Raw genomic sequence first — 144,179 nt, forward strand, 5'->3', positions numbered from 1 at the left:
CCTAGGCTTAATAAATCAAGCTGCGCAATATTTGGAAGAAGCAGCAATTGATATAGGTACGATTGCTTCTAAAGCATCAGCCTTGATGGTAGCCGCTCGCAGAGCAATTTGGCTACGTACTTGGAAATCGGATGCAGAATCCAAGAAAGTTTTGGAAACTCTGCCTTTTCGCTGGTGATATTCTGTTTGGAAAACAATTGACAGATATTCTAGAATCGGAAGCTGAATCCAAGAAGGTCAGGTTTCTGGCTAGTTATAACCCTAAGCCTAGAGGTTCGAAATTTCAGCCATTTCGATGGCAAGGCGAGCAAAAGGGAAAGATGAATCTAAGCAACCCCAGTTCAATAAATCAGCTAGGGGTAGGAAGCAATGGGCCAATAGACAGTCAGCTTCCAAACCACAACAGAAGCCATCAATGTGAGGGTGCGGGCCTCCGCCTGGAGGATTCCAGGGTTGGGGACCGACTCCTTCACTTTGCACAGATATGGCAGCAGTCAACGACAGATGCTTGGGTGCAGAAGGTGGTATCTCTCGGTTCTGGTTTCCCTTTCAAGAGGCAGCCTCCTCAAAGGTTTTTCTGCTGCGGGGTACACTGGGCTCCACAAGGAAAGACATAAGGGTGTAGAGTAGGATCTTGATCCGAGGCACCAACAGGCTCAAAGCTTTGACTGTTCCCAGAATGCACAGCGCCGCCTCCTCTATAACCCTGCCTCCCTGCACAGGAGCTCAGTTTTGTAGTTGGTGCCGCAGATAGCAGGCACATAACAGAGGGGCTGCTCTGGGCAGCCCTAAGAAAAGCTTTTTGAGAAGAAAAGTGAAGACTTCAAGGGCTGTAGCAGTGTGTACATTCACTGCTGCAGCTCCATCTCTCCCCAGCGGCGCTGTACACTCCCGATCCCTGGTTGCCGGGTAACTACAGCAGGAGGCTCCGGTTTTCTTCTTGTCAGACACACATGACGGGGGCTCTCCGGTATCGCGTGGCCGCGGTTCGGGAGGTGGTGAGTGGGTCCTGCTCGCGGGACCCATACTTTATCGCGATCCGGCACGGTCAGTGGGAGGCGGGCCGTGCGTGCTGGCGGTGGACACTGTGGCAGTACAGGCGATCCCACTAGATCACCAGGGCATGGGTGCAGGTCAGGTTTTCCCTTAAAAACCGTTTTGCTAGTAGCCCACAGTACCCGGTGGTTTTGCCAGCAGAGGGGATATGGCTTAGACCTGTAGCCCCTCCCCCAGCCCCAGGGCGCCATTTCCAGCAAATGTTCCCGCCCTGGAGCGGCATATCTGTCTCTCCCTCACTCCCTGTCAGTGTTTGAGCGCCATTTCTCTCAGCTACACTGTTCCTGGGACTGCTTGGGCAAATCCTCCTGTGTAAAGCCGCCTGGTTGTCAGCGCTGTGACTTTACGTGACACTTAAGTATTCTACATGTCAATTAGACAGTGTTCGTTAAGAAAGAGTGCATTTAGTCAGGGTTCTCTGGTACAAGTACCCTGTGATATACATTCAGTTCTTACTGTGCAGTGTTATATCTATTGACTACATAGCTATATATATAAGCTGGTCCAGTGCAGTATTATTGTTAGTAATAACCTCTGCATTGTTTAACTGTGACTATACGTGTGTGCATTAGCTTGCTGAGTGGTTTCCATTTCGTGTCTCTCACTCCACTTGCTATCCCTATATTCTATAACCTGATGGGGCTTGGTGCGTCAGGTTTTATAAATATATTGGATTTTCACAAGATATACTCTAATACGTATTTTTCTCTGTGATTTTAGTCACCATATCTCTCCTGTATCTCTGCTTGTGCTGACTACACTGTGCAGGGGTTTGGGTAAGAGGTATAGTGCTGCTGATAATTGTACTGTGTTACCTGATACTGCAAGTTATATCATGTCTGCTTCTGAAGGTAACGGTTCTGGGGCTGAACACACTGCCGGTGTTGCTGACGCCACAGATCACTATGAGGAGATTATAGCAGCTGTGGGCTCTGGTTCTGGGGGCTCCTTGCCCCCCAGCGGGACTGTGGCAATGGGGGTACACAATGACCCACCATGGGCTACTTTCTCCACGCTTCTACATACGCTAGTTATGAAACTAACACCCCCTATGGGACCTCCTATACCGGTGCAACCGTATATGGTCCCCGCAGCTAACCCACCGTGAGCGGATAATTTATCTGCTCAATTGAAGAAGTTGAACCAGTCCTTGACTAATAAAAAGTCTGACTCTCGCTCGCCTAAGACCAAGGGTCCTCTAAGCGAGCTCTTATCTCCTCACAATCCACTGCTGTCACTGACACCTCGTCTGATGAAGATGGCGCTTACACTGATACCACAGATTCTGACACAGATACTGCTGATGGGGAGGGTAGTTCACATGTAGATGTTCCTGATCTTTTGGAGGCTATTAAGTTAATTTTACAGATTACGAATGACCCCGAGCCATCCGACCCTCCTAAGAAACCAGATAGGTTCAAGCGTCAGAAGGTGGTTAAACATGTTTTACCTCACTCTGACCACCTAGTGGATATACGTCAGGAACCCTGGGGAAACCCGGGTACGAAGTTTGTGCCTCAAAAGAAGATGCTGGCTCACTATCCCCTCGCGCCAGAGCTGTCTAAGAATTGGGAAACGCCTCCTCCAGTGGACTCACATGTGGCTAGGATGGTGGTTTCCTCAGCTCTACCTGTCACTACCGTCACGTCTCTGAAAGAGCCTACGAATAAACGTGTAGAGGGTTGTCTGAAAGCAATTCACACCCTCACGGGTGCTGCACAAAGGCCCTAGCGACATGGGCTGCAGAGGCTATTGAACCATGGGCCCTAGAGTTAGAAGCTGAAATCTCTTCTGACCATGCTAGACAATGCTTGTCATATATTGTCACAGCTTCTCACTATATTAAAGAGGCGGCTTCTGATGCCGGTATCCTGCCAGCCAAGGCCTCTACTACATCAGTCCTGGCTCGCCGGATATTGTGGCTGAGATCCTGGTCTGCGGATCTGGGCTCTAGAAAAACCCTGGAGGTACACCCTTTCAAGGGAAATATTCTGTTTGGGGAGGACTTAAATAAGATAGTGGCTGACTTGGCTACTGCCAAAACTGCCTGTCTGCCAAGTACCGCTCCTTCTGTGTCGAAGGCTAAAGGTATGTCCTTTCGCCCCTTTCGTCCTTCAGGTAAAGCAAAATTTCAGGCGTACAACAAGCAGGCCCGCACTTCCAAACCTGGTAAACCGAAGCACAAAAGAGCCTGGGCTGCCCGTCAGCCAGATTCCAAGACCGATAAGCCTGCTGCATGACGGGGCGGGCCTCCCCCTGGGGGATCCCAGGGTGGGGGGCCGGCTTCTAGGGTATACCCAGGAATGGTTGAAGAACACTTCAGATTCCTGGGTACGGGAAGTCGTCACTCGAGGTTACGCCATAGCCTTCAAAAACCGCCCCCCTCATCGATTTTGCCGGACAGACGTCCCGTTGGACCAGGCAAAGGCAAACACTCTACATTCGGTGGTACAGACCCTCCTGGATACAGGAGTCGTAGTACAGGTGCCTCTTGCTCAGAGGGGCCGGGGGTACTATTCTCCGCTGTTTCTGGTCCCGAAACCGAATGGGTCGTCCCGGCCCATTCTCAACCTCAAGGCATTGAACAGGTTTGTGAAAGATTCCAAGTTCCGTATGGAAACCCTTCGCTCTATAGTTCTGGCCTTGGAACCTCGGGACTACATGGTCTCCCTGGACATACAGGATGCTTACCTGCATATTCCTATAGCAGTGTCACATCAGCAATACCTGAGGTTTGCGATTGGCAACCTCCATTACCAGTTTCGGGCGTTACCTTTTGGTTTAACTACGGCTCCGCGAGTCTTCACCAAAGTCATGGCGGTGATGACGGTGGTACTCCGCCGTCAAGGGGTCAGGATACTGCCGTATCTGGACGACTTGTTAATCCTGGCAAATTCCCCAGAAATTCTCCTACGTCATCTGGATATGACTGTCCGGTTTCTACAAGCCCACGGGTGGCTCATCAACTGGAAGAAATCCTCCCTGGTCCCTGCTCAGAGCATGGTGCACCTGGTAGCGCTATTGCACACTCACAACCAACGGTTGTTCTTGTCTCAGGAGGAAGTCCTGAAGCTTCAGGACAGGATTCGTTGCTTCCTTTCTCGTCCGCAAGTGTCGATACATTCGGCGATGCAGGTGCTGGGCCTCATGGTATCAGCATTCGACATGGTGGAGCATGCTCAATTTCATTCTCGCCCCCTCCAGAGGCTGATTCTAGCCAATTGGGACGGCCTGCCTCACCGGATCAGGTCTCACATGATCTCATTGACTCCGGAGGTCCGTCTGTCGCTGCACTGGTGGCTCCAGGACCAGTGATTGTGCAGGGGCCGTCCCTTCTGGATATCCGACTGGGTCCTGTTGACGACAGATGCCAGTCTCAGAGGTTGGGGAGCGGTGCTGGAGCAGCACTCCTTGCAGGGTTGGTGGACCAAGGAGGAATCTCTCCTCTCGATCAACATTCTGGAATTGCGGGCGGTCTTCAATGCGTTTAACCTTGCCCAGCATTTACTTCAGAACCGTCCTGTTCAAGTACAGTCGGACAACGCCACCACGGTGGCTTACATAAATCATCAAGGCGGCACTCGAAGCCGTTTGACAATGAAGGATGTCTCACGGATTCTACATTGGGTGGAACGCCATCTACCGGCCTTATCGGCAATATTCATTCTGGGAGTCCTGAATTGGGAAGCGGACTTTCTCAGTCGTCAGGACATACATGCCGGCGAGTGGGGCCTCCATCCAGAAGTGTTTCAACTCCTAGTGGAAAACTGGGGCCTTCCAGATGTAGATCTGATGGCGTCTCGACACAATCACAAGGTTTCGGTCTTCGGAGCAAGGACAAGGGATCCTCAAGCAGCATTCGTGGATGCGCTGGCAGTGCCGTGGAGGTTTCGGCTGCCGTACATGTTCCCTCCGGTGTCACTCCTGCCCAGGGTAATTCGGAAGTTCAAGCAAAAAAGAGGAATTCTGCTTCTCATAGCTCCAGCGTGGCCCAGACAGCACTGGTTCTCAGACCTGCAGGGCCTATCGTCACAGCGTCCAATTCTACTTCCACAATGCCCAGACCTCCTCGTTCAGGGCTCCTGTGTCTACCAGGACTTAGCCCGGCTGTCTTTGATGGAGTGGCTCTTGAAGCTTCCGTCTTGAGGGCTAAAGGGTTTTCTGAGGCGGTCATTCAAACTATGTTGCGGGCCCTGAAACCGGCTTCTGCTCAGATTTACTAAAGGGTATGGCATTCTTACTTTGTTTGGTGCGCATCTAACGATTATGACGCTTCCAAGTTTAGTATAGCCAAGTTGTTGGCCTTTCTTCAGCAGGGCCTGGACTTAGGCCTGCGTCTGGCCTCCCTCAAGGTTCAAATATCTGCCTTGTCGGTGTGGTTTCAGAGAAAGATTGCGACCTTACCTGATGTGCATACCTTTACTCAGGGTGTGTTGCGTATCCAACCTCCCTATGTCCCGCCTGTGGCTCCTTGGGACTTGTCGGTGGTTTTGGAGGCGTTACAAGAGTCTCCGTTTGAACCTCTTGGTTCAGCTGATCTTAAGTGGCTTTCCTTTAAGGTAGTGTTTCTGCTGGCTATTGCTTCAGCTAGAAGAGTGTCGGATTTGGGTGCTTTGTCCTGTAGTGCACCATATCTGATATTTCACCGTGGTTATTTGCCTAAGGTGGTTTCTTCGTTCCACCTTAATCAGGAGATTGTGGTTCCGGCACTGGTCTCTCCTGATCTGTCTCCCAAAGAGCGGTCTTTGGATGTGGTACGGGCTCTCCGTATCTATGTGAAAAGAACTGCTTCTATTAGGAAATCTGATTCTCTCTTTGTGTTGTTTGGATTTCACAAACAGGGCATGCCTGCTCACAAGCAAACTTTGGCCAGATGGATTAGAATGGTGATTGCACATGCTTATGTGAGGGCTGGTCTATCAGCTCCTGCTCACATTACGGCCCATTCTACCCGGTCTGTTGGACCTTCTTGGGTGGCCCGCCATGGTGCGACCCTTGAACAATTGTGCAAGGCGGCTACGTGGTCCTCAGTGAACACGTTCATAAAGTTCTATGCCTTGGATACTGCCGCTTCCCAGGATGCTTCCTTTGGACGCCGGGTTCTTGTGCGTCCCCTCCCATAAGGAACTGCTTTAGGACATCCCCTATGTCTTTCCTTGTGGAGCCCAGTGTACCCCGCAGCAGAAAACGAGTTTTATGGTAAGAACTTTCCTTTGTTAAAACTCTTTCTGCGAGGTACACTGTGCTCCACAAGGCGTCCACCCTAACGCACTTAGCTTCTTTGGGTTGGTATGGCTTAGCCGCTGACACTTCTCCTGTCGTGAGAGTGTGGTGTATGTGGCTACTAACCGTTGTCTCTTTTCCTGCTACTGCATTGGGCTGGTTAACTAAAAACTGAGCTCCTGTGCAGGTAGGCGGGGTTATAGAGGAGGCGGCGCTGTGCATTCTGGGAACAGTCAAAGCTTTGAGCCTGTTGGTGCCTCGGATCAAGATCCTACTCTACACCCCTATGTCTTTCCTTGTGGAGCCCAGTGTACCTCGCAGAAAAAGTTTGAACTGAGGTAAGTTCGTACCATAAAACTTGTTTTTTGTACCAGCCCGTCTCGTATAGAGTCAAAGGCCAACGCCCTGCAAGAAGCTGTTCAGAAATTGCTTCAGTCTGGGGTAATTATCCCAGTTCCCCACACACAACAGGGACAGGGTTTTCACTCCAATCTATTTTTGATTCAGAAGCCAAATGGGTCATTCCGACCAATTCTCAATCTCAAAATGTTAAACAAATACATTTGGGTTCCAAAGTTCCACATGGAGACGTTACGCTCCATAGTTTTGGCCATGGAACCAGGAGATTACATGGTATCTCTAGATATACAGGATGCTTACCTGCATGTGCCCATAGCGCGGTCCCATCAGTGTTACCTCAGGTTTGCCCTCCTCCAGCAACATTTTCAGTTCCAGGCTTTGCCCTTTGGGCTAGTGACAGCCCCAGTGTATTTACCAAGATTATGGTGGTTATGGCAGCTTATCTCCGCAAGCAGTGGATAAGAATTTTTCCATACCTCGACGATCTTTTAATCCTGGCGCAATCCCAGGAATTACTCTTGAGCCATCTCCAACAGACAATAGTCTGTCTGCAAAGACACGGGTGGCTCATAAATTGGGAAAAGTCATCTCTGAGCCCATCACAGCGGATGGTTCATTTGGGGGCCATATTGGATTCAAGTCTACAAAGAATAATTTTACCTTGGAAAAAGATATCCAAGGTGCAAGTAATGACTCAAGAGTTGTTGCACAGTCGGACAATATCAGTCCATGCAGCAATGCGACTGATGGGTCTGATGGTGTCAACATTCGACATGGTGGAATATGCACAATTCCACTCCAGACCTCTACAGCACCTCATTCTGACCAAATGGAACGGAAGACATCAGACAATAAAAAGACAGATGATAAAGCTTCCAATAAACGTAAAAAGGTCACTAACTTGGTGGCTACAGACGGACCATCTAGACAAGGGAAGACCCTTTTGGATAACAGATTGGCAAGTCCTGACAACAGATGCCAGTCTTCAGGGCTGGGGAGCAGTGTTCGAAAGTTTCTGGTTCCAGCGAAAATGGACCATAAAGGAAAGTTGCCTGCCAATAAATCTGTTGGAAATGAGGGCCATATATATGGCTCTGGTTCAGGCAAAGGACATTCTGCAAGGAAGACCAGTCCAGATCCGCTCAGACAATGCAACAGCAGTAGCGTACCTCAATCATCAGGGAGGAACGCAAAGCAAAAGGTTGATGGAGGAAGTAACTCACATACTAAGATGGGCAGAACTCCATATTCTGGCATTGACCGCAGTGTTTGTTCCAGGAGTGCTGAATTGGGAAGCGGACTTTCTCAGTCGACACATCATTCAGGAAACCGAATGGGCGTTAAACCCGGAAGTGTTTCAGACTCTAGTAAACAGATGGGGTCTGCCAGAGATAGATCTCATGGCGTCCCATCTGAACAACAAAGTTCCGATATACGGGTCAAGAACAAAGGATCCCGGGGCGATCTTTGTAGACGCACTGTCAGAGGAATGGGAATTTCATCTGGCATATCTGTTTCCTCCAATCTCCCTATTACCCAGGGTGGTGAGGAAAATAAAGCAAGCAAAGGGGGCTATAATTCTAATCGCTCCAGCTTGGCCCAGAAGGCATTGGTACACAGATCTACTAAGGATGTCCGTGGAAGCTCCAATACTGCTTCCTCAACGTCCAGATCTACTAATGCAGGGTCCTTGTTATCACAGCCATCTGGATCGTCTGTCTTTGATGGCGTGGCTGTTGAGACCTCTATCCTAAAGTCAAGAGGATTTTCATAACCAGTAATTCAAACTATGCTTAGAGCAAGAAAACCTTCTTCAGCTCGTATTTATCATCGAATATGGCAAGCCTATATTCATTGGTGTAGTGAAAGAAGTATGGATCCAAGATCTTTTAGCGTATCCAGGATTTTGGATTTCCTTCAAGCAGGATTGGATAAGGGGTTAAAAGTAGCTTCCTTGAGAGTTCAGGTATCAGCATTAACTGTATGGTTTCAGAATAAGATTGCTAACCTACAGGATGTGCGTACTTTCTTTCAGGGAGTGTTGCACATTCAACCTCCATTTGTTCCTCCTGCGGTTCCCTGGGATTTGAATCTTGTTCTTAAGATCCTTCAGGGGGCTCCGTTTGAACCACTTAAGAGAGTAGATCTTAAATGGTTGATGGCTAAAGTTCTCTTTCTACTGACGATGGCGTCGGCTAGAAGAGTGTCAGATTTAGGAGCGCTGTCGTGTAAGTATCCTTTTCTGATCTTTTATCCAGATAAGCAGTTCTCAGAACTAGATCTGTGTATCTTCCGAAGGTGGTCTCAAAGTTTCACCTTAACGAAGAGATTGTATTCCCGGCTTTTCAGGTATCGGGACTTTCTGCGGGAGAAGCGTCGCTGGACGTAGTCCGTGCGTTAAGAATCTACGTAGATCGTACTAGTGCCATCAGAAGGACAGATTGTCTCTTCATTCTCTACGGATTTCACAAAAGAGGATGGCCTGCTGGTAAACAGACGCTGGCAAGATGGCTCCGAATGATCATTTCAGAAGCATATTCTTGTGCTGATCTCCCTGCTCCAGCTAATGTCTCTGTGCACTCTACACGTAAGGTAGGTCCTTCATGGGCAGCACAACATGGTGCTTCAGCAGAACAGATTTGTAAGGCAGCCACATGGTCTTCCATTTACACTTTCATTAGACATTATGCCTTGGATACTTTTGCCTCTCATGACGCGGAATTCGGGCGAAAGGTTCTCCTGTCTAATCAGGAGCGTCCCGACCACTAAAAATGGCTTTGGGAATCCCATTGTTATCCTGTTGATAATCCTGTGGACCCAGCCAGAGAAATATACGTTATGGTAAGAACTTACCGTTGATAACGTGATTTCTCTTATGTCCACAGGTATCCACAGGGATCCCACCCTGACGCATCTGATTTGAGGATCTAGACAATCACTAAAAACCTCTTCCTTCTTGTATGGAAGGGTGTGCATGTGTGTTCTTATCGCCTAAACAGGTCTCTGCCTGATGTTCCTGCCTAAAATCGCTGTGAAAAGAACTGATCTGACTGAGTCAGTGGGCGGGACTATATAGTGGAGGCCCCAATGCATTCTGGGAGGCCAGAAAGCTCGTGACCGTGTTGGTGCCATTTTCGCTGTCGCTCGACAATATCCCAATGTTATCCTGTGGATACCTGTGGACATAAGAGAAATCACGTTATCAACGGTAAGTTCTTACCATAATGTATATTTTGTAATGAGAACAATAAAGAAGTATGTTTTGTAATGTCTAGGTAACTATGACAAGAAGGCCTTCAAGATTAATGTCCAGATGGCGATAAGAAGAAGGCCTTCTGGATTAAATTAATTAGCAAGAAGTGATAAAATATGTTCAGGAATGATATGATTGGTTTAAAGAATTGTTGATCTCTGCACACAGTGTACTTTGATTGGCTAATACACTGTCAAGCCTTTATTCCTTTGTTCATTTGTGTATAAATAAACGCTCCTAGACCAACGACACAGATCAGAAATTACCTGCTGAACTTATACATATCTCCTGTGTGTTTAATTATTTATGATCTCCAGGTGGCTGCTAAGTACAGAACCTCTGACTGATGATCGAAGTTAGTTGATGTTCAGACCAAGAGGTGGTCCTTGAACCCTAACATTTATGGGGGCTCGTCCGAGATACTTCGCATCTCACCACCTGACATTAGCATCCGCTAACATCTCGAGAATTACTGAGCAAAAAAAATAAACGGTGAGTGAGAATTTGTGTAGATATCTACCTGCTTACTCTGTTCAGTACTTCTTGTGTGTCTGTGGAGGTTCAGTTGGAGGGGATCAGAGAGTATCCCAATTGACACAGCATCAGTCAGAAGAAATCTTATTTAAGGTAACAAATATAAACTGTTATGTGAATAAGATAAATTGTGATGTCTTCAGACAATTTTAAACAATAGATAATCAAAGGGGTGTGTGTAGAAATTGTACCTGTGTTGTTGTTTTAAGAAAATACAAAGGGTCTATTGCACCTCGGTTGATAGCGATTACAAGTACTACCGTATCATTTGGTTAAGTGGAAAATTAAAATTAAGTATATTGCATAATAGTTTGGTACCAGGGACACAGGACCTCAATTTACTGTGTAAAATCCACTGCATTAATGGCGAATACTGGATGCACATCTAATACTAGCATAGCCGTGATGACATATGTGATCCGCTGTGCGACTGGGAGAGAGCTGTCATACTTACTTCCCCTTGCCAAGGACTGTTTCACAGTCAATTGATTTTTTACAATACTACTAGTAGTCTTCTTGGTCCCCTTCTGGGATGAAGATCCACTCCCAGCAGCAGCAGCAGGTATAGCGCTCAAAGATTCTTCTGAGGAATCCTGGAATGGGTAGGAGTCACCTAACTCTATCAAATTTTATGCAGGACTACCTCCAATCATTACTGAGGATACTGAGTATGAAGGTGTTGGTGGTGGAGATTGCAGGTTCTGGGATCTAGTATAGAGAAGGGAGCTAGCTGATGCTGGACTGCTTGTTATATTTTTAGCACCAGCTTTTGATGTTATCAATAACTTGTCATGAGCTCCCTGAAAATGACATAACAGGGTGGAGGTTCCTAGATACTTAACATCCCTACCTCTATTTACTGTGGTTCCACAAAGGCTACAGATGATAAATGTTGGCAGGATTTGGGTAAAAATAATTCCACGCATAAGAGGTGGATTTGTTGGTCCTATGACCAGGCATGACAAAGGGCATCTTCTTATCATGGCCAATAGCTGCTTCCACTGGTGCCTAATTTACACACACAACATCCTCAATATCCTCATTAGTACCAGCATCAGCTACACAAATATCCCCCTCATCCTCTTGCAATTCCACAGTGGCATCCTCAATTTCTATGTCATCAACTACAGTATACTTCTGCTGCTCATCCCCTCATTTGCAGAGGGAGCAGAAATGGTGGAAGGTAGCTTCTCTGTGAGTACAGTATCAGAAAAATCAGGCTCACACATAGCACTCTTGGACACTCTCTTCCAGGGCCAGATTAAGGTCCTCATGAGCCTCTGGTTGAAAATGATCAAGGGCCTATTGTGAGAAGTTGAGTAGGTGTGGCTAAAGTTGTGTAGGTGTGGCCAGTGACATATGGGCATGTACACTTCCTACACTATATAAAAAAAACAGCATCACTTAGTGAGGAATTCAAATTATCATTTTAATTCTTATCATTTATGGCAACCATGTGACCAGCTGAGCAGTTAATCATTATCATGCTGTCATGATGATGGGCCTATTTTTATCTGGGGCCTGGAGCTGGAGCTCCATCTGCCCCATTGTTAATCTGGACCTGCTCTCTTCAAGGATTTGTGACATTTCTGTTTCTGAATGCGCAGTTTGTTCTACTGCCTTAGTGGTTTTCAGTTTTTTTACACCTCTTCTAGACTTTGAGTGATGAGGTTGCATCATCATGAGAGGCAGCAGAAGATGCCTCACTGACAGGTGCAGAACCACCACTCAGAAAAGGCCAAGGCCTGAGCCTTTCCTTGCCACTGCGTGTGGTGGATGTCATGTTGGCAATTTTGTTTTTATGCACCAAACCTTCCCTTTATAAAAAGTGTCTTTTTTTTTTTTTTTTTCTACTGTATACTGGGTTTTTATTTTAGATGCCCTGACTTAGACGTGCTATGCCCTTGAGCATCGGCTTTAACAGATGACGTCAGTGGTGCTGAGAGGGGGAAGAGGGTACTAAATACCCAGGTATAATGGAGGGGCTCAGTAGAGGCCCAGGTGTGTCCCCCCCCTTTACCTGGCAGAGGGGGTTACTCCCTTGTGCTGCAGCACTAGTCTCAGATGAACTATCACATTACATATTTATTTTGCAGCCATTCCCCTTCTTTGCATATGGTGGGGACAGGCTCCTTTCTGTGCCCCTGTCCTTGCTGGTGAATTTTAGTACATTCAGGGGCATGCAGATTTCTTATTGTCATGAATAGCAGCAATAAGAAATTCTCATTATCCGGTCTGAAACCTAATAATTAGTAAATTTGCCCCTATGTATCTGTTAGGGGGTAGATAGGACATAGAAATGATCTGCACATCTCTACCTGGTCAGTAATGTAATAATCTGCAGAACATATCTCTTGGTTGGGTATGAGATCCCAGCGGTCGAGAACCCGACACCAGAATTCCGATGCTGAGAATGCAGATGGCTTCTGGGTAACCATTTTATTCCTACCCCAGCCCTTCTGCAGCCTAACCCTAACTGCCCCTATCCCACAGCCTAACCCTAACTGCCCCTATCCCACAGCCTAACCCTAACTGCCCCTATCCCACAGCCTAACCCTAACTGCCCCTCTCCCGCAGCCTAACCCTAACCTGCCCCTCTCCCACAGCCTAACCCTAACTAACCCTAACCTGCCCCTCTCCCACAGCCTAACACTAACCTGCCCCTCTCCCGCAGCCTAACACTAACCTGCCCCTCTCCCGCAGCCTAACCCTAACCGCCCCTCTCCCGCAGCCTAACCCTAACTGCCCCTCTCCCGAAGCCTAACCATAACCCTCCCCCTAGTGCCTAACCCATACCCTCGTGTGTATCTGTCAGGGGGTAGATGGAGCAGCGGAATGCTCTGCATAGCACTAGAGAGGTCAGTTATGTAACAATGTGTAAATTATACATACTTGGGTTAGTTTGTCATTAATGTGAAATATCTGCAGGTTATTGGTATAAGTTAGGGAGGCATACTCTATAATAAAATCCGGCATTTAGGAGCTTACAGAGTATTATGGCCAGTTCTCATTATGTAAAGAGCTCAAAGACAGCCGCATTGCAGAACAGGGCTCAAGGAAATCACACTCTTCTTAATATTGTCATTTACTCAGGAGTCGGCAAGCGGCGGTCACCGGTAGAGCAACAGACGGCATCGTTGGCTCATCCTCCCGCAGCTCCGCGTTACTGCTTTTTGGATTTCCCCGTCAACTTGCTGAATTTTATACCAAAGTTTATCAGCAGGTTGAAGGATTCGGTGGTGTGCGGGAGGAAGCGTCCCAGGGCATAGCTCTGCGGAGAGAAGAGAGGGAGGGGAATGTCACCAAACCATCGCCTCCTAGATGGAGACCAGGACCTGTAGTCAGGATGTATCACACACACACCTACCTGTATCGAGTGAGAGAGGCAGCCGGCGGTCCGAGTGGTGTACCCCACGGTGTTCAGGGCTTCCCTGGCGAAATCCTCTGCTTTTTTTACAGTAATAGTATCCTCTATGGAAAGGTTCATGGGGGTGGAGACCAAGAGCGGCAGCACGGACTGTGGAGATACAGAGAGGGCCGTCACATCCCTGCCCACCATATACTCTCTCTCTACACTTATACACACACACACCGGACCATTACCTGTACTGTAATCCCATCCGATTTATATTCAGCATGGACACCACGGGAAAAGAAGTCCATAAAGGCCTAATGGAGACAGAAAGCTGACCATTATCCCAGGTACAGGGGAACTACATATTCCAGCAAGTCCTGCCCGGTAGAGAGGGCCACAGAGCAACCAGGTTTTTTACCTATAGGAAATCGGTTTGTCGTATCGGGGGGGGGGGAAGAGCGAGACGGGCTTCAGAAAAGCATGGTTTGAGTTTAATATACTACCCTTGATAATAACAGCCCCCAGTATGGGCCGCACCATAGTTATTCAGTCACTTCCCTAAATATTTAGGGAAACTTCCACTAAAAAAGGGGTATTAAAAAAAATAATTATATTTTTGTCCAAAACTTTTCACTAATTTGAGTCACACATTTAAAATAACTTGAAACTAGGTGTAAATTGTATAGGGCTTGCAATCAGGCTGGCAGAATGCTGACTCTGAAGCTTAGGGGACAACATATAAAGATCTATACTGTAGGACCCCGTTCAGGTTGGATCGCAAAATATGAGAAAACGCAATCCGGCCGATTATGGAACGAATGCACATGTGCAGGATTCGTATTGTGCGTGAGCACGCCCAATTAGTGATTATTTCTGCGAACACATTGTGCTTCAACGCAATTGCATCTTTATTCACAGGAAGCCAGTGTTTAGGGGAGGAAACATGGCATTTTGTGGGTGTGTTTGTAAAAATGCAGGCGTGCCCAGGCATTTTTGTGGGTGGGTCTCTGACGCCAGCGATGACCAATTCCAGCCTCTTGCGTATGCCGAATTTTGGACGACCCTGCAGATGGATAAACTCTTAGATGTTCCGGTAATTGCGTATTCGCAATTTCTGCAATGGGCGTTTTTTCTCTATTTCTGGGAGGCAACTATGTGATCGCAGCGACTGCTTTTTAACAAGATTAGCGATCCAATCTGAATAGGGTCCATAATCCATAGAGTATTTCCAATCACTTTGTAAAATATTATGCAAATTTATATAATTTGTCAGCCGATCCCTTAACTGCACAATCAAACAAAGACACAATAGACACTTTTCTGTCCAATTTAAAATTGACCATCTTTAACTACAGGGGACCCAGCTGCCTTTGGCACACAGTGCATCTAGAAAGTATTCACAGGGCTTCACTTTTTCCACATTTTGTTCTGTTACAGCCTTATTCTAAACGGGAATAAATACATTTTTCTCCCTCAAAATTCTACAAACAATACCCCATAACGACAACGTGAAATAGAAATTTTTTTGTGATTTTTGCAAATGTATTAATCTGGTAGACGCTCGATGGGAAAAAAAACCCATGAATTGAATATTGATTCTAATTGCATACACTATTCTAACGAAGATGTTAAAAATGATTGACGTCTGAAGTGTCCAGTTGTGCTGAAACTGAAATTGTCTGTTTCACTAATCTAACAATCCTATTAATCAGTGAGAGTTTCGAGAGAGCTCAATATTCCAGTTTAATAACCTCTGTTGTGTTTGACCTTACGTGAGAGTCATTGACTGGTGTTAACCTGTTATGTTTTTAAACTGTTTGTTAATGTAATGACAAAATAAATTATCTGTGAAATATCCAGAGCCCTTAAAATAATTGCTGGAGAGAAATAAATAGATCTAATTGTGCTATTGCTCTGTGTTGAAGAGCAGCCACATTTTCTCTTCCAGAGTCAAGAAAACCTGTTTGGAGTAAAGATACCATCAAGAGCAGGTAAGAAGTTCATCTCATGGATCTTCATCATTTACCAGGGTATCACACATGGGATAAAAGCAGCCTTACATGGGGCCTAGGCAGCCTAACACGATGCCCAGGCACATGAGGCCCAAGCAGCCTTACACAAGGCCCAAGCAGTCTTACATGAGGCCCGAGCTGCCTTACACGAGGCCCAGGCTGTCTTACATGAGGCCCAAGCAGCCTTACATGGGACCTAGGCAGCCTTACACAAGGCATCAGGCAGCCTTACATGAGGCCCAGGCAGTCTTACACAAGGCACAGGCAGTCTTACATGAGGCCTAGGTAGCCTTACACGAGGCCCGAGCAGCCTTAAACAAGGTCCAGGCTGTCTTACATGAGGCCCAAGCAGCCTTACATGGGGCCTAGGCAGCCTTACACGAAGCATCAGGCAGCCTTACACAAGGCCTGAGTAGCCTTACACGAGGCCCAGGCAGTCTTACATGAGGCCCAAGCAGCCTTACATGAGGAACAAGCAACCTTACATGAGGCCTGGGCAGTCTAACAATAAGGCCCAGGCAGTCTTACACAAGGCCCAGGCAGTCATACATGAGGCCCTGCCTTACACAAGGAACAAGCAGCCTAACAGGAGGCCAGAGTAGCCTTACAGGAGTACTGGGCCCCAAACTAGAGGCCTGAGCATCCTTGCAATAGAAAGATGGAGACTTTGGGGATTGGACTAAAAAGGATGATGCAGTCACTGGATGATGATAATAATAATAATAGATACCTTTGTGGCACTGTATACCGTGTACAATGAGTAAGGGTGAGTTCCAATTCCAGATGACATGTTTATAATCAGGCCTTTCTTCCTAGGAGAGAGGATACAGCAGGTAACAGATCTCAGTAACAGGACAGAAGTATATAAACATCATAAGGCTGATGGATAACTGTGCATTCGATAAACCCTTAACTCTTAACTAAAATAAAGACTCGGAGACTTATAAATTGTTAGCTGATTTATTCAGTAACTTATAACTCAAAATGTTTGAATGAAGATTAACTAGTGGTGGCCAAGAAAGAACGGCTAACTTCTACCCCCAACTCATACGACTGAACCTAACTCAGCCTAAAATAACAAACGGTATCCACTCCACCTTATACCTTGACTACCCACCCGTCCAGGTGGTGTCGCTGTCCCCGACCGGGTGATCCAGCAGATGACTATAGTCAACAAAGGTGGGCGCACCAACCATACCTGCAATAATCATTAGAAACATCTAGATAATCCTAAAAACAATTAACCTGCCGTTCTTTCCAGCCAACGCAACTATCCACCCCCAACCACCACAAAAAAGGGGAGGGAGGGCGGGAAACACCAGAATAAGAGGAAACTCCTCCTCTTCCCCAGCAATATGAACCAGCTAGATCCTGTCAGTCTGCATCCCTATCCCGGCATACTGAAGACCACCCCCTTACACATACTGCACATTTATTATGTATTCTTACATTACTCAGAATCCAGGTTACCAGCCAGCCCTGATTACCTCACCCGCCCTTCTCCCATGTTACACCAATAAAGTTTCTGGTTCAAAAACTCAGCTGCCTATGGGAGGATGATCCCGCAGTAGGCCGAGGCCTGGACTCCTGCACGCCGCGCAGACAAAGCTGGATGGCGCCACACGGTATAACTGAGGTTTTCTTATTACGTTGAAAAAAATAAAATGTGTCTTCACCAGCGTCACCTCATGATCTGCATGATGGCCTAATCACAGGAGGCGTGGCCTGGGCCCCTCCATCAGACCTGGGCCCAGGTCATTTGTACCCTCCCCCTCTCTCTCGGCACCACTGGGTGCGTATGGATTGCACAGGTGTGCCTAGACTTCCACCAGAGAGTGTAGGTTAGCGGGGAGCACGGAGGAGACCAGGAGCCTATGGGCAGTGAAGGCGATTTATGCCGTAGATGCGCTTTGTTCTGCAGAGCAGTAAATGTGCTTTATATTTCAGGTTACTGAGAGACTATGATAGAAATGAGATAAAGGGTGTGAGGTGGAATCGGCCAGGGTGATCTATGCCGTACACGGGAATTCCCTCCATGCCAAAGGACTGAAGATCTGCACCATCCCTGAGCTGATAGAGATTGTGCGCATATAAACACTTCTAATGGTAACCCATAGCAAGTTAGCAACCACAATATATTCCAGCGCACAAGTGTAGATTACACACATACCGTGACACCATCTGCGGCAGTACAAGTCTGGTCATCTGCAAACAGAGAGAGAAATAATGTCACTCCACACACTCATACTTCCCTACTGTCTGTGTCACCCTGCAGGGGGAGGGGCAGGCCCATAGCTCCCTTCTGTGTCACCCTGCAGGGGGAGGGACAGGCTCATAGCTCCCCTCTGTCTATGTCACTGTGTCACCCTGCAGGGGGAGGGACAGGCTCATAGCTCCCTTCTGTGTCACCCTGCAGGGGGAGGGACAGGCTCATAGCTCCCTTCTGTGTCACCCTGCAGGGGGAGGGACAGGCTCATAGGTCCCTTCTGTCTGCATCACTGTGTCACCCTGCAGGGGGAGGGACAGGCTCATAGCTCCCTTCTGTCTGTGTCACCCTGCAGGCGGAGGGGAAGGCTTATAGCTCCCTACTGTCTGTGTCACCATGCAGGGGGAGGGGAAGCCTCATAGCTCCCTTCTGTCTGTGTCACCCTGCAGGGGGAGGGACAGGCATATAGCTCCCTTCTGTCTGTGTCACCCTGCAGGGGGAGGGACAGGCTTATAGCTCCCTTCTGTCTGTGTCACCCTGCAGGTGGAGGGGCAGGCTCATAGCTCCCTTCTGTCTGTGTCACTGTGTCACCCTGCAGGGGGAGGGACAGGCTCATAGCTCCCTTCTGTCTGTGTCACTGTGTCACCCTGCAGGGGGAGGGACAGGCTCATAGCTCCCTTCTGTCTGTGTCACCTTGCAGGGGGAGGGACAGGCTCATAGATCCCTTCTGTCTGTGTCACTGTGTCACCCTGCAGGGGGAGGGGAAGGCTCATAGCTCCCTTCTGTCTGTGTCACCTTGCAGGGGGAGGGACAGGCTCATAGCTCCCTTCTGTCTGTGTCACCCTGCAGGGGGAGGGACAGGCTCATAGCTCCCTTCTGTCTGTGTCACTGTGTCACCCTGCAGGGAGAGGGGCAGGCTCATAGCTCCCTTCTGTCTATGTCACCCTGCAGGGGGAGGGGCAGGCTCATAGCTCCCTTCTGTCTGTGTCACCCTGGAGGGGGAGGGACAGGCTCATAGCTCCCTTCTGTCTGTGTCACTGTGTCACCCTGCAGGGGCAGGCTCATAGCTCCCTTCTGCATGTGTAACCCTACAGGGGGAGGGGGAAGCTCATAGCTCCCTTCTGTCTATGTCACCCTGCAGGGGGAGGGGCAGGCTCATAGCTCCCTTCTGTCTGTGTCACCCTGGAGGGGGAGGGACAGGCTCATAGCTCCCTTCTGTCTGTGTCACTGTGTCACCCTGCAGGGGCAGGCTCATAGCTCCCTTCTGCATGTGTAACCCTACAGGGGGAGGGGGAGGCTCATAGCTCCCTTCTGTGTCACCCTGCAGGGGGAGGGGCAGGCTCATAGCTCCCTTCTGTCTATGTCACCCTGCAGGGGGAGGGGCAGGCTCATAGCTCCCTTCTGTCTGTGTCACCCTGCAGGGGGAGGGGCAGGCTCATAGCTCCCTTCTGTCTATGTCACCCTGCAGGGGGAGGGGCAGGCTCATAGCTCCCTTCTGTCTGTGTCAACCTGGAGGGGGAGGGGCAGGCTCATAGCTCCCTTCTGTGTCACCCTACAGGGGGAGGGGGAGGATCATAGCTCCCTTCTGTGTCACCCTGCAGGGGGAGGGGCAGGCTCATAGCTCCCTTCTGTCTATGTCACCCTGCAGGGGGAGGGGCAGGCTCATAGCTCCCTTCTGTCTGTGTCACCCTGGAGGGGGAGGGACAGGCTCATAGCTCCCTTCTGTCTGTGTCACTGTGTCACCCTGCAGGGGCAGGCTCATAGCTCCCTTCTGCATGTGTAACCCTACAGGGGGAGGGGGAGGCTCATAGCTCCCTTCTGTGTCACCCTGCATGGGGATGGGCAGGCTCATAGCTCCCTTCTGTTTATGTCACCCTGCAGGGGGAGGGGCAGGCTCATAGCCCCCTTCTGTCTGTGTCACCCTGCAGGGGGAGGGACAGGCTCATAGCTCCCTTCTGTCTGTGTCACCGTGTCACCCTGCAAGGGGAGGGGCAGGCTCATAGCTCCCTTCTGTCTGTGTCACCCTGTAGGGGGAGTGACAGGCTCATAGCTCCCTTTTGTCTGTGTCACCCTGCAGGGGGAGGGACAGGCTCATAGCTCCCTTATGTCTGTGTCACTGTGTCACCCTGCGGGGATCGGGGCAGGCTTATAGCTCCCTTTTGTGTGACCCTGCATGGGGAGGGACAGGTTCATAGTTCCCTTCTCTCTGTGTCACTGTATCACTGTGTCACCCTGCAGGGTGAGGGGCAGGCTCATAGCACCCTTCTGTCTATGTCACTGTGTCACCCTGCAGGGGGAGGGACAGGCTCAGAGCTCCCTTCTCTCTGTGTCACTGTGTCACCCTGCAGGGGGAGGGGCAGGCTCATAGCTCCCTTCTGTCTGTGTCACTGTGTCACCCCGCAGTGGGAGGAACAGGCTCATAGGTCCCTTCTATCCATGTCACCCTGCAGGGGGAGGAGTAGACTTACAACGTCCCATGTAATATGTATGAGGTAGGTAGAAGACTTACGTGCACTACTGACAGGATGTTGCAGTTAATAATGTTGTTTAAGCTCTGATGAAAGAGAAATGACATTAATTAGAGTAAGTACCTCCATACCTCTCAACATTATGATATGTAAAATTAGGACAAACATGTTCCTAATCCTCAGCCACACACCACATCCTTTCCTAGTCTGTAAGCCATACTGACCATCTCTCCCGTTTTATCTCCTGCTGCCCCACAGACATTACTAAATACCCCGGAATTCTCCTAGCGCTCTATGGAATCCGGACTGTGCATGCGCAAAATTGGAAAATGGGGGCAGAGCTTGGTATTTGTATCAGAATACAGGGACTGTCAGGGAACAGCAGATGTCTGTCCAGCCACCCAGTCCCTGCATTGTTCTGCCTCCCCTTTGTCCATGACGCTGTAGCCTGTGTCTCTGCGCCATTCTACCCCCTTGTCTGCCCCGCTTCCCCTCCATCCAGGTCCCCACTGGGCCGGCAGGGAAGGCAGATACATGTGTGTGGCCATTATATTTGCCTATGTAAATGTGTGGTCTTGCGCTGGACAGTGATATCCGGTGTAGAGACTATGCGCCAGTGGCCAGCTCCTTCTCACGTCATTGCTGTATCCTCCTGTACAAGGCAGAAGAGCTGGCCGCAATTCACAGTTGTCATACTCTGTTCTAACACATGGCCTAGTGCATGTGGGCGGGGCCTCAGCAGCTCCTGCCAGGTGTAGAAGCAGGGATAATACAGAATGATTACACTCTGATATTAAGGTAAATGGCAGATTTATATTCGTTTTCTCTCTCTTACACTCATTTAGGTAGTTACACTCTGCTACCTGACATCTTGTCTTGTGCATGCTGGTGTGTGACTTGTTTTGTGCATGCTGGTGTGTGACTTGTTTTGTGTATGCTGGTCTGTGACTTGTTTTGTGCATGCTGGTCTATGACTTGTTTTGTGTACGCTGGTCTATGACTTGTTTTGTGCATGCTGGTGTGTGATATGTTTTGTGCATGCTGGTGTATGACTTGTTTTGTGTATGCTGGTCTATGATTTGTTTTGTGCATGCTGGTGTGTGACTTGTTTTGTGCATGCTGGTGTGTGACTTGTTTTGTGCATGCTGGTCTATGACTTGTTTTGTGCATGCTGGTCTGTGACTTGTTTTGTGCATGTTGGTCTATGACTTGTTTTGTGCATGCTGGTGTGTGACTTGTTTTGTGCATGTTGGTCTATGACTTGTTTTGTGCATGCTGGTCTATGACTTGTTTTGTGTATGCTGGTCTGTGACTTGTTTTGTGCATGCTGGCTGTGACTTGTTTTGTGCATGCTGGTCTATGACTTGTTTTGTGCATGCTGGTATGTGACTTGTTTTGTGCATGCTGGTCTATGACTTGTTTTGTGCATGCTGGTCTATGACTTGTTTTATGCATGCTGGTCTATGACTTGTTTTGTGCATGCTGGTCTATGACTTGTTTTGTGCATGCTGGTCTGTGACTTGTTTTGTGCATGCTGGTGTGTGACTTGTTTTGTGCATGCTGGTGTGTGATTTGTTTTGTGCATGCTGGTGTGTGACTTGTTTTGTGCATGCTGGTGTATGATTTGTTTTGTGCATGCTGGCTGTGACTTGTTTTGTGCATTCTGGTCTGTGACTTGTTTTGTGCATGTTGGTCTATGACTTGTTTTGTGCATGCTGGTCTATGACTTGTTTTGTGCATGCTGGTCTGTGACTTGTTTTGTGCATGCTGGTGTGTGACTTGTTTTGTGCATGCTGGTCTGTGACTTGTTTTGTGCATGCTGGTCTATGACTTGTTTTGTGCATGCTGGTCTATGTTTTGTGCATGCTGGTCTGTGACTTGTTTTGTGCATGCTGGTGTGTGACTTGTTTTGTGCATGCTGGTCTGTGACTTGTTTTGTGCATGCTGGTCTGTGACTTGTTTTGTGCATGCTGGTCTGTGACTTGTTTTGTGCATGCTGGTCTATGACTTGTTTTGTGCATGCTGGCCTGTGACTTGTTTTGTGCATGCTGGTGTGTGACTTGTTTTGTGCATGCTGGTGTGTGACTTGTTTTGTGCATGCTGGTGTGTGACTTGTTTTGTGTATGCTGGTCTGTGACTTGTTTTGTGCATGCTGGTCTATGACTTGTTTTGTGTACGCTGGTCTATGACTTGTTTTGTGCATGCTGGTGTGTGATATGTTTTGTGCATGCTGGTGTATGACTTGTTTTGTGTATGCTGGTCTATGATTTGTTTTGTGCATGCTGGTGTGTGACTTGTTTTGTGCATGCTGGTGTGTGACTTGTTTTGTGCATGCTGGTCTATGACTTGTTTTGTGCATGCTGGTCTATGATTTGTTTTGTGCATGCTGGTCTGTGACTTGTTTTGTGCATGCTGATCTATGACTTGTTTTGTGCATGCTGGTCTATGACTTGTTTTGTGCATGCTGGTGTGTGACTTGTTTTGTGCATGCTGGTCTGTGACTTGTTTTGTGCATGCTGGTCTGTGACTTGTTTTGTGCATGCTGGTCTGTGACTTGTTTTGTGCATGCTGGTCTATGATTTGTTTTGTGCATGCTGGTGTGTGACTTGTTTTGTGCGTGCTGGTCTGTGACTTGTTTTGTGCATGCTGGTCTATGATTTGTTTTGTGCATGCTGGTGTGTGACTTGTTTTGTGCATGCTGGTGTGTGACTTGTTTTGTGCGTGCTGGTCTGTGACTTGTTTTGTGCATGCTGGTGTGTGACTTGTTTTGTGCATGCTGGTCTGTGACTTGTTTTGTGCATGCTGGTGTGTGACTTGTTTTGTGCATGCTGGTGTGTGACTTGTTTTGTGCATGCTGGTCTATGACTTGTTTTGTGCATGCTGGTGTGTGACATGTTTTGTGCATGCTGGTGTGTGACTTGTTTTGTGCATGCTGGTGTGTGACTTGTTTTGTGCATGCTGGTCTGTGACTTGTTTTGTGCATGCTGGTGTGTGACTTGTTTTGTGCATGCTGGTCTATGACTTGTTTTGTGCATGCTGGTCTGTGACTTGTTTTGTGCATGCTGGTCTATGACTTGTTTTGTGCATGCTGCTCTATGACTTGTTTTGTGCATGCTGGTCTGTGACTTGTTTTGTGCATGCTGGTGTGTGACTTGTTTTGTGCATGCTGGTGTGTGACTTGTTTTGTGCATGCTGGTGTGTGACATGTTTTGTGCGTGCTGGTCTATGATTTGTTTTGTGCGTGCTGGTCTATGACGTGTTTTGTGCATGCTGGTCTGTGACTTGTTTTGTGCGTGCTGGTCTATGACTTGTTTTGTGCATGCTGGTGTGTGACTTGTTTTGTGCATGCTGGTGTGTGACTTGTTTTGTATGTGCTGGTCTGTGACTTGTTTTGTGCATGCTGGTCTGTGACTTGTTTTGTGCATGCTGGTGTGTGACTTGTTTTGTGCATGCTGGTGTGTGACTTGTTTTGTGCATGCTGGTGTGTGATTTGTTTTGTGCATGCTGGTCTGTGACTTGTTTTGTGCATGCTGGTCTGTGACTTGTTTTGTGCATGCTGGTGTGTGATTTGTTTTGTGCATGCTGGTCTGTGACTTGTTTTGTGCATGCTGGTCTATGACTTGTTTTGTGCATGCTGGTGTGTGACATGTTTTGTGCGTGCTGGTCTGTGACTTGTTTTGTGCGTGCTGGTGTGTGATTTGTTTTGTGCGTGCTGGTCTATGACTTGTTTTGTGCATGCTGGTCTATGACATGTTTTGTGCATGCTGGTCTGTGACTTGTTTTGTGCATGCTGGTCTGTGACTTGTTTTGTGCGTGCTGGTCTGTGACTTGTTTTGTGCATGCTGGTGTGTGACTTGTTTTGTGCGTGCTGGTCTATGACTTGTTTTGTGCATGCTGGTCTGTGACTTGTTTTGTGCGTGCTGGTCTATGACTTGTTTTGTGCGTGCTGGTGTGTGACTTGTTTTGTGCATGCTGGTCTGTGACTTGTTTTGTGCATGCTGGTGTGTGACTTGTTTTGTGCATGCTGGTGTGTGACTTGTTTTCTGCATGCTGGTGTGTGACATGTTTTGTGCGTGCTGGTCTATGACTTGTTTTGTGCATGCTGGTGTGTGACTTGTTTTGTGCATGCTGGTGTGTGACATGTTTTGTGCGTGCTGGTCTATGACTTGTTTTGTGTGTGCTGGTCTATGACTTGTTTTGTGCATGCTGGTCTGTGACTTGTTTTGTGCGTGCTGGTGTGTGACTTGTTTTGTGCATGCTGGTGTGTGACTTGTTTTGTGCATGCTGGTGTGTGACTTGTTTTGTGCATGCTGGTGTGTGACTTGTTTTGTGCATGCTGGTGTGTGACATGTTTTGTGCGTGCTGGTCTATGACTTGTTTTGTGCGTGCTGGTGTGTGACTTGTTTTGTGCATACTGGTCTGTGACTTGTTTTGTGCATGCTGGTGTGTGACTTGTTTTGTGCATGCTGGTGTGTGACTTGTTTTGTGCATGCTGGTGTGTGACATGTTTTGTGCATGCTGGTGTGTGACTTGTTTTGTGCATGCTGGTGTGTGACATGTTTTGTGCGTGCTGGTCTATGACTTGTTTTGTGCATGCTGGTGTGTGACTTGTTTTGTGCATGCTGGTGTGTGACTTGTTTTGTGCATGCTGGTGTGTGACATGTTTTGTGCGTGCTGGTCTATGACTTGTTTTGTGCATGCTGGTGTGTGACATGTTTTGTGCGTGCTGGTCTATGATTTGTTTTGTGCGTGCTGGTCTATGACGTGTTTTGTGCATGCTGGTCTGTGACTTGTTTTGTGCGTGCTGGTCTATGACTTGTTTTGTGCATGCTGGTGTGTGACTTGTTTTGTGCATGCTGGTCTATGACTTGTTTTGTGCATGCTGGTCTGTGACTTGTTTTGTGCATGCTGGTCTGTGACTTGTTTTGTGCATGCTGGTGTGTGACTTGTTTTGTGCATGCTGGTGTGTGACTTGTTTTGTGCATGCTGGTGTGTGATTTGTTTTGTGCATGCTGGTCTGTGACTTGTTTTGTGCATGCTGGTCTGTGACTTGTTTTGTGCATGCTGGTCTGTGACTTGTTTTGTGCATGCTGGTGTGTGATTTGTTTTGTGCATGCTGGTCTGTGACTTGTTTTGTGCATGCTGGTCTATGACTTGTTTTGTGCATGCTGGTGTGTGACATGTTTTGTGCGTGCTGGTCTGTGACTTGTTTTGTGCGTGCTGGTGTGTGATTTGTTTTGTGCGTGCTGGTCTATGACTTGTTTTGTGCGTGCTGGTCTGTGACTTGTTTTGTGCATGCTGGTCTGTGACTTGTTTTGTGCGTGCTGGTCTGTGACTTGTTTTGTGCATGCTGGTGTGTGACTTGTTTTGTGCATGCTGGTCTGTGACTTGTTTTGTGCGTGCTGGTCTATGACTTGTTTTGTGCGTGCTGGTGTGTGACTTGTTTTGTGCATGCTGGTCTGTGACTTGTTTTGTGCATGCTGGTGTGTGACTTGTTTTGTGCATGCTGGTGTGTGACTTGTTTTCTGCATGCTGGTGTGTGACATGTTTTGTGCGTGCTGGTCTATGACTTGTTTTGTGCATGCTGGTGTGTGACTTGTTTTGTGCATGCTGGTGTGTGACATGTTTTGTGCGTGCTGGTCTATGACTTGTTTTGTGCGTGCTGGTCTATGACTTGTTTTGTGCATGCTGGTCTGTGACTTGTTTTGTGCGTGCTGGTGTGTGACTTGTTTTGTGCATGCTGGTCTGTGACTTGTTTTGTGCATGCTGGTGTGTGACTTGTTTTGTGCATGCTGGTGTGTGACTTGTTTTGTGCATGCTGGTGTGTGACATGTTTTGTGCGTGCTGGTCTATGACTTGTTTTGTGCGTGCTGGTGTGTGACTTGTTTTGTGCATACTGGTCTGTGACTTGTTTTGTGCATGCTGGTGTGTGACTTGTTTTGTGCATGCTGGTGTGTGACATGTTTTGTGCATGCTGGTGTGTGACTTGTTTTGTGCATGCTGGTGTGTGACATGTTTTGTGCGTGCTGGTCTATGACTTGTTTTGTGCATGCTGGTGTGTGACATGTTTTGTGCATGCTGGTCTATGACTTGTTTTGTGCATGCTGGTGTGTGACTTGTTTTGTGCATGCTGGTGTGTGACTTGTTTTGTGCATGCTGGTGTGTGACTTGTTTTGTGCATGCTGGTCTGTGACATGTTTTGTGCATGCTGGTGTGTGACTTGTTTTGTGCATGCTGGTGTGTGACTTGTTTTGTGCATGCTGGTGTGTGACTTGGGTTGTGCATGCTGGTGTGTGATTTGTTTTGTGCATGCTGGTCTATGACTTGTTTTGTGCATGCTGGTCTATGACTTGTTTTGTGCATGCTGGTGTGTGACATGTTTTGTGCGTGCTGGTCTGTGACTTGTTTTGTGCGTGCTGGTGTGTGACTTGTTTTGTGCGTGTTGGTCTATGATTTGTTTTGTGCATGCTGGTGTGTGACTTGTTTTGTGCATGCTGGTGTGTGACTTGTTTTGTGCGTTCTGGTCTGTGACTTTTGTGCGTGCTGATCTATGACTTGTTTTGTGCATGCTGCTGTGTGATTTGTTTTGTATGTGCTGGTCTGTGACTTGTTTTGTACATACTGGTCTAGGGCCCTCATTCCGAGTTGATCGGTCGCAACGCGAATTTAGCAGAGTTACACACGCTAAGCCTACGCCTACTGGGAGTGTATCTTAGCTTCTTAAAATTGCGACCGATGTAATCGCAATATTGCGATTACAAACTACTTTGCAGTTTCTGAGTAACTTCAACTTTACTCTGCCTGTGCGATCAGTTCAGTGCTTGTCGTTCCTGGTTTGACGTCACAAACACACCCAGCGTTCGCTCAGACACTCCCCCGTTTCTCCAGCCACTCCTGCGTTTTTTCCGGAAACGGTAGCGTTTTCATCCACACGCCCATAAAACGCCGTGTTTCCGCCCAGTAACACCCATTTCCTGTCAATCACATTACGATCGCCGGAGCGATGAAAAAGCCGTGAGTAAAAATACTATCTTCATTGTTAAATTACTTGGCGCAGTCGCAGTGCGAATATTGCGCATGCGTACTAAGCGGATTTTCATTGCGATGCGATGAAAAATACCGAGCGAACGACTCGGAATGAGGGCCTATGATTTGTTTTGTGCATGCTGGTGTGTGACTTGTTTTGTGCATGCTGGTGTGTGACTTGTTTTGTGCATGCTGGTGTGTGACATGTTTTGTGCGTGCTGGTCTGTGACTTGTTTTGTGCATGCTGGTCTGTGACTTGTTTTGTGCATGCTGGTGTGTGACTTGTTTTGTGCATGCTGGTGTGTGACATGTTTTGTGCGTGCTGGTCTGTGACTTGTTTTGTGCATGCTGGTCTATGATTTGTTTTGTGCATGCTGGTGTGTGACTTGTTTTGTGCATGCTGGTGTGTGACTTGTTTTGTGCGTGCTGGTCTGTGACTTGTTTTGTGCATGCTGGTCTATGATTTGTTTTGTGCATGCTGGTGTGTGACTTGTTTTGTGCATGCTGGTCTCTGACTTGTTTTGTGCGTGCTGGTCTGTGACTTGTTTTGTGCATGCTGGTGTGTGACTTGTTTTGTGCATGCTGGTCTGTGACTTGTTTTGTGCATGCTGGTGTGTGACTTGTTTTGTACATGCTGGTGTGTGACATGTTTTGTGCATGCTGGTCTGTGACTTGTTTTGTGCATGCTGGTGTGTGACTTGTTTTATGCATGCTGGTCTGTGACTTGTTTTGTGCATGCTGGTCTATGACTTGTTTTGTGCATGCTGGTCTGTGACTTGTTTTGTGCATGCTGGTGTGTGACTTGTTTTGTGCATGCTGGTCTATGACTTGTTTTGTGCATGCTGGTCTATGACTTGTTTTGTGCATGCTGGTCTATGACTTGTTTTGTGCATGCTGGTCTATGACTTGTTTTGTGCGTGCTGGTCTGTGACTTGTTTTGTGCATGCTGGTGTGTGACTTGATTTGTGCGTGCTGGTCTGTGACTTGTTTTGTGCGTGCTGGTCTGTGACTTGTTTTGTGCATGCTGGTGTGTGACTTGTTTTGTGCATGCTGGTGTGTGACATGTTTTGTGCGTGCTGGTCTATGACTTGTTTTGTGCATGCTGGTGTGTGACTTGTTTTGTGCATGCTGGTCTGTGACTTGTTTTGTGCATGCTGGTCTATGACTTGTTTTGTGCATGCTGGTCTGTGACATGTTTTGTGCATGCTGGTCTGTGACTTGTTTTGTGCATGCTGGTGTGTGACTTGTTTTGTGCATGCTGGTCTATGACTTGTTTTGTGCATGCTGGTCTATGACTTGTTTTGTGCATGCTGGTCTATGACTTGTTTTGTGCATGCTGGTCTATGACTTGTTTTGTGCGTGCTGGTCTATGACTTGTTTTGTGCATGCTGGTCTATGATTTGTTTTGTGCATGCTGGTCTATGATTTGTTTTGTGCATGCTGGTGTGTGACTTGTTTTGTGCATGCTGGTGTGTGACTTGTTTTGTGCATGCTGGTCTATGACTTGTTTTGTGCATGCTGGTGTGTGACATGTTTTGTGCGTGCTGGTCTGTGACTTGTTTTGTGCATGCTGGTCTGTGACTTGTTTTGTGCATGCTGGTCTATGATTTGTTTTGTGCATGCTGGTGTGTGACTTGTTTTGTGCATGCTGGTCTGTGACTTGTTTTGTGCATGCTGGTCTATGATTTGTGTTGTGCATCCTGGTGTGTGACTTGTTTTGTGCATGCTGGTGTGTGACTTGTTTTGTGCGTGCTGGTGTGTGACTTGATTTGTGCGTGCTGGTCTGTGACTTGTTTTGTGCGTGCTGGTCTGTGACTTGTTTTGTGCATGCTGGTGTGTGACTTGTTTTGTGCATGCTGGTGTGTGACTTGTTTTGTGCATGCTGGTCTGTGACTTGTTTTGTGCATGCTGGTCTATGACTTGTTTTGTGCATGCTGGTGTGTGACATGTTTTGTGCGTGCTGGTCTGTGACTTGTTTTGTGCATGCTGGTCTATGATTTGTTTTGTGCATGCTGGTCTATGACTTGTTTTGTGCATGCTGGTGTGTGACTTGTTTTGTGCATGCTGGTGTGTGACTTGTTTTGTGCATGCTGGTGTGTGACTTGTTTTGTGCATGCTGGTCTGTGACTTGTTTTGTGCATGCTGGTGTGTGACATGTTTTGTGCGTGCTGGTCTGTGACTTGTTTTGTGCATGCTGGTCTGTGACTTGTTTTGTGCATGCTGGTGTGTGACTTGTTTTGTGCATGCTGGTGTGTGACATGTTTTGTGCGTGCTGGTCTGTGACTTGTTTTGTGCATGCTGGTCTATGATTTGTTTTGTGCATGCTGGTGTGTGACTTGTTTTGTGCATGCTGGTGTGTGACTTGTTTTGTGCGTGCTGGTCTGTGACTTGTTTTGTGCATGCTGGTCTATGATTTGTTTTGTGCATGCTGGTGTGTGACTTGTTTTGTGCATGCTGGTCTCTGACTTGTTTTGTGCGTGCTGGTCTGTGACTTGTTTTGTGCATGCTGGTGTGTGACTTGTTTTGTGCATGCTGGTCTGTGACTTGTTTTGTGCATGCTGGTGTGTGACTTGTTTTGTGCATGCTGGTGTGTGACATGTTTTGTGCATGCTGGTCTATGACTTGTTTTGTGCATGCTGGTGTGTGACTTGTTTTATGCATGCTGGTCTGTGACTTGTTTTGTGCATGCTGGTCTATGACTTGTTTTGTGCATGCTGGTCTGTGACATGTTTTGTGCATGCTGGTCTGTGACTTGTTTTGTGCATGCTGGTGTGTGACTTGTTTTGTGCATGCTGGTCTATGACTTGTTTTGTGCATGCTGGTCTATGACTTGTTTTGTGCATGCTGGTCTATGACTTGTTTTGTGCATGCTGGTCTATGACTTGTTTTGTGCGTGCTGGTCTATGACTTGTTTTGTGCATGCTGGTCTATGATTTGTTTTGTGCATGCTGGTCTATGATTTGTTTTGTGCATGCTGGTGTGTGACTTGTTTTGTGCATGCTGGTGTGTGACTTGTTTTGTGCATGCTGGTCTATGACTTGTTTTGTGCATGCTGGTGTGTGACATGTTTTGTGCGTGCTGGTCTGTGACTTGTTTTGTGCATGCTGGTCTGTGACTTGTTTTGTGCATGCTGGTCTATGATTTGTTTTGTGCATGCTGGTGTGTGACTTGTTTTGTGCATGCTGGTCTGTGACTTGTTTTGTGCATGCTGATCTATGATTTGTGTTGTGCATCCTGGTGTGTGACTTGTTTTGTGCATGCTGGTGTGTGACTTGTTTTGTGCGTGCTGGTGTGTGACTTGATTTGTGCGTGCTGGTCTGTGACTTGTTTTGTGCGTGCTGGTCTGTGACTTGTTTTGTGCATGCTGGTGTGTGACTTGTTTTGTGCATGCTGGTGTGTGACATGTTTTGTGCGTGCTGGTCTATGACTTGTTTTGTGCATGCTGGTGTGTGACTTGTTTTGTGCATGCTGGTCTGTGACTTGTTTTGTGCATGCTGGTCTATGACTTGTTTTGTGCATGCTGGTGTGTGACATGTTTTGTGCGTGCTGGTCTGTGACTTGTTTTGTGCATGCTGGTCTATGATTTGTTTTGTGCATGCTGGTCTGTGACTTGTTTTGTGCATGCTGGTGTGTGACTTGTTTTGTGCATGCTGGTGTGTGACTTGTTTTGTGCATGCTGGTTTGTGACTTGTTTTGTGCATGCTGGTGTGTGACTTGTTTTGTGCATGCTGGTCTATGACTTGTTTTGTGCATGCTGGTCTATGACTTGTTTTGTGCATGCTGGTGTGTGACTTGTTTTGTGCATGCTGGTGTGTGACTTGTTTTGTGCATGCTGGTGTGTGACTTGTTTTGTGCATGCTGGTCTGTGACTTGTTTTGTGCATGCTGGTGTGTGACTTGTTTTGTGCATGCTGGTGTGTGACTTGTTTTGTGCATGCTGGTGTGTGACTTGTTTTGTGCATGCTGGTCTTTTACTTGTTTTGTGCATGCTGGTGTGTGACTTGTTTTGTGCATGCTGGTCTGTGACTTGTTTTGTGCATGCTGGTCTGTGACTTGTTTTGTGCATGCTGGTGTGTGACTTGTTTTGTGCATGCTGGTGTGTGACTTGTTTTGTGCATGCTGGTCTGTGACTTGTTTTGTGCATGCTGGTGTGTGACTTGTTTTGTGCATGCTGGTGTGTGACTTGTTTTGTGCATGCTGGTGTGTGACTTGTTTTGTGCATGCTGGTCTATGACTTGTTTTGTGCATGCTGGTGTGTGACTTGTTTTGTGCATGCTGGTGTGTGACTTGTTTTGTGCATGCTGGTCTGTGATTTGTTTTGTGCATGCTGGTGTGTGACTTGTTTTGTGCATGCTGGTGTGTGACTTGTTATGTGCATGCTGGTCTGTGACTTGTTTTGTGCATGCTGGTCTGTGACTTGTTTTGTGCATGCTGGGGATGAATTAATAATCTGTGTGGAGGGGGATGTACACAGTGAAAGGGGTGAGGAATTGGACGATCAGGAGGAGGTGGACATCTTGCCTCTGTAGAGCCAGTTTGTGCAAGGAGAGATTGATTGCTTCTTTTTTGGTGGGGGCCCATACCAACCAGTCATTTCAGTCACAGTCGTGTGGCAGACCCTGTCGCTGAAATTATGGGTTTGTTAAAGTGTGCATGTCCTGTTTATACAACATAAGGGTGGGTGGGAGGGCCCAAGGACAATTCCATCTTGCACCTCTTTTTTCTTTCATTTTTCTTTGCATCATGTGTTGTTTGGGGACTATTTTTTTTTAAGTGCCATCCTGCCTGACACTGCAGTGCCACTCCTAGATGGGCCAGGTGTTTGTGTCGGCCACTTGTGTCGCTTAGCTTAGCCATCCAGCGACCTTGGTGCAAATTTTAGGACTAAAAATAATATTGTGAGGTGTGAGGTGTTCAGAATAGACTGGAAATGAGTGGAAATTATGGTTATTTAGGTTAATAATACTATGGGATCAAAATGACCCCCATATTCTATGATTTAAGCTGTTTTTGAGAGTTCCGGTATGAAAGATAGATAGTGTCTAGTTAGACAGTCAATAGATAGACACCATATGTTAGACAGACATTAGGTCGACAGGGTCAAAAGATCGACATGCAAAAGGTCGACAGGTCAAAAGGTCGACATGAAAATGGTCGACATGAAAAAGGTAGACACCATGTTTTTTGCATTTTTGTGGCTTGTGTGGATAGTTTTGTCATCTGGGACCCCCAATTGTAGAAAGCCATACCCTCACGGGGCTCGCTGCGCTCGCCACAAGGTTTATAACCAACTCTATGCTGACATGGATAGAGAGAGTATGAAATAATCCAAAAACATGTTACATAATAAAAAAACATTTTTCTATCTTTTTTATGTCGACCATTTTCATGTCGATCTTTTGACCACGTCGACCTTCTGACCCGTCGACCTTTTGACCTGTCGACCTTTTCCATGTCAACCTTTTGACCCTGTCGACCTAATGTCTGTCTAATATATGGTGTTTATCTATTGACTGTCTAACTAGACACTATCTATGTATCAAACGGATAGGGTTTTTGAGGGGTTTTTGAAAAAAAACACCCAAATCCAAAACACACCCGAATCCGACAAAAATTCTTAAGGGAGGTTTTTCCAAAACGCGTCCGAATCCAAAACACGACCGCGGAACCGAATCCAAAACCAAAACACAAAACCCGAAAAATGCCCGCTGCACATCTCTAATAAATATATATATATATATATATATATATACACATACACACACAGTATAATACTATATATTATAATGTATTATATAGATATTTGGAGTATGATATACATGTGTAATAATGATCCAACCATTGTGTAAATGTCACCTGCGCCTGTGTTTTTGTGCACAATGAGGCAGATGTAGTAACCTGGAGAAGGAATAAGAAAGTGATAAACCAGTGATAATTGCAAGGTGATAAAAGCACTAACCAGTCAGCTCCTGTCAATTTGCATATTGCAGCTGATTGGCTGGTGTGTTTATCACCTTGCACTTAACACTGGTTTATCACTTTCTTATGCCTTCTCCAGGTTATTACATCTGCCACACTGTGCACAAAAACACAGGCGCAGGTGACATTTACACAATGGTTGTATCATTATTGCACATATACTGTATATCACACTCCAAATATCTATCAATGTCGGTCAATAGCTGTAGGGATTATGCCCTGCGGTATAGTGTCAGTCTGTAAATCAACTGCTACCTGTTTAGAGTTAGACTAAAGGAGGTTTCACTAACACAAAATAAACAATAGTAATAAACTAGAACAAAATGTAATGTATACATATTCAACTCCAGTATTTATCACACTTACTGTACCTGGTCTACATCGGGCACATCGAGAATCTTACATTCCAATTCACTATATAATATTCCAACATTATTTACTGTAACAGAGAACCACGTAATTAATTTCATGTTGGCATTACATAAGGTGATAAAAAAAGGTAAGAGTTAGAGAAATGCCCGCAAGGGGCTACATTGCGCTTGCCCCCAATCCCCCCCAACCAGCATTCTGCGGCCAGGATGCTGACCGCTGGGATTCCGGACGCCGGTAACCCATACCCAACCCTGAGTTAATAACTGTGACTTTTATCACACAATTCAGCAATATGGTACGGTCTTTTATATATAATTCCTAGATGTAAGATGAATACCTCTTACATATTTTGATTGTGTGAAACCAAATGTAACCAGTTAAGGTTAGTGGATTTGAATGTGATCTTTGTCCCGCATACAGACTCACAACCTGCAGCTCAAGACCAATGTGCTATTGTTCCCTCATAGACAAGGTCTTGAAACATTAATACATTGTATAACACTAATATGAGTTATCTAATTATGTAGGTTTCTTACAAGAAAACGACATCTTTGTTAATATTATTGTTACAGGCAATGCTGCCCTCTGTTGCTAATAACTAATAGAGCACTAATATACAGTATGTATAATATACATTTGTATACATTAAATGGGAGCTAATAGACTGTCCCTAGCTTGCCATATCACCTACAAGAGCTTCAGGTGAAATCTGAGACTGCAGATATTCACCAAACCTGCTTTGCTGCTGGATGTAGGCCATTTCCAGGAGAAAAGTGGGGAAGGGGGGCTCCATAAATGTGACCTAATTGCAATGTAAGTTGATTTCACTTTGAACTGCTCTAAAGTGTACCCAAGCTGAGTACATTTTTGATATACATTATTATTTTAATAAATTGCTGTCTGCTTTGTATTTTACTTTATACATCTGATTGTGTGTCTTTACTCAGTTACAGTACGTGCTATTTGCCATTGGTAACCTTGTGTTAAGAGCCCATCCAGGACCAAATGTCTGAGCATACTTACTGTATTTGCTTTCAGAGGCACCCCATCCAGGAGATCTCTCAAAGATAGGTACAGGGTGCTGGTGTGGGGGTCATGATCCTGCGATTCCCATAGTAATGGCAATACAGCATTATGCATGCCCAGGGAGGGGTGAGGTTTAATGCTATAGCACTAGTCTCCCAGGATCCTGGGGAGGAACTTAACAAATGTGGGAGTCTAACCAGGGAATGCTCCTGTGTGCAGGATAAGATCTCCTGGCCACCACGTGAATCACTATAGAAACTGTTGGGGAATAACACAGCTTTACCCCTAAGAACTATGGGGTCTATTTAATAAGCCTTGCAGAGAGATACAACGGAGAGAAAGTACCAACCAATCAGCTCCCAACTGTCATTTTTCAAACACAGCCTGAGACATGGCATTTAGGAGCTGATTGGCTGGTACTTTATCTCAGGCCTCTGTATCTCTCTCCAAGGCTTAGTAAATAGGCCCCTATGTGCAGATGGAAACACCAAGTCCTGGTTTGATAACTACCAAGGATTCCAATGTCCATGTCCTTTAAACCTTCTTCAATTTTGGGATAGATTTCAGGTCCTCCTGTGAAATCCACCTGGATTATCTTTGTTTTGCGTCCTGTCTGGAGCTCTGTGGAGGTAACATACACGCAGGTCACAAACATACTCAGCAGCCTGATGAAGATCCCTATTCTAGCTGTACCCGGGGCGGGGAACCGGTTCTCCTGCCAGGATGAAGCCAATTGGTATCACAGTCACACCAGATGGTGGTATCATTACGTGTACACACTATACGCTCTCTGGAAACTTTTACACCCCTCAATGGTCCTATTGCTAAACTAGGTGTTAAAGATCATCCAAGTTGTGATTTATGCCCCAAAATGTAAAACAGCAATATTGTTAAATACTAAGTCAGACGCGTTTTACAATTAATATCATTGACGGTTGACATTTTTTGGTAAAAACTGCTGCTTAGTAAATGTAGCCCTCAGTATCTGGGTGTTTTTAGCTTAAAGTCACCTACTGTATCGCTATAATTGATTATTAAATTGATGCAGCTGAGCCGTACTCCGATGACGGGAACTTACTAGCCTGGAGTGGCTAAGGGCTAACCCTCAACTTTGCCTGGCCGGTCTGGAGGAACAGGAGGAGGGGGGGGGGGGGAGATTGGGGTAGGCATATACAAGGGTGACCCTGTTGGACATGCATAATGGAATAGATTGCCTAAACCTGGGTTTTCGACTCTAGTAAAAATAATAATAATAATAATAATAATAATAATTATTATTATTGTTATTGCTATTAAAAATGGAAAACATTGTAACATAAAAAAAAAATCTCCCCGTCTCTCTCTCTCTCCACCTCGCCTTTCCATCATCTAGGCAGCATTATATACTGTTAGCACCTGTGGATATAAAGAAAGCGGGTGTGGTATGTAGGGTCGACAGTGACTAGGTCGACATGGCTGCTAGGTCGACAGGGTCTCTAGGTCGACAGGGTCAAGGTCGACAGGTCAAAAGGTCAACATTAGTGTTTTATGTTTTTTGGAGTCGTTTTCTCCGTACAGTGACTGGGAACCCCAAATCGTGCACCGTGTTCACTCGCCATGCTTCGGGCAAGGTGCCTCGCTCTGCTACCGCTGCATTTGACGCAGGTTACTATTCCCAATCGTAGTCCGCGTGGATCGTTAAGTATGAAAAAGTAAAAAAAAAGAAAAAAAATTGAAAACTCAGGTCGACCTTTTGACCTAGAACGTGTTGACCTAGAGGTCCTGTCAACCTAGAAACCCTGTCGGCCTAGTTACTGTTGACCAATAGTGGTCGACCTAGATTGTTGACCTAGATACAGTCGCCCTAGAGACCGGATCCCAAAGAAAACAGGTTTTTGAAGACATTAAATTGAATCTACTGAGAGCGATTCCTATACTTACACTAGTTACTGACTTTCTGATCACTATAAGGAGTTTTATCCTTGTCACAGTCATTAGCAGATTTATTTAATTATACTTTATCATATTTTATTTATTAAGTAAATTCAACATGTTGTTTTACTAGTTTTACAATTTTCTTCTGAGCGTTCTGGTTTTTTCCGACATATCGCCATTTACCTATTAGCAATACAGATACTATTGCTTGTAAAGAATCCCTCGACATAGGCAAACGCAGGGGGGGTTTCCAATTGCCCTGAAACTCCCCCTTCCTCACAGCCTGGTCAGCGGCCACTACATGCAGTATTAAGGGCGGGATGGGGCTGATCCACATGCCGAGTGGCAGCAGATTTTTCTACCAGGTCTGCTGTGTGTCTGTGGATCTGAGAGCTCAGTCATCGCACCAGAGAGAGGATCTGGTAAGTGGTTACCGTGATCATTGGCTGCATACAGAAGGAGCCATCCTCATCTATCACTATAATAGGATTAACTGAGCCAGGGCAGTCGGACTTAGGGGGTCATTCAGACCCGATCGCACGCTGCAGTTTTTTGCAGCCGTACGATCGGGTCTGAACAGCGCACGCGTGGGGGGCTTCAATGCGCTGGGCGTGTTGTTGCACGGTGACGGAGGTCGCCGGACAGCGATGGCTTCTACGAAGAAATCGATCACACCGGCGATCGCAAGAAGAGTGACACGCAGAAGGTGGACCTGGGCGGATAATCACCGTTTCCTGGGAGTGTCCGGATGAACGCAGGCATGCCCGGACGTTTCCAGGGAGGGATCCTGATGTCCGCTCTAAGCCGGGTCATCGCAGCGGGTGGGGAAATCCTGAGCTGTGCAGGGACTGCACAAGTGATCGCTCCCCTGCACAGCCCTAACCCCCTCCCCTGTAGGCGGCGATTACCTGGTCGCAGCAGTGCAAAAAACGGCCGGCGTGCGACCAGTTCTGAATTAGGCCCATAATTCCCTGCTGTATTGTTCTCTCTGTATTGTATTGCAATAGATGAAAGGCTTATGCTAATAAATCTTGGTGCAGCAGAGAAGGCAGGATGACTGTGGCTCCATCTGTTTGTCTGATGTACTGTACAGTATTACCGGGTTTACCAAACCATCCCTTTACACCGGGACGCTCATGGATGACACAGACTCTGTGCCTAAAGCTCTGATGCGTCTAAGTGCCCTGTGGTACCGCGCAAACCACTGACAGATGGCGGCCAAACGCCGGGATCTCTCACCTATTCCTTCCGCAACGCTCTGCAGCTTCTTCAGAGTCCGACTGATGAGGACGACATTGAGTCCCCTCCGGGCCAACTATGGACAAGAAACGTGTGTGAGATACAGAGTCCACATTCAGGTGGGTGACAGACACCATGATGTATACTGACCTCCTCTGCGTAGGCTTTTCCTATCCCATCTGATGCTCCTGTTACCACTATATGCAAAAAAATACAAATACAGATTTTAAGTAGAGAAACCAGGAGAACGGTGTCAATGTAATCCTTGTACAGAACAACTTGTTACAGCATAAACAATCAGCAGACTTACAGTAATTGGTCAGTGTCTCATCAGGCTAATAACCACCTTAATATACTAGAATGTTTTACACATTTCTTTTTAGAGTGATAACTACGTACAAGTCTTTAAAACACCAATTTCCAGGGTGTACCCGCAAATACTAAGGATCCCCTGAATGTATGTAGGACCGCGAGATCCCTGATTTTGACTCTACGTTTTGAAAAAGTTTCCAGAAGAGGGACCTGTAGGATCCATCCCAGGTATTATTATTATTATTATTATCATCAGTAGTAGAGAAGCATATTCCTTTGTGTTTTACAATTGGAACAACAGTAATAGAACAAAACTTGGTAATAAATAGAGATGAGCGGGTTTGGATCTCTGAGAACCGGAACCACACGAACTTCACGATCCGGCTTGGGGTTTTCCCGCCAGACTCTGATCCCAAAACGATGCAAAACGTCATCATCCCACTGTCAGATTCTCACAGAGTTTTGGATTCCTTAAAGGTCCCGGTGATCTGCGCCATATTCACTTTGGCTGTGGAGAGTGCGCTGAACGGACGTGTCCACCTCAGTGCTGGGTTGTGGGGCTGGTGGCTGCTGTATTGCTGGTGTATCAGTCCAGGGGTGCTCTCTCTGTCGCCTGGTGGTGTATCTGATAACAAGGGGTGCTCTGTCCATAATCCATATCCGTCCAGTGTTAAAAAAACCAATATACTGTGTGTACATCCAGGGGCTGGTGTGTCCTATCAGTATCAGTCCAGGGGTGCTCTGTCTGTCGCCTGGTGGTGTATCTGATAACAAGGGGTGCTCTGTCCACCTAGGCGTGATCTGTCCATCCATCCAGGGGCTCCGCCCCAGTGGAAAATTTAAATAAAAAAAGCTAAAAAACCTAAAATATAATTGTAAAAAAAAATATATAGATTTTTTGTTTGTGCTGTACTCCAGTGAACTAAACAATTTTTATGCAGAATATTATTATTTCATACATATTGCGCAACACTGTGGGTGTAGGTGGTACCACAGTAATATATTTTCGTACTCATACATATATTGTGCGATACTGTAGGTGAAATTAAACCAGTGTTTGATTACTATTTCTGACTCACACACATATTATGTGACACTGTGGGTGAAGGTGGTATCACAGTAATATATTTTATTTTGTACTCATACACGTATTGTTGTGACACTGTGGGTGAAATTAAACCACAGTGTTTGATTACTATTTCTGACTCATACTCGTATTGTAACTCTGTAGGTGGTAATTTTTTGTACAAATTGTGGCGTGTGCTGTACCATACTTTGGTTATGTTTGTTAATACTTGATAGATATGGAGGAGCAACAATTGAGAGGAGAGAAGGAAGCACATACTAGGGCTGCAGCTGCCACCAGTCATGACAATACAAGTTCGTCAACGTCATCTACTAAAGCCGATGCCCGGTGGCATAAAGGGCTTAAGTCAGGGCATGTAAAATCAAAGAAGCAATACAATACAGTGGTAAAGAAAATAACGTCAATAGGAAATGTAGCTGCAGAAAAACATAAAATTGGCAATATGCCATTCACCACACATGTGGCAAGGAAAGACTCAGGGCTTGGCCTTTATTTATAAGTGGTGGTTCTGCAACTATTAGTGAGACATCTTCTGCTTATCATGACGATACAGAAACATTTCACTCAAAGTCTAGAAGAGGTGTCAAAAAAATGAAAACAACTAAAGTAGTAGAACAAACTGCATTCAGAAATGACACACATTCCTGGGGAACGTTTAGGGGTGTCAACATTAGCTATGTGTGAGTATGACATTTCTCACACTGTCCTCATAGAGAAGCCTCTTTCACCTCCTTCCACCATTTCTGCCCCATCTGCACATGTGGGGAGCAGTACATGTAAAGATGGTGATGAGGGCATAATAGAAATTGAGGATTCATGTGTGGAAGTGGAACAAGATGAGGGGGAAATGTGTATACTACTACTATCTTAGACAGAATATTGATGACGTTGTGTGTGTAAGTCATCCTGATATTGATTGTGAAGGCATCTGCTCCATTTGTGAGACCAAAGTTAGCAGAGATAGGGATATTAGTCAAATAGGCACCTCCATGTTACGTCATTTGCTGTGAATTTATGAAATTTATTTTACAAGATTATAATGTAATTTACACCTTCATCATCAACCTCCTCAATAGTAATTGGAGGTAGTCCTTCAAAAAAATAGTTTTATGGGAGTCCAAACAAAGCAAGCACTTCAGCCACACAAGTGTCAGTCCCTGTCACTGAAGTGCTTGGTTTGTTACACAGTGCATGTTCTTTTTAATATCCAGCATAAGGGTGGAAGGGAGGGAAGGACAATTCCATCCTGCACCACTTTTCATTTCTGCTTTAATATGTGGAAATGTTTCATAGATGTGCTATAAACTGCCATATGTTTGTGCTGCTGCTCTGTCAGTTAGTAACAAGCCAGCTCACTGTTGCCTTTGGCCTTAGACAGATGAAAACAATATTGTTAACTGTGAGGTGGTCAAAATTGACTGGAAGTGAGTGGCAATTAATGTCATTGAGGTTAATAATACTGTAGGAATAAAAACAAGCCAACATTCTGTGAGTTTAGCGGTCTTTTAAAAAAATACAGATCCAAAAACCACAAAGGTGGTTCAGTCAAAACTAATCCATATCCAAAACACAAAGTAGATACAGATCCAAAACCCAAGATTTGGGCCCGGCGCACATCTCTAGTAATAACAGAGGTAGGAAGGCCCTGCTCGCAAGCTTACAATCTATAGGGAAGTAGGGATACTAAAGGATAGGTGCTAGCTATTGCATAATGGTTCTGCTAGATTGCAAAGGTTCTTAATGAGCTGTATGTTATGGTCACACAGTGATGTGGCCCTGGGATCAGGAGGATGGGAATAATGTGAGGATGTTTGTAGACTGTATACAGGTTATGTAATGGGAAAGGAAAACTTATAAAGGTTATGTGGGTGGGTCCGGAATGTGATAAGCTTACCTGTAGAGGTGAGTTTTCAGAGAACGTTTGAAGGTTTGGAGACTAGAGGATAGTCTTATTGTGTGTGGGAGGGCATTCCACAGAGTGGGTGCAGCCCGAAGAAAGTCCTGCAATGGTGAGTTGGCATTAGCGATCCCTTTATTCTAAAACATTGCAGGAATGGTCTTGGTCTCTGCATGTGATCTATGGTACATTCAGAGTGATCCTTAATTTCTTATTGCTGTGATAATTGACCATCAGACATTCTAATTATCAGGACCTAGATATGATAGATAATTACTATGGCCGTTAAGCAAAGATGTCTCATAAAAATATCTCAAATCTATTCCGCTTATCATCAGCCATGTTGGTGGAGATTCTCACCTTTGGGACAACCTAGAGGCTACAATGGCTAATGCTGTAGTCAAGCTCCAGAGTGTTTCCGGAACCAGGTAAATTCATCAAGAAAGCAGCCTCTATAGGTTTATATGGCAGCTGCTTTTGCAGTCGAAAACCGGGGACCACATCTAATATCTCTGATATCAGCTACGGTCCCTGCAGTGCATAATAATTGCAAGTACCCCTTGAAAACTGATGCTTTCAGGTATATTCTGCAAATACAGCATTCATTGATAAATATGCCTCTATATCTACTAACAGACTTTGGATAACTTACTCTGTCTGAACCGAAATTCTTGCGCAAAACAAAATTCTCAGAGGTGTTCAAGATTTCAAGTGCAATAATGAAATACCTTCAGTCTTGAGCATAAACACATATTATATGGTCCCCAGAATGATGGACCACAAAAATCTTAGTATATGCAAATGAACATCATAGTACTTTTGCTCATGTATGAAAATAATACCAGGTACTGCGCCATTGCCCGGTACATGCACATTCTTCAACGCGCGTTTCGCCGTGTGGTGGCTTGATCGCACTGCTCTGTTTAGGCATCTACCAGGGTATGATCTATGCATATTAACACTCACAGGAGCCGACAATAAGTGTCTCTACAGCTGCTGATGAACTACATAGCCCACCAAGCAAGCAAAACTATGGCAGGTCATGCTGGGATGTGTAGTCCCATAGCAGCTCGTGGGCCGCTTATTGCTCACTTATTCACTATACTATCTATACAGGGCCGGATTAAGGCTGGTGGGGGCCCCCACTGCTACTACTATTGTTGTCAAAGTCCCACTCCGGGCACACACACACAATCACTTACAGACACACATACATTGTCACTTACAGACACACACACACATCGCTTGCAGAGCAACAGCAGGGAGCAGAAGCCGAGCAGCAGACACCGGTGGCTGTCAGTCACTGTTTCCCATATCCCGCAAGACAGAAAGGAGATTCCTACAATTCATAATGCAGGGAGTGAGTGATGCTAATGTGTGGGGGCCCCTGGGACGGCTGCCTCTATCACCCCTGCCTTAATCCCAGAATCTATCAGGGACGTGCAGTCAGGGGAGGCAGTGCCTCCCCTGTCATTAACAATTAAAATAATACAAAGAAGATACTTATGACACATATTCTGTGTCATAAGTATCTGTTTTATCCTTTATATTATTCTAATGGTTTTTACCTTTGTAAAAATAGGTTGTAATAGTGTTTTGGAGGCACCGCTCACGGTGCCTCCAGCTGTCAATGCTAAACGAGGCGAAGCGGGGGTCGGTGCCGAACATCGGGCAGTAGAAGCCCATTCAAAAAATCACTGAAAGCGGCACTAGTATGAGTGCCTCTTTTACAGGGGCGTGCTTTCAGCCCAAATGAAAGCACGCCCCTGTCACTGTGGAAGTTGTGATTGGGCAGGGGCGGCTTTGGGGGGGGAGCACCAAGGCATGCATCCGCCCTGTCATCTTGGATTTTTATTTTCAGCCGTGGCATCACTTTGGTAATCGTAGCTAACCCGCCAGCCCGCACCCCCCCCCCGTCTCCTCTACAGTCCCGTACTGCCTATAGCGCTCGGCGCCCCACTCCGTAATACGCTGCGCCCGCACTCCCAACCTCACCTGTTTTGTCCCTGCCTTGTACACTAGTGTACATCCGCAAGGAGCTGGGGGAGCGCAGGGTAACATCCCACACCTGAAAGTGCTGCCGGGATGAGGGAGATGTCGGTGCGGCTGCTGGCAGCGCTGCTGCTCTCCGTGTTCCTGCTCCGGCCCACTCTGCGCAATGTAACCGGGGACGTGCTAGGCGCCAAGGCTGGGGTGCACTCTCTGTATAGTAGTGTGCGCAACTTGTCAGTGTAAAGGTCAGTTTGTTGCAGAGGCGTCACCGGGTGTGGTGACACCCGTTGCGCGCCCCTGATCTCCTGCCGCGATCGCGGGAAAAATGGGGCGTGGCCTTGCACTTAGGGGGCGTGGCTTCGCGAGGACCCCGGAATCGTCACTCTGGGGGCGTGCCCAGCATCTCCGGAGATGCTGGGCTTCCCCCAGAGCCAGTCTCCGTCCGCTGTCGGCTCCTCTTCTGTGACAGGATCCGGGTGCTGTAGGAGACTTTCTCACTGCAGCACCTGGTTCCTGTCAGTGCGGGGGAGCTGACATTTGGTGTCACCCTCCTCCAGGCGTTACACCCGGGTGCGGGCCGCACCCCCCGCACCCGCCTTGTGACGCCACTGATTTGTTGTGTAGTGTGCGAAAGGTTATTCTGTAGTGTAGTGAGTAAAGGGTCAGCCTGGGTGTAGTACAGTGTGCATGGTCAGTATGTGATGTACAGTATGTGATGTAGTCAGGGGCGGATCCAGAAGAAAATGATAGGGGGGGCACCATGGAAGGGGCAAGTGTATTTGCGTGCGGCTTCGGTGCATGCGCTTCCAGAAATGGGGTATGGCCCCACTACAAGGGGCAGCGTGTGAGGGGCAGGGGGCAGCGTGTGAGGGGCAGGGTGAAGGGGGCAGTGTGTGAGGGGCAGGGGGCAGTGTGTGAGGGGCAGGGGGCAGCATGTTAGGTGCAGGGGACACCGTGTGAGGGACAGTGTATAGGAGGCAGTGTGTGAGAGGCAGGGTGCAGGGGGAAGCTTGTGAGGGGCAGGGGGCAGCGTGTGAGGGGCAGGGGGCAGCGTGTGAGGTGCAGGGGGCAGCGTGTGAGGGGCAGGGGGCAGCGTGTGAGGGGCAGGGGGCAGCGTGTGAGGTGCAGGGGGCAGCGTGTTGAGGTGCAGGGGGCAGCATGTGAGGGGCAGGGGGCAGCGTGTGAGGTGCAGGGGGCAGCGTGTGAGGGGCAGGGGGCAGCGTGTGAGGGGCAGGGTGCAGGAGGCAGTGTGTGAGGGGCAGGGGCCAGGAGGCAGCGTGTGAGGGGCAGGGTGTGGGGGCAGTGTGTGAGAGGCACATACCACCATATACTACATATAGACCGCCCCCCCTTAGTGCCTGCCGCCGCAGCAGCAGCCGCACACACGTTAAAGGTAGCTGGCACAGGCTGGCAGCCGCGATACAGCAAACAGCATACTCACTGTGACATGCTGATATACACAGTGAGTCACTGTCTCCGTCCTGCTGCTGCTGCCTCTGCGGCTCTGCCTGCTTCGATCGGCGCCTCTGTCTCCTCTCTGTGTGGCCGCTGGGGAGCCTGGGCTGGCTGGAAGTGAAATCCAGTCCACGCGGTCCAGGGTCCACCACTACGCGCTGCCTGACTCCTTAGCCTGTCCCGCAGCCCGCTCCGTCTCCCGGCCTCCGTGCGCTGCTGCCTGCTGGTCACATGCACTGCAGCAGGAGAGGAGGAGGGAGGGAGGGAGGGAGGGAGGGAGGGAGGGCTGCACTCACTGTGGGCTTGAGCCGGCTCTGGTCCCAGCGGCAGCTGTCAAATCAGCGTGCGCTGACAGCCTGCTGGGGCCGGGCCGGCACAAATGAAAAAAAAAATCCTCTGCCCTGAGACTTAATGGGCCACAAATGACAGGGGGGGCACGGGCCCGAGTGCCCCCCCCCTGGATCCGCCACTGGATGTAGTGCAGTATATATCGGGTCAGTCTGGGTGTAGTACAGTGTGCATGGTCAGTATGTGATGTAGTGCAGTATATATCTGGTCAGCCTGGGTGTAGTACAGTGTGCATGGTCAGTATGTGATGTAGTGCAGTATATATCGGGTCAGCCTGGGTGTAGTACAGTGTGCATGGTCAGTATGTGATGTAGTGCAGTATATATCTGGTCAGCCTGGGTGTAGTACAGTGTGCATGGTCAGTATGTGATGTAGTGCAGTATATATCGGGTCAGCCTGGGTGTAGTACAGTGTGCATGGTCAGTATGTGATGTAGTGCAGTCTATCTCTGTGTGTGTGTATATATATATATATATATATATAGGTAGCGGTAATAGGATCGGCACTCAGAGTGGGGCTGCTGAAATACTTGTTGCGGTGCCCTCTGTGATCTATTACAAGATCCAATATAGTAGAAGGAGAAATCAGCGGCACTCAGCAGTCGGAATTATGCAGTGAAGAAAACTTTTATTGCAGTCCTACGGCGTTTCGGCTGCTGAGTGCCGCTGATTTCTCCTTCTACTATATATATATATATATATATATATACCATGCAGATTGACCCGGCACTCCATGCGCTCCCCAGCGTTGAAGTATCCTTGCCCCCGTGCCTTCAGCTCCTGGATTTTGTGGATCCCTTTATATAACAGTAGCAACGAGCGCGGCACTGGGAGACGTATGCAATGATGTGAAAAAATCAAATGCTTTTATTCAGACAATCTACGTTTCGGGGACGCAGCCCCTTCGTCAGGATGAATAAAGTGACAATAGACAGTGTTTAAATACATGTGCAATAAGAGGTTACTCACCGCCTCCAGCCGTCGCGCCGCCCGGGTGCCGGATCTGACGTCACTCCCTCCAACAGGAAGTGTCGCGTCACCGGTCCGTCAAGCCAGCGTTCTCGGGCTGTGGGATACATGCAACCATGGCAACGTAAACAACAAGTGAATCAACTCAAAACACGCTTAATATACAAAAAACTAAAGTGCAAATCAAACTTTTCAAATGGTCATTGTTGCATGTGTATGATCAATTAATAAAGAGTATTAAAATCATTTAATAATAGTGCTCATGAATCTACCAGTCCCTACCGCTATTAATAACTCAACACATTGCTATAATTATTTAATTTGAGCATGTGAACCGTATCCATTTTTGAATATTTCCTACACATACATAAGTGTCACCATTATTGTAACATATTAAGACAGAGAGACGGCTAATGCTATCAAAATGCGCTGGGAAAGTATCTATGCCCCAAGGACGTCCACTATTCAACTTCATAGCCTACAGAAGCAGCCAGGAATTAAACTCAATACGTCCACATGTGTCTGCACGTATGAGGCCACATCTGGAGCTGCTTCTGCAATTATTTATAAGAAACATCTCAAACTTAACATCTCATTTAATCCCTTGGGATATACTGTATTGAGGATTGAGATCCACTTGGCCTCAATCTGCAACAATTTTTTTGAACGATCCCCTCCCCGTAGCGATGGAGGGACCTGATCAATTATCTTGTAACGCAGGGTGGCCATGCTATGTTTCGCAGTTGCGAAATGGCGGGCCACTGGTTGGTCACTTGTCCCTGCTTTATAAGCCTCGCGAATGGCATAGCGATGCTGTGCCATCCGTGTCTTGAAGGCACATTCGGTTTTACCGATATACGTTAGCCCGCAAGGGCACGTCAGCATATACACTACGAATTTTGAATCGCAAGATAATGGGTGTTTGATGCTGTATCTTTTACCCGTATGTGGGTGCAGAAAAAAATCTCCTGGCGACAAATAGCTGCAAGTGGTACATCCACTGCACTTAAAACAGCCATTCTTGCGCTTCAAAAAATTTTTGCTGGTTTGTTCCTTGCCAAACTTGGATAGATCCGTTTTTACCACATAATCCCTAATACTCTTACCCTTGGAATAACTGTTAAGGAGCCTAGATTGGTATACTTCACCCAGCTCCTTATCAGTTGCCACTATCGGCCATATTTCTTTGGTACTTTTGGCTATATGTTTACTACTGGTACTAAACTGTGTGACCCAAGGTATCCTATTCCTAAGGGATTTTTGTGGTGTAGGAGTAAGCAATTGTTGCCTCGTTTTCCTTAGAGCTTTATTTTTGGCCTGCTCTAGGAGTTCTAAGGGATAGCCCCTTTCTCTGAATTTAGAGGTCATTACTTCCAATTGCTGATCACGATCAGCCACCCCATTAGTGATACGGCATACCCTAAGAAATTGGGAATAGGGTAGACCCCTTGTGGTTGCTTTTGGGTGGAAACTGTCAAATCTGAGCAAGTTGTTTCTGTCAGTCACCTTAGTATACAGTTTGGTGCTGATCTTCCCTTCTGTGACCGTGATACATACATCCAGAAAGTTAATCTGTGCATCATCTGTCTCTATTGTAAATTTAATGGGACTTGCCGTCGAGTTATGTTGATCTATCAATTCAATCAGATTATCTCTGGGGCCTCCCCAAAAAATCAGGACGTCATCTATGTAACGTTGGTATAAACATAATTGTGACATGATGGTAGTGTCCTGTAAAAAAAGTTCTCTTTCTAAGATCCACATGTATGTGTTGGCAAATGCCGGGGCCACGGCCGACCCCATAGCACAGCCAGTGCATTGGATGTAGAATTTACTGTCATATATGAAATAATTATGTACCAATGTAAACTCCAAGAGTGATAAAAAGAATTCTATGTCTGGGCCGGTATAATGTGGATTATTGGTTATGAGATGTCTAACAGCCTGTACACCTGCCCCATGCGGGATGCAGGTGTACAGGCTGGACACATCAATAGATGCCAATGTGATGTCTTGAGGTAATGGCCCTATATCCTCTAGGAGACGCAACAGGGCTGAAGTGTCCTTGAGGTGTGTGGTTGTATTCTGAATACACGGTTGCAAATAACTGTCACAAAAAACAGAAATTACTTCACATAGTGACCCTCTGGCCGAAATTATAGGTCTACCCGGTGGATTCACTGCATCCTTATGGATTTTAGGGATCACATAAAAAACAGGAACCACCGGGCAGTCTACACAAAGTGCTTTACTCACACCTGTTGAAATAATTCCATTATCCACAGCATGTTTCAACATAACCTCCAACTCTTTCTTAAATACACTGGTTGGATCTCTGGATAACCTTGCATATGTGGATGTGTCAGATAATAAACGTTCACATTCATTTTTGTACATCACCGTGTCTAATACCACTATACCCCCACCCTTATCTGCCTGTCGTATGATGATGTCCTCTCTTTTACTCAAACCCTTTAAGGCTTCAAATTCATCATTACTGAGATTATGAAATATCTTAATCTCAGGTCTCAAATCCACATTATCCAGCATTCTACTAAACGTTTTGATGGAATTATTAGTGGAATTAGGTTCAAACTTGGACCTTGTCAAGCGTCTCACCTGGGGTGGTAACAAGTCCGTCACTGTGGATGTTCCAGGTGGATCTTGTTTGGAGAAATGTTCTTTAAGTTTGAGAGTTCGCGTCAGTTTATAGTTGTCGATTTTCTGTTGGAATGGATCTACTGTCCTGGTGGGAATGAAGGATAAGCCTCTGCTCAACACTCTGGATTCCATTTCAGAGATGTGATTAGAGGATAGGTCAAAGATTAATTGCGTTTGCCCTTCGGTGGTTTTGTTCCGGTGTTGGCTCCTCGCTTGCCTTTTTGTCTGCCCCCCTCTCCTTGTGCAGGCACCTGTCTTCCGGCAATTATCGCCCGGGTACGTACCCCTAAAGGGATCTCCCTTCTGTTCTGTGGGGTATCGTATGTTGCTTCATCAGCTTCACTAGCTGAGGTGCTGGAGAAATGTGGGCGCTGTGTCCTCCTCCTAAACGTTGTTGGGTGCCCTCCACGGGGCGGAAGGGGTTGGCTGGCTAGCCATGCATACACCTTATGCTGATCATAGTCTTGCTGGACTTTAATCCTCTTCTGCTTTTTAAATTTGATCAAATTTACTTTGTATTGCTCCACTTCATCAGTGAGTTTGCTCAGCCACTCAGGGACAGGTGCTATGTCCAATTTATTTTCATTCTGAAACTGGGCTATCTTCTCCCTTGTAAGGGTTAACTCACGAGTGGACTCTTCAATCACAAGCAGTAACAAGTCCATAGAACACTTATTAAGTACCGCTATCCACTTCTTGCAGAAGTTTAAATCGTAGCGGCCTATGGTCGGCATATTGTGGATCCTGAATCCACGTGGTATTTGTTTCGCTCTGAAATAATCAGACAGGGTGATGGCATGATACATAAAATCTATCTCCCTTTTCCGGAGCTTGAGCAATTCTTTAAAGGTATCCTCACCAGTCTTAGCGATATCGGTGTCAAACACCGTTTCTTTACTCAATATACTTTCCGCTTCAGCCTCCGAGAAACTTAATGTTTCATAGGTGTCACATTGTAGGAATCGTGTTGCTCCCTCCGCAACTACATCGTTAGGGCTGGTCATCATGTGCACAGTAATACAGGTGCAGTCAAAAAAGTGCTGATTAAAGTGCAGAACAGTGCTGGATTTAAAGTGCTGGTGCTTTTAAAAACCTCCTGCGTATGGTTAACGGGTATACCTGGGTGCCTTGGTCCAAGCTCAGGGTCCTGTAGCATCAGTATCCTTGGCTTCATATACCATGCAGATTGACCCGGCACTCCATGCGCTCCCCAGCGTTGAAGTATCCTTGCCCCCGTGCCTTCAGCTCCTGGATTTTGTGGATCCCTTTATATAACAGTAGCAACGAGCGCGGCACTGGGAGACGTATGCAATGATGTGAAAAAATCAAATACTCTTTATTAATTGATCATACACATGCAACAATGACCATTTGAAAAGTTTGATTTGCACTTTAGTTTTTTGTATATTAAGCGTGTTTTGAGTTGATTCACTTGTTGTTTACGTTGCCATGGTTGCATGTATCCCACAGCCCGAGAACGCTGGCTTGACGGACCGGTGACGCGACACTTCCTGTTGGAGGGAGTGACGTCAGATCCGGCACCCGGGCGGCGCGACGGCTGGAGGCGGTGAGTAACCTCTTATTGCACATGTATTTAAACACTGTCTATTGTCACTTTATTCATCCTGACGAAGGGGCTGCGTCCCCGAAACGTAGATTGTCTGAATAAAAGCATTTGATTTTTTCACATCATTGCATACGTCTCCCAGTGCCGCGCTCGTTGCTACTGTTATATAAAGGGATCCACAAAATCCAGGAGCTGAAGGCACGGGGGCAAGGATACTTCAACGCTGGGGAGCGCATGGAGTGCCGGGTCAATCTGCATGGTATATGAAGCCAAGGATACTGATGCTACAGGACCCTGAGCTTGGACCAAGGCACCCAGGTATACCCGTTAACCATACGCAGGAGGTTTTTAAAAGCACCAGCACTTTAAATCCAGCACTGTTCTGCACTTTAATCAGCACTTTTTTGACTGCACCTGTATTACTGTGCACATGATGACCAGCCCTAACGATGTAGTTGCGGAGGGAGCAACACGATTCCTACAATGTGACACCTATGAAACATTAAGTTTCTCGGAGGCTGAAGCGGAAAGTATATTGAGTAAAGAAACGGTGTTTGACACCGATATCGCTAAGACTGGTGAGGATACCTTTAAAGAATTGCTCAAGCTCCGGAAAAGGGAGATAGATTTTATGTATCATGCCATCACCCTGTCTGATTATTTCAGAGCGAAACAAATACCACGTGGATTCAGGATCCACAATATGCCGACCATAGGCCGCTACGATTTAAACTTCTGCAAGAAGTGGATAGCGGTACTTAATAAGTGTTCTATGGACTTGTTACTGCTTGTGATTGAAGAGTCCACTCGTGAGTTAACCCTTACAAGGGAGAAGATAGCCCAGTTTCAGAATGAAAATAAATTGGACATAGCACCTGTCCCTGAGTGGCTGAGCAAACTCACTGATGAAGTGGAGCAATACAAAGTAAATTTGATCAAATTTAAAAAGCAGAAGAGGATTAAAGTCCAGCAAGACTATGATCAGCATAAGGTGTATGCATGGCTAGCCAGCCAACCCCTTCCGCCCCGTGGAGGGCACCCAACAACGTTTAGGAGGAGGACACAGCGCCCACATTTCTCCAGCACCTCAGCTAGTGAAGCTGATGAAGCAACATACGATACCCCACAGAACAGAAGGGAGATCCCTTTAGGGGTACGTACCCGGGCGATAATTGCCGGAAGACAGGTGCCTGCACAAGGAGAGGGGGGCAGACAAAAAGGCAAGCGAGGAGCCAACACCGGAACAAAACCACCGAAGGGCAAACGCAATTAATCTTTGACCTATCCTCTAATCACATCTCTGAAATGGAATCCAGAGTGTTGAGCAGAGGCTTATCCTTCATTCCCACCAGGACAGTAGATCCATTCCAACAGAAAATCGACAACTATAAACTGACGCGAACTCTCAAACTTAAAGAACATTTCTCCAAACAAGATCCACCTGGAACATCCACAGTGACGGACTTGTTACCACCCCAGGTGAGACGCTTGACAAGGTCCAAGTTTGAACCTAATTCCACTAATAATTCCATCAAAACGTTTAGTAGAATGCTGGATAATGTGGATTTGAGACCTGAGATTAAGATATTTCCTAATCTCAGTAATGATGAATTTGAAGCCTTAAAGGGTTTGAGTAAAAGAGAGGACATCATCATACGACAGGCAGATAAGGGTGGGGGTATAGTGGTATTAGACACGGTGATGTACAAAAATGAATGTGAACGTTTATTATCTGACACATCCACATATGCAAGGTTATCCAGAGATCCAACCAGTGTATTTAAGAAAGAGTTGGAGGTTATGTTGAAACATGCTGTGGATAATGGAATTATTTCAACAGGTGTGAGTAAAGCACTTTGTGTAGACTGCCCGGTGGTTCCTGTTTTTTATGTGATCCCTAAAATCCATAAGGATGCAGTGAATCCACCGGGTAGACCTATAATTTCGGCCAGAGGGTCACTATGTGAAGTAATTTCTGTTTTTTGTGACAGTTATTTGCAACCGTGTATTCAGAATACAACCACACACCTCAAGGACACTTCAGCCCTGTTGCGTCTCCTAGAGGATATAGGGCCATTATCTCAAGACATCACATTGGCATCTATTGATGTGTCCAGCCTGTACACCTGCATCCCGCATGGGGCAGGTGTACAGGCTGTTAGACATCTCATAACCAATAATCCACATTATACCGGCCCAGACATAGAATTCTTTTTATCACTCTTGGAGTTTACATTGGTACATAATTATTTCATATATGACAGTAAATTCTACATCCAATGCACTGGCTGTGCTATGGGGTCGGCCGTGGCCCCGGCATTTGCCAACACATACATGTGGATCTTAGAAAGAGAACTTTTTTTACAGGACACTACCATCATGTCACAATTATGTTTATACCAACGTTACATAGATGACGTCCTGATTTTTTGGGGAGGCCCCAGAGATAATCTGATTGAATTGATAGATCAACATAACTCGACGGCAAGTCCCATTAAATTTACAATAGAGACAGATGATGCACAGATTAACTTTCTGGATGTATGTATCACGGTCACAGAAGGGAAGATCAGCACCAAACTGTATACTAAGGTGACTGACAGAAACAACTTGCTCAGATTTGACAGTTTCCACCCAAAAGCAACCACAAGGGGTCTACCCTATTCCCAATTTCTTAGGGTATGCCGTATCACTAATGGGGTGGCTGATCGTGATCAGCAATTGGAAGTAATGACCTCTAAATTCAGAGAAAGGGGCTATCCCTTAGAACTCCTAGAGCAGGCCAAAAATAAAGCTCTAAGGAAAACGAGGCAACAATTGCTTACTCCTACACCACAAAAATCCCTTAGGAATAGGATACCTTGGGTCACACAGTTTAGTACCAGTAGTAAACATATAGCCAAAAGTACCAAAGAAATATGGCCGATAGTGGCAACTGATAAGGAGCTGGGTGAAGTATACCAATCTAGGCTCCTTAACAGTTATTCCAAGGGTAAGAGTATTAGGGATTATGTGGTAAAAACGGATCTATCCAAGTTTGGCAAGGAACAAACCAGCAAAATTTTTTTGAAGCGCAAGAATGGCTGTTTTAAGTGCAGTGGATGTACCACTTGCAGCTATTTGTCGCCAGGAGATTTTTTTCTGCACCCACATACGGGTAAAAGATACAGCATCAAACACCCATTATCTTGCGATTCAAAATTCGTAGTGTATATGCTGACGTGCCCTTGCGGGCTAACGTATATCGGTAAAACCGAATGTGCCTTCAAGACACGGATGGCACAGCATCGCTATGCCATTCGCGAGGCTTATAAAGCAGGGACAAGTGACCAACCAGTGGCCCGCCATTTCGCAACTGCGAAACATAGCATGGCCACCCTGCGTTACAAGATAATTGATCAGGTCCCTCCATCGCTACGGGGAGGGGTTCGTTCAAAAAAATTGTTGCAGATTGAGGCCAAGTGGATCTCAATCCTCAATACAGTATATCCCAAGGGATTAAATGAGATGTTAAGTTTGAGATGTTTCTTATAAATAATTGCAGAAGCAGCTCCAGATGTGGCCTCATACGTGCAGACACATGTGGACGTATTGAGTTTAATTCCTGGCTGCTTCTGTAGGCTATGAAGTTGAATAGTGGACGTCCTTGGGGCATAGATACTTTCCCAGCGCATTTTGATAGCATTAGCCGTCTCTCTGTCTTAATATGTTACAATAATGGTGACACTTATGTATGTGTAGGAAATATTCAAAAATGGATACGGTTCACATGCTCAAATTAAATAATTATAGCAATGTGTTGAGTTATTAATAGCGGTAGGGACTGGTAGATTCATGAGCACTATTATTAAATGATTTTAATACTCTTTATTAATTGATCATACACATGCAACAATGACCATTTGAAAAGTTTGATTTGCACTTTAGTTTTTTGTATATTAAGCGTGTTTTGAGTTGATTCACTTGTTGTTTACGTTGCCATGGTTGCATGTATCCCACAGCCCGAGAACGCTGGCTTGACGGACCGGTGACGCGACACTTCCTGTTGGAGGGAGTGACGTCAGATCCGGCACCCGGGCGGCGCGACGGCTGGAGGCGGTGAGTAACCTCTTATTGCACATGTATTTAAACACTGTCTATTGTCACTTTATTCATCCTGACGAAGGGGCTGCGTCCCCGAAACGTAGATTGTCTGAATAAAAGCATTTGATTTTTTCACATCATTGCATACGTCTCCCAGTGCCGCGCTCGTTGCTACTGTTATATATATATATATATATATATATATATGTTTGTTTGATATATAGATCAGTACACACACACATATATATATATATATATATATATTCAGCAGTGTGGGTGGCACTCTCAAGACTGGCATTCAATTCAAATAACTGGGCAAAAAAGTTTGGTATTATTAACCTTCTCCAGGATCCTGACAAAGGTTAATAATACTGAAACGTTGATTGTGAAGGAGACTCTTGTGTCCAGTTATTTGAATTGAATGCCATATACCATATATAGCTATATATTAGTCCTTACGGGCCCCCCATGTCTTAAGTACCCCGGGCCCCCTGGAGCCTTAATCCGGCTTTGCCCGTGCACCATGGCAGAGGGGGGTGCCGCTGGCCAGGGAAATGGTTGCCGAGAAATTTCCCTGTGTGCGGCGCAGCCAGAGAGCCCCCAGTCCTGTAACTTGCACCCACCTCCACCACACTTTCACTGCCCGTCTCTGGCCTACTCTGCCACTAACTAAAATCATGAGCTGCAGCTGTCACTGATTGCAGTCCGGCCAGAGGAGGGAGGAAAGGCCACGATCTCCGCTCATCCACTCTTCTCTCACTCTACCTCTGAACCTGGATTCCTGCTTGAAATTTCCACCGGCGATCCCCGGAGTTAACATCAAAGGAAGAGCCACGCTGCAGTTCTAGGCCCTGGACCAGGTAAGTAAATAGCAATATAATTGTCACTCCCTGCCTGTTCCCATTACCCTTTCTTTCTCTCTGTCAGAGTCTTACCCACTGCTACTGCTGTTACGCTTTCCCTGGCATCACCCACTGCTGTCACCCTCTCCCTGTCACCCTCTATCTGGTGTCACCCACTGCTGTCACCCTCTACCTGGTGTCACCCTCTTCCTGTCACCCACTGCTGTCACCCACTCCCTGTCACCCTCTCTCTGGTGTCACCCTCTCCCTAGCATTACCTTCTCACACCCATGGCTCTATTAAGTTAAGGGAAGCACTGTATAACAAAATTGCATTTATGTCCTCCTTCCACTCCCTCTCCAGTCCCAAAGACTAAATTTTTTTTTTTAATAAAAATATACAATATATTAGCCACCTGCTCATAACAAGTTTGATGAGCAGACAGGCTGCAGGCATTGGCGCCGGTGGCATCGGACTGATATGCGAATTAGTGGCGGGGGGATCGGGGCAGTTGATGGTGGGTGATTTTGTAAGCCATTGGTGGGGGTGGGGGCCATTAGTGGCAGGGGTAGCGGGCATCAGGGACGTTGGCAGTAGCAGACATTGGCTCAGTGCAGTAGCAGGCATTGGCTCGACGGCGGTGGGGATTATCGGCGGGACTCGGCGGACATTATGGGTGCAGTGCCTCACCAGCTACTGACCTCACCGCACGCCACTGGAATCTATGTACCCTGGTCTTCTTTCTAGGATGGACTCTCTTTGAGATCCTTATTTTCAGACTCCTGTGCTGTGTTAATCACATCAGGGTTCTGCCTCAAGAGCAGATCCAACCACATATAGTACTCCTACTTTTCTACCAAGGTTGGATATCTGTCTGCGTTCTCTCACTATCCTGTTCACTGCTCAGTAGCACACAGGGGAGCAGCAGAGGCAGGAAGAATATCCACATAACCTTCATACTTTCTTCTTCTTTTCCCCTTTTTCCTTTTTTTTAATCTATACTTAAACATTAACCCTGAAGTGACTGACACAAGTCATGTTTCATTTGCCCATGGTTGATGTACCAGTTATACGCTATTATATATGGTGTTCTCAGTTTCTCAGTCTCATATGAACTTGTTTGAATGTCACTGTTATCAGCTGTTATATTGCCTGTTGGGGATGTGGTTATGTGACCGGCGTTCGGGAGACCGCTGGTCACTGCACCTCCCCCTACATCCCACCCATAGAGTGGGTATAGAACCCGTGGCGACTATAGGTCACCACTGAGCTTGCCCCAATGCCCCCCTGCCAGCATTCCGCTTCCGGGATCCCGGCGGAGGTATGTTGAGGAGACCGCCGGTCACACATACCCAACCCCATTAACTGTGAAAGATTTAAAACAGCTGTTATTACCCCTCCCTCCCCTCATGTGTCACTATTAGCAATACTGACCTAGTGCTCTCTCTTACACATAGAGACATGCACATGAAACATTGGGGGTAATTCAGACCTGATCGTAGCAGCAAATTTGTTAGCAGTTGGGAAAAACCATGTGCACTGCAGGTGGGGCAGATGTAACATGTGCAGAGAGAGTTAGATTTGGGTGGGTTATATTGTTTCTGTGCAGGGTAAATACTGGCTGCTTTATTTTTACACTGCAATTTAGATTTCAGTTTGAACACACCCCACCCAAATCTAACTCTCTCTGCACATGTTACTTCCCCACCTGCAGTGCATATGGTTTTGCCCAACTGCAAACAATCAGGTGTTACGATCAGGTCTGAATTACCCCCATTGTTCTTTGTTGCTGCGATCAGGTCGGAATTACCCCCATTGTTCTTGTAAAAACCTATTTCTCTGACGTCCTAAGTGAATGCTGGGGACTCCGTAAGGACCATGGGGATAGCGGCTCCGCAGGAGACAGGGCACAAAAGTAAAAGCTTTAGGATCAGGTGGTGTGCACTGGCTCCTCCCCATATGACCCTCCTCCAAGCCTCAGTTAGGTTTTTGTGCCCGGCCGAGAAGGGTGCAATCTAGGTGGCTCTCCTAAAGAGCTGCTTAGAGTAAAAGTTTTGTTAGGTTTTTTATTTTCAGTGAGTCCTGCTGGCAACAGGCTCACTGCAACGAGGGACTTAGGGGAGAAGAAGTGAACTCACCTGCGTGCAGGATGGATTGGCTTCTTAGGCTACTGGACACTAGCTCCAGAGGGACGATCACAGGTACAGCCTGGATGGGTCACCGGAGCCGCGCCGCCGACCCCCTTGCAGATGCCGAAGAGAGAAGAGGTCCAGAAACCGGCGGCTGAAGACTTCTCAGTCTTCATGAGGTAGCGCACAGCACTGCAGCTGTGCGCCATTGCTCTCAGCACACTTCACACCAACGGTCACTGAGGGTGCAGGGCGCTGGGGGGGGGCGCCCTGGGCAGCAATGAAAGTACCTATGCTGGCTAAAAATACATCACATATAGCCTCTGGGGCTATATGGATGTATTTAACCCCTGCCAGGTTGTCAGAAAAACGGGAGAAGAAGCCCGCCGAAAAGGGGGCGGGGCCTATTCTCCTCAGCACACAGCGCCATTTTCCTACACAGCTCCGCTGCTAGGAAGGCTCCCAGGCTCTCCCCTGCACTGCACTACAGAAACAGGGTTAAAACAGAGAGGGGGGGGCATTTTATGTGGCGATATTATTATATATTAAGATGCTATAAGGGAAAACACTTATATAAGGTTGTCCCTGTATAATTATAGCGTTTTGGTGTGTGCTGGCAAACTCTCCCTCTGTCTCCCCAAAGGGCTAGTGGGGTCCTGTCCTCTATCAGAGCATTCCCTGTGTGTGTGCTGTGTATCGGTACGTGTGTGTCGACATGTATGAGGACGATGTTGGTGAGGAGACGGAGCAATTGCCTGTAATGGTGATGTCACTCTCTAGGGAGTCGACACCGGAATGGATGGCTTATTTAGGGAATTACGTGATAATGTCAACACGCTGCAAGGTCGGTTGACGACATGAGACGGCCGGCAAACCAATTAGTACCTGTCCAGGCGTCTCAAACACCGTCAGGGGCTTTAAAACGCTCATTACCTCAGTCGGTCGACACAGACACAGACACTGACTCCAGTGTCGACGGTGAAGAAACAAACGTATTTTCCATTAGGGCCACACGTTACATGTTAAGGGCAATGAAGGAGGTGTTACATATTTCTGATACTACAAGTACCACAAAAAAGGGTATTATGTGGGGTGTGAAAAAACTACCTGTAGTTTTTCCTGAATCAGATAAATTAAAGGGAAACACCCCCTAGGGTGGATAAGGCGCTCACACGCTTATAAAAACAAGTGGCGTTACCGTCTCCAGATACGGCCGCCCTCAAGGAGCCAGCTGATAGGAGGCTGGAAAATATCCTAAAAAGTATATACACACATACTGGTGTTATACTGCGACCAGCGATCGCCTCAGCCTGGATGTGCAGCGCTGGGGTGGATTGGTCGGATTCCCTGACTGAAAATATTGATACCCTTGACAGGGACAGTATTTTATTGACTATAGAGCATTTAAAGGATGCATTTCTATATATGCGAGATGCACAGAGGGATATTTGCACTCTGGCATCAAGAGTAAGTGCGATGTCCATGTCTGCCAGAAGATGTTTATGGACACGACAGTGGTCAGGTGATGCAGATTCCAAACGGCACATGGAAGTATTGCCGTATAAAGGGGAGGAGTTATTTGGGGTCGGTCCATCGGACCTGGTGGCCACGGCAACAGCTGGAAAATCCACCTTTTTTACCCCAAGTCACATCTCAGCAGAAAAAGACACCGTCTTTTCAGCCTCAGTCCTTTCGTCCCCATAAGGGCAAGCGGGCAAAGGCCAGTCATATCTGCCCAGGGGTAGAGGAAAGGGAAGAAGACTGCAGCAGGCAGCCCCTTCCCAGGAACAGAAGCCCTCCACCGCTTCTGCCAAGTCCTCAGCATGACGCTGGGGCCGTACAAGCGGACTCAGGTGCGGTGGGGGGTCGTCTCAAGAGTTTCAGCACGCAGTGGGCTCACTCGCAAGTGGACCCCTGGATCTTACAAGTAGTATCCCAGGGGTACAGATTGGAGATTCGAGACGTCTCCCCCTCGCAGGTTCCTGAAGTCTGCTTTACCAACGTCTCCCTCCGACAGGGAGGCAGTATTGGAAACAATTCACAAGCTGTATTCCCAGCAGGTGATAATCAAAGTACCCCTCCTACAACAAGGAAAGGGGTATTATTCCACACTATTTGTGGTACTGAAGCCAGACGGCTCGGTGAGACCTATTCTAAATCTGAAATCTTTGAACACTTACATACAAAGGTTCAAATCAAGATGGAGTCACTCAGAGCAGTGATAGCGAACCAGGAAGAAGGGGACTATATGGTGTCCCTGGACATCAAGGATGCTTACCTCCATGTCCCAATTTGCCCTTCTCACCAAGGGTACCTCAGGTTCGTGGTACAGAACTGTCACTATCAGTTTCAGACGCTGCCGTTTGGATTGTCCACGGCACCCCGGGTCTTTACCAAGGTAATGGCCGAAATGATGATTCTTCTTCAAAGAAAAGGCGTCTTAATTATCCCTTACTTGGACGATCTCCTGATAAGGGCAAGGTCCAGAGAACAGTTGGAGGTCGGAGTAGCACTATCTCAAGTAGTTCTACGACAGCACGGGTGGATTCTAAATATTCCAAAATCGCAGCTGATTCCGACGACACGTCTGCTGTTCCTAGGGATGATTCTGGACACAGTCCAGAAAAAGGTGTTTCTCCCGGAGGAGAAAGCCAGGGAGTTATCCGAGCTAGTCAGAAACCTCCTTAAACCAGGCCAAGTGTCAGTGCATCAATGCACAAGAGTCCTGGGAAAAATGGTGGCTTCTTACGAAGCGATTCCATTCGGCAGATTTCACGCAAGAATTTTTCAGTGGGATCTGCTGGACGAATGGTCCGGATCGCATCTTCAGATGCATCAGCGGATAATCCTGTCTCCAAGGACAAGGGTGTCTCTTCTGTGGTGGCTGCAGAGTGCTCATCTACTAGAGGGCAGCAGATTCGGCATTCAGGACTGGGTCCTGGTGACCACGGATGCCAGCCTGAGAGGCTGGGGAGCAGTCACACAGGGAAGAAATTTCCAAGGAGTGTGGTCAAGTCTGGAGACTTCTCTCCACATAAATATACTGGAGCTAAGGGCAATTTACAATGCTCTGAGCCTAGGAAGACCTCTGCTTCAAAGTCAACCGGTGCTGATCCAGTCGGACAACATCACGGCAGTCGCCCACGTAAACAGACAGGGCGGCACAAGAAGCAGGAGGGCAATGGCAGCAAGGATTCTTCGCAGGGCGAAAAATCATGTGATAACACTGTCAGCGGTGTTCATTCCGGGAGTGGACAACTGGGAAGCAGACTTCCTCAGCAGGCACGACCTCCACCCGGGAGAGTGGGGACTTCATCTGGAAGTCTTCCACATGATTGTGAACCGTTGGAAAAGACCAAAGGTGGACATGATGGCGTCCCGTCTGAACAAAAAACTGGACAGGTATTGCGCCAGGTCAAGAGAACCTCAGGCAATAGCTGGGACGCTCTGGTAACACCGTGGGTGTACCAGTCGGTGTATGTGTTCCCTCCTCTGCCTCTCATACCCAAGGTACTGAGAATTATAAGACGGAGAGGAGTAAGAACTATACTCGTGGCTCCGGATTGGCCAAGAAGGACGTGGTACCCGGAACTTCAAGAGATACTAAGAAGGGACTTGCTTCAGCAAGGATCATGTCTGTTCCAAGACTTACCGCGGCTGCGTTTGACGGCATGGCGGTTGAACGCCGGATCCTAAGGGAAAAAGGCATTCCGGAAGAGGTCATCCCTACCCTGGTCAGAGCCAGGAAGGAGGTGACCGCACAACATTATCACCGCATTTGGCGAAAATATGTTGCATGGTGTGAGGCCAAGAAGGCCCCCACGGAGGAATTTCAACTCGGTCGATTCCTGCATTTCCTACAAACAGGAGTGTCTATGGGCCTCAAATTGGGGTCCATTAAGGTTCAAATTTCGGCCCTGTCGATTTTTTTTCCAGAAAGAATTGGCTTCAGTTCCTGAAGTCCAGAAGTTTGTCAAGGGAGTACTGCATATACAACCCCCTTTTGTGCCTCCAGTGGCACTGTGGGATCTCAACGTAGTTCTGGGATTCCTCAAATCACATTGGTTTAAACCGCTCAAATCTGTGGATTTGAAATATCTCACATGGAAAGTGACAATGCTGTTGGCCCTGGCCTCGGCCAGGCGAGTGTCAGAATTGGCGGCTTTGTCTCACAAAAGCCCATATCTGATTGTCCATTCGGACAGGGCAGAGTTGCGGACTCGTCCCCAGTTTCTCCCTAAGGTGGTGTCAGCGTTTCAACTGAACCAGCTTATTGTGGTACCTGCGGCTACTAGGGACTTGGAGGACTCCAAGTTGCTAGATGTTGTCAGGGCCCTGAAAATATAGGTTTCCAGGACGGCTGGAGTCAGGAAAACTGACTTGCTGTTATCCTGTATGCACCTAACAAACTGGGTGCTCTTGCTTCTAAGCAGACGATTGCTAGTTGGATGTGTAGTACAATTCAGCTTGCACATTCTGTGGCAGGCCTGCCACAGCCAAAATATGTAAATGCCCATTCCACAAGGAAGGTGGGCTCATCTTGGGCGGCTGCCCGAGGGGTCTCGGCTTTACAACTTTGCCGAGCTGCTACTTGGTCAGGGGCAAACACGTTTGCAAAATTCTACAAATTTGATACCCTGGCTGAGGAGGACCTGGAGTTCTCTCATTCGGTGCTGCAGAGTCATCCGCACTCTCCCGCCCGTTTGGGAGCTTTGGTATAATCTCCATGGTCCTTACGGAGTCCCCAGCATCCACTTAGGACGTCAGAGAAAATAAGAATTTACTTACCGATAATTCTATTTCTCGTAGTCCGTAGTGGATGCTGGGCGCCCATCCCAAGTGCGGATTGTCTGCAATACTTGTACATAGTTATTGTTACAAAAATCGGGTTATTATTGTTGTGAGCCATCTTTTCAGAGGCTCCGCTGTTATCATGCTGTTAACTGGGTTCAGATCACAGGTTGTACAGTGTGATTGGTGTGGCTGGTATGAGTCTTACCCGGGATTCAAAATCCTTCCTTATTGTGTACGCTCGTCCGGGCACAGTATCCTAACTGAGGCTTGGAGGAGGGTCATAGGGGGAGGAGCCAGTGCACACCACCTGATCCTAAAGCTTTTACTTTTGTGCCCTGTCTCCTGCGGAGCCGCTATCCCCATGGTCCTTACGGAGTCCCCAGCATCCACTACGGACTACGAGAAATAGAATTATCGGTAAGTAAATTCTTATTTTTGCAACATAATCCTGAGACTGTGGCTGTTTCTTCTGTTTGCTATAAATGTGTGTTTAATGACTGAGTAAGTATGCCTGAGGGATACAGTGTTATGATCCATACCAGGCCTGGCCAACCTGCGGCTCTCCAGATGTTGTGAAACTACACATCCCAGCATGCCTTGATACCGTTTTAGCATTCCCTAATAGCAAAACTGTGGCAAAGCATGATGGGACTTGTAGTTTTACAACAGCTGGAGAGCCACAGGTTGGCCAGGCCTGATCCATACTATTAATTGTCATATCTCTATACTGAATCGGCTAAGCAATTATATTGTGAAAGTAACTACTCTGCAATGAGAACATCGATTTTGGTGGTTCAGGTGTCATTCGATAGTGTGTGTGATGCAGAAGTCTGATAAGTGGTCAGGTTGCTGAGGAACAACTTGTCAAAGGGCCTAATTCAGACCTGATCGGTGCTGTGCGTTATCACCGATCAGGTCTGAACTGCGCCGGCGCCGCAGTGTGCCGGCACATGGCAGACAGCCGACGGCTGTCTTAGCCATGCGATCGCCTCTGCCTGATTGACAGGCAGAGACGGTCGCTGGGAGGGAGGGTGCGGGACAGCTGCGTTTGACAGCTGTTTAGGGGGCGCGGTCCGGGCAACGCAGGCGTGCCCAGACCGTTCCCGGGGGCGGGCAGCGGCATCTGCGTGATGTCACACGCAGCCGCTGCGACCAGCACAGCGACAAGTAGCTCCCTGCCAGTGTGCAGGAGCTGCGCTGGATGGAAGCTACTCTCCAGTACAAAAGCATTGCCGCTGTGTGATGCTTTTGTACTTCTGCGACGGGCCTGGGCCTGATATGCGGGGTGAGCTAGCCCTGTGCTGGGCGTCGCCCCGCATGTCAGGGTGACTGATCGTAGCTGTGCAAAATTTAGCACGGCTACGATCAGGTCTGAATTAGGCCCAAATTCGTGATTCTTTTCCCATACAGAAAGTAGGGTGACGCTTTTTCACTTTGGGGTGTGAATTGCAGTGACGCCCTTGCCAGTTTTTTTCTGCCCTGAATTCAGGTGATACAGTGTAATGAATTCTTTCGAACAGTTTCGGAATACGGGTGGTCATTCCGAGTTGATCGCTAGCTGCATTCGTTGGCTGTGCAGTGATGATGCAAAAAAAATGGCACTTCTGCGCATGCGTATGCGGCGCAATGCGCACGCGCGTCGTACTATTACAACAAACTATATAGTTTTACACAGGGTCTAGCGAAGCTTTTCATTTGCTCAGGCAGCCGCAGAGTGATTGACAGGAAGAGGGTGTTTCTGGGTGTCAACTGACCGTTTTCAGGGAGTGTTCAGAAAAACGCAGGTGTGCCAGGAAAAACGCAGGCGTGGCTGGGCGAACGCAGGCCGTGTTTGTGACGTCAAATCAGGAACTGAATGGTCTGAAGTAGTGATGAGTGGGTTCGGTTCCTCGGGATCCGAACCCCCCCGAACTTCACCCATTTTATATGGTTCCGAGGCACACTCGAATCTTCCCGCCTTACTCGGTTAACCTGAGCGCGCCCGAACGTCATCATCCCGCTGTCGGATTCTCGCGAGATTCGTATTCTATATATGGAGCCGTGCGTCGCCGCCATTTTCACTCGTGCTTTGGAGATGATCGTGAGAGGACGTGGCTGTGTTCTCTCAGTTCCTGTGTTCAGTGTGCTGCAAATATCTGTGCTCAGTGTGCTGCAAATATCTGTGCTCAGTGTGCTGCAAATATCAGTGCTCAGTGTGCTGAAAATATCTACGTTCTCTGCCTGAAAAACGCTCCATATCTGTGCTGCATTGTAGTATATAGTAGGAGGACAGTGCAGAATTTTGCTGTGACCACCAATATATATATATAGCAGTACGGTACAGTAGTCCACTGCTCTACCCCTGTGTCGTCAAGTATACTATGCATCCATACCTGTGCTGCATTTTAGTTGTGCGCAGTATATAGTAGGAGGACAGTGCAGAATTTTGCTGTGACCACCAGTATATATATATAGCAGTACAGTACAGTAGTCCACTGCTCTACCTCTGTGTCGTCAAGTACACTATCCATCCATACCTGTGCTGCATTTTAGTTGTGCGCAGTATATAGTAGGATGACAGTGCAGAATTTTGCGGTGACCACCAGTATGTATATAGCAGTACGGTACAGTAGTCCACTGCTCTACCTCTGTGTCATCAAGTATACTATCCATCCATACCTGTGGTGCATTTTAGTTGTGCGCAGTATATAGTAGGAGGATAGTGTAGAATTTTGCTGACCACCAGTATATATATAGCAGTACGGTACAGTAGGCCATTGTTATTGATATATTACTGGCATATAATTCCACACATTAAAAAATGGAGAACAAAAATGTCGAGGGTAAAATAGGGAATGATCAAGATCCACTTCCACCTCGTGCTGAAGCTGCTGCCACTAGTCATGGCCAAGACGATGAAATGCCATCAACGTCATCTGCCAAGGCCGATGCCCAATGTCATAGTAGAGAGCATGTAAAATTAAAAAAACAAAAGTTCAGTAAAATGACCCAAAAATCAAAATCAAAAGCGTCTGATGAGAAGATTAAACTTGCCAATATGCCATTTACGACACAGAGTGGCAAAGAACGGCTGAGGCCCTGGCCTATGTTCATGGCTAGTGGTTCAGCTTCACATGAGGATGGAAGCACTCATATGTCATAAATCCTCCCGCTAGAAAAATGAAAAGACTTAAGCTGGCAAAAGCACAGCAAAGAACTGTACGTTCTTCTAAATCACAAATCCCCAAGGAGAGTCCAATTGTGTCGGTTGCGATGCCTGACCTTCCCAACGCTGGATGGGAAGAGGTGGCTCCTTCCACCATTTGCACGCCCCCTACAAGTGCTGGAAGGAGCACCCGCAGTCCAGTTCCTGATAGTCAAATTGAAGATGTCACTGTTGAAGTACATCAGGATGAGGATATGGGTGTTGCTGGCGCTGAGGAGGAAATTGACAAGGAGTATTCTGATGGCGAGGTGGTTTGTTTAATTCAGGTAACCGGGGAGACACCTGTTGTCCGTGGGACGAATATGGCCATTGACATGCCTGGTCAAATTACACAAAAAATTACCTCTTCGGTGTGGAATTATTTTAACAGAAATGCGGACCACAGGTGTCAAGCCGTGTGTTGCCTTTGTCAAGCTGTAATAAGTAGGGGTAAGGACGTTAACCACCTAGAAACATCCTCCCTTATACGTCACCTGGAGCGCATTCATCAGAAGTCATTGACAAGTTCAAAAACTTTGGGTGACAGCGGAAGCAGTCCACTGACAACTAAATCCCTTCCTCTTGTAACCAAGCTCCTGCAAACCACACCACCAACTCCCTCAGTGTCAATTTCCTCCTTAGACAGGAAAGCCAATAGTCCTGCAGGCCATGTCACTGTCAAGTCTGACGGGTCCTCTCCTGCCTGGGATTCCTCTGATGCATCTTTTAGTGTAACACCTACTGCTGCTGGCGCTGCTGTTGTTGCTGCTGGGAGTCGATCGTTATCCCACAGGGGAAGTCGGAAGACCACTTGTACTACTTCCAGTAAGCAATTGACTGTCCAACAGTCCTTTGCGAGGAAGATGAAATATCACAGCAGTCATCCTGCTGCAAAGCAGATAACTCAGGCCTTGGCAGCCTGGGTGGTGTTAAACGCGTGTCCGGTATCCACCGTTAATTCACAGGGACTTAGAGAATTGCTTGGGGTAGTATGTCCCCGGTACCAAATACCATCTAGGTTCCACTTCTCTAGGCAGGCGATACCGAGAATGTACACAGACGTCAGAAAAAGAGTCACCAGTGTCCTAAAAAATGCAGTTGTACCCAATGTCCACTTAACCACGGATATGTGGACAAGTGGAGCAGGGCAGACTCAGGACTATATGACTGTGACAGCCCACTGGGTAGATGTATTGCCTCCCGCAGCAAGAACAGCAGCGGCGGCACCAGTAGCAGCATCTCGCAAACGCCAACTCGTTCCTAGGCAGGCTACGCTTTCCATAAGAGGCACACAGCTGACAACCTCTTACGGAAACTGAGGAACATCATCGCAGAATGGCTTACCCCGATTGGACTCTCCTGGGGATTTGTGAAATCGGATAACGCCACCGATATTGTGCGTGCATTACATGTGGGCAAATTCCAGCACGTCCCATGTTTTGCACATACATTGAATTTGGTGGTGCAGAATTATTTAAAAAACGACAGGGGCGTGCAAGAGATGCTGTCGGTGGCCCGAAGAATTGCGGGCCACTTTCAGAATTCAGCCACCGCGTGCCGAAGACTGGAGCACCAGCAAACACTCCTGACCCTGTCCCACCACCATCTGAAGCAAGAGGTGGTAACGAGGTGGAATTCAACCCTCTATATGCTTCAGAGGATGGAGGAGCAGCAAAAGGCAATTCAAGCCTATACAGCTACCTACGATATAGGCAAAGGAGGGGGAATGCACCTGACTCAAGCGCAGTGGAGAATGATTTCAACTTTGTGCAAGGTTCTGCAACCCTTTGAACTTGCCACACGTGAAGTCAGTTCAGACACTGCCAGCCTGAGTCAGGTCATTCCCCTCATCAGGCTTTTGCAGAAGAAGCTGGAGAGACTGAAGGAGGAGCTAAAATGGAGCGATTCCGCTAGGCATGTGGGACTTGTGGATGGAGCCCTTCATTCGCTTAACCAGGATTCACGGGTGGTCAATCTGTTGAAATCAGAGCACTACATTTTGGCCACCGTGCTCGATCCTAGGTTTAAAGCCTACGTTGTATCTCTCTTTCCGGCAGACACAAGAGAGACACTTGTCAAGTCAAGCGGAACGTGACCCGTCAACAGCTCCTCCTTCACATTCTCCCACAACTGGGGCTGCGAGGAAAAGGCTAAGAATTCCGAGCCCACCCGCTGGCGTTGATGCAGGGCAGTCTGGAGCGAGTGCTGACATCTGGTCCGGACTGAAGGACTTGCCAACGATTACTGACATGTCGTCTACTGTCACTGCATATGATTCTGTCACCATTGAAAGAATGGTGGAGGATTATATGAGTGACCGCATCCAAGTAGGCACGTCAGACAGTCCGTACGTATACTGGCAGGAAAAAGAGGCAATTTGGAGGCCCTTGCACAAACTGGCTTTATTTTACCTAAGTTGCCCCCCCCCCCCCTCCAGTGTGTACTCCGAAAGAGTGTTTAGTGCAGCCGCTCACCTTGTCAGCAATCGGCGTACGAGGTTACTTCCAGAAAATGTGGAGAAGATGATGTTCATCAAAATGAATTATAATCAATTCCTCCGTGGAGACATTCACCAGCAATTGCCTCCAGAAAGTACACAGGGACATGAGATGGTGGATTCCAGTGGGGACGAATTAATACTCTGTGAGGAGGGGTATGTACACAGTGAAAGGGGTGAGGAATCGGACGATGAGGAGGAGGTGGACATCTTGCCTCTGTAGAGTCAGTTTGTGCAAGGAGAGATTGATTGCTTCTTTTTTGGTGGGGGCCCAAACCAACCAGTCATTTCAGTCACAGTCGTGTAACAGACCCTGTCGCTGATATGATGGGTTTGTTAAAGTGTGCATGTCCTGTTTATACAACATAAGGGTGGGTGGGAGGGCCCAAGGACAATTCCATCTTGCACCTCTTTTTTCTTTAATTTATCTTTGCATCATGTGCTGTTTGGGGACTATTTTTTGAAGTGCCATCCTGTCTGACACTGCAGTGCCACTCCTAGATGGGCCAGGTGTTTGTGTCGGCCACTTGGGTCGCTTAGCTTTGCCATCCAGCGACCTTGGTGCACCTCTTTTTTTCTTTGCATCATGTGCTGTTTGGGGACTATTTTTTAAATCTGCCATCCTGTCTGACACTGCAGTGCCACTCCTAGATGGGCCAGGTGTTTGTGTCGGCCACTTGGGTTGCTTAGCTTAGTCATCCAGCGACCTCGGTGCAAATTTTAGGACTAAAAATAATATTGTGAGGTGTTCAGAATAGACTTGAAATGAGTGGAAATTATGGTTATTGAAGTTAATAATACTATGGGATCAAAATGACCCCCAAATTCTATGATTTAAGCGGTTTTTGAGGGGTTTTTGTAAAAAAAAACCACCAGAATCCAAAACACACCCGAATCCGACAAAAAATTTTCAGGGAGGTTTTGCCAAAACGCGTCCGAATCCAAAACACGGCCGCGGAACTGAATCCAAACACAAAACCCGAAAAATTTCCGGTGCACATCACTAGTCTGAAGTGATCGCAAGCACTGAGTAGTATTGATTTATGGAATCATATTTATGAATATTAATATTTAATATATCATATATGGTATTTAATATATGGATATATTTCAATTAATATGCATTTATCATATATATCTGCAAATATATTATGTCAGGCTTACTAAGTGGCTGATAAATATATGCAGTCCTTATATATATATATATATATATATATATATATATATGACTTATGAAATTATGAAATTAAGATTCCTTAAAGAGAGTTCAAGCTTGAATATTACCGCTCTTTTTATATGATTATTTATTTACAGGCAGATCAAATCGTACAGAATAAGATATACACAGTAGTGATATATATACTAATTATTATATTAAGCTATGCTATGCTTCCTTCATTACATAACATAAAACAACATGACATAAGTTTCACAAACAATTCAATTACTAACATATTTATACTTGCAAGTTAAAGTTTGCCATCCCAAGAATCATTCCTTCTGCATGTTCTCCATGACTTCTCCTCCTGACTGACTTCCTTCCTTCTCCTTGAAACCTTATCTTATCTCTAGATATAAATCACCAGTGCCTCCACCCAAGCTAATTGTTATTTTGGCTTGCCTGGGAAAGCCCTGCTATTTAAATAAAGTGTGCTAATTAACCTATACACATTTACTAAACAAATCACCTTAGTATAATAACATGTTTAATACCTGTTCTTCTTTCTTCTTCCTTAGGATCCAGAGAAATCACCACAATAACTTTATGGTAAGTATAATTTTATATAAGATATATATTTATAGGTATACTCTAATTACATACATATATAATTACTAATTGACAATATTCCTCTATCTAAACAACAATGCATATAATACACAATGACAAATATTATATGCTCTACTTGAGTTACCCGGGTACTCTCAGTCTTTAATTGCGCAGTTGGGGCCCAATGAGTGTATTTTATCCTTTTGGATAAGTGTCAGTAAATTAATCCTCCTTTCTAGCTTAGATTCAATATAGATGGTTACAATGCATTGCAAAGGATTGAAGATTACCATTACTTTGTATCCTGAAGCTTAAACTTGTTATTTAGTTATTTATAGTGGTCTTATACAGTCTTCTCACTATAATAAATTCTTTCTGTAGAATATAATGCCTCTAATATCCTTGCTTTCCTTTTCTTGTATTCCCAGTGATGAATCTCTCTCTACTATGTAGCTAACGGATGGTAAGTATATTATTGTATACTTAATTGTTTATTATTGCTCGTCTGTAGATGAAGTCTCTTTACCAGTGTGAATATAAATATATACTATCAATATCTCCATCTCCAAAGTATGCTGCGTTCTATTTAACTGGAATAAATATTCTATTCTCTCCTGCAGTTTTCCTTTATCTGCTGTAGGGCTTATCCATATAACTCAACTGTAGTTAACTGTAAGCAGAACTAAGATTCCTCTACAATAAATACTTTGTTTCTCTTGCAGTAATGTGTATCCATTTGCTGCTACTGTGTTTGTATTGCCACATATTTTGTAATTGTATCCATTCTGACTAGACTAGCTGGATGCATCGGGATGAATTATAAATCCTGTGCTTGTCTGCAGTTAAATCATCCCTAGCAGCGTTATACAGTATGTCTCTGGGGCTAGTCAGTTATAGATTTGAGCTGAATACACTGAGATATATATTTTTTTACCCCTGTATGATTGTTAGAGTTCCTACTGGAAAGTGACTAAAACTAGGCAGTACGCAAATGGTGAATAATAATGAATAAATAGTCACTATGGCTGCCTGAACTGTAATAGGTTCATATAGTAGTGTAACTGGTGAATAGGTGCACAGTAGATATAACTTTACAGACCTTAGATGCCTTCCGTAAGTGCCTCCTGACACTCACTATCATTCAGGTAGATAGCCTCGCCCCAATAGCCTTTCATTGGTGGGCAGTGGATTCAGCTATAGCTTAATTAGTAGATGAGTGCTTGACCTGTGATTCAGCGTCGCTGCTGTTTCTGGCTGAGCCTATTATCTTCGTCAGCACAGGAGGATTTCCAGGGTGCTGCTTCCCCCTTACTTTGGTGGCTACTGATGTAAAGCCGGTACCTGTCGCTTGCGCTGTTCACCGACCGCTCTCCTGGCTCTTCTCTCTGCACAGCTCTGACAGCGGGTAGCTGGTCATACAGGTCTCACAGGTCCCTGTTTCCTCGGCTCTTCAATCAGCCCGGCGCCGGACAATAGCCGCTGCTCACACCGGTCACCGCTCTCCTTATCTTCACGGCTCTTGCTAGCCGCACCGGTATCCGCTCCCCCGGCTCTTCTATCTTCACGGCTCTTGCTAGCCGCGCCGGTCTCAGCTCTCACCGGCTCTCCTTATCTTCACGGCTCTTGCTAGCCGCGCCGGTATCCGCTCCCCCGGCTCTCCTATCTTCACGGCTCTTGGTTGCCGCGCCGGTCTCAGCTCTCACCGGCTCTCCCTGTATGGCTCCGCTACTTGGTCTCTCTCCGGCAGCTGCTGTAATGTTTACAGCGGTTACAGCTCAACAGCGCCAGAGATACCAAGTGCAAGCACTACAAGGGCGATCTGCATTCTGCTCTCTCACCGGCCGAACTCGCCCTATATACTCTCCTTCACACTGGCCTCGCGGGTCCTTCCTTTGCACCCGGCTCCCTGACACTAGCCTCGCGGGTCCTTCCTTTGCACCCGGCTCTCTCTGTCCCTCGGCTCGTGGTAGCCGACTATGCACACGGCTCCCAGCGCGTGGTCGGTGATTTCTCTCTGGCATATAGCTGTCTCTTAGCTCGTGGTAGCCGACTATACACACGGCTCCCTGCGCGTGGTCGGTGATTTCCCTCTGTACTATCTCTGCCATAAATCAAACATCTATGTACATGTAGAAATAAAACAACTATTTCCATCCTCTACACACCCTTCATCTATTTACATTACATCATACCTTGCTTTCATATATATATGCCTGTATTATAATAATTATACGCACTCTACTACCTACAATTCATATATACACATTCATATAATACCCATTACTCTATAAACACATATATCAAATAAAATCAATATTTCCGCTACATCCTTCTCCTCCTTCTTCTCCCTCTAATCCTAACTAAAAAGTCTGCTGCTTTTTATCCCATATTTTACCAATTCAAACTATCATATTCTCATAGTTTCCAATGGAATAGGTAATTATAGGTTTGTCATTTACATTCCAAGGTGTCGTAAAACATGCTCTGCTCCAAGTTGGATATTCTGCTCAAGCAGGTATGGTGCCATAAAACGTGTCCTTTCCTTATACTGTACATCAAAGACCTTCCTTTGGTTATTTGAAGTGTAACAATATTTGTTTGCCTGAAGCATGTTTTATCAATGGATGTGATCTTTTTTCGTAGTAGTTAATTTATGGTCCTACTGGACAATTGACCAGCTAGTTTTATAATTGCTAAAGGTATTGCTATCTTGATTCTGATCTACTGTAAGCACACCTGGGAATTCCAATGACCAACAGAGCTCTGTCACACACCTATTATCATTTATGGCCTAATACCTTTTCTCTACAATGACTCTTGATCTTACTGTGACCTCTCTAGCCTTATTTATGACTAGAGCAGAATAAACCTGTTCCCTACACTGTTTTACCATCTTGCAGTAAAACACAAATATACAGTATATCTATATAAACACATACACAAACCTAATTTCTTAAATCAGCTAAATATTACCTCATACATTCAAACTTATTTCATATCTATTCCTTACTATATATATCCACTATACACTATGGTTACATCACTTATTTATAATGAATTATTTTAATTCAGACAATATCCATTGCCCTAATATTATACTAAGTGCAGACAATTACCTGTAAGGCAACAGTAGGGTTGAAGCTGCTCTGAAACTGCACAAAAATATTTTGTATCCGCTCTGCAATCCTTTCGTTCGCACTTCTGCTAAGCTAAGATACACTCCCAGTGGGCGGCAGCATAGCGTTTCCACGGCTGCTAAAAACTGCTAGCGATCGATCAACTCGGAATGACCACCACAGTTAAATTTGGGGATATGGAAAGGCAGAGGCGGTTGTGGGGTGGTCGGTAACATAGTAACATAGTATCTGAGGCTGAAAAAAGACAATTTGTCCATCCAGTCCAACCTATTTGTGGTCTCCTATGCTGTATTATTTTTGGACTCATTTTGTCTGATGCTGATGTCGGCCGTTGTGTTTTATTACTCTTATCATAGTAACTATAGTACGTGACTACGCATCATAACCCTGGATCCCCTTATCCAATAGGAATTTATCTAACCCACTCTTAAAGGTGTTGACTGAGTCCGCCATTACTACTCTCTCAGGCAGGGAATTCCAAACACGTAATGTCCTTACTGTGAAGAAACCTTTTCGCCGCTTTGTGTGGAATCTCCTCTCCTCCAACCTAAGTGTCCACGTGTCCTCTGTGCTGATCTTACCAAAATATCGAGTGTCGGTGGCGTTGGGACGGTGTTGCGGTGGCGTTGGCGGGGGGGCACGGTCCGGACAACGGAAGCGTCTGGACCATTGCAGGGTTGGTCGCGGCGGCTGCGTGACTTAACACGCAGCGAATGCGGCCAAAAAACATGGTGGGTAGCCGGATGTCTGTGCAGCTGTGCTGCGTAGGCAGAGAGCTACTCGGCAGGTGCAAAAGCATCACCTCCGTATGGTGCTTTCTCATGTCTGCGGCGGGTCAGGACCCGGCATGCAGAGTGGACTAGCCGTGTGCTGGGCATCCCCACCACATGCCAAAAATTTTGATCGGAGATATACGTTTCTTCACACATCTACGATAAGGTCAGAATTAGACCTCTGTGTGATACGGACACACACACACATACACAGCCTGTCCCCCCTCCCCCCAGTCCCTACACACACACACATACACAGCCTGTTCCCCCCCAGCACCCAACCCCACCCCCCATACACACAAAGCCTACCCCCTCCAGCCACCACAAACACGCGGGTGTGGATCATCAAATCGAGAGTGTCTAGGTCGACAATGTTTAGGCCTCGTTTATATAACCATTCATTTATATTCCGCAGCGCTTTACAGAGAATATTTGGCCATTCACATAATTCCTTGCCCCATTGGAGCTTACAATCTATATTCCCTATCACATGTACACGCACATTCACACTACGGTTCATTTTGTTCTTAGCAAAGTAACCTACAAGTATATTTTTGGAGTGTGGGAGAAAACCTGAGCACCCAAAGGAAACCCACGCAAGTACAGGGAGAACATACAAACTCCACACAATTAGGGCCATGGTTTGAGGCAGTAATGCTAACCATTACACCATCTGTGCTGCCCATATACTGTACACATATTTTAACTAGTGATGTGCACCGGAAATTTTTCGGGTTTTGTGTTTTGGTTTTGGATTCGGTTCCGCGGCCGTGTTTTGGATTCGGACGCGTTTTGGCAAAACCTCCCTGAAATTTTTTTGTCGGATTCGGGTGTGTTTTGGATTCGGGTGTTTTTTTACAAAAAACCCTCAAAAATAGCTTAAATCATAGAAATTGGGGGTCATTTTGATCCCATAGTATTATTAACCTCAATAACCATAATTTCCACTCATTTCCAGTCTATTCTGAACACCTCACACCTCACAATATTATTTTTAGTCCTAAAATTTGCACCGAGGTCGCTGGATGGCTAAGCTAAGCGACCCAAGTGGCCGACACAAACACCTGGCCCATCTAGGATTGGCACTGCAGTATCAGACAGGATGGCAGATTTAAAAAATAGTCCCCAAACAGCACATGATGCAAAGAAAAAAAGAGGTGCACCAAGGTCGCTGGATGGCTAATCTAAGTGACCCAAGTGGCCGACACAAACACCTGACCCATCTAGGAGTGGCACTGCAGTGTCAGACAGGATGGCAGATTTAAAAAATAGTCCCCAAACAGCACATGATGCAAAGAAAAAAAGAGGTGCAATGAGGTAGCTGTGTGACTAAGCTAAGTGACACAAGTGGCCGACACAAACACCTGGCCCATCTAGGAGTGGCACTGCAGTGTCAGACAGGATGGCAGATTTAAAAAATAGTCCCCAAACAGCACATGATGCAAAGAAAAAAAGAGGTGCAATGAGGTACCTGTGTGACTAAGCTAAGCGACATAAGTGTCCGACACAAACACCTGGCCTATCTAGGAGTGGCACTGCAGTGTCAGACAGGATGGCAGATTTAAAAAATAGTCCCCAAACAGCACATGATGCAAACAAAAAAAGAGGTGCAATGAGGTAGCTGTGTGACTAAGCTAAGTGACACAAGTGGCTGACACAAACACCTGGCCCATCTAGGAGTGGCACTGCAGTTTTCTAGTGAGAGGATGAGTGCTTCCATCCTCATGTGAATCTGAACCATTAGCCATGAACATAGGCCAGGGCCTCAGCCGTTCCTTGCCACTCCGTGTCGTAAATGGCATATTGGCAAATTTACGCTTCTCATCAGACGCTTTTAATTTTGATTTTTGGGTCATTTTACTAAACTTTTGTAGTATACTTGACGACACAGAGGTAGAGCAGTGGACTACTGTACCGTACTGCTATATATATATATATATATATACTGGTGGTCAGCAAAATTCTGCACTGTCCTCCTACTATATATACTGCGCACAACTAAAATGCACCACAGGTATTGATGTATAGTATACTTGACGACACAGAGGTAGGTAGAGCAGTGGCCTACTGTACCGTACTGCTATATATTATATACTGGTGGTCAGCAAAATTCTGCACTGTCCTCCTACTATATATACTGCGCACAACTAAAATGCACCACAGGTATGGATGGATAGTATACTTGACGACACAGAGGTAGGTAGAGCAGTGGACTACTGTACCGTACTGATATAATACTGGTGGTCACTGGTCAGCAAAATTCTGCACTGTCCTCCTACTATATACTACAATGCAGCACAGATATGGCGCGTTTTTCAGGCAGAGAACGTAGATATTTTCAGCACACTGAGCACAGATATTTGCAAGCACACTGAGCACAGATATTTGCAGCACACTGAACACAGAAACTGAGAGAACGCTGCACGTCCTCTCCCTATCATCTCCAATGCACGAGTGAAAATGGCAGCGACGCGCGGCTCCTTATATAGAATACGAATCTCACGAGAATCCGACAGCGGGATGATGACGTTCGGGCGCGCTCGGGTTAACCGAGCAAGGCAGGAGGATCCGAGTCTGCCTCGGAACCGTGTAAAATGGGTGAAGTTCGGGGGGGTTTGGATTCCGAGGAACCGAACCCGCTCATCACTAATTTTAACATAGGGAGGTACATATTTACATTGCATCTAAATGTGTTTGTATTTATATTTTAGCATGACGCCTCAGTCTCCATCCTGTCTGGTCCTGCCGTCTACTCTGTCAGACCCCCTCCCCCTCTGCATTTCCAACCCCAAAACCCTCACTCATTCTTGCAGAATGCTGGGGGGCCCTTTCAAAATTTTCCTATGGGGCCCACAAAGGTCTTCTAACGCCCCTGCCTCCACAGTCACGCACTATCTCTGTCTTCCTGTCACAACTGCCTCCACAGTAACCCAATATCTCCCTGTCACCCCTGCCTCCCCAGTCACCCAATATCTCCCTGTCAACCCTGCCTCCCCAGTCACCCAATATCTCCCTGTCACCCCTGCCTCTCCAGTCACCCCATATCACTCTGTCACCCCTGCCTCCCCAGTCACACACTATCTCCCTGTCACACCTGCTTCCACAGTGACTTACTATCTCCCTGTCACACCTGCTTCCACAGTGACTTACTATCTCCCTGTCACCCCTGCCTCCACAGTCACCCAATATCTCCCTGTCACACCTGCTTCCACAGTGACTTACTATCTCCCGGTCACCCACTATCTCCCTGTCACCCCTGCCTCCCCAGTCACCCCTGCCTCCCCAGTCACCCACTATTTCCCTGTCACCCCTGCCTCCCCATTCACCCACTATCTCCCTGTCACCCCTGCCTCCCAAGTCACCCACTATCTCCCTGTCACACCTGCCTCCCCAGTCAAACTATCTCCCTGTCACACCTGCCTCCCCAGTGACTTACTATCTCCCTGTCACCCCTGCCTCCCCAGTCACCCACTTTCTCCCTGTCACCCCTGCCTCCCCAGTCACCCACTATCTCCCCGTCACCCCTGCCTCCCCAGTCACCCACTATCTCCCCGTCACCCCTGCCTTCCCAGTCACCCACTATCTTCCTGTCACCCTTGCCTCCCCACTCAACCACTATCTCCCTGTCACCCCTGCCTCCACAGTCACCCACTATCTACCTGTCATCCCTGCCTCCACAGTCGTCAGTCACACACTATGTCCCTGTTTATCACTGTCTCCCTGTCACCCACTGTCTCCCTGTCAACCCTGCCTCCACAGTCACCCACTCTCTACCAGTCACCCCTTCCTCATAGTCACCGACTATCTACCTGTCACCCCTGCCTCCACAGTTACCCACTATGTCCCTGTCTCCCTGTCACCCACTAGCTACCTGTCACCCCTGCCTCTACAGTCACCCCTTCCTCATAGTCATTCACTATCTACCTGTCAGCCCTGCCTCCACAGTCACCCACTAGGTCCCTGTCTCCCACTGTCTCCCTGTCACCCTTGCTTCCACAGTCACCCACTATCTACCTGTCACCCCTGCTTCCAGTCACCCACTATCTTCCTGCTTCCAGTCACCCACTATCTACCTGTCACCACTGCTTCCACAGTCACCCACTATCTACCTGTCACCCCTGCTTCCACAGTCACACACTATCTACCTGTCCCCCCTGCCTCACCAATCACCCACTATCTACTTGTCACCCCTGCCTTACCAGTCACCCACTATCTACCTGTCACCCCTGCCTTACCAGTCACCCACTATCTACCTGTCACCCCTGCCTTACCAGTCACCCACTATCTACCTGTCACCCCTGCCTCCACAGTCACCCACTATCTACCTTTTTTTTGGAGGGGGGGGAGCCGCCAATAATGTTGTACCTAGAGTTGGCCAGAGCCCTAAATCCGCCACTGTCAAATCTGTTTATTTGAAAAAGCATCCAGTGTTAATGAAAGGTGAACGTTAGATCAGAAAATCGTGTTTACGGTGTCAGATGTTATCACAACAATGCATTCCGCACACTGAGAATTGGACCGACAATTATATACAGTAAATATATATTTATTTAAAACCAAACTAGTGATCCTTTATTGCTTCAATTTACCATCATATCGCCAGGCGCTGTTACTTAGTGGTAATAAGCCGTGTAGTGTACACAGCTCGCACACGTGTGTAACTTACATTCCTCCACATGCGGAGCTCGAGATGCGTTCTGCCCATGTGTGCATCTGGTTTCCACAAGGCGCAGGTCACAGACACCTGGGGCCAAATGTAATAGAGTGAGAGTTTCAGAAAGTGAGAGATTTGGTAAGGTTTTGCAGTATTTTTTTTTTTAAAGTGGCAATCATTTACACAGCAAGATCAACCTGGTGTTACAGTGTAAATGATTGCCACTTTAAAAAAAAACAGAAAAACCTTCCCAAGTCTCTCACTTTCTGAGTCTCTCACTCGATTATATTTGGCCCCTACAGTACATGCCTCTTGTGCCCATGTTACAAGTCATTTGTTTAATGTGCAATAAGGGAGGTTTTCTCATGATCAGAGGCTCTAGAGCAGAGGTTCTCAAACTCGGTCCTCGGGGGCCCACACAGTGCATGTTTTGCAGGTCTCCTCACAGAATCGCAAGTGAAATAATTAGCTCCACCTGTAGACCTTTTAAAATGTGTCAGTGAGTAATTAATACACCTGTGCACCTGCTGGGTTACCTGCAAAACATGCACTGTGTGTGCCCCCGAGGACCGAGTTTGAGAACCTCTACTCTAGAGCTTGAGAACACCGACCTTTTTGCCATCTGGACTCCTGTGATTTCTGCCCTGGTATTATTGCATACCTCCCAACATGACCCTCTCCAGGAGGGACAGAATGCTCTGCTCCTAGATTTCCTTCTTAATTTTTGATAGTGATGTGCACCGGAAATTTTTCGGGTTTTGTGTTTTGGTTTTGGATTCGGGTCCGCGGCCGTGTTTTGGATTCGGACGCGTTTTGGCAAAACCTCCCTAAAAATTTTTTGTTGGATTCGGGTGTGTTTTGGATTCGGGTGCTTTTTTACAAAAAACCCTCAAAAACAGCTTAAATAATAGAATTTGGGGGTCATTTTGATCCCATAGTATTATTAACCTCAATAACCATAATTTCCACTCATTTCCAGTCTATTCTGAACACCCCACACCTCACAATATTATTTTTAGTCCTAAAATTTGCACCGAGGTCGCTGGATGGCTAAGCTAAGCGACCCAAGTGGCCGACACAAACACCTGGCCCATCTAGGAGTGGCACTGCAGTGTCAGACAGGATGGCACTTCAAAAAATAGTCCCTAAACAGCACATGATGCAAAGAAAAAAAGAGGTGCACCAAGGTCGCTGGATGGCTAATCTAAGCGACCCAAGTGGCCGACACAAACACCTGACCCATCTAGGAGTGGCACTGCAGTGTCAGACAGGATGGCAGATTTAAAAAATAGTCCCCAAACAGCACATGATGTAAAGAAAAAATGAGGTGCAATGAGGTAGCTGTGTGACTAAGCTAAGCGACCCAAGTGGCCGGCGCAAACACCTGGCCCATTGTTGGAGGTAGACCTCCTTTAGCCTCAGCCTTCTCTGAGAGGACTCCAACAACAGCCTGTCTTTTGTATTCAGAATCACCTGTGGACAAAATATAGTGCCATGCAGCTAGCTGGAGAAATCAAATGATCACACACGGAACCTGGTGTAGTCAATATGAGTTCTGCTTTATTGTCCTAAGACACACAGATTTATACTTGTTCTAAAAGGCTAAATGGAGTTTACAGTTTAACATCAGGGTTGTGTCCTCTTCCTGATTACGGTCTTGTTCTTTTTTTTTTTTTGCTCTATCTCTCAGACATGGCTTACCCACAAGTTCCTCTTTTTGCCAACTGAACATTTCATCATTCTATACTTTTTCCTTCTCCCCAGCATATTTAAGCATATCATATATTAATGCTAAAGTAAGCTTATAATCTATTGAATATAACAAAATGGAGTAACATTGGCTTATTGCAGAATCACACTAATGCTTGCCCATCTACCTTCCTCACCATCTAGGAGTGGCACTGCAGTGTCAGACAGGATGGCAAATTTAAAAAATAGTCCCCAAAAAGCACATGATGCAAAGAAAAAAAGAGGTGCACCAAGGTCGCTGTGTGACTAAGCTAAGCGAGCCAAGTGGCCGACACAAACACCTGGCCCATCTAGGAGTGGCACTACAGTGTCAGACAGGATGGTAGATTTAAAAAATAGTCCCCAAACAGCACATGATGCAAAGAAAAAAAGAGGTGCAATGAGGTAGCTGTGTGACTAAGCTAAGCGACCCAAGTGGCCGGCGCAAACACCTGGCCCATCTAGGAGTGGCACTGCAGTGTCAGACAGGATGGCACTTATAAAAATTGTCCCCAAACATCACATGATGTAAAGATAAATAAAATAAAAAAGAGGTGCAAGATGGAATTGTTCTTGGGCACTCCCACCCACCCTTATGGTGTATAAACAGGACATGCACACTTTAACAAACCCATCATTTCAGCGACAGGGTCTGCCACATGACTGTGGCTGAAATGACTGGTTGGTTTGGGCCCCCACCAAAAAAGAAGCAATCAATCTCTCCTTGCACAAACTGGCTCTACAGAGGCAAGATGTCCACCTCCTCCTCATCGTCCGATTCCTCACCCCTTTCACTGTGTACATCCCCCTCCTCACAGATTATTAATTCGTCCCCACTGGAATCCACCATCTGTCTACTTTCTGGAGGAAATTGCTGGTGAATGTCTCCACGAAGGAATTGATTATAATTCATTTTGATGAACATCATCTTCTCCACATTTTCTGGAAGTAACCTCGTACGCCGATTGCTGACAAGGTGACCGGCTGCACTAACACTCTTTCGGAGTACACACTGGAGGGGGGGCAACTTAGGTAAAATAAAGCCAGTTTGTGCAAGGGCCTCCAAATTGCCTCTTTTTCCTGCCAGTATACGTACGGACTGTCTGACGTGCCTATTTGGATGCGGTCACTCATATAATCCTCCACCATTCTTTCAATGGTGACAGAATCATATGCAGTGACAGTAGACGACATATCAGTAATCGTTGGCAGCTCCTTCAGTCCGGACCAGATGTCAGCACTCGCTCCAGACTACCCTGCATCACCGCCAGCGGGTGGGCTCGGAATTCTTAGCCTTTTCCTCGCAGCCCCAGTTGCGGGAGAATGTGAAGGAGGAGCTGTTGACGGGTCACGTTCTGCTTGACTTGACAATTTTCTCACCAGCAGGTCTTTGAACCTCTGCAGACTTGTGTCTGCCGGCAAGAGAGATACAACGTAGGTTTTAAATCTAGGATCGAGCACGGTGGCCAAAATGTAGTGCTCTGATTTCAGCAGATTGACCACCCGTGAATCCTGGTTAAGCGAATTAAGGGCTCCATCCACAAGTCCCACATGCCTAGCGGAATCGCTCCGTTTTAGCTCCTCCTTCAATCACTCAAGCTTCTTCTGCAAAAGCCTGATGAGGGGAATGACCTGACTCAGGCTGGCAGTGTCTGAACTGACTTCACGTGTGACAAGTTTAAAGGGTTGCAGAACCTTGCACAACGTTGAAATCATTCTCCACTGCGCTTGAGCCAGGTGCATTCCCCCTCCTTTGCCTATATCGTAGGTAGCTGTATAGGCTTGAATGGCCTTTTGCTGCTCCTCCATCCTCTGAAGCATATAGAGGGTTGAATTCCACCTCGTTACCACCTCTTGCTTCAGATGATGGCAGGGCAGGTTCAGGAGTGTTTGCTGGTGCTCCAGTCTTCGGCACGCGGTGGCTGAATGCCGAAAGTGGCCCGCAATTCATCGGGCCACCGACAGCATCTCTTGCACGCCCCTGTCGTTTTTTTTTTAAATTCTGCACCACCAAATTCAATGTATGTGCAAAACATGGGATGTGCTGGAATTTGCCCACATGTAATGCACACACAATATTGGTGGCGTTGTCCGATGTCACAAATCCCCAGGAGAGTCCAATTGGGGTAAGCCATTCTGCGATGATGTTCCTCAGTTTCCGTAAGAGGCTGTCAGCTGTGTGCCTCTTCTGAAAAGCGGTGATACAAAGCGTAGCCTGCCTAGGAACGAGTTGGCGTTTGCGAGATGCTGCTACTGGTGCCGCCGCTGCTGTTCTTGATGCGGGAGGCAATACATCTACCCAGTGGGCTGTCACAGTCATATAGTCCTCTGCCCTGCTCCACTTGTCCACATGTCCGTGGTTAAGTGGACATTGGGTACAACTGCATTTTTTAGGACACTGGTGAGTCTTTTTCTGACGTCTGTGTACATTCTCGGTATCGCCTGCCTAGAGAAGTGGAACCTAGATGGTATTTGGTACCGGGGACACAGTACCTCAAGCAATACTCTAGTTGCCTGTGAATTAACGGTGGATACCGGACACACGTTTAACACCGCCCAGGCTGCCAAGGCCTGAGATATCCGCTTTGCAGCAGGATGACTGCTGTGATATTTCATCTTCCTCGCAAAGGACTGTTGGACAGTCAATTGCTTACTGGAAGTAGTACAAGTGGTCTTCCGACTTCCCCTCTGGGATGACGATCGACTCCCAGCAGCAACAACAGCAGCGCCAGCAGCAGTAGGCGTTACACTCAAGGATGCATCAGAGGAATCTCAGGCAGGAGAGAACTCGTCAGACTTGCCAGTGACATGGCCTGCAGGACTATTGGCTTTCCTGTGTAAGGAGGAAATTGACACTGAGGAGTTGGTGGTGTGGTTTGCAGGAGCTTGGTTACAAGAGGAAGGGATTTAGTTGTCAGTGGACTGCTTCCGCTGTCACCCAAAGGCCCTCATTCCGAGTTGATCGGTCGCAAGGCGAATTTAGCAGAGTTACACACGCTAAGCCTATGCCTACTGGGAGTGAATCTTAGCTTCTTAAAATTGCGACCGATGTATTCGCAATATTGCGATTACTAACTACTTAGCAGTTTCAGAGTAGCTCCAGACTTACTCTGCCTGTGCGATCATTTCAGTGCTTGTCGTTCCTGGTTGACGTCACAAACACACCCAGCGTTCGGCCAGGCACTCCCACCGTTTCTCCGGCCACTCCTGCGTTTTTTCCGGAAACGGTAGCGTTTTCAGCCACACGCCCCTGAAACGCCGTGTTTCCGCCCAGTAACACCCATTTCCTGTCAATCACATTACGATCGCCGGAGCGAAGAAAAAGCCGTGAGTAAAAATACTTTCTTCATAGTAAAGTTACTTGGCGCAGTCGCAGTGCGAACATTGCGCATGCGTACTAAGCGGATTTTCACTGCGATGCGATGAAAAATACCGAGCGAACAACTCGGAATGAGGGCCAAAGTTTTTGAACTTGTCAATGACTTCTGATGAATGCGCTCCAGGTGACGTATAAGGGAGGATCTTCCTAGGCGGTTAACGTCCTTACCCCTACTTATTACAGCTTGACAAAGGCAACACACGGCTTGACACCTGTTGTCCGCATTTCTGTTAAAATAATTCCACACCGAAGAGGTGATTTTTTTTGTAATTTGACCAGGCATGTCAATGGCCATATTCGTCCCACGGACAACAGGTGTCTCCCCGGGTGCCTGACTTAAACAAACCACCTCACCATCAGAATCCTCCTTGTCAATCTCCTCCTCAGCGCCAGCAACACCCACATCCTCATCCTAGTGTACTTCAACAGTGACATCTTCAATTTGACTATCAGGAACTGGACTGCGGGTGCTCCTTCCAGCACTTGCAGGGGGCGTGCAAATTGTGGAAGGCGCCACCTCTTCCCGTCCAGTGTTGGGAAGGTCAGGCATCGCAACCGACACAATTGGACTCTCCTTGGGGATTTGTGATTTAGAAGAATGCACAGTTCTTTGCTGTGCTTTTGCAAGCTTAAGTCTTTTCATTTTTCTAGCGAGAGGATGAGTGCTTCCATCGTCATGTGAATCTGAACCGCTAGCCATGAACATAGGCCAGGGCCTCAGCCGTTCCTTGCCACTCCGTGTCGTAAATGGCATATTGGCAAGTTTACGCTTCTCATCAGACGCTTTTAATTTTGATTTTTGGGTCATTTTACTGAACTTTTGTTTTTTTGGATTTTACATGCTCTCTACTATGACATTGGGCATCGGCCTTGGCAGACGACGTTGATGGCATTTCATCATCTCGGCCATGACTAGTGGCAGCAGCTTCAGCACGAGGTGGAAGTGGATCTTGATCTTTCCCTATTTTACCCTCGACATTTTTGTTCTCCATTTTTTAATGTGTGGAATTATATGCCAGTAATATATCAATAGCAATGGACTACTGTACCGTACTGCTATATATTATATACTGGTGGTCAGCAAAATTCTGCACTGTCTTCCTACTATATATACTGCGCACAACTAAAATGCACCACAGGTATGGATGGATAGTATTCTTGACGACACAGAGGTAGGTAGAGCAGTGGCCTACTGTACCGTACTGCTATATATTATATAGTGGTGGTCAGCAAAATTCTGCACTGTCGTCCTACTATATATACTGCGCAAAACTAAAATGCACCACAGGTATGGATGGATAGTATACTTGACGACAAAGAGGTAGGTAGAGCAGTGGCCTACTGTACCGTACTGCTATATATTCTATACTGGTGATAAAAAGTTGGGTTAAGGATGCCGCACAGGACTGAGTGATGTTGAATGGATAAGTAATTTGTATGCGTTTCCAAGAAGACCGACGAACCAGAAAAACTTCCGGAATTTATCACCATCTACCATTGAACCAAAAGAGTTCTTTTATAGGTAGAAAAAAAAAAAAAAGGGGGGGGGGTGATTGTCGATGGTGCTCCCATGGGTCTATTACATAGGTAATAAAGAAAGGAAAGAAGAAGGAAAAGTGACCCTTGTTGGGAGCACTCACTCTTGGAAACAATTGTGATTAAGATTATGCAAAATGAGGTAGGTATTAAAACATAACCTTTAATTATTGTTAAGTAAAATAAGAGTACACACGAAATTATTGTTAAAAATATGATTAAACAAATTAAATCATAAGTTTGGAATTACAACTGTGAATATATGGATGAAAACATATCTATAAGGCAAAAATGCGGCACGAAATGCGGCAAAACCAAAAAAGTGTGCCCGCCAGGTATTGATTTCTAAGGTTAGTGCAATAGCCAAAGTGTTGCCGTCATGAAAAACCTACAACACCTGGTCTTCCTTAGTGGTCAACCACCTAAGTACTACCCAGGCCCAACACCGTATTGCTTCCAAGATCGGACAAGATTGGGCATGTACGGTGTGGTATGGTAGTAGATTTAAGGTTGATGAGGCAAAGACCTGCAGCTGGTATGCAGCTAATAAGTACACCATGAACCTGGTTGATATGATGGGCAGATGATCTCTTAAAAAAGAGACATCTGTTTGACCGTTTTTTTCTAAATTCATCTCCCCGGTATGCAACACCCCCTTCTTTCTCCCACATACTATTAGCATCCATTTATATCATCATTTATAGCACTAGCATGTCCCCATCATACCGATTTCTTTCACACATTCTTTTCCTCTCCCCCCCCCCCATGTTTCTACAGCCACACACACACACTCACTCCCATTACAACACTCTTAATTCAATAATCAAGCACCATTATTTAACACAGCCTATACTGTATTCATTTTTTCCTATCTACCATTCAATCCCGTTTTAATTCATACATGCGTGTAAGCACTTTTAGATATAATATATAACTATTCTATTACACCATTTAATCCATTTTTAATCCCGTTTTAATTTATACATGCGTGTAAGCACTTTTAGATATAATATATAACTACTTTCTTACACCATTAATTTATAATTTTGTATCCAACAAATCCAAATAATATAGTGTTTCATATTTATCTCTAAAGATACCTTCCATATTTGATTGCAGGTCATCTACTCATTTATTATCTATAGCTGTTCTAACATGTGCAGGACATCTATTCAGCTTTCACTCATCTATTAACTGATATGTAGCTCACTACACGTTGTCAGACCTTACCATCACAATTACCTATAGGTGCAGCCAATTAGTAATCATCTCAGCAGAATAAATACTAGGTCTGTACTCCTAGTGTTCACACTACCCGTGAACAAGCTAACTGTGAAACGTACGTTGGGGAGGTGAGCGCGCTCACGTGACCAGCAGACCGGCAGGAGAGGAGACCAGGAGCAGCCGCAAAGATACACAGCTCGTCAAGCCGAGCTGTCAGCGGCGCTCAGCGAGCAGGACACATACGCCAGGCGGTTACAAGTATTTCTTTTATATCCTGCACATTCCTGTCTCCCGCTCTCCAGCCACGCACAGATGTCATTTAACACTATGTGCATTGGTCTTTTTTCGGCAAATTTATGCCATTTACTTAAGGCATCATTTACTGTATATGAAAACTTTTGCTTTCAAGGTGCTATCAACATATAGGTTTATTTTTTGACACTCATTGTGTCCTCTTTTGGCTGACACAATATAATCAGTAACAATCTGTTTCCCTTAAGAGCTGTAGTAATTACAGCACAGGTGTCGTCACTCCCTTTTCCCTGTATAAACAGCACTGTTTCTTTACACAGGTCTCAAATACAGGCATAAAATTTAAGCATACACCTTTGCTATTATAGCATAAACGATATCTGGTATGGAGTTATGTCACAATTCTGATTGATTGATTGTGGACACACAGTGTATACATGATGTGACAAGAACACTGGGATAGTGTTTGAGGGCAGGTATATTTGTCCCAGGTTCTTGTCTTACATGTTTTAGAAAATGTTAACTTCTAGGGAAAATGCTTTTTGTTTTGTCTGAACCTTTTCAGTTTGCTGTAAAAGCTGGGTAAAGGCTCTGAGAGAGAGATAAGGCGAGTTCTAGACATTGGGCCCAGTTCGGGTCTTTGGCCTCACAGAGGGCTAATCAGGGTTTCAGCTGTGTAAGAGTGATATAGTGCTTCTAACCTGATTAGTATGGGCAGACTGCCTGGGAAGGCTGCAGGATCTGTGTGTGAGAGACACGCTTTCTGATGCAAGTGAGCTATACAGTATGTACTGAAGAACTCTGTGTTTTGTTTAGTGACAGTTAGGAATATCTTATGTTTAGTTAGTGCCGGACAGGCAAGGTATTTTTATTTTGGGGTTTGTTTTATTTTCTGTTTCAATAAAACTGGCCGGGGTCAGTTGTACCAGAAACTGGACTTGTGTTGTTCCTCAGCTGCTGCATGCTGCCATATTCCCCAGGAGAAGGCACCTTGCACCCCTACAGTGTTACAACTTGGTGGAGAATGCGAGCACACCGTTCTGCGCATAAGTGAAAGCAGCAGCTTTGTGAGGCCTGCAGAAAACGGTGGTTTATGCAGATACAGCCCAGTGTGAAGTTACTGAGACTCACCCCTGAAGGTTTGATATATGTCCTGGGTAAAAGCAGCTACAAAGCCGCCTGAAAAATCTGTCGACATGGAGGATCTGCTTAAAGCCTTGCTGCAAGCTACAGCGGCTCAGCAGGAGGCCAACCGACAGCAGCAGGTGGCAATGGAGGAAAATAGGAGACAACAGCAGGTGGCAATGGAGGAAAATTGGAGACTACAGCAGGAGGCCAACAGACAGCAGCAGGTGGCAATGGAGGAAAATAAGAGACAACAGCAGGCAGTTGTTGATGAACTTTACAGGCAACAGCGTCAGGATAGAGAGGCCTTAGCAGAAGTGGTGCAGAGACTTGCAGCTCGGGTTGGAGATGTGGCCGTCAGTGCTCCAACCAGCTCTAGTTCTATACGGGCCAGTCACTTCCTGCAGAAAATGACAGAGGCTGATGATGTGGAGGCCTATCTGACCACGTTTGAAAGGACTGCCGAGCGTGAGAACTGGCCGAAAGCACAGTGGGCCAGTCTGCTGGCACCTTTCCTGTCAGGTGAGCCCCAAAAAGCTTACTTTGATTTAAGCCCTGCTGAGGCTCGGGACTATGATAAACTAAAGACTGAGATCCTGACGCTGTCAGTACGAGCACAACGGGTGCACCGTTGGCTGTACGCCATGGAGAAGCCTCCGCTCTCCCAGATGCACGACCATATTCAGCTAACAAAAAAATGGCTACAGCCAGAGACATTAACTGGTCCCCAGATGGTGGAAAGAGTCGTCATGGACCGCTACTTGAGATCTTTGCCCATGGTCCTGCGCAAGTGGGTGAGCCATGGAAACCCAGATACTGCTGACCAATTAGTGGACATGGTAGAGAGGTATTTGGCAGCAGAGGAACTACTGATGACCACCCAGCAACCCATAGATCCTCGACAGCGCCCTTCAGTAAAGACTGGTAAGACTGTTCCGTGGGAAAACGTTGCTGGGCGGTTAAGAGAACGCAAGGCTGGAGAGACTGTAAACACTGGCCCTGGAAACAGGCCAATGGGGCTAGAACGGTCTATGCTGCCCAAATGGGTTGATAATCGTGTGGTTAAATGTTTTAGGTGTGGTATGCCAGGTCATGTTATTGCCAATTGCCCAGTCACGCAAGAACCCATGCAATGTGATGCTGTCTTTGAATGTCGCAGAATGTCTTTCTTTGCTAGGTTAGCCTGTACTGTGGTACCTTCACCTGAGCTGGAAAAACAAATGTGTGATGTGTTCTTAGAGGGTAACCGGGTAGAGGCCTTGCTAGATTCAGGAAGTTTAGTTACCCTCGTGAAAGCTGGGTTAGTGAACCCCTTAAAGGTCCAGCAAATACCTATTGGGGTAACTTGCATACATGGGGATACCCAACATTATGCCACTGCTGAGGTGAATATAGAAACTTGTTGTGGGTCAGCAATGGTTAAAGTGGGACTGGTCCCTACCTTGGTGCATGAGGCCATAATAGGGAGGGATTTTCCTCATTTTTGGAAACTGTGGGAATCACGGTTATCAACAGATGTGAGAAGTAAAAAAACAGTTGATAATACCGGTGATTTTATGGATGTACGTGGGTCTTCGGAACTTTCTGGCCCTTTGCCTTTTGCTAGTTTGGCTGGGGAAGTGACAGATGGGGAGTCCAGTGAGGACCCTCTTGCCGGGAACAGAGACATAGTAGTTAGAACTGAAAGCGTGCCTGACCTGGAGGTAAAGAAGGATCTGTTTGCGTCTGAACAGTTAAAGGATCCTACCTTAATAAAGGCTAGAGAGAATGTTAAGATTGTTAATGGGGAACCTGTGGTACCAGGTGACAGGGTTACGTATCCCCACATGGCCATCTGTAATGAGCTCTTGTACCACATTGTCAAAAGGGGTGAGGATGTGGTGGAACAGCTGGTAGTTCCCCAGCCTTATCGGAGAACGGTACTAGATTTAGCTCATAGTCACGTTACCGCAGGACATTTAGGGGCAGAAAAAACCACTGAAAGAGTTTTACAAAGGTTCTTTTGGCCAGGGGTTTATAAAGAAGTGTCTGAATATTGTTCTTCCTGTCCTGAATGCCAGTATCATGCCCCTAGACCCCATTTCAGGAGCCCACTAGTTCCCATGCCTATTATAGAGGTCCCGTTTGACAGAATAGCCATGGATCTCGTGGGGCCCTTGTTAAAGTCTGCTCGGGGCCATCAGTATATCCTGGTAATTATGGACTATGCCACTCGATATCCTGAGGCTGTCCCTTTACGCACTATCACAACCAAGGCGATAGCTAGGGAGCTGGTGCAGGTATTTAGTAGAGTGGGAATACCAAAAGAAATTTTGACTGACCAAGGTACTCCATTTATGTCAAGGATCATGAAAGAATTGTGCAAGTTATTTAAGGTCACTCGCCTCAGGACGTCCATCTACCATCCCCAAACTGACGGGTTGGTGGAAAGGTTTAATAAAACATTAAAAAGTATGTTAAAAAAGGTTGTTGAGAGAGATGGGAAAAACTGGGATTGTTTGTTGCCCTACTTGTTAATGGCCATCAGAGAAGTCCCTCAGTCCTCTACGGGGTTTTCTCCATTTGATTTGTTGTATGGTAGACACCCCAGAGGGCTGTTGGATATTGCCAAAGAGACGTGGGAAGGACAGCCCACTCCTTATAGAAGCGTTATTGAGCATGTAACACAAATGCAGGATAGGATTGCAGCCGTGGTACCTGTTGTCAGAGAGCACATGGAACAGGCCCAAAGTGCTCAACAGAGGGTCTATAACCGGAGTGCCAAGATACGGGAATTTGCTCCTGGAGATAGAGTTCTTGTTTTGGTACCCACTGTGGAAAGCAAATTCCTAGCTAAATGGCAGGGTCCATTTGAGATTAGGGAAAAAGTGAATGAGGTTAATTACAAAGTATACCAGCCAGGAAAGAGAAAACCCGAACAGATCTACCATGTTAACTTAATCAAACCCTGGAAAGATAGGTTGTCTCTGTCAGCGGAGCCTTGCCCTTCGGTGTCTTCACCCCGGTTGCTTCCCGCAGTGAAGGTGTCAGAGACATTATCAGCTGATCAGAACAATCAGGTTAAAGAATTTCTCATCCAAAATAGGGAGGTATTTTCAGAGCTGCCTGGCCGAACGACCATAATAAAACATGACATTGTCACAGAACCAGGGGTCAGGTTTCATTTAAAGCCATATAGGATTCCTGAAGCTCAGCGAGAAGCTATTTCTAAGGAAGTTAAAACCATGTTAGAACTTGGAGTCATAGAGGAGTCTAACAGTGAGTGGTCCAGTCCCATAGTGCTCATCCCGAAGCCCGACGGTAGCATACGCTTCTGTAATGACTTTCGTAAGTTAAATGAGGTGTCCAAGTTTGACGCATACCCCATGCCCCGTGTGGATGAGCTTGTAGAAAGGCTGGGAACAGCCAGGTTTCTCACCACATTGGACCTGACCAAAGGTTACTGGCAAATACCTTTGTCTGATAGCGCCAAAGAAAAAACAGCCTTTTCGGTTCCGGAGGGGCTGTACCAGTATAAGATGTTACCCTTTGGGTTGCATGGGGCTCCAGCAACCTTTCAACGGGCGATGGATAAAATTTTGAGGCCCCATAGAAAATATGCAGCTGCCTATTTGGATGATGTGGTAATTCACAGTACAGACTGGGGGTCCCATTTGGTTAAAGTACAAGCAGTACTGGACTCAATCAGAGAGGCAGGGTTAACTGCTAACCCAAAGAAGTGCTGCCTCGCAATGGAGGAGGTCAAATACTTGGGCTTCACCATAGGCAGAGGTCTGATTAGGCCCCAATTGAATAAAGTTGATGCTATTCAAAACTGGCCTCGTCCAGTGAATAAAAAACAGGTAAGGGCTTTTTTGGGAATTACTGGGTACTATAGACGGTTTATTCCTAATTTTGCGACCACAGCGGTGCCGTTGTCAGACCTTACCAAAGGGAAGCAGTCAAATGTGGTGCAATGGAACCCTGATGCAGAAAAGGCGTTCCAAGCGGCTTTGTGTTCACAACCGGTGTTGATAACACCAGATTTTTCAAAAGAATTTGTGGTACAGACAGATGCCTCAGAGGTAGGGATAGGTGCTGTGCTGTCCCAAACCAGAGATGGGGACGAACACCCTATCATTTATTTGAGTAGGAAACTCAATGAGCATGTAAAAAGGTATGCCATTGTGGAAAAGGAGGCTTTGGCCATTAAGTGGGCACTAGATACCTTGAGATATTACCTCTTGGGTAGACAATTCAGACTAGTGACAGACCATGCCCCTTTAAAATGGATGTATGTAAATAGAGGCAAGAATGCTCGTGTAACTAGATGGTTTCTAGCGTTGCAGGACTTTAAGTTTACTGTCGAACATAGACCGGGAACACAATTGGCCAACGCAGATGCATTGTCTCGCATCTTCTGTTTGGGGGCTACAAGTGTTCCGGCCCCTAGGTCGAAACAGGGGAGGGGGATATGTGACAAGAACACTGGGATAGTGTTTGAGGGCAGGTATATTTGTCCCAGGTTCTTGTCTTACATGTTTTAGAAAATGTTAACTTCTAGGAAAAATGCTTTTTGTTTTGTCTGAACCTTTTCAGTTTGCTGTAAAAGCTGGGTAAAGGCTCTGAGAGAGAGATAAGGCGAGTTCTAGACATTGGGCCCAGTTCGGGTCTTTGGCCTCACAGAGGGCTAATCAGGGTTTCAGCTGTGTAAGAGTGATATAGTGCTTCTAACCTGATTAGTATGGGCAGACTGCCTGGGAAGGCTGCAGGATCTGTGTGTGAGAGACACGCTTTCTGATGCAAGTGAGCTATACAGTATGTACTGAAGAACTCTGTGTTTTGTTTAGTGACAGTTAGGAATATCTTATGTTTAGTTAGTGCCGGACAGGCAAGGTATTTTTATTTTGGGGTTTGTTTTATTTTCTGTTTCAATAAAACTGGCCGGGGTCAGTTGTACCAGAAACTGGACTTGTGTTGTTCCTCAGCTGCTGCATGCTGCCATATTCCCCAGGAAAAGGCGCCTTGCACCCCTACAGTGTTACAATGATTATTTGTTTCTTCATTGAAAGTATAACAACTCAACAAGATTGTTACAAAGACAGCATTTGGTATTTCAGGCTCTAATGAATTAGTTAGCCTCAGTGTGGATAATAGAGATTGTGTCTCTAGAGATATACTTCTTATCTATCTATCCACTTCTGCTAATCTGTCTTTTTAGCTGATAAACATGTTTTCTGGTGCATTCCCATTCCCTGCCCTATACTTTTTGTGAAGGGGGAGGGGGAGGAAGGTGGATTGCTCTGGACCATTGCAGTTTCAGCTTTAACTATATTACATTACTTGAAACAGACATATGTTTTGATGTTCTACTAATCTTGTTGGCATGTCATCAGTATAACAAGGGTCTATTCCTGCCCTACCATACGTGAAAAATCCATTGTGATTGATGTTGCACAGCACAAAAAAAAGCAACATACAGGCGGCTCCATTTGGCAAAACTGATTGACCACATGATTTAAACCTCCGTATACCTATACATTTGGAATACAATTTGGTGCAATGACGGTCAAACAGATGTCTCTTTTTTAAGAGATCATCTGCCCATCATAACAACCAGGTTCATGGTGTACTTATTAGCTGCATACCAGCTGCAGGTCTTTGCCTCATCAACCTTAAATCTACTACCATACCACACCGTACATGCCCAATCTCGTCCGATCTTGGAAGCAATACGGTGTTGGGCCTGGGTAGTACTTAGGTGGTTGACCATTAAGGAATACCAGGTGTTGTAGGTTTTTCATGACGGCAACACTTTGGCTATTGCACTAACCTTAGAAATCAATACCTGGCGGGCACACTTTTTTGGTTTTGCCGCATTTCGTGCCGCATTTTTGCCTTATAGATATGTTTTCATCCATATATTCACAGTTGTAATTCCAAACTTATGATTTAATTTGTTTAATCATATTTTTAACAATAATTTCGTGTGTACTCTTATTTTACTTAACAATAATTAAAGGTTACGTTTTAATACCTACCTCATTTTGCATAATCTTAATCACAATTGTTTCCAAGAGTGAGTGCTCCCAACAAGGGTCACTTTTCCTTCTTCTTTCCTTTCTTTATTACCTATTATATACTGGTGGTCAGCAAAATTCTGCACTGTCCTCCTACTATATATACTGCGCACAACTAAAATGCACCACAGGTATGGATGGATAGTATACTTGATGACACAGAGGTAGGTAGAGCAGTGGCCTACTGTACCGTACTGCTATATATTATATACTGGTGGTCAGCAAAATTCTGCACTGTCCTCCTACTATAATACTGCGCACAACTAAAATGCAGCACAGGTATGGATGGATAGTATACTTGACGACACAGAGGTAGGTAGAGCAGTGGACTACTGTACCGTACTGCTATAGATTATATACTGGTGGTCAGCAAAATTCTGCACTGTCCTCCTACTATATATACTGCGCACAACTAAAATGCACCACAGGTATGGATGGATAGTATACTTGACGACACAGAGGTAGGTAGAGCAGTGGACTACTGTACCGCACTGCTATATAAACTGGTGGTCAGCAAAATTCTGTACTGTCCTCCTACAATGCAGCACAGATATGGAGCGTTTTCCAGGCAGAGAACGTAGATATTTGCAGCACACTGAGCACAGATATTTGCAGAACACAGAGCACAGATATTTGCAGCACACTGTACAACGAAAGAACTGAGAGGACGCAGACGCATCCTCTCGTTATCCTCTCCAAAGCACGAGTGAAAATGGCGGCAACGCGCGGCTCCCTATATAGAATACGAATCTCGTGAGAATCCGACAGCGGGATGATTACGTTCGGGCGCGCTCGGGTTAACCGAGCAAGGCGGGAGGATCCGAGTCTGCCTCGGAACCGTGTAAAATCGGTGAAGTTCGGGTGGGTTCGGATTCCGCGGAACCGAACCCGCTCATCACTAATTTTTGATTGCCATCACCTGTGCTAAAATACCTTTCTTATCCATTAATCTGTTCAACACAGGTGCTGGCAATAAAAAATTAAAAGAAAAGTCCAGAAGCAGAGCATTTTGTCCCTCCTGGAGAGGTATGCTATTTGGACTGCTACTTTCCATTGTGATACAAGTGCAGCATTCAAGATTATCTGAGCTACCCCTTCAGCAACCATTCATGTCCATTTACTGCTGAGAAACTACTGGGGACTGCTGCACTATTGCCTGGTAACATATGCTGCTAATGGTGACCTCCTATGGACACGATCTGGAGCAGGTCCTAGCCAGAGCAGGATAATGTCTAGTTACACTCTGGCATTACATTAGAGCACAGGTTCTCAAACTCGGTCCTCAGGACCCCACACAGTGCATGTTTTGCAGGTCTCCTCACAGAATCACAAGTGACATAATTAGCTCCACCTGTGGACCTTTTAAAATGTGTCAGTGAGTAATTAATACACCTGTGCACCTGCTGGTTTACCTGCAAAACATGCACTGTGTGGGGTCCTGAGAACCGAGTTTGAGAACCACTGCATTAGAGCCACTTACCTGCCCAGCCTCCATACTTCCTAAGGTCAGTCCTCCACCACCGGGAGAGAATATGGGTCCAGAATCCCATCAGCAGCTTCCATGACTGTTTGAGAACCAGGTAGGACAGAGCCAGCACCCCCAAGACATGGACCCCCTGAGACAGCAGACAGTCCGCCATGTGATATCTCCCCCAGGTGCTGCCCTTGTAGAATGACTGCAGTGACAGACACTCACCAGCATCTAAACACCAAACATGGGACGCACTCACCCTCCCTCACTGACACCCCACCCAGAGCCGCCCACTGCACACAGCAGCCAGGTACCGGACAGGTAGCACTCACCTGGGGCCAGCCCAGCAGCTTACACAACACCATCTACTATACCTGTTCTGCACCATATATAGCAGTGTATAACCCAGATATTGATTGAGTCACCTGTGCTAAAGCATGGATATCCTAAAACAGTAACATGCTGAAACACTGCAGGGCTGTAAGGATATGACAGGGGAATGGAGGAGAATGACTGGAGCGCCCTCTCCCCTATCACATGCTGCTTTGGTTCTGTGTCCTCAGGAAACACTGGCACAGTGACACAGCAGATTTGTTTTGTAAATCCTTTTTCTTAACCTGTTGTTGTCGCAGCACCTGAGAGTGTCAGGATATAATAATGTGGTAAGAATGGCGCTCTGGGCGTCCGTCACTTCAGTAACAGTGTGCTGAACCCCCAGTATGATTCTTTTTATTCATTTCTTTTTCTATTTCAGACGTAAACGTCGTTTACTTTATCGCACAGTGTGTTTGCCCGTTGGCGGGCGGCCCGGCCCGGCCCGGGAGGGGAAACACTAGGCTACGTTACTCATAGAGCCCATGGCCTAGTGTGTACCCACCAATTGGCATCTCTATAAAGGGTACTAGGGTGTACGTGCCCGCTGTGCCACACTGCACTTCCTGCGCCATTCCATATACTGTCCTCGCAGTGCGCCACTGCCATTTTGCAAGAGATATGCGCAGTAGGATCTGTCACAGTACCAGGGTCATGCACCGGTGTGAGGGGGGGGGGGGTGGTTGCTCAGTACAGCACACCAGCACCCCAACCCCCATCTCTCAGAAGATGCCCCTGGTGGGACTGCATGTTACAGCATACATTTACAGTCAACACAGCTGCCAGTGTATGCTGGGACATGTAGTACCACAATAGCTGGGAACACTGGGACGGTAGCGGTCAGTATTGTGTTCTATTGCTATCCTCCCGTTACCTGTAGGGTAGGAGGTGGTGTCTGGGCAGAGGGCTCATTTGGCTGGAGCTCTGCACTGACCAGCCTGGAAATATGAGAAGGGCACCATACGCTGCAGGGCCTCCTGTTCTATCCTATTGCCCCAGCCTAAAGCTCACTACCACGTGTGGGGGCGCCCCCTGCTGGCTGAACATGGAAGCGGAGGTCAGCCCACTGTAACCATATTGGGCCTAATTCAGATCTGATCACAGCAGTACATTTGTTAGCTAATGGGTAAAACCATGGGGGTCATTCAGATCTGATTGCTGCTGAGCGTTTTCACACAGCGGGTGATCAGATCCGAACTGTGCATGCGTATGCACCACAATGCGCAGGCGCGCCGTACGGCTGCAACGGGGATCGCTGGTCAGCGACGGCATTGTGCGAAGGATCCATCCGCACGGGCGTTCGCAAGGAGATTGACCAGAAGAGGGCGTCAAATCGGATCCCGGTCAGCCTGATGTGATCGCAGCGGCTGAGTAAAGGGGGTCATTCAAATCTGATCGCTAAGCAGCGATTTTTGTTGTCCTGCGATCAGATAGTCGCTGCCCACAGGAGAGTGTATTTTTGCTTTGCAAGTGTGCGATCACATGTGCAGCCGAGCGGTACAAAAAAAGCTTTGTGCAGTTTCTGAGTTGCCCAAAAGTTACTCAGCCGTTGCGATCACTTCAGCCTGTCCGGGCCGGAAGTGACGTCAGACACCCGCCCTGCCAACGCTTGGACACGCCTGCGTTTTTCCAACCACTCCCTGAAAACGGTCAGTTGCCACCCACAAATCTCCTTGCGATCAGCTGTGTGAATGGATTCTTCATAAATCCCATCGCGCAGCAACGATCCGCTTTGTACCCGTGCAACGCGCCTGCGCATTGCGGTGCATACGCATGCGCAGTTCTGACCTGATCGCAGCGCTGCAAAAAAACGCTAGCATGCTATCAGGTCTGAATTAAGCCCATAACCCAGTCCCCATTATAATGTTTATAGTGTTGTAATGAGGGCTAGTCTATCTCAGCCCCAGGTGCATCTAAGCCTTTAGGCCTCAGCCCAGGGCAGGCTGGATGAGAGAGCCGTAGGATAAACTGCAGATAATTAGAGAGGCAAAGCATTGCAGTTTGCTACAACGTTACCCTTGTAATATCCTCACATATGTGTGCACAATTTTTTATAATTTAGTTACAGGGGTTCCCCTGGTTATAACGTCCCCTCCAGAGCCGGCCTTAACCAATATGATGCCCTAGGCAAGATTTTGGCTGGTGCCCCCTAGCACCGCCGCTAGTTCTGCAGGAGATGCCTGGCATAAGTCAGCTGGCAGCTCTACTAACTTCGGGCACCTTTTGTTTATGAAAATGCATCTTATTTGCATTACTATGTGGCTAGGATGCACAAGCAGCTTCTGGTGATAAAAATGATATGCAGCATGCCTATATTCTGTGTGCGACTGTGGCTGTATCTGCATATACGAAATGCTACATTACAGTGATTTCCAGGAATACACGCAACGTAGCATTTCATATGCAGATACAGCCGCAGTCACACACAGAATATAGGTATGCCGCATATCATTTTAATCAGCAGAAGCTGCTGGTGCCCCTAAGCATACCAAATGCCCTAGGCATTTGCCTAGTTTGCCTATGCCTAAGGCCGGCTCTGGTCCCCTCACATTGGGGTAAAATCATTAGAGCCATTGAATATCATGGCTGCACTTTGTGTGACCCTGTCAGCTTTAGACAGGGAATTTTGGTGCCACTGCCTAAGGGGAACATTTACTAAGCAGTGATAAGTGTGGAGAAGTGAGCCAGTGATTGCCCCATCAACCAATCAGCAGCTCTGAATCATTTTATAGTATGCAAATTATAGATGTTACTTCAGTGCTGATTGGTTGCCATGGGCAACTTCTCCACTGGTTTACTTCTCTGCTCTTATCACTGCTTAGTAAATGTACCCCTAAGAGTGTCTTCCCCTCCTGGCCAGCAACAGCCTTAGCCTGGGAGAATTGGCCCCTGTCTATTGGGTCCCTGGGTCGCAGGGCAGACTGGACCAGGGGAGGGTTGTTGCTGGGGCCAGGGAGCCAGTGATCAAGGAGGTCGGGGGTGGTGCTGAGAACCCGGTACCTTTATCTGTGGTGCCACAGTGCGGCAAAGGGAGAGCTGCCCTAAGGGGTGAAGAGGAGAAAGGTCCATTCGGGAATGGGAGAGCTGCCTTCCAGAGCCCTAGAAGAGGAGAGCCCCGGAAAGAGGATCGGACCTGACCCCTGGAAGAAGCCGGCCCTGTGGATTGGAGAAGGTTGTCTGCAGCGCCGTTGGAGAAGAGGAGCCGGCTGTGCTATTGCCTGTCTGAACGGACCAGAGCGCCCGCCGACAGGGGCCCCGGACGAAGGAAGTAGACCCCGAGGAGAAGAAGAGGACCAGTGCTGTGGACTTCACCTGCGGGCAGCCAGGAGAAGAGGGAGGCGCAGGATCCAGGAGTGGAGACCGAGGAGCGCAGGCACCACGAGAGGCGACCCCTGGAGGGAAGACCCCGGTGAGGACCTGTGGTTGCTGGAAGATGACGGCGCGGGTCGGAGGCGGCAGGAGAAGACCGGAGCCTGCGGAGGGAGACAAGACCCCGGAGCACCGCCGACCACCAGACGAGGGCGCATCCCAACTGCGGTGCATTGCATCCCGGGTGGCGCCCAAGACAAAGTCGGGTCGTAGGTGGCAGAAGTGCCGCAACGGTGGTGAGCACACAGTAACCCTTTCGCTGCCACACTTTGCCCCAGGAAACCTTCCGCTGCATAACTCTGCCCCTGTGAATTCCCATTCGCTGCTCAACTCTGCAAAGGGGAAAGGGTTATTTTAAAAAGGGGGTAGGCTCCCCTTCACCACTGCCCCGCATATTAATTTATTAGGAGTTAGGTTCCCCTTAAGTCCCCAGTGCCACAGCATATTGTTTTTATAATATTGGGGGTAGGCTCCCCTTTAGCCAGTGACTCGCAGGACGGAGTTATTTAGGGGCAGTTTCCCTTGTGGGTTCGGCGGTTAATCCCATCAGTTTAAAATAGGTGTTCAGCCACCCTCAGCCACTGTTTGCAGTATTAAATTGGGGTATTCCACCCTCTCTCAGTGTCATAGTTAATGTTTCTGCAATTGTCTGCTATGGTGAAATGCTGATACCTCTGGCTCATTTATGCAAGCTCTGCCCAGCAGTGTTATAGTTAATGTTTTGTTTTTGTGAAAATATATTTATTGGGTTTTCAAGTTAAACATTGACAGAACAAGAAAGAAAGAACAAATGCCACACACCGCGGCAAAACAGAAGGCAAAAGATCAGGTTTGACATGGAAAAACAGATGTATACAAACGTATATAAAACCATACATGTACAGTATACCTTGATCAATTGTCCTTACAACAGTAGTCAATGTAAGATAGAGAGATTAGAGCATAAAGGGAGGAAACCGGGAACAGGGCACAAAAAAAAAAAAGGGGGGAGGGGGACGTAGAAGGAGATAAAGAGAGAACATCCTATCTATCATTGCATACAGTTATAATCATAGACTTAATACTCTATCAATTATAGTGTACAGTAGCGCAATTACCAAAGAAACTGCTGTGGTCGAAAACAGGCATGTGACCGAGTATACGAGCTTGAAGAATAATAATGGGGGGGGATCTTCAAACAGAGAGGCTGGTATAGTACATATATATATATATATATATATATATATATATAATACGTGAGTAGCTCAATTAGTATAGCCATAATGATGGGGGTCATTCCGAGTTGTTCGCTCGTTGCCGATTTTCGCTATACTGCGATTAGTCGCTTACTGCGCATGCGCAAGGTTCGCAGAGCGCATGCGCTTAGTTATTTTACACAAAAGTTAGGTATTTTACTCACGGCATAACAAAGCTTTTTCATCGATGTGCTGATCGTAGTGTGATTGACAGGAAGTGGGTGTTTCTGGGCGGAAACTGGCCGTTTTATGGGAGTGTGCGGAAAAACACAGGCGTTCGAGTTGCAAAACGCAGGAGTGGCTGGAAAAACGGGGGAATGGTTGGGCAAACGCTGGGTGTGTTTGTGACTTCAAACCAGGAACGAAAAGGACTGAGCTGGTCGCACTGGCTGAGTAAGTGTGGAGCAACTCAGAAACTGCTAAGAAATTTCTATTCGCAATTCTGCTAATCTTTCGTTCGCAATTCTGCTAAGCTAAGATTCACTCCCAGAGGGCGGCGGCTTAGCGTGTGCAATGCTGCTAAAATCTGCTAGCGATATCTCCATCCATATATCACCCCCGATATCTCCATCCATATAACTAGCAGAGATGAGATGAGATAAATCAGGGTACAACAAGAGTATACAGCAGTGCCGTAACTAGACATTTTAGTGCTGTGTGCAAGAAACGGCATCGGCCCCCTTAACGCAGACCGGCGTCAGTGCCAGCGGGAGGCTCGCGCAAAAATATAGGGGCGTGGCTTCACGGGAAAGGGGTGTGGCCACAAAATAATACCAATTCATATAATGGTGCACAGTAGTCTCCATTATTCAAATTACGCAGCACAGTAGTGCCACTACACCAGGTAGAGCCCCTTTTACACATTACGGCAGACAGCGTCCTCTTTTTACACATTACGGCAGACAGAGTCCTCTTATTACACATTACGGCAGACAGCGTCCCCTTTTTTACACATTACGGCAGACAGCGTCCCCTTTTTTTTTACACATTACGGCAGACAGCGTCCCCTTTTTACACATTACGGCAGACAGCGTCCCCTTTTTTTACACATTACGGCAGACAGCGTTCCCCTTTTTTTACACATTACGGCAGACAGCGTCCCCTTTTTTACACATTACGGCAGACAGCGTCCCCTTTTTTACACATTACGGCAGACAGCGTCCCCTTTTTTACACATTACGGCAGACAGCATCCCCTTTTTTACACATTACGGCAGACAGAGTATCCTTTTTACACATTACGGCAGACAGCGTCCCCCTTTTACATGTTACGGCAGACAGCGTCTCCTGTTTTACACGTTACTACAGAGAGCATCCCCCTTTTACACATTATGGCACGCAGAGTCCCCCTTTCGCCCTTTAACACAGTACGGCAGCCAGTCCCCCTTGCACCATCCCCCCCTACCCTTAGGGTGTAGTGTAGTGTAGTGAAGTGTAGTGTAATGTACTGTAGTGTAGTATAGTGTAGTGTAGTGTACTATAGTGACGTGTAGTGTAATGTAGTGTAGTGTAGTGTAGTCACTTACGTGCTGTTGCGAGCGGGCGGCGGCGGCTTCACGGGGACAGGGGCGGGTGGGTGGCGGCTTCAGCAGCAGGAGTCTGGTGGGCGGCAGCATCTTCCGTATTGCAGGGGAGGGGGGCCGTGCTGCTGCTGGGCCATTGAGAAGGCTGCACAGACACCTCAGCGGCTTGAAAACTTCCTCTGAACTTGAAGCCGCTCGCCCGCCTGCCTGTGTCCAGCTGAAGTTGCGGAACACAGGTGGGCGGGTGGCGGCGGCTTCAGCGGGACACGGTTGTGTCCGGGCGGGCGGCGGCGGCTTCAGAGGGACACGGGCGGGCACCGTCGCCGTCAGTGGGACACAGGCGGTGCCGCCTTCAGCAGTCTGGGATCGGAGCTAGCAGCTGTGATGCCCGATGGTGCGCCCTCAGTGCATTTGCGCTGTGGGCAAGGCACCATCGGCACACACCTAGTTACGGCCCTGGTATAAAGGCATTTGGCAAGGGACCATATATCTTATATTATCCCATCTAACGTCGGGAAGTTACGTTTGTGACGGGGATGAGTAGTTAAGCAAGGTATATATTTTAAGTTGTTCAGCAACCGGTTTGGTCTCAATGAACTCCCCCCCACTTCCTAAAAAATTGAAAACTGGTACGACATGGTTCAGAGAGCACTTCGTACCTATCATAATACATATATCTCAGCATTAGAGCATCCACCTCTCTCAGCGTAGGAGTATGTTGAGCTATCCAGGAATTAAGAATAACCTTCTTTGCCACCGTCACCAGTATAGACAAGAAAGGTATTATGGGTCTCCTATAGTCTGGCAGTACCCAACTGTCAAAGTTGGCAAAAAGCAATGGTCTTGGATCTAAGGGCAAGGACAGCCCAAAAGTAGTATTCACATAGTGTAAGAGCTTATACCAATATTTTTTAATTTTACCACAGGACCACAAGTTATGGAAAGCAGACGCAGAAGAAGCACCACATTTCGGACATCTGCCAGACTCCTCCTCCACATAGTGCTTCCGTTGGCTCTGTGACACATAAGACCTGTGTATAGTCTTAATATGGACCTCTTGGAGAATAGATGCTCTAACTATACGGAGAGTGGTGTCACAGTACTTAAATAATACATCAACTTGGGGCAAAGTAGGGATATCTCGTACCCACATCACCTGCAATTGATGGGTTAAGTTATGTGGAGAGTGTTTTAATAAAAGTGAGTAAAGTAATTCGGGGTTATATTTATTATCGACACAACTGGTAATAATTGAGTTCAAAGGATCTTGGGAAGGTTGCATCACCGTGACCGAGGCCAAGGAGTGGGCAAAATGTTGAATCTGTAGTAAAGCGTACAAGCTATTATGTAAGATGGGAAATTCTACATTTAAGTCGCTAAATAACTTTAGTTTTACTCCCGGGTCAAAGACTTGGGATACCATTCTGAGGCCCTTAAAGAGTAGTCTCTGGCATATCGGGTTCTCCAGCCCAGGCGTAAAAGCAGGATTACCCCACAATGGGACCCAGTCAAGTCTGGGTGCCGATCTCTTAAGTTTCACCGGTACTGCGTTCCAAGTATCATATATGTCTTTGAACATTAAGTTAGTACGTATATGTGTGGGTAGTAGTTGACGTTTGGTTTGAATCAAAGCGCCCGGGGAAAATGGGGAAAAGAGTGCGCAATCTAGGTCAAAATCTACGTAGGTGTTACGTTCCAGGATCCAGTCTAGAGCTATTCTAAAGAGAAGCGCCCTAAAATAGAGTAGCAGGTCAGGGAAACCCAGGCCCCCGTCCTTCTTTGAGCATTTCAACTTCCAGGACGCTATCCGAGGCTTTTTTGACCTCCATATAAACCTGGTACAGAGCCTATTGAAATTTTGAATGTCTTTCGTGGTCAATTTTATTGGGAGAAGCTGCATGGAGTACGTCAATCTCGGCAGGAGAACCGACTTAATCACCTCAATCCTACCAAGGAAAGACAGTGGCAAATGGTGCCATTTTTCCATGGTGTTCGCAATCTTAGCAATGGCAGGAGTGAAGTTTAGTCTATACAGGTCCGCCAGCCGACCAGGGAACTGGATTCCAAGGTACTTAATATGAGAAGACAGCACCCGGATAGCCTGAAGTTCAGTATATGATTGTAAGGCAGGGGTATGTCCCGTCAGGATCAAAAGTTCCGATTTGCTAATATTTATTTTATATCCCGAGAATGCACTGAATTCGGAAATAATATCCAAGGCCACCGGGATAGAGTGTTCGGGGTGCGATAAGAATAGTAGCATATCGTCAGCGTATAAGGAGACTCTGAGGTCCCTGTCCCCAATTTGGATACCCTTATACCTCTAGTGCCAGTATAAACAAAAGAGGGGAGAGAGGGCACTCCTGTCGGGTTCCTCTCATAATCGGGAAAGGGGCTGACAGTATCTCATTGCATATAATGTGAGAGGAGGAGCTAGAGTATAGTGTTCTCAAGAAAGAAAGAAACTTCCGTGGGAATGCAAAGTGGGCCAATGCGTCAAAAAGGTGATCCCAGTGCACCATGTCAAAAGCCTTTTCTGCATCAAGGGAGAGAAGTGCTCTGGGTGTGTTTGACATGCTGCACTGGGAGTCACAAACCGCCGCCAACAACCACCGAACATTCGCCATAGGGCTTCTACCCGTCACAAATCCCGTTTGACCACAGTGGATAAGGGTGGGCAGCACTAGGCTCAGTCTGGTAGCCCAAATTTTCGTTAATAATTTATATTCAATATTCAGCAATGAAATCGGCCGATGCGATCATGGATTTGAATGGTCCCTATCCGGTTTTAACAAAACTCTGATAGCGGCTGTATTATAATACAAAGGAAGTTCACCAGTGTCTAATATTGAGTTGAAAACCATGACCAGAATGTGGGTAATATGTGGAGCTAACAATTTATAAAACTCTGTCGTGAAACCATCCGGGCCTGGTGCCTTCTACATTTTCAGTTGCAAAATAGCAGAAGACACCTCATCATGAGTTATTGCACCCAGTAAGGAATCTCCCAACTCTGACGACAGCTGTGGAATAGGTACGTTTTCCCAAAAGGGGGACGGCTCTGAAAGGACAAATGGTGGGGCAGCATAATCACTATAAAATCCCGTCAAAACCTCAGCTATTTGAGTGTCAGAGGAGGTATGAGTACCATCTATCATTTTTAGGGGGTATATAATAGAAGGTGTACGTTGTCCATTCAGTAGGTTCGATAATAATTTACTGGATTTATTGGCAAATCTGTAAGACTTGCAATTTTTTATGAAGGAATAGGAGGCTTCCATTTTAATATAAATAGATTTTTGGCAGCAAGATAATCCTCCCTGGTGGCCCGGGATGGGGCCAAGGAATAAAGGTGAATAGAGGAGGTAAATGTGGCCTGGGCTGCTAAATATTCATGGAGTGCTTTCTTCTTAAATGCCGTGGAGTGGGAGATAATAGCACCCCTGACCATCACCTTAAAGCAGTGTTTTTCAACCACTGTGCCTTGGCATACTAGTTTGCCCTGAGCAGTCTCCAGGTGTGCCACCATAGAAGCAGAGCCAGGCCCGTCAGTGTTTTGCCGCTACTGAGGCCCTGGAACGATCAATACTGGTGGGTTCAGTGGTTGCAGAGCCAGTTCTAATTTTGGGCCCGGGCAGTGTTAGGCTCTTCTGGCTTTCTCAGATGTGGTACAGGTGTTACCTATGGAGAAGCTGCAACATGACATCCTAGGACACGCAACTGCACCATGCATCACCATTATATTTGAGTGTGCCTTGGCAATATTTAAATCTTGTTCAGTGTGCCGCGAGTTGTAAAAGGTTGAAAATCTCTGCCTTAAAGGCTTGCCAGAAAAGAACTACATTATTCAATTTTGTGTCCATATTATCATGCACAAAGTTTTCCCAGGTTTTAAGTACTATGGCCATCATTCCGAGTTGTTCGCTCGCTAGCTGCTTTTAGCTACCGTGCAAACGCTAAGCCGCCGCCCTCTGGAAGTGTATCTTAGCTTAGCAGAAGTGCAAATGAAAGGATCGCAGCGCTGCTACAAAATAATTTTGTGCAGCTTCAGAGTAGCTCCAGACCTACTCCTAGCTTGTGATCACTACAGACTATTTAGTTCCTGTTTTGACGTCACAAACACGCCCTGCGTTCGGCCAGCCACGTCTGCGTTTCCCCAGGCACGCCTGTGTTTGTATCTTACACCCTCTGCGTTTTTACACACACTCCCCGAAAACGGTTAGTTACCTCCCATAAACACCCACTTCCTGTCAATCACTCTGCGGCCAGCAGTGCGACGGAAAAGCGTCGCTAGACCTTGTGTAAAACTGCATAGGTTTTTGTGAAAGTACGTCGCGCGTGCGCATTACGCACCATACGCATGCGCAGAAGTGCAGATTTTTTGCCTGATCGCTGCGCTGCGAACAAAAGCACCTAACGATCAACTTGGAATGAGGGCCTATGTCTCTCACAGCCGTCGATGTCCTAAGGGAGGAGGGGCATCGCCATCTAAAACAAATCCCTCTATCAGGAGACACTTGGATATCCGCCCAGACTACTGCATGGTCAGAGATAATAATCTGCTCCATGCATACTGCAGAAACCCGTGGAAGTAGGGAAATGGACAGTAAAATATAGTCTATTCTAGACAGGTTATTAGTGGCAGCAGATAAACAGGAGAACGCTCTGTCAATTGGATGAAGAGTGCGCCATCAGTCTGCCAGTTGCAACTCTTTCGCCAATTGAGGGACTCCAAACCGAGGCACTCTGACTTTGGTATCTACAGTGTTCTATCTATCTAGCCGGACAGCAGAAATAAGATTCATATCTCCACAGAGAACGATTATGGGAGCAATATCGAGATTAGTTTAGTCAGAAAGGGTTTAGAGTATACATTAGGGGCATAGACTGAAGCACATATAAACCTCATTTGTTCATAAAGTAAATGACAGATGACATATCGGCTTGAAGTGTCAACATTAATATCAGATATGTCCAATTGTATGTTAGACCTGGCTATAATGGCCACCCCTCGAGCTTTAGAGTTATATAAGGCAGATGTTAAAACCTTCCAACCTAGTATGTTAAGCTTAGGTATTTCACTAGGAATAAGGTGAGTTTCCTGTAAGCATACCACGTCTAAACGTAATTTACGAAGGTACAGCAGATCACATTTATGTTTTTTGGGCGAATTAAATCCACCCACGTTCCAACTACCGATTTTCAATGACATGGGTCCATGATAGGAGGGAAGTATATATTCATTAGCCTAATAGACCTGATAATACCAGCCAGTCAGGGACTAAGGGTACACCGTAAGTACCAAGGAAAACAAAAAATGTGACCGTTATTTATGACAACAGGATGATCTAGGAGGGGCAAGGGCAGGAACAAGAGATAGGTCCATGCTGAGGCCAACATGAAGAGAAAAACAAATAACAAAGTAAAATACCAGACAGTACATGTATAACTTCTTAACAGTATGAGTAACTCTCGGTTACTCAGCGTAATTCTCATCTGAGCAGGTACTCCAGCCTCCGGGCGTCCACCCCTCTAAAACATACAAGGTACCGAGGTGGGGGGAACCAATATTGGTAGAACATTACGAACAGTAATATCTAATAGCTAAAACAGCAGAACAGCATAACATAAAAGAAGCGGCCAAGTTATGGAACAGGAGGTCAGAGTATTGAGGAAACACTCTGAAGGGTGGGGGGCTAGTTGGGGTCTCCCCCATATCTGAATAAACTAAAGGCAGAAATGTCAGTTTATATACCCTTATGGGGGAAGAGACACATTTTCTATCGCAGCTGTGGAAAGTGGGTATGAAAAACATTATAAAAAAGGAACCAGCATACTATCAAAGGGAAATTCAGCATGAGATCAGTAATTCCAACTAGGAAAGCAAGCAGCATATTGTGAACCGTGACAAGAACATATAAATTGTGTCATAAATGCATATCACAGTCACGGAACTGCATTGAGGAATCGTATACATCAATCGTAGCCAATCAATATTGCTAAATCGTGAGGCACACAATCGGGGATAGTTCCCGAATAGCAGTCCTGATGTACAGATAGTTACACAGTTATCTTGGCTAGTTTGCTGCACCTAGGCACAACATGGTTTATTAACATAAACCCTTTATCTATTGTTCTCAGCTGTAATACAATACAGAGAACAATACAGCAGGGGATTAAGTCATTACAGCAGGGGATTAAATCTAATTGTCCTGGCTCAGTTAATCCTATTAAAGGTCAAGATAAACATGGACCCAGCTGTATATGGCAACAAGACTGTGCAAAGTAAAGCAGCAATTTAGACTCTACAACCGCAGATACTCCAGGGTGTCTGGGAACATTATTCGCAGTCTGACATCCTGGAGGCATAAGTGTCATCCTTAGACAGTTCCGCTAGATAGGCCTCTGCATCCACTGGGGACAAGAAGTCCTTGAAGGAAGTACCATTGTATAGGTGCAGCCGCGCCGGGTAAAGGAGTGCAAATTTTCTGCCGTCTTGGATAAGCTTGGAAAACAGAGGTGCGAAATCTCGCCTAGCCTTGGAAAACTCGGCAGAGTAATCCTGAAAAATGAAGATCTTGTGTCCCTCCCAGGTGAGCTGGCATTGCCGACGGGATGCTGTCCACAACAGCTCCTTGTGAAAGAAAATTCAAAGATTTAAAGATAACAGCACGCGGTCTGGCTCCCTCTTGTGGACGTATCGGGCCAAGCCTATGAACCCTCTCTATAATGAGGTCAGAGCATCGATCTTTAACTTGTAATAAATCAGGCAAAGTCAATTTTATAAAATCAAAGAGATCTTGGCCTTTAACGGACTTCGGCAAGCCAATAATTCTTAAATTTCCTCTGCGGGATCTATTTTCTAAGTCCTGAAGTCTATTGTGCAGCATATGTATATTTTAGTGTTCTGGGATGTCGACTTTTTAAGATTCGCCACATCTGCAAAAGTCTCCCCCAACCTCTGTTCCACATTGATGACTTTTTGTGTTAGATGGGACAGCTGTTTATTAATATCAGCCATTTGCTCCTTTAGCATAAGGGCAATAGCAGCCTGAATAGCAGCAATTATATCACTATGTAAAGCTCCACTGCGCTGTACCTTTTTGGGGGTTGTAGCAGGGCGGGAATCCCCCTCAGAGAAGTCCTCATCCTCAGCCTCATGGGAGCTGTCCTCCTGCAGGAGGGGAGTCGGATCTGGCTGTCCGCGGCGGGAGACGGCGTCCAGCGCCAACTTGGATTGTGGGCAGCCCCGCTGCTGTTTCTCTTTCTTCGCTCGCGATCTGGGAATGACAGTGAGGTATCTGTCCATGCAGCGATGCACGGCGCCCACTTTCTCCTACACCTGGGGCCCACCAGTGGAGGCTAAAAAGCCAAGCAAAAGGGGTGGAAACGGCCGGCGGAATGAAGCTCCGGGAATCAGCAGCCTCCCATTGGCGGCCGGAAAGCGGAAGTCTCTATAGTTAATGTTTATGCAATTGTCTGCTATGCTGTAATGCTGATACTTCTGGCTCATTTATGCAAGCTCCGCCCAGCAGTGTCTTTCTAAGCTAATATACCTGTGTGCTTATTGCTACTTCAAAGGCGGGTTCTGATTGATTGTGCTCTTAAAGACGATGCCCGCTTGCTACCTGTTCCCGCAATTCACCTGTATAAGTGCTACTGCAGGCTCTACAAGACTGTGCTACTAAAGATGACGCCCGCTTGCTTACATGTTTCTGTAGCTTACCTGTATAATTGCTGTTTGCAGGCTCAACGAGATTTAGCTACTCTAGGCCAACGCCAGCTGCTTATCTTTCTCACAACGGTTTGTCTAATTGCTTGCTGGTTATACAGGGTACTAAGTTCGTAATAATTTTTTTATTCTTACGTTTTCATCTTTTTCTGTGTAATTGCGTGTAGCGTGTTACAATAAAATTGTGTTGTACCTATTGCGGGTCATTCTGTGTCTGCTCAATAAAGGGGAATTTCCGCTCGCCTCTCTGTCACGGTGTGCTAAAAAGGAAGATTTCCTGAAGAGCGTTTGCTGCAGAAGACAACACTCCATCGGACCGGAGTGCTACACCCTGACTCACCGACAACCGTAGGAGCGACATCAAGTGTAGAAGATAGAGGACTTAGGAGAATATCCTATTAGCAGCGGTACTTTACCGAAATTGCATCAGGCTAATACTGTAGATTACCCTCCTTAGAGTCTAGAGCTGAGCGGGTCCAGTTCTTCGAGATCCGGACCCACCCGAATTTACCATTCCGAGCCGGGATCCGAGTCCGGCTCGGGACTTAGTCGGATCCCAAAGCGAGGCCGAACGTCATTTTCCCGCTGTCGTATTCTCGCGGGTTTAGGATTCTATAAAGGTCCCCGGTGATTAGAGATGTGCACCGGACACTTTTCAGGTTTTGGTTTTGGATCTGTATTTTTTTTTTGTAAACATAAAAACAGCTAAAATCACAGAATTTTACTTTATTTTTATTTTTTCCTACAGTATTATTAACCTCAATTACATTCATTTCCACTAATTTCCAATCAGTTTTGACCACCTCACTGCTCACAATATTGGGAGTCTTTCCGAGTTGATCGCTAGCTGCCGTTGTTCGCTGCGTAGCGATCAGTGAAAAAAAACGGCTAATCTGCGCATGCGTATGCACCGCAATGCACACGCACGTCGTATGGGTATGAAGTTCTTTGTGGTTTTGCACTGCTTCTTGCGACAATTCCTATCGCACAGCCGAACGCAAGAAGGTTGACAGGAAGTGGGAGTTTCTGGGTGTCAACTGTCCGTTTTCTGGGTGTGTTTGGAAAAAGGCAGGCGTGGCCGGGCACTTGCTGGGCGGGTATCTCACATCATTACCGTGTCACTCGTCGCACAGGATAAGCAACTACAGGGCTGGTCTTGTTTTGCAGGTGCACTGCGGCACAGGCATTCGCACTCCTGCAAAGCGAAAATACACTCCCCCATGGGCGGCGACTATGCATTTGCACGGCTGCTAAAAACTGCTAGCGAGGAAACAACTCGGAATGATCCCCATTTTTCACCAACATAGGCCAAAGCCTGGCTGGCTAAACTAAGCATCAGAGAGCGGCACAAACACACGGCAGTTATTTCTGTTTAAAAATGTTTTACAAATTAGTAATGTATTAGCAATAACCAATCAAACCAATAGAAAACAATCCAACACAGAAATCTCCTGAGAATCGTGTGTACAATATCATTGCTCTAAAGTAGTTACCAAACAGCAAAGAAAAAAAAATGAAACCATGTGTAAAATAGCAACAGCAGACATTGATGCCCCCTACACAAGTGCACATTGCCCCCAGCACATGCCTATTCACAGTGCCCAGTCTGTACCTCCCTCCTGGGGGCCCTGGGTTACTGATGACTGGCACTCTGTGCCCATGTAAAGCCACGATCAATCAGCCATTTTGTAGAGCAGCTCCCCAAATTCTCTCCAATCACAAAAAACAGCATTCCGTACCTGCATAGTACAGTGCCGAATACTTTGGGACACACAGTTAAATATTGACCAGGTTACAGTGCTGGTCGGATACAGTACGGGTCATAAACAGTGCAGGTTGGAGACAATGCAGGTTACAGTGTGGGTCAGATACAGTGCAGGTGGATACAGGGTGTCACGATCCGGGTATCTGGACGCCATTTCTTACCTATCAGATGCCTCCTAAGGCTGGCTCAGCGCTCCAGGACCGGATCCCATCTGTTATCCTGATGTGCACATTCCCGCATCCTCTCCTGTCTCTCTGGACACAGTCACAGTAACGCCTTATACATCTGGCATGACGTCTCCCGCGGCCTCCGCCGCCGTCCCTGAGCTTCTGCATTCAGAGTGGCGATTACGTCAGCCGCGGCCTCCGCTGTGTCCGCGTGGTCGGATGTGCATCTGTCAGCCTGGCGTCTCCTGTCTCCGGTGGCCGGCGCCGCCATTACTGTTTTCCAGACCACATGGATTACAATCCAAACTTCCCTCCAAGTGTCTGCATGGGCGCAGCCATCTTGGATTATGTCAGCTGATCTTTCCTACCAATCCGTTGTCAGTATTATTAATTTGCATAATTGCCTAGCCAATGCCTTCCTTGCTGCAGGTATAAATACACTGTGCCTGAGCAAGGAAGGCGTCAGTGCTTTGGTTGTCAAACCTAGTTCCAGTTTGTCTCTCTCCTGTGATTGTCTTCCAGGTTCCAGCTCCTGTCTCCAGACTTCTGCTATAGAGACCCGCACCAGCATTCCATCTGCGGTGTAGCCTGACTCTCCGATCCATTCTGGACTCACCTGTTTCCAGCTACAACATCACCTGCTTCCAGCTCAGCTTCCAGCAGTGTACAGCTTCTCTTAAAGGGCCGGTGTCCTTTCTGCAGTTTACCACTCTCCACCGGTATTATTATTTCTCCGCTCTCAAATTCCACATTTCATCTATATTGCATCGCTCTCAAGCTTTATTTATTATTTAACTGGTTCCAGCCAGTATCCACTCCGTGCCAACACCTGTCTGGTTCTAACCAGTACCCACAGCAGCATTTTATCTACAGCAGTCCAGCTTTCCCTGGAACACCAGCTGGTACGACCCTGGGCTTTCCTCATTGCTACAGTTGAGCCTGGTAAGGACTTTCCAACTTGCAGATAATAAGAACTGTCTCATACCACCAGAGCTCTGTGGCCCCTGCCACCCTGTAGTACCCAGGAACTGTATTATTATTTCTCTGCTGATTTTTATGTTTCTTTTTACTGCTACTGTGATGCATGGAGTTTGTCTTAAATAAATATCATTGACTTTTACTCAAGTTGTCGTGGTCACGCCTTCGGGCGGTTTCTCTTCATGTTACTTACATGTCCAGGGGTCTGATACAACCTCCCAGGTTCCGGTACGTCTCAGCCCCTACAACTGAGGCTGCCTTCAGTCAGCTCAGGCCCTCAGTTGTGACACAGGGCAGGTCGGATACATTGTAGGTGGAATTCATTGCGGGTTGTATATAATGCAGATCGCATACAGTGTGGGTTGGATACAGTGCAGGTTGGATACAGTGTGTGTTGCATATAGTGAGGGTTGGCTACAGTGCACGTCGGATACAGTGTGAGATACAGTGCACGTCAGATACAGTAAGGGGTCGCATACACTGTGAGTTGTATATATTGTGGGTCAGATACAGCATGAACCGGATAAAGTGCAGGTTACAGTGGGGGTCAAATACAGTGTGGGTTGGATACAGCGCATGTCGGATACAGTGTGGGTTGGATACAGCACAGGTCAAATACAGTGTGGGTTGGATACAGCGCAGGTCGGATACAGTGTGGGTTGGATACAGCACAGGTCAAATACAGTGTGGGTTGGATACAGCGCAGGTCGGATACAGTGTGGGTTGGATACAGCGCAGTTCAAATACAGTGTGGGTTGGATACAGTGTGGGTCAAATACAATGCAGGTCAAATACAGTGTTGGTCAGATACAGCGCGGGTTACAGTGCAGGTTAGATACACCAATAGTGCACCTACTGTGACAGAGGGTCCTCAGTGCAGGGTTGTCAGTGGTGTCTTCAGTGTGGTGGTGCCAGCAGTGTTGGCAGTGCAGGGGTGCCAGTGGTGTCCTTAGAGCGGTAGTGTCAGCAGTGCAGAGGTTTCCTCAGTGTGGTAGTATCGGCAGTGCAGGGATGCCAATGTTGTCCTCAGTGCGGTGGTGTAGGCAGTGCAAGGGTGCCAGCGGTGTCCTCATTTTGGTGGTTGTCGGCAGTTTCAGCAGTGCAGGGGTGTCAGCAGTGTCTCAATGTGGTAGTGTCAGCAGTGCAGTGGTGTCAGCAGTGTCCTCAGTGCGGTGGTGCCGGCAGTGTTCTCAGTGCGATGGTGCCGGCAGTGCAGGGGTGCCAGCGGTGTCCCCAGTGTGATGGTACTGGCAGTGTTGTCAGTGCAGGGATGCCAGCGGTGTCCTCAGTGTGGTAGTGTCGGCAGTGCTTAGGTGCCAGCAGTGTCCTCAGTGCGGTGGTGCCGGTAGTGTGGGAGTGCTGTCAGTGTCCTCAGTGCAGGGGTGCTGGCAGTGTCCCCAGTGCAGGGGTGTCAGCAGTGTCTCAATGTGGTAGTGTCAGCAGCGCAGTGGTGTCAGCAGTGTTCTCAGTGCGGTGGTGCCAGCAGTGTTCTCAGTGCGATGGTGTCGGCAGTGCAGGGGTGCCAGCGGTGTCCCCAGTGTGATGGTACTGGCAGTGTTGTCAGTGCAATGGATGCCAGCGGTGTCCTCAATGTGGTGGTGCCGGCAGTGTCGGCAGTGCTTAGGTGCCAGCAGTGTACTCAGTGCAAGGGTGCCGGCAGTGCGGGAGTGCTGGTGGTGTCCTCAGTGCAGGAGTGCTGTCAGTGTCCTCAGTGCAGGGGTGCCAGTAGTGTGGGAGTGCTGGAGGTGTCCTCAGTGCAAGAGTGCTGACAATGTCCCCAGTGCAGTGGTGCCAGCAGTGTCGGCAATGCTATTAGCGCTGTGGGGGCATCCATCTCGCTGATTGGCTGAGAGCCGTGACAGACAGAACTCTCAGCCAATCAGTGGTATTCCATAGGTTACTATGGAGACTGGTGTCTGAGCCAAAACCTCAGGATCCGACAGTGGGACACTGAGGTTTTGCCTCGACTGGGGATCCGGGGCAGGCCCAGATCCCCAAGTTCGGGCAGGTTCGGTTCTTGGCGCCATCTTCACTCCGGCTGTGGAGAGTGTACTGGACGGACGTGTCTGTCTCAGTACTGTGGGGGTCATTTCGAGTTGATCGCTTGCTAGCTGTTTTTTGCAGCCATGCAAACGCATAGTCACAGCCCATAGGGGAGTGTATTTTCGCTTTGCAAGTGTGCGAACGCCTGTGCAGCCGAGCTGTACAAAAACAGTTTGTGCAGTTTCTGAGTAGCTCAGAATTTAGTCAGCCCTTGCGATCACTTCAGTCTTTTTGGTCCCAGAAATGACGTCAGATACCCGCACTGCAAACGCTTGGACACACCTGCGTTTTTCCAACCACTCCCAGAAAATGGTCAGTTGACACCCACAAAACGCCTTCTTCCTGTCACTCTCCTTGCGATCTGCTGTGCGAATTATTTCTTCGTTAAATCCATCGCTCAGCCATGATCCACTTTGTACGCGTACGACGCGCATGCGCATTGCAGTGCATATGCATGTGCAGTAGTGACCTGATCACTGTGCTGTGAAAAACTGCAGAGTGCGATCAGGTCGGAATGACCCCAATGTTTTTTGGCATGGGTGGGGGGTTCTCTGCATTCTGTATCATTCCAGGGGTGCTCTGCTGTATCAGTCAAGGGGTGCTCTGCTGTATCAGTCCAGGGGTGCTGCTAAGTCTGCTGTATTAGTCCAGGGGTGCTCTGTCTGCTGTATCAGTCCAGGGGTGCTCTGTCTGCTGTATCAGTCCAGGGGTGCTCTGTCTGCTGTATCAGTCCAGGGGTGCTCTGTCTGCTGTATCAGTCCAGGGGTGCTCTGTCTGCTGTATCAGTCCAGGGATGATCTGTCTGCTGTATCAGTCCAGGGGTGCTCTGTCTGCTGTATCAGTCCAGGGGTACTCTGTCTGCTGTATCAGTCCAGGGATGATCTGTCTGCTGTATCAGTCCAGGGGTACTCTGTCTGCTGTATCAGTCCAGGAATGATCTGTCTGCTGTATCAGTCCAGGGGTGCTCTGTCTGCTGTATCAGTCCAGGGGTGCTCTGTCTGCTGTATCAGTCCAGGGGTGCTCTGTCTGCTGTATCAGTCCAGGGGTGCTCTGTCTGCTGTATCAGTCCTGGGGTGCTCTGTCTGCTGTATCAGTCCAGGGGTGCTCTGTCTGCTGTATCAGCCATGGGTGCTCTGTCTGCTGTATCAGTCCAGGGGTGCTCTGTTTGCTGTATCAGTCCAGGGGTGCTCTGTCTGCTTTGTCAGTCCAGGGGTGCTCTGTCTGCTGTGTCAGTCCAGGGGTGCTCTGTCTGCTGTATCAGTCCAGGGGTGCTCTGTCTGCTGTATCAGTCCAGGGGTGCTCTGTCTGCTGTATAAGCCAGGGGTGCTCTGTCTGCTGTGTCAGTCCAGGGGTGCTCTGTCTGCTGTATCAGTCCAGAGGTGCTCTGTCTGCTGTATCAGTCCAGGGGTGCTCTGTCTGCTGTATAAGCCAGGGGTGCTCTGTCTGCTGTATCAGTCCAGGGGTGCTCTGTCTGCTGTATCAGTCCAGGGGTGCTCTGTCTTCTGTATCAGTCCAGGGGTGCTCTGTCTGCTGTATCAGTCCAGGGGTGCTTTGTCTGCTGTATCAGTCCAGGGGTGCTCTGTCTGCTGTATCAGCCAGGGGTGCTCTGTCTGCTGTGTCAGTCCAGGGGTGCTCTGTCTGCTGTATCAGTCCAGGGGTGCTCTGTCTGCTTTGTCAGTCCAGGGGTGCTCTGTCTGCTGTGTCAGTCCAGGTGTGCTCTGTCTGCTGTGTCAGTCCAGGGGTGCTCTGTCTGCTGTGTCAGTCCAGGGGTGCTCTGTCTGCTGTGTCAGTCCAGGTGTGCTCTGTCTGCTGTGTCAGTCCAGGGGTGCTCTGTCTGCTGTATAAGCCAGGGGTGCTCTGTCTGCTGTATCAGTCCAGGGGTGCTCTGTCTGCTGTATCAGTCCAGGGGTGCTCTGTCTGCTGTATCAGTCCAGGGGTGCTCTGTCTGCTGTATCAGTCCAGGGGTGCTCTGTCTGCTGTATCAGTCTAGGGTGCTCTGTCTGCTGTATCAGTTCAGGGGTGCTCTGTCTGCTGTATCAGTCTAGGGTGCTCTGTCTGCTGTATCAGTCCAGGGGTGCTCTGTCTGCTGTATCAGTCCAGGGGTGCCCTGTCTGCTGTATCAGTCCAGGGGTGCCCTGTCTGCTGTATCTGTCCAGGGGTGCTCTGTCTGCTGTATCAGTCCAGGGGTGCTCTGTCTGCTGTATAAGCCAGGGGTGCTCTGTCTGCTGTATCAGTCCAGGGGTGCTCTGTCTGCTGTATCACTCCAGGGGTGCTCTGTCTGCTGTATCAGTCCAGGGGTGCTCTGTCTGCTGTATCAGTCCAGGGATGATCTGTCTGCTGTATCAGTCCAGGGGTGCTCTGTCTGCTGTATCAGTCCTGGGGTGCGCTGTATCAGTCCAGGGGTGCTCTGTCTGCTGTATCAGTCCAGGGGTGCTCTGTCTGCTGTATCAGTCCAGGGGTGCTCTGTCTGCTGTATCAGTCCAGGGGTGCTCTGTCTGCTGTATCAGTCCAGGGGTGATCTGTCTGCTGTATCAGTCCAGGGGTGCTCTGTCTGCTGTATCAGTCCAGGGGTGCTCTGTCTGCTGTATCAGTCCAGGGGTGCTCTGTCTGCTGTATCAGTCCAGGGGTGCCCTGTCTGCTGTATCAGTCCAGGGGTGCTCTGTCTGCTGTATCAGTTCAGGGGTGATCTGTCTGCTGTATCAGTCCTGGGGTGCTCTGTCTTCTGTATCAGTCCAGGGGTGCTCTGTCTGCTGTATCAGACCAGGGGTGCTCTGTCTTCTGTATCAGTCCAGGGGTGCTCTGTCTGCTGTGTCAGTCCAGGGGTGCTCTGTCTGCTGTATCAGTCCAGGGGTGCTCTGTCTGCTGTATCAGTCCAGGGGTGCTCTGTCTGCTGTATCAGTCCAGGGGTGCCCTGTCTGCTGTATCAGTCCGGTGGTGCTCTGTCTGCTGTATCAGTCCAGGGGTGCTCTGTCTGCTGTATCAGTCCAGGGGTGCTCTGTCTGCTGTATCAGTCCAGGGGTGCTCTGTCTGCTGTATCAGTCCAGGGGTGCTCTGTCTGCTGTATCAGTCCAGGGGTGCTCTGTCTGCTGTATCAGTCTAGGGTGCTCTGTCTGCTGTATCAGTCCAGGGGTGCTCTGTCTGCTGTATCAGTCCAGGGGTGCTCTGTCTGCTGTATCAGTCCAGGGGTGCTCTGTCTGCTGTATCAGTCCAGGGGTGCTCTGTCTGCTGTATCAGTCCAGGGGTGCCCTGTCTGCTGTATCAGTCCAGGGGTGCTCTGTCTGCTGTATAAGCCAGGGGTGCTCTGTCTGCTGTATCAGTCCAGGAGAGCCCTGTCTGCTGTATCAGTCCAGGGGTGCTCTGTCTGCTGTATAAGCCAGGGGTGCTCTGTAGAGATGAGCGGGTTCGGTTTCTCTGAATCCGAACCCGCCGAACTTCAGCTTTTTTTACACGGGGCCGAGCAGGCTCGGATCCTCCCGCCTTGCTCGGTTAACCCGAGCGCGCCCGAACGTCATCATCCCGCTGTCGGATTCTCGCGAGGCTCGGATTCTATCGCGAGACTCGGATTCTATATAAGGAGCCGCGCGTCGCCGCCATTTTTCACACGTGCATTGAGATTGATAGGGAGAGGACGTGGCTGGCGTCCTCTCCGTTTAGAGTGACTAATAGTACTAGAGAGAGAGAGAGACACAAATTTTGGGGAGCATAATATAGGAGGAGTACTACTTGCTGCTGATAGTGTGACCAGTGGCAGTGACCAGTGCCACCAGTTTAATGAATCCGTTCTCTGCCTGAAAAAAAACGATACACAGTGTGACACAGTCACACATACCATATCTGTGCTCAGCCCAGTGTGCTGCATCATATACTGTATATCATTATCTGACTGCTGAGTGCTCACTGCTCACACAGCTTAATTGTGGGGGAGACTGGGGAGCAGTTATAGCAGGAGTACATATTTTAAGTACAGTGCACACTTTTGCTGCCAGAGTGCCACTGCCAGTGTGACTGACCAGTGACCACTGACCACCAGTATTGTGATTGTCTGCTGACCACCAGTATATTGTGATTGTCTGCCTGAAAAAGTTAAACACTCGTCGTGTGGTGTTTTTATAAACGCATTCTGCAGACAGTGTCCAGCAGGTCCGTCATTACATAATATATACCTGTCCGGCTGCAGTACTAGTGTGATATATATATATATATATATATTTTAATTTTATCTCATTATCATCCAGTCTATATTAGCAGCAGACACAGTACGGTAGTCCACGGCTGTAGCTACCTCTGTGTCGGCAGTCGCTCGTCCATCCATAATTGTATACCACCTACCCGTGGTTTATTTTTTTTTTCTATCTTCTTGATACTAGTAGCTTACTTTAGGAGTCTGCAGTGCTGACAGACAGTGTCCAGCAGGTCCGTCATTACATAATATATACCTGTCCGGCTGCAGTACTAGTGTGATATATATATATATATATTTTAATTTTATCTCATTATCATCCAGTCTATATTAGCAGCAGACACAGTACGGTAGTCCACGGCTGTAGCTACCTCTGTGTCGGCAGTCGCTCGTCCATCCATAATTGTATACCACCTACCCGTGGTTTATTTTTATTTTCTATCTTCTTGATACTAGTAGCTTACTTTAGGAGTCTGCAGTGCTGACAGACAGTGTCCAGCAGGTCCGTCATTACATAATATATACCTGTCCGGCTGCAGTACTAGTGTGATATATATATATATTTTAATTTTATCTCATTATCATCCAGTCTATATTAGCAGCAGACACAGTATGGTAGTCCACGGCTGTAGCTACCTCTGTGTCGGCAGTCGCTCGTCCATCCATAATTGTATACCACCTACCCGTGGTTTATTTTTTTTTTCTATCTTCTTGATACTAGTAGCTTACTTTAGGAGTCTGCAGTGCTGAGTCTGACAGACAGTGTCCAGCAGGTCCGTCATTACATAATATATACCTGTCCGGCTGCAGTACTAGTGTGATATATATATATATTTTAATTTTATCTCATTATCATCCAGTCTATATTAGCAGCAGACACAGTACGGTAGTCCACGGCTGTAGCTACCTCTGTGTCGGCAGTCGCTCGTCCATCCATAATTGTATACCACCTACCCGTGGTTTATTTTTTTTTTCTATCTTCTTGATACTAGTAGCTAACTTTAGGAGTGTTATGATTCCAGCACTCTGGTCTGAGGTGGTCCTATTGCAAGGACCGGAGCACTGGAACGGAATGCTGGGGAAGGGAGCGGGAATAGAAAGTAGCCCCTGGCGCCCTAACTCCGTTGTCTCGCCCGTGTTGTCAGAAATCCCCTGCGAGACTATGGTTGCTTGAGCCCATGGCAGCCGCGTTTGAAGGGCGGATTATGTCTGCCCAACTCCGATGCCCCCTCAGGTCTTAATGGGAGACAAAGGGAAATCCGAGACAGGGTGATAACAAGGGGCCCTCTGACTAAACAACCAGGCCAGGGGCTACAAGCTAACTGACTAAACCTGAGGTATGTGCGGTAACCCGCCAGGGAAAAGGACAACCAAAATCCACTAGTCCGTACTCCTACCCAGCACCGCTGGATACCAGAGTGGATCTGTGGGAGCGGAATCCTCCGCAAAAGCTCCGAAATACAAATAATAAATGACAAATAATAAAGCGGCCCAAGCCGCAACACACGGCTACGCCGTGACTCACGAACGCCACTGGATGTTCAAAAGGTGCTCAGTCAGGACTCCAGGAACAGATGACGACTTCCGAGTACAGGACAACTGAGAACAGGAACGACCGGATACAGCAGGACTGGAAACACTCACAGCAAACAGATTCAGCATGCAGGAAGCTATTACCGGCGTCTGTGAGAAGCCCAGGAAGTGTATTTAACAGGGAGTCCTCCAATCAGCTGTTTGGAGGCTGATTGGATTAGATGCCATACAGCTGCCAAGCTGCATGGCCAGGAAAACAGATATCTATTAATTAAATTGAACCCAGCAACGGGGAAACGCAGTCCGTAAGTGGCGTCCCCGTTGCTAGGGTCCGTGCGGCTCCGTGCGCCCGGCGTCTAGCGTTGCCAGGGAGCCGGCGGCTGTACGCGCACGGCGTCCCTGGTTGCTAGGCGCCGGGCCGCACCGACGAGCGGACCCCGGCGCCTAACAGTACCCCCCCTTGAGGAGGGGTCAAGGAACCCCTAAAGCCAGGTTTCCGAGGAAATTCCCGAAAAAATGCCCTCTTGAGCCTCGGGGCATGGAGATCCTTATCCAGGACCCAAGACCTTTCCTCTGGACCATAGCCTCTCCAGTGCACCAGAAAATAAAGCCGACCCCGGGACAATTTGGAATCGAGAACCTTCTCCACCAAGAACTCCTGATGACCCTGTACATCTACTGGTGATTTCCCCTGAGAGATCTTCCGAGGAAATCTACTGGAAGAAACGTATGGTTTCAACAAGGAGCAATGGAACGTATTTCCGATCCGGAGAGCTCTTGGTAAACGTAACCGGAAAGCAACTGGATTGATTTTTTTAATAATATGAAATGGTCCAATAAATTTGGGGCCCAATCTAGCTGAGGTTTGTCGAAGTTTAATGTTACGAGTCGACAACCATACCCTATCTCCCACCTTAAAAGTGCAAGGCCGCCGGAGCCTGTCAGAAAATTTTTTCTCTCGAAATGCCGCTTTTCTGAGAGCAAGGTGCACTTTTCTCCAAATTAGTCTGAGATGAGAGGTTAAGGTTAGCGTGGAGACAGAGGAATGTTGAAAAAAAGAATTAGCTCTGGGGTGAAAACCAAAAACTGAAAAGAATGGAGACACATTAGTGGAGGAATGACAAGAATTGTTGTAAGCAAACTCCGCCAAAGGAAGAAACTCGGACCAATCATTCTGGAGTTTGGCTGAGTACAAACGCAAATACTGTTTTAATGATTGATTAACTCGCTCGGTCTGCCCGTTGGATTGGGGATGGTAGCCGGACGTTAAAGACAATTTCATCTTTAATGAGGCACAAAAAGACTTCCAAAATTGTGCAATGAATTGTGGACCCCGATCAGAAACAATATCAGTGGGTAACCCATGAAGTCTGAAAACATGGCGGAGAAACAAAACTGCCAATTCCTGGGCAGATGGCAGTCGGGGAAGAGCAATGAGATGGGCCATCTTGCTAAAACGGTCCACTACCACCCATATGACTCGGAATCTGGCTGACAGAGGGAGGTCTACCACAAAATCCATGGAAATATGAGACCATGGCCTGAGAGGAACATTTAAGGGCATAAGTTGCCCGATGGGTAAGGAACGGGGAACTTTATGCTGTGCACAGACCTGACAAGAAAAAACAAACTCCTTAATGTCTTTAGAAAGACCAGGCCACCATACTGAGCGGGAGACTAATTCCAAAGTCTTAGAGGTCCCCGGATGCCCGGCAACTTTGCTATCATGAAACTCAGTCAAAACAGTAGCTCTCAAAAACTCAGGGACATAAAGACGACCAGCAGGAGTATTTCCAGGAGCTTGATGTTGAAGCTGCTTTAACTGGGTAAATAAATCTTGTGTGAGGCCTGCCCAAATGACTGAAGACGGAAGTATGGGAGTAACAGGACTGTTATTATGAACTGGAAGAAAACTGCGTGACAGGGCATCCGCCTTGGTATTCTTGGAACCTGGCCTGGAGGTGATAATAAATTTGAAACGAGTAAAAAATAAAGCCCAACGAGCCTGCCGGGCATTCAGCCGTTTAGCTGATTCGATGTACTGAAGATTTTTGTGGTCAGTCAATACTGAAATGGTATGTGTTGCTCCCTCAAGCCAATGCCTCCACTCCTCGAAAGCCCATTTAATAGCCAGTAACTCCCGGTTACCAACATCGTAGTTGGATTCAGCGGAAGAGAATTTCCTGGACATAAAGGCACAAGGATGTAATTCTAGAGAGTCCGGATCCTTCTGAGATAGGATAGCCCCCACTCCAACCTCCGAGGCATCAACCTCAACAATGAAGGGCAATTCTGGGTTGGGATGTCTGAGGACTGGGGCAGAGACGAAAGCTTGTTTCAAGGCCTGAAATGATAACTCAGCTTCACGTGACCAGTTGGTAGGATCCGCTCCCTTCCTAGTCAGTGCCACAATGGGAGCAACCAGGTCGGAGAAAGAATGAATAAATCTTCTATAATAATTCGCAAACCCTAAAAAGCGCTGAATTGCTTTTAAGTTGGTGGGTTGCGCCCAACTAAGGATGGCTTGGAGCTTCTTTGGTTCCATACAGAATCCCCGAGGGGAAATAATGTACCCTAAAAAGGATACCTCCGTGACATGAAACTCACACTTCTCCAGCTTGGCATAAAGGTGATTTTGACGTAATTTTTGAAGAACCTGACGCACCTGGGTAACATGTTGTTCTATAGAGTCAGAATAGATCAGGATATCGTCTAAGTAAACGACCACGAATCTTCCAAGAAAATCACGGAGCACATCGTTAATGAGATCCTGGAAAACTGCCGGAGCGTTAGACAAGCCGAACGGCATCACCAGATACTCGTAGTGACCCGACTGAGTACTGAACGCCGTTTTCCACTCATCTCCCGACTTGATTCGGATGAGGTTATACGCTCCCCTCAGGTCAATCTTAGAAAAAATCACAGCCGAACGCAGCTGATCAAAGAGGACAGAAATCAGCGGCAGAGGGTAAGTATTTTTAATTGAGATCTTATTCAGAGCTCTAAAGTCAATGCAAGGTCTGAGTGATCCATCTTTCTTCTCCACAAAGAAGAAGCCTGCACTTAAAGGGGATTTAGATGGCCTGATAAATCCTTTCCCTAGGCTCTCCTTAACATACTCATTCATGGCCGCAGTTTCTGGTCCGGACAATGCATATAACCTTCCCTTTGGCAATGTGGCACCAGGAATTAGCTCAATAGCACAATCATAAGGCCGATGGGGAGGCAGAATGTCCGCATTGCCCTTGGAAAATACATCAACAAAGTCCTGGTATTCCACGGGAATGGGTTCAGGAATGGCAGCAGCTATTCTGACGGGAAACGTAATACATTCCTTATTACAGATGGTACCCCATTGTGAGATCTCCCCCGACTGCCAATCAATGATGGGATTATGAAAGGCCAGCCAAGGGTGACCCAGAACCACTGGAACTGCTGGGCAATGGGTAAGGAAAAACTCAATCTTTTCGGAATGAAGAGCTCCTACCGTAAGTAGTACAGGGGGTGTACAGAGGGAAATAACCCCATTGGACAAGGGACTCCCATCTAAACCATGCATGGTGATACACCTACCCAAGATTAACTGAGGAATACCTAAGGCCTTGGCCCACGTTAAGTCCATAAAGTTCCCTGCAGCTCCACTGTCAACAAAAGCCGACACCGAAGAACTGAGGCTGCCAAAGGAAACTTTAGCTGGGACTAACAGGGAGTTACTCGAGGAGATAAGCTGCAGACCAAAGTGAACCCCCTCACAATTCACTTGGTCGAGGCGTTTCCCGACTTGTTCGGACAATTACGGGCAAAATGTCCCTTACCCCCACAGTACAAACAAAGACCAGAGTTTTGCCTTCTGGCTCTTTCTTCTGGAGACAGCCTGGAGAGACCCATCTGCATGGGCTCCTCTATGTCTTCAGGAATGGAAAATACACAAGGAGTAGACCTGACAGGTGCTCCTTTTTCAGCCCTCCGCTCTCTGAGACGACGATCAATCTTAATAGAAAGCTCCATGAGTTTATCGAGCGTCTCAGGAGCGGGATACTGAAGGAGACTGTCTTTTATAGACTCAGATAAGCCGAGGCGAAACTGACTGCGCAGAGCTGGGTCATTCCAGCCACAGTCGTTCGACCAACGGCGAAACTCTGTACAATAAACCTCTGCAGGATTTCTACCTTGTCTGAGAGTGCGTAACTGACTCTCGGCGGATGCCTCCCTATCAGGGTCATCATACAAAAGCCCTAAAGACCCCAGAAAGGCGTCTACTGACAACAATGCCGGATCCTCTGCTTTTAAACCAAAAGCCCAGGTCTGGGGATCCCCCTGGAGCAAGGAAATAATAATTCCGACCCGCTGAGATTCAGTACCTGAGGAGATTGGTCTTAAACGAAAATAAAGTTTACAGGACTCTTTAAAATTAAAAAACTGCTTCCTATCACCAGAAAAACGGTCAGGCAAGTGCATTTTTGGTTCAGGGACTACCCTCGGGGAAGTTCGTAAAAGATCTTCCTGCGACTTCACCCGAAGGGAAAGATCCTGAACCATTTGAGTAAGTTCTTGAATCTGGCTAACTAGAAGCTGGCCAGGATTTGGCCCTAAACCAGTGGGATTCATGGGGCCGACAATTCTTACAAAACTGAATAAGGGAAAAAATCAAACCCTGTTTAATTTTAAGTTTTGGTTTGGCCGGTAATAATGTTATGATTCCAGCACTCTGGTTTGAGGTGGTCCTATTGCAAGGACCGGAGCACTGGAACGGAATGCTGGGGAAGGGAGCGGGAATAGAAAGTAGCCCCTGGCGCCCTAACTCCGTTGTCTCGCCCGTGTTGTCAGAAATCCCCTGCGAGACTATGGTTGCTTGAGCCCATGGCAGCCGCGTTTGAAGGGCGGATTATGTCTGCCCAACTCCGATGCCCCCTCAGGTCTTAATGGGAGACAAAGGGAAATCCGAGACAGGGTGATAACAAGGGGCCCTCTGACTAAACAACCAGGCCAGGGGCTACAAGCTAACTGACTAAACCCGAGGTATGTGCGGTAACCCGCCAGGGAAAAGGACAACCAAAATCCACTAGTCCGTACTCCTACCCAGCACCGCTGGATACCAGAGTGGATCTGTGGGAGCGGAATCCTCCGCAAAAGCTCCGAAACACAAATAATAAATGACAAATAATAAAGCGGCCCAAGCCGCAACACACGGCTACGCCGTGACTCACGAACACCACTGGATGTTCAAAAGGTGCTCAGTCAGGACTCCAGGAACAGATGACGACTTCCGAGTACAGGACAACTGAGAACAGGAACGACCGGATACAGCAGGACTGGAAACACTCACAGCAAACAGATTCAGCATGTAGGAAGCTATTACCGGCGTCTGTGAGAAGCCCAGGAAGTGTATTTAACAGGGAGTCCTCCAATCAGCTGTTTGGAGGCTGATTGGATTAGATGCCATACAGCTGCCAAGCTGCATGGACAGGAAAACAGATATCTATTAATTAAATTGAACCCAGCAACGGGGAAACGCAGTCCGTAAGTGGCGTCCCCGTTGCTAGGGTCCGTGCGGCTCCGTGCGCCCGGCGTCTAGCGTTGCCAGGGAGCCGGCGGCTGTACGCGCACGGTGTCCCTGGTTGCTAGGCGCCGGGCCGCACCGACGAGCGGACCCCGGCGCCTAACAAGGAGTCTGCAGTGCTGACAGACAGTGTCCAGCAGGTCCGTCATTACATAATATATACCTGTCCGGCTGCAGTACTAGTGTGATATATATATATATATATATTTTAATTTTATCTCATTATCATCCAGTCTATATTAGCAGCAGACACAGTACGGTAGTCCACGGCTGTAGCTACCTCTGTGTCGGCAGTCGCTCGTCCATCCATAATTGTATACCACCTACCCGTGGTTTATTTTTATTTTCTATCTTCTTGATACTAGTAGCTTACTTTAGGAGTCTGCAGTGCTGACAGACAGTGTCCAGCAGGTCCGTCATTACATAATATATACCTGTCCGGCTGCAGTACTAGTGTGATATATATATATATATATATATTTTAATTTTATCTCATTATCATCCAGTCTATATTAGCAGCAGGCACAGTACGGTAGTCCACGGCTGTAGCTACCTCTGTGTCGGCAGTCGCTCGTCCATCCATAAGTATACTAGTATCCATCCATCTCCATTGTTTACCTGAGGTGCCTTTTAGTTGTGCCTATTAAAATATGGAGAACAAAAATGTTGAGGTTCCAAAATTAGGGAAAGATCAAGATCGACTTCCACCTCGTGCTGAAGCTGCTGCCACTAGTCATGGCCGAGACAATGAAATGCCAGCAACGTCGTCTGCCAAGGCCGATGCCCAATGTCATAGTACAGAGCATGTAAAATCCAAAACACCAAATATCAGTAAAAAAAGGACTCAAAAATCTAAAATAAAATTGTCGGAGGAGAAGCGTAAACTTGCCAATATGCCATTTACCACACGGAGTGGCAAGGAACGGCTGAGGCCCTGGCCTATGTTCATGGCTAGTGGTTCAGCTTCACATGAGGATGGAAGCACTCAGCCTCTCGCTAGAAAAATGAAAAGACTCAAGCTGGCAAAAGCACCGCAAAGAACTGTGCGTTCTTCGAAATCCCAAATCCACAAGGAGAGTCCAATTGTGTCGGTTGCGATGCCTGACCTTCCCAACACTGGACGTGAAGAGCATGCGCCTTCCACCATTTGCACGCCCCCTGCAAGTGCTGGAAGGAGCACCCGCAGTCCAGTTCCTGATAGTCAGATTGAAGATGTCAGTGTTGAAGTACACCAGGATGAGGAGGATATGGGTGTTGCTGGCGCTGGGGAGGAAATTGACAAGGAGGATTCTGATGGTGAGGTGGTTTGTTTAAGTCAGGCACCCGGGGAGACACCTGTTGTCCGTGGGAGGAATATGGCCGTTGACATGCCTGGTGAAAATACCAAAAAAATCAGCTCTTCGGTGTGGAAGTATTTCAACAGAAATGCGGACAACATTTGTCAAGCCGTGTGTTGCCTTTGTCGAGCTGTAATAAGTAGGGGTAAGGACGTTAACCACCTCGGAACATCCTCCCTTATACGTCACCTGCAGCGCATTCATAATAAGTCAGTGACAAGTTCAAAAACTTTGGGCGACAGCGGAAGCAGTCCACTGACCAGTAAATCCCTTCCTCTTGTAACCAAGCTCACGCAAACCACCCCACCAACTCCCTCAGTGTCAATTTCCTCCTTCCCCAGGAATGCCAATAGTCCTGCAGGCCATGTCACTGGCAATTCTGACGAGTCCTCTCCTGCCTGGGATTCCTCCGATGCATCCTTGTGTGTAACGCCTACTGCTGCTGGCGCTGCTGTTGTTGCTGCTGGGAGTCGATGGTCATCCCAGAGGGGAAGTCGTAAGCCCACTTTTACTACTTCCACCAAGCAATTGACTGTCCAACAGTCCTTTGCGGGGAAGATGAAATATCACAGCAGTCATCCTGTTGCAAAGCGGATAACTGAGGCCTTGACAACTATGTTGGTGTTAGACGTGCGTCCGGTATCCGCCGTTAGTTCACAGGGAACTAGACAATTTCTTGAGGTAGTGTGCCCCCGTTACCAAATACCATCTAGGTTCCACTTCTCTAGGCAGGCGATACCGAGAATGTACACGGACGTCAGAAAAAGACTCACCAGTGTCCTAAAAAATGCAGTTGTACCCAATGTCCACTTAACCACGGACATGTGGACAAGTGGAGCAGGGCAGGGTCAGGACTATATGACTGTGACAGCCCACTGGGTAGATGTATGGACTCCCGCTGCAAGAACAGCAGCGGCGGCACCAGTAGCAGCATCTCGCAAACGCCAACTCTTTCCTAGGCAGGCTACGCTTTGTATCACCGCTTTCCAGAATACGCACACAGCTGAAAACCTCTTACGGCAACTGAGGAAGATCATCGCGGAATGGCTTACCCCAATTGGACTCTCCTGTGGATTTGTGGCATCGGACAACGCCAGCAATATTGTGTGTGCATTAAATATGAGCAAATTCCAGCACGTCCCATGTTTTGCACATACCTTGAATTTGGTGGTGCAGAATTTTTAAAAAAACGACAGGGGCGTGCAAGAGATGCTGTCGGTGGCCAGAAGAATTGCGGGACACTTTCGGCGTACAGGCACCACGTACAGAAGACTGGAGCAACACCAAAAACGCCTGAACCTGCCCTGCCATCATCTGAAGCAAGAAGTGGTAACGAGGTGGAATTCAACCCTATATATGCTTCAGAGGTTGGAGGAGCAGCAAAAGGCCATTCAAGCCTATACAATTCAGCACGATATAGGAGGTGGAATGCACCTGTCTCAAGCGCAGTGGAGAATGATTTCAACGTTGTGCATGGTTCTGCTGCCCTTTGAACTTGCCACACGTGAAGTCAGTTCAGACACTGCCAGCCTGAGTCAGGTCATTCCCCTCATCAGGCTTTTGCAGAAGAAGCTGGAGACATTGAAGGAGGAGCTAACACGGAGCGATTCCGCTAGGCATGTGGGACTTGTGGATGGAGCCCTTAATTCGCTTAACAAGGATTCACGGGTGGTCAATCTGTTGAAATCAGATCACTACATTTTGGCCACCGTGCTCGATCCTAGATTTAAAACCTACCTTGGATCTCTCTTTCCGGCAGACACAAGTCTGCTGGGGTTCAAAGACCTGCTGGTGAGAAAATTGTCAAGTCAAGCGGAACGCGACCTGTCAACATCTCCTCCTTCACATTCTCCCGCAACTGGGGGTGCGAGGAAAAGGCTCAGAATTCCGAGCCCACCCGCTGGCGGTGATGCAGGGCAGTCTGGAGCGACTGCTGATGCTGACATCTGGTCCGGACTGAAGGACCTGACAACGATTACGGACATGTCGTCTACTGTCACTGCATATGATTCTCTCCCCATTGAAAGAATGGTGGAGGATTATATGAGTGACCGCATCCAAGTAGGCACGTCAGACAGTCCGTACTTATACTGGCAGGAAAAAGAGGCAATTTGGAGGCCCTTGCACAAACTGGCTTTATTCTACCTAAGTTGCCCTCCCACAAGTGTGTACTCCGAAAGAGTGTTTAGTGCCGCCGCTCACCTTGTCAGCAATCGGCGTACGAGGTTACTTCCAGAAAATGTGGAGAAGATGATGTTCATTAAAATGAATTATAATCAATTCCTCCGTGGAGACATTGACCAGCAGCAATTGCCTCCACAAAGTACACAGGGAGCTGAGATGGTGGATTCCAGTGGGGACGAATTGATAATCTGTGAGGAGGGGGATGTACACGGTGATATATCGGAGGATGATGATGAGGTGGACATCTTGCCTCTGTAGAGCCAGTTTGTGCAAGGAGAGATTAATTGCTTCTTTTTTGGTGGGGGTCCAAACCAACCCGTCATTTCAGTCACAGTCGTGTGGCAGACCCTGTCACTGAAATGATGGGTTGGTTAAAGTGTGCATGTCATGTTTATACAACATAAGGGTGGGTGGGAGGGCCCAAGGACAATTCCATCTTGCACCTCTTTTTTCTTTAATTTTTCTTTGCGTCATGTGCTGTTTGGGGAGTATTTTTTGGAAGGGCCATCCTGCGTGACACTGCAGTGCCACTCCTAGATGGGCCAGGTGTTTGTGTCGGCCACTAGGGTCGCTTATCTTACTCACACAGCTACCTCATTGCGCCTCTTTTTTTCTTTGCGTCATGTGCTGTTTGGGGAGTGTTTTTTGGAAGGGCCATCCTGCGTGACACTGCAGTGCCACTCCTAGATGGGCCAGGTGTTTGTGTCGGCCACTAGGGTCGCTTATCTTACTCACACAGCTACCTCATTGCGCCTCTTTTTTTCTTTGCGTCATGTGCTGTTTGGGGAGTGTTTTTTGGAAGGGCCATCCTGCGTGACACTGCAGTGCCACTCCTAGATGGGCCAGGTGTTTGTGTCGGCCACTAGGGTCGCTTAGCTTAGTCATCCAGCGACCTCGGTGCAAATTTTAGGACTAAAAATAATATTGTGAGGTGTGAGGTATTCAGAATAGACTGAAAATGAGTGGAAATTATGGTTTTTGAGGTTAATAATACTTTGGGATCAAAATGACCCCCATATTCTATGATTTAAGCTGTTTTTTAGTGTTTTTTGAAAAAAACACCCGAATCCAAAACACACCCGAATCCGACAAAAAAAATTCGGTGAGGTTTTGCCAAAACGCGGTCGAACCCAAAACACGGCCGCGGAACCGAACCCAAAACCAAAACACAAAACCCGAAAAATTTCAAGTGCACATCTCTAGTGCTCTGTCTGCTGTATCAGTCCAGGGGTGCTCTGTCTGCTGTATCAGTCCAGGGGTGCTCTGTCTGCTGTATAAGCCAGGGGTGCTCTGTCTGCTGTATCAGTCCAGGGGTGCTCTGTCTGCTGTATCACTCCAGGGGTGCTCTGTCTGCTGTATCACTCCAGGGGTGCTCTGTCTGCTGTATCACTCCAGGGGTGCTCTGTCTGCTGTATCAGTCCAGGGATGATCTGTCTGCTGTATCAGTCCAGGGATGATCTGTCTGCTGTATCAGTCCTGGGGTGCTCTGTCTGCTGTATCAGTCCAGGGGTGCTCTGTCTGCTGTATCAGTCCAGGGGTGCTCTGTCTGCTGTATCAGTCCAGGGGTACTCTGTCTGCTGTATCAGTCCAGGAGTGCTCTGTCTGCTGTATCAGTCCAGGGGTGCTCTGTCTGCTGTATCAGTCCAGGGGTGCTCTGTCTGCTGTATCAGTCCAAGGGTGCTCTGTCTGCTGTATCAGTCCAGGGGTGCTCTGTCTGCTGTATCAGTCCAGGGGTGCTCTGTCTGCTGTATCAGTCCAGGGGTGATCTATCTGCTGTATCAGTCCAGGGGTGCTCTGTCTGCTGTATCAGTCCAGGGGTGCTCTGTCTGCTGTATCAGTCCAGGGGTGCTCTGTCTGCTGTATCAGTCCAGGGGTGCCCTGTCTGCTGTATCAGTCCAGGGGTGCCCTGTCTGCTGTATCAGTCCAGGGGTGCCCTGTCTGCTGTATCAGTCCAGGGATGATCTGTCTGCTGTATCAGTCCAGGGGTGCTCTGTCTTCTGTATCAGTACAGAGGTGCTCTGTCTTCTGTATCAGTCCAGGGGTGCTCTGTCTGCTGTATCAGTCCAGGGGTGCTCTGTCTGCTGTATCAGTCCAGGGGTGCTCTGTCTGCTGTATCAGTCCAGGGGTGCCCTGTCTGCTGTATCAGTCCAGGGGTGCCCTGTCTGCTGTATCAGTCCAGGGGTGCTCTGTCTGCTGTATCAGTCCAGGGGTGATCTGTCTGCTGTATCAGTCCAGGGGTGCGCTGTCTGCTGTATCAGTCCAGGGATGATCTGTCTGCTGTATCAGTCCAGGGGTGCTCTGTCTTCTGTATCAGTTCAGGGGTGCTCTGTCTGCTGTATCAGTCCAGGGGTGCTCTGTCTTCTGTATCAGTCCAGGGGTGCTCTGTCTGCTGTATCAGTCCAGAGGTGCTCTGTCTGCTGTATCAGTCCAGGGGTGCTCTGTCTGCTGTATAAGCCAGGGGTGCTCTGTCTGCTGTATCAGTCCAGGGGTGCTCTGTCTTCTGTATCAGTCCAGGGGTGCTCTGTCTGCTGTATCAGTCCAGGGGTGCTCTGTCTGCTGTATCAGTCCAGGGGTGCTCTGTCTTCTGTATCTGTCCAGGGGTGCTCTGTCTGCTGTATCAGTCCAGGGGTGCTCTGTCTCCTGTATCAGTCCAGGGGTGCTCTGTCTGCTGTATCAGTCCAGGGGTGCTCTGTCTGCTGTATCAGTCCAGGGGTGCTCTGTCTTCTGTATCAGTCCAGGGGTGCTCTGTCTGCTGTATCAGTCCAGGGGTGCTCTGTCTTCTGTATCAGTCCAGGGGTGCTCTGTCTCCTGTATCAGTCCAGGGGTGATCTGTCTGCTGTATCAGTCCAGGGGTGCTCTGTCTGCTGTATCAGTCCGTGGGTGCTCTGTCTGCTGTATCAGTCCAGGGGTGCTCTGTCTGCTGTATCAGTCCTGGGATGCTCTGTCTGCTGTATCAGTCCAGGAGTGCTCTGTCTGCTGTATCAGTCCAGGGGTGCTCTGTCTGCTGTATCAGTCCAGGGGTGCTCTGTCTGCTGTGTCAGTCCAGGGGTGCTCTGTCTGCTGTATCAGTCCAGGGGTGCTCTGTCTGCTGTATCAGTCCAGGGGTGCTCTGTCTGCTGTATCACTCCAGGGGTGCTCTGTCTGCTGTATCACTCCAGGGGTGCTCTGTCTGCTGTATCAGTCCAGGGGTGCTCTCTCTGCTGTATCAGTCCAGGGGTGCTCTGTCTGCTGTATCAGTCCAGGGTGCTCTGCTGTTTCAGTCCATGGTGTATATTTACTAAGATTCGTAATTGTTGGGATTTGGTGGAGATTAAACACAAATGACATCGGTAGTGTGAATTTGCAACTTTTTGTTTTTTTTACGTCTCCTTTACTATGCTGTCGTATTCTGCGTTTTCGTTTTTTCGGATGTCGATGTCATTCGTAATGTCAGGCAGTGTTTTACGGGAGTGATTAGTAAAACACTGCCTGACAAAACACAATGAATCCCGGCCGGATCTGTGAGATCCGTGCAGGGCTTCATTGTGCATATTAGGAGAAGTGAAGAAAGAGTTAAAAATCTTTCAAAAAAATTGCGTGGGGTCCCCACTCCTAAGCATAACCAGCCTCGGGCTCTTTGAGTCAGTCCTGGTTGTAAAAATACAGGGGAAAATATTACTGGGGTTCCCCCATATTTAAACAACCAGCACCGGGCTCTGCGCCTGGCCCTGGTGCAAAAAAAACGTGGGACAAAAAACATAGGAGTCCCCCGTATTTTTAACACCAGCACCGGGCTCCACTAGTCAGAGAGATAATGCCACAGCCGGGGGACACTTTTATATTGGTCCCTGCAGCCCTGGCATTAAATCCCCAACTAGTCACCCCTGGCTGGGGTACCCTGGAGGAGTGGGGACTCCTTAAATCAAGGAGTCCCCCCCTCCAGCCACCCAAGGACCAGGGGTGAAGCCCAAGGCTGTCCCCCCCCATCCGTGTGCGATTGATGGGAGGCTGATAACCTTTTGTGTAAAAAATGAATATTGTTTTTTGTAGCAGAACTGCAAGTCCCAGCATGCCTCCCCCGCAAGCTGGTCGTGGAAAACCACAAGTACCAGCATGCGAGGGGAAAACGGGCCCACTGGTTCCTGTAGTTCTACTACAAAAAATACCCAAATAAAAACAAAACACAGACACGTGAAAGTAAAAGTTTAATGTACATTATATGCACACTTACATACACGAATACTTACCTATGTGGACACGAAGCACTCGGTCCTCTTGTCCAGTAGAATCCAGGGGTACCTGTAAATAAAATTATACTTACAAAGAATCCGGGGTAGATCGGTCCTCTTCTTAAAAGTTATAATCCATGCAGTAGCGGATCTTCCCACGGGCAAGCAGGACTTATGCCCGGGGCGCTGCCTTCCGGAGGGCGCCGGCGCCATCTGGAGGACGCCGCACCATGGCAAGATCCGCTGCTGCTGTGGTGCCCCCCGCTGCCGCGGCCCGCTGTCCGCTGTGAAGGGAAACTAGACGCTACGCGTCTAGTTTCCCTTCGTGGGCTGCCCGCTGTGAAGGGAAACTAGACGCTACGCGTCTAATTTCCCTTCCTGGAGAGGACCTTCACTGTAATGATGTGCGGTGCGTGTTGATGTCATCGCGCACCGCACAGCAAAGGTCCTCTCCACAAAGGGAACTAGATGCTTAGCGTCTAGTTTCCCTTCACAACGGACAGCGGGCCGCTGCAGCAGGGGGCACCACAGCAGCAGCGGATCTTGCCATGGTGCGGCGCCCTCCAGATGGAGGGCGCACCGCACATCCTACAACAGTACAGGGGGCGTAACTGACCACGCCCCCTGTATGAAGCCACGCCCCCAATGCCGCCCGGGGCACCAGAAGCCCCGGAACCGGCCCTGAATCCATGTAATTGTTAAAATAAAAAAACAAAATACCCGATCCACGAACTGAAAGGGGTCCCATGTTTACAAATAGATCCCCTTTCCCCGAATGTCGGGACCCCCCATGACTCCTGTCAGAGAGGGTCCCTTCAGCCAATCAGGGAGCGCCACGTCATGGCACTCTCCTGATTGGCTGTGCGCTCCTGCACTGTCAGTCAGGCGGCGCACTGTGGATACAATGTAGCATAGCGGCGCTACATTATAGCCAATGGTGGGAACTTTGCAGTCTGCGGTAGACCGCGAGGTTAAGTGGGGCCACCCACAAGAGTGACCCACTTAACCACCGCCCACGGATGGGGGGACAGCCTCGGACTTCACCCCTGGTCCTTGGGTGGCTGGAGGGGGGGACCCCTTGATTTAAGGGGTCCCCACTCCTCCAGGGTACCCCAGCCAGGGGTGACTAGTTGGGGATTTAATGCCAGGTCCACCGGGACCAATATAAAAGTGTCCCTCGGCTGTGCCAATATCTCTCTGACTAGTGGAGCCCGGTGCTGGTGTTAAAAATACGGGGGACCCCTACGTTTTTTGTCCCCCATATTTTTTGCACCAGGACCAGGCGCAGAGCCCGGTGCTGGTTGTTTAAATATGGGGGGACCCCAGTTATTTTTCCCCCTGGTATTTTTACAACTAGGACCTGCTCAAAGAGCCCAAGGCTGGTTATGCTTAGGAGGGGGGACCCCACACAAATTTTTTGGGGGATTTTTAACCCCTTCACACCCCTTCCCACAGATAAACATGCACAGATCTCACTGATCTGTGCATGCCTATCAGAATACGGTAAAAAAAACTGCTTTTTTTTTTTTTTTACGATTTGTACTTTTTCACGGCAGTGTTTGGCTTTTGACCGTAGTTATTGAGAATACAAATTTTTTGTAAATTACCGAGTTGTATAAACTAACAGACGTGTTTGATCGATGGTGTATTTATTCGTATTGTTTTTTTCTCTGCGTTCAAAAAAAAATATGAATGCCCTCATCACTGCCGAGATTTCAGTTTAGTAAATTCCCGAGATGACACTTTGAACAAAAAACACAAAATCGGCCAAAATCGGAAGCTTAGTAAATATACCCCTAGGTTGAAATTACCCCTGTAGAGTAGGTGAGAGCTGGAGTTACTGCTCTAACAGATCAACTTTCTGTCCTTTTTTTTGTTTGGTGGCAACTTCCAACTCAGTCCACCTCCCAGCAGAGAGGCAAGGGTTCCTTCCCCAGACACAAGAAATGCATAACCAGGCTAGCATGACCAAGAATAGAATATTTAATTTTAAACCTCATATAGTCTGAGGATTGTCCGTAACATAAACCATAACATCCTAACACTTAACTATAATAAATAAAGACACGGAGACTTGAATTTGGCAGAAAATGTTAGCTATTTATTTAAGTGATCCATTAACTGATGAATAATTAAACTAAAGTATGGTGGCCAGAAAGAATGGCTAAAACGAACCTATCCCATGCACAAAAAACCTATCTTATAAAAAACTGATGTAAACCTTCCAACAAACAGTAGGTATCCGCTCAACCACCATCTTGACTACCCACCCGTGAAGGTGATGAGGCTGCCCCCGTGAAGGCGGTCCAGCAGATATAATACCAGTCAACGAAGGAGAGCGCACCTAAAAATCAACCACCAAACGACCTACAATCAACTCCTTTAATACAACAAAAGTTAACTTGCCATTCTTTCCCGCCACAACCAAACCGTGACATATCACGGAAATAGCCAACGCACACAGCAGAAGAAACAAACACCACCAGTAGGGAGGGTGGGGCGATTACAGCAGAAGAGGCTGACCCAGCCCCTTTACCAGGCTTAAAAACCCATTCCACCTACCTCCAACATTCATTCCTATTGGCTAACAATAAACTCCCATAATGCCTTACCGTCCTGCCCCCCAGACTAGCTGAGGTTTAAGCCACTCCTCTCCTATTCTGTCAATTCGTTCTCCTAAACCTCATATAGTCTGAGGATTGTCAGTAACATAAACCATAACATCTTAACACTTAACTATAATAAATAAAGACACGGAGATTTGAATTTGGCAGAAAATGTTAGCTATTTATTTAAGTGATCCATTAATTGATGAATAATTAAACTAAAGTATGGTGGCCAGAGAGAACAGCTAAAACGAACCTATCCCATGAACAAAAAACCTATCTTATAAAAAACTGACGTAAAACTTCCAACAAACAGTAGGTATCCGCTCAACTCCGCACCGCCACCATACCCCTAACCCAAAGAACCAACCACCGAAAACAGATCCTCAAGGAAAATAGAAAGTCCCTGCCTAGTCAAATGAACCCCATCCGGTCTAAACAAGTAGAAGAACCGAAACTTGATCCGCTGGTGCCACACTGTCAGGTTCTGTTTTACTTGTGTCCCCGGAGGGGGCGCTAGTGGGTCAGTGGAGGTAGGATGGAAGAAGTGAGGAGGCTGGATTGGGTTTCTGCGCATCAGCGCAATGGTGTTTTATTAACATAAAAGTTCACACAATAAGGCAGCAGAATAACATGCAGGAATAAACAATAAAAAGTATGCAATGGAAATGGTGCAGCTTGGAAGCTGAGAGTCTATGGAGGAAATGGTAATGATGGATAAGTTCACTGGTGTGAGAACCAGAATGGTTTAAAACGTGGAGCCAGCAGAGATAGTAATAAATGTGTAGCAAACCTGGTAGCAGATGCAGGAGACTCAGGTGGAAGTCCACAGTGTAGTTCGTTAGGCACAGGCAGCTAGCAAGCTGCTTCACAGGTGAGGTGATGGAATGCACCTGGAGAGAGTCTCTACTGCTGAGGCTGAAGCACACAGTGGTTGTAGATAGGTGTGGAGCCAAATACAAATGCAGGGATTGCTGATGCTTGTAGTTCCACGGAGATGTAGCAAGGTAACCAGGAACACGGAGAAACAGGAAGGTAACCAGGAACACGGAGGATCCAGGCACATGGGTCGCAGGAGTGACACAAAGTTCAGGACAACCACAGGCTCACCCTGCAGCTCCTGATATACCCCCTGGTGTGCAGACATTGGTTGGAGTGGGAAAAGGAGGTGCGGCCAAGCTCCGGATTGGCCGCCGTACTCTGACCGATGGAGACTGTCATGGCGGCGCCCATGCCGCGGCCCGGCGGGAACAGGAACGTTCCTAGGCCCAGGATGACGTCTGGCGGCAGAGGAGCGGATGACAGCAGAACGTAGGGACCCCGGACGGAGTCCGCACCGACGGACAGATGTGGCTGTGGTGAGTCGATTCCTGACAGTACCCCCTCCTTTATGGGTGGGCACTGAACACCCACGTGGCTTGGAAGGATGAGTTCTGTGGAAGACACGGACCAACCTTGGCGCATGGACATCTGACGAATTCACCCAACTTCTCTCCTCAGGACCATAACCGGACCAGTCGATAAGGTATTGTAGACGACCGTACCGGCAACGGGAATCCAGAATCTTCTCTATCTCGAACTCCACGCCCCGCTGAGTTCGCACTTTGGGGCCGACTGGAAGAGCTCTTTGGAAGCGATTCAGGACTAACGGTCTGAGGAGAGAGACATGAAAGGCATTAGGTATTCGTAGAGAAGGTGGTAACTTGAGCTTGTAGGCCTCAGGACTGATGACTCTTTCGATGGAAAAGGGACCGATGAAACGTGGTGCAAATTTCATCGACGGGACTCTAAGACGGAGGTTCCGGGTGGAAAGCCAAACCTTGTCACCAGGTTTCAGGCTAGGAACTGCACGTCTTTTGCGGTCAGCAAAGAACTTATACCGGCTAGAAGCCTTCTTGAGAGAAGCATGAATCTTCCTCCAGGTTGAAGAGAACTGACTCAAGACAGCAGTGGCAGCAGGAACATCAATGTGAGGAAGTTCTTGAAAATCTGGAACACGGGGATGTTGTCCATATACAGCAAAGAACGGAGTTGTTTCTGTAGCAGTATGGTAGCGGAAATTGTGGGCAAATTCAGCCCATGGGAGCAGGTCCAACCAGTCATCTTGAGAAGACAAAACATAAAGTCTTAAAAAGGTTTCTAACTCTTGGTTTACCCTCTCCGTCTGCCCATTCGTCTGAGGGTGGTAGGCTGATGAAAACTTGAGGTTGACTTGCATGGCAGAACAAAGGGCTCTCCAAAATCTTGCCACAAACTGAACTCCACGGTCAGATATAATTTCAGTGGGTAGTCCATGTAAGCGGAAAATCTCCCGTAGGAAGATTTGGGCAAGCTTTGGTGCGGAAGGAAGACCCTGGAGTGGTACAAAATGGGCCATTTTGGTAAACCTGTCAACCACAACCCAGATGGTATTGAATCCTTGAGAAGAGGGAAGGTCAGAGATGAAATCCATGGACAAGTGTGACCAGGGACGGCTGGGAACAGATAATGGTTGTAACTGACCTGCTGGAGATTGTCGAGGAGTCTTGTGCTGCGCACACTTCGGGCAGGATGCCACGAAATCTTTGATGTCAACTTTCATCTTCGGCCACCAGTATGTCTCAGAGAGGAACTTGAAAGTTTTCAGGACACCAGGATGCCCAGTGAATTTGGACTGATGAGCCCAAGACAGCAACTTGGAACGGAGTTCTGGGGAAACAAAAGTCTTACCAGGAGGTGGAGCAGGAGAAACTTGAGACGAAGCAAATACCACTGGACTCAGGATGGAATGCGGAACCGAGTCGGACGTCTCCTCTTCGGACTCCATAGATCGGGATAAAGCGTCTGCCTTGATATTCTGAGAACCTGGGCGGAAATGAAGCTTAAAGTTAAAACGAGAGAAGAACATAGCCCACCGGGACTGGCGAGGATTGAGGCACTGGGCTGCCTTCAAATAAAGCAGATTTTTATGATCCGTATAGATGTTGAACGGAAATTTGGCCCCTTCCAGGAGATACCTCCATTCCTCAAGGGCCAGCTTGATCGCTAGTAGTTCTTGATCTCCAATGGAATAGTTAGCTTCTGCAGGGAGGAATTTACGAGAATAAAATCCACAAGGGTGAATCTTCCCATCAGTTCCCTTCTGGGAGAGAACAGCTCCAACTCCTACTGTGGAGGCATCCACCTCCAACTCGAATGGCTTGTTTACATCCGGTTGAGACAGAACTGGAGCAGACATAAAGGCCAGCTTGATCTTTTGAAATGCCGCTAAAGCTTCTTCTGACCAGTTGGAATGATCTGCCCCTTTCCGAGTTAAGTTGGTAATAGGAGCGATGAGAGTTGAAAATCCTCGGATAAACTTCCTATAATAATTGGCGAATCCCAGGAATCGCTAAATAGACTTGAGACTACTTGGAATGGACCAGTTGGCAATGGCTTCCAACTTTGTCAGGTCCATCTGGAGATCCGATCCGGAAATTATATACCCCAGGAAGGGTATGGAGGGAACTTCGAAGGTACACTTGGATAATTTGCCGTAGAGACGGTTCTCACGAAGACGTCGGAGGACCTCACGGACTTGCAGACGATGAGAAGAGAGATCTTGGGAGAAGATGAGGATATCATCTAGGTAAACTACGTGGTATTTGTACAGAACGTCACGGAAGATTTCATTAACAAAGTGCTGGAACACTGCTGGGGCATTGCTCAACCCGAATGGCATTACCAGGTACTCGTAATGACCATCTCGAGTAGTAAAAGCTGTCTTCCATTCGTCACCACTACGGATTCTGATGAGGTTGTAGGCACCGCGGAGATCTAACTTGGTGAAGATGCGGGCTCCCTTAACTCTATCAAACAATTCAGTGATGAGTGGTAATGGATAACTGTTTTTGATGGTAATGTCATTGAGACCCCGGTAGTCAATGCATGGACGTAATCCTCCATCCTTTTTTATAACAAAGAAGAAGCCCGCACCAGCGGGTGAAGATGAGGGACGGATAAATCCTTTCTGTAAGTTCTCCCTGATGTAGTCGCTCATCGCCTCAGTTTCAGGAACGGATAACGGATAGGTACGCCCCCTTGGTGGTTTCTTGCCGGGAATGAGGTCAATGGGGCAATCCCACTCTCTATGGGGCGGCAGAACATCAGCGGCCTTTTCACTGAAGACGTCAGAGAAATCTTGGTAAGCCGCAGGAAGATTTGACTGGGTTTTGACTTCAGAAGACTTGATAGGACAAACTTGGGCTAAGCAGGACTGGCGACAATGTGAACCCCAGGAAGTGAGTTGTAACGTAGACCAATCAATCTGCGGATTATGTAGTTGGAGCCAGGGCATTCCCAACACGATCTCCTGGGTTGCCTGAGGAATAACTAAAAACTTTATTAATTCAGAATGCAGGAACCCGACTCCCAGAACCACTGGTCTGGTTTGGTGAGAGATATTCCCCTTGGAGATTCGGCTACCATCTACTGCAGTGATGTAGACTGGATATGAGAGTTTGCAGATAGGCAAACGAAACTTATCTACCGCAGCTTGAGTGATGAAGTTTCCTGCGGCTCCACAGTCCACTAACGCAGATGCAGACTGAAGACCATCTGTAGTCTCTAAAGTCACAGGAAGAATGAGGTCTTGGTTTGAAGGAGCTTGTTTAGAAGATCCCAACTTGACTCCTCCTTTACAAGTCAGGATCTGGCGTTTCCCGAACGCACTGTACAAGAATTGATCTGGTGACCTGCAGCCGCACAATAAAGACACAATCTCTCACGGAGTCTTCTTGACCGCTCCTCAGGAGTTAGACGGGACCTATTGATTTGCATAGGCTCATCAGAAGGTGGAGGCTGAAATTGTACTGAAGGTACCATTCTTGACTTGCGCGGCTCACTACGAGCACGCTCACTGTTGCGTTCGCGGATGCGAGAGTCCAACTTGATGCATAGAGAAATCAGTTCAGGCAATTGCTCAGGGACATCGCGGGTTGCCAGTTCATCCTTGATCCGATCTGAAAGTCCATGCCAGAAGGCTGCTACCAGGGCTTGATTATTTCACTGAATCTCTGCGGCTAACGTCTGGAACTGGATGACATATTGTCCCATACTCCGGGTACCTTGACGAAGCTGAATAAGGTCTGCCGAGGCTGATGTTGCACGACCTGGCTCGTCAAAGATACGTCTGAAGGTTGACACGAATTCAGCGTAGTTGTTCATCAGAGGGTCAGCACGTTCCCACAGAGGAGACACCCAACTCAAGGCAGAACCAGAGAGCAGTGAGATAATGTAGGCAACCTTGGATCTTGACGTGGGGAAATTGTGTGATAATTCAAACTGGATTTCACATTGGTTAAGGAACCCGCGACATAACTTCGGACTGCCATCATATTTGCTAGGCACGGGCAGGTGCAAGCGTGACACTGGAGCTGATGCAGCCGGCGTAGAAGAACTCTCAGCACTTGCAGGTGCTGGGGTAACTGGAACTGGAGTAGCAAGTACACTAGGCAGGGTTTGCTGTAGTGTATCAATCCGGGAGGACATCCCTTGCAGAAACTGGAACATCTGCTGCTGCACAGCCTCTTGACCATCCAAGCGGGAGACCAGATTTTGTAAGGCCCCTGACCCCACACTCTGACCACTGTCCGAGTCCATCGTTCCTGAACTTACTGTCAGGTTCGGTTTTACTTGTGTCCCCGGAGGGGGCGCTAGTGGGTCAGTGGAGGTAGGATGGAAGAAGTGAGGAGGCTGGATTGGGTTTCTGCGCATCAGCGCAATGGTGTTTTATTAACATAAAAGTTCACACAATAAGGCAGCAGAATAACGTGCAGGAATAAACAATAAAAAGTATGCAATGGAAATGGTGCAGCTTGGAAGCTGAGAGTCTATGGAGGAAATGGTAATGATGGATAAGTTCACTGGTGTGAGAACCAGAATGGTTTAAAACGTGGAGCCAGCAGAGATGGTAATAAATGTGTAGCAAACCTGGTAGCAGATGCAGGAGACTCAGGTGGAAGTCCACAGTGTAGTTCGTTAGGCACAGGCAGCTAGCAAGCTGCTTCACAGGTGAGGTGATGGAATGCACCTGGAAAGAGTCTCTACTGCTGAGGCTGAAGCACACAGTGGTTGTAGTTAGGTGTGGAGCCAAATACAGATGCAGGGGTTGCTGATGCTTGTAGTTCCACGGAGATGTAGCAAGGTAACCAGGAACACGGAGAAACAGGAAGGTAACCAGGAACACGGAGGATCCAGGCACATGGGTCGCAGGAGTGACACAAAGTTCAGGACAACCACAGGCTCACCCTGCAGCTCCTGATATACCCCCTGGTGTGCAGACATTGGTTGGAGTGGGAAAAGGAGGTGCGGCCAAGCTCCGGATTGGCCGCCGTACTCTGACCGATGGAGACTGTCATGGCGGCGCCCATGCCGCGGCCCGGCGGGAACAGGAGCGTTCCTAGGCCCAGGATGACGTCTGGCGGCAGAGGAGCGGACGACAGCAGAACGTAGGGACCCCGGACGGAGTCCGCACCGACGGACAGATGTGGCTGTGGTGAGTTGATTCCTGACACACACCACAGCACCACCAAGAGCCACCACAAACTTAGCAACTGCGGAATTGACCTTCCGCCGAGAGGCATCGATCGCCCTGCAGTTTGCAACTCCATGCCAACACAACTGCTGCACAATACAGGACCAGATAAGTTTACAGTCCGGCCAAGCACCCGCAATCACCTGTAAGTCATGAACAATTGCCAATCTAAGATTCACTGCCTTCCTCTTACCCAGGTCGTTGCCACCTAAATGAATCACCAACAATTTGGGCAGCCCAAAACGCTTAACCTGCTCCACAAGGGTAACCTTCAGATCCTGCCACAACATCCCCCTAACTCCTATCCACCTCACGTCATCCGACCCAACAAAGCCAGGAGCCCCTTCCGTAGCCACCAATTCGGCTGCCCAAAAAAACATAGGAGTGACCAATCACCCAAACACTAAACTCATCCTCCCGCCAACCTAAAAAGTAAAACAAAACAGAGAATCGTGAATATACAAAGTGAAACAAAAACCCAGACAAGAACAGGAACCAACTACAAGAACGAGAATCTGCCAAAAAGAAAAACTGAATAGAGGACTTTGAATTTCCTCTCGGACAAGCTTCAGGCCAATCGAAGCAACAAAAAGAAACTTAAGGAAAAATCAAAATAAGAAAAGGGGAATGGGGGGGGGGGGGTGTTAGGGAATGGAGGGGGCGTTTGGGGTCACACAGAATAACTCGGCTGGAGGTGAAACGTAAAAACCTGCTGAGGAACTTGTAATTAGATGTCAATTAGCCGAATTGAATGAATTAAGCCAAATCAGTTCGTTAGTTCAGGCAAAAAATCGCAAAGCACTCCAGACCCCCACTGCCAGCAGTGGCGAGTAGCTAGCCATCCGAGTAGGGAGGAAAGGGGAGACAAACAATACAAACGAACAAACTGAACTGAAACGTATAAAACAGTACACGAACAACATGTTAGTAAAAACAACAACTCGCTTACGCAACAACGGGCCGAATGTAACGCTTATAAGCCGCCGACTTCCAGCGGCCCAAAGCCTTAATTTCGCCCACGGCGCGCCCTGCAGATGCTGCGGAATTGGCAGCCCCAATTCTAAATGAATGTGAACCAAAGTCCCGAGGGGAGAGGCCCAAACTGGACAGGCAGCGCCGCATCATCCAAGTAAATTGGTATTTCGTCAATGGCAACCCATCGTAATGCATACCGACTAGCCAATGCCACCGGGCAACAGTCCCCATTACCTGATGGAGCCAAAGTGATCCAATGACCACTACCCATCTGATCAGTTTTGGAGCGGCGCAGCCTGCACAGTACGGACCCCACACCAACGACAACATCCCTGTGCAGCATAATGGCCTCCAACTTCTTAGAAGCCGCAACTAGCTCAGAAACTCTAAACGCGCCATGGAAAGCCATGGAAAAAGCCAACTGAAACAGAAGCGTTTCAAAACGGGAGTCCGCCACCCCCGCCAGCGTCCCCAAGAGGGAAGAAAGCAGGGACGCATCAATAGGGCGCCGACTATCAGGAGGCACCGGTGCCGAGCGCGCCTACCTTTAAGCGCCTTCGTCAGCAGGAAACTCTTCGTAAAATCCGGCATACCCTTCAACTTTGAATAAAAGGATATCCCAGCGAGGTATTGAGACACCACGGCTCTCGATCGTCCCATTACGAAGAGTTGCCAAACGAAGTCCAGAAACAATCTCTGACCCCTCTTACCTCTAGGCCCTTGGTAATGGGGAAAAGTCTTCCCATTCCTTCCTGGCCTGACGGTATCCTGTGAGAGTAGACGGAGCCAAAGATAGCTCTGCTAGCCTTTCCAATCCCCCATGATAACCTGCCAAACATAAGAAGGGCAGGGCAAACCCGCTGAATCAGCCTCCGGGCCAACAAACGGAACCTATCCCACTGCCCCTTGGACAATG

The 144,179-nt window shown here is 47.4% G+C and overlaps 1 protein-coding gene and 2 pseudogenes across 1 annotated transcript; 1 reads left to right on the forward strand and 2 right to left on the reverse strand.

Annotated features, from left to right (window-relative positions):
* Positions 1 to 11,834: 11,834 nt before the first annotated feature.
* On the reverse strand, positions 11,835 to 95,213 carry LOC134935940 (very-long-chain 3-oxoacyl-CoA reductase-B-like). The gene is made up of 11 exons (XM_063930795.1): positions 94,954 to 95,213; positions 38,173 to 38,219; positions 38,023 to 38,098; positions 35,380 to 35,490; positions 33,843 to 33,910; positions 20,509 to 20,553; positions 17,964 to 17,998; positions 16,524 to 16,605; positions 14,030 to 14,095; positions 13,794 to 13,943; positions 11,835 to 13,697 (listed from the first exon to the last, which is right to left on the reverse strand). The coding sequence occupies exons 1-11, from the start codon at positions 95,111 to 95,113 to the stop codon at positions 13,590 to 13,592; spliced, it is 948 nt and encodes a 315-aa protein (XP_063786865.1). The 5' UTR covers positions 95,114 to 95,213; the 3' UTR covers positions 11,835 to 13,589.
* LOC134939071 (5S ribosomal RNA) lies at positions 85,199 to 85,317 on the reverse strand (annotated as a pseudogene).
* Positions 93,073 to 93,191, forward strand: LOC134938646 (5S ribosomal RNA; annotated as a pseudogene).
* Positions 95,214 to 144,179: the final 48,966 nt, after the last annotated feature.

Source organism: Pseudophryne corroboree, chromosome 6 (genome assembly GCF_028390025.1).
Source record: "Pseudophryne corroboree isolate aPseCor3 chromosome 6, aPseCor3.hap2, whole genome shotgun sequence".
In the NCBI taxonomy this organism is placed as follows: domain Eukaryota; kingdom Metazoa; phylum Chordata; class Amphibia; order Anura; family Myobatrachidae; genus Pseudophryne; species Pseudophryne corroboree.

What these genes read in the sequence shown, in the direction of transcription:
- LOC134935940 (XM_063930795.1), bottom strand. Translation starts at nt 95,113, where the DNA reads ATGGCGGACTGTCTGCTGTCTCAGGGGGTCCATGTCTTGGGGGTGCTG. An exon ending in ACATCCTGTCAGTAGTGCAC is followed by an intron (nt 17,999 to 20,508) that starts GTAAGTCTTCTA and finishes CTCTGTTTGCAG; the next exon opens with ATGACCAGACTTGTACTGCC. An exon ending in CGGATGGGATTACAGTACAG is followed by an intron (nt 13,944 to 14,029) that starts GTAATGGTCCGG and finishes GTATCTCCACAG; the next exon opens with TCCGTGCTGCCGCTCTTGGT.